This window comes from Centrocercus urophasianus, unplaced genomic scaffold (assembly GCF_019232065.1).
Source record: "Centrocercus urophasianus isolate 14NV4802_14NV808 unplaced genomic scaffold, USGS_Curo_1.0 seq_17, whole genome shotgun sequence".
NCBI classification, from domain to species: Eukaryota; Metazoa; Chordata; class Aves; order Galliformes; family Phasianidae; genus Centrocercus; species Centrocercus urophasianus.
The window spans coordinates 26,650,015-26,794,193 of NW_024884722.1; the positions used below are offsets into that span (position 1 = coordinate 26,650,015).

At 38.1% G+C, this 144,179-nt stretch overlaps 2 protein-coding genes across 3 annotated transcripts; one reads left to right on the forward strand and one right to left on the reverse strand.

The window, feature by feature from the left end:
• Nucleotides 1-11,844: 11,844 nt before the first annotated feature.
• Nucleotides 11,845-65,092, reverse strand: CABCOCO1 (ciliary associated calcium binding coiled-coil 1). Of its 2 annotated transcripts, XM_042818659.1 has the most exons (7): nucleotides 65,024-65,092; nucleotides 56,572-56,684; nucleotides 50,389-50,533; nucleotides 44,880-44,952; nucleotides 14,820-14,939; nucleotides 14,291-14,432; nucleotides 11,845-12,165 (listed from the first exon to the last, which is right to left on the reverse strand). In XM_042818659.1, exons 3-6 carry the CDS (start codon nucleotides 50,523-50,525, stop codon nucleotides 14,310-14,312), a joined length of 453 nt encoding a protein of 150 aa, XP_042674593.1. In that variant the 5' UTR covers nucleotides 50,526-50,533; nucleotides 56,572-56,684; nucleotides 65,024-65,092; the 3' UTR covers nucleotides 11,845-12,165; nucleotides 14,291-14,309. The 2 variants fall into 2 exon arrangements, with proteins under 2 accessions (XP_042674593.1, XP_042674592.1); XM_042818658.1 differs by lacking the exons at nucleotides 11,845-12,165; nucleotides 56,572-56,684; nucleotides 65,024-65,092 and adding exons at nucleotides 12,846-12,904; nucleotides 53,609-53,766.
• Nucleotides 65,093-117,339: 52,247 nt separating this feature from the next.
• On the forward strand, nucleotides 117,340-131,270 carry TMEM26 (transmembrane protein 26). Its single transcript, XM_042818413.1, has 6 exons — nucleotides 117,340-117,788; nucleotides 121,309-121,387; nucleotides 125,920-126,033; nucleotides 126,516-126,736; nucleotides 127,792-127,868; nucleotides 130,075-131,270. Exons 1-6 carry the CDS (start codon nucleotides 117,598-117,600, stop codon nucleotides 130,488-130,490), a joined length of 1,098 nt encoding a protein of 365 aa, XP_042674347.1. The 5' UTR covers nucleotides 117,340-117,597; the 3' UTR covers nucleotides 130,491-131,270.
• The last annotated feature ends 12,909 nt before the right edge of the window (nucleotides 131,271-144,179 follow it).

Here is a 144,179-nt window from a genome sequence, read left to right on the forward strand (position 1 = left end):
TGTGTGCTTGCAGACGCATGGCCATCATCTCTGTGCTGCTACCTCTGCTTGGAGCATGGACAGGGAGGGGCAATACAGAAAGGCACCGCAAAACAGAAGTGCAGAGGGCGCCCAGTGAATCCCCACATTTTCTGCAGTGGCTGCCCTCAGTAGCTTCCTGGGAGAACTGCTTGCCCAAGGTCTGACCTGAGTTTGCACATCTGAGCCCTTGTGGCTGCAGAAGACACGTTCTCTCACTTTGCACTTGATGAATGCTTAGTCTGAGCTTACTCTACATTGTGACCTATCCAAAACCAACATCAGGTTACTGCACCATGGTTAGTTTTTTCAGTTCCTCTTGTTCACCCTTTGCCTATATATTTTCCATTATTCTTTCCTTTTTTTTTTTTTTTTCCCATCAAAATACCTGGAAACATAACACTACGTTTTTCCTGCTGCTAAATACAAACACTTTCTTTGCTAACCTCCTCTAGATTCTCATTTCAAATGGAATGATGGCTTTACACACAATATTTCATATACGGCCCATGATTTCTGTGTTGATACCAAAATAAAGATCTGGTAGTCCCACCTGTTTGAGTTCTGTTTTCCTCTTAGCTCTGATCAGAACAGAAGGAAAACTCTCTATGAAAAGACAGAGGATGTGAGGATGCTTCTGGATTACTCACTGAAAAAAAGGTCTGAGGCTTGATTCTTGTTACCAGTCTCTCCAGTGGAAACATTGAGTGACTCCAATAAAAACAGCAGAGCTGCAGCAGTACAGAAGACACAAATCAAGGCAGAGGTTTTGGAATATACTGTTCTGTTGTTGTTTGTTTGTTACAGAATACATCTCATGTTCTGTTCTATGAGCTTTTTGAAGGTTTACATAGCAGCCAGCTTAAGTAAGAAAATAGAGCAGAAGTTCAGATTATGAACTTTGATTGCTCATGGTTGATTCAATATTTTTAATCAACTTTGCAAAGGTTTCCTTCCATCAAAGAAAGTTCTTTTTGATTAATCAATAGAATTTGATACTTTCTCTATGGAGCACACAAAGCAGTGTACTCCATTGCCAGTTATTTACAGGCAGCTTCACAGCACAAAAAAGAACAATTATTTTCTAAGTAGAAGAACTGTGATCAGAAACATTAATAAACTACTTAACAGTGTAGTGTCCTTTTCTTCCTTTAAAAAGGCACAATAAGGACATATCAAGCTATTTTTCATATAATCTGCATAATTTCAAAATAACACATTCAGGGAAACAGACTTGTCCTAAATGCCCTTCTTCACATTTACATCTGGAACAGCTGCAGTAGCAGCTCTGTTGGGCTTGATTTTATTCAGTGTTGCAGGATCAACATAAAATCTGGGCTGAAAATTAAAGGGAGTAAACGTACCCCTGACAGTCAAGAGAATGATTTTGGTCCAAGAGTATTTCTGGCCAGAACTTGCTTTCAAAAGCAGCTTTGTCATTTGTGCCTGGCCTAGTCCCAATAAGTGCTATTATGATTTGTTACATTTTCTATAGAACCAGGAGACCATTTATTAGCCCCACGGTATTGTATTGAGCTTCAATTATGTAATAGTCATTATTCTGCTGAATATCCAAAGCTTTGTAAGAAAGTTTTAGCTCTGGAAAGAAATGTACAAGATTCTCAAATGATTTTGAGGAAGATCAAACTCCCTCTTTTTTGCTAGTTGAAAGAGGAAAGGTCCCTTCTTGATATAAACCATGAATAATTTGAATAGACTTTTTTCTAAGGAAAAACTCCTTTTTCTTTGAAAGCCATTGATAGCTTGGGATTCAAGCAAAAGAGAAGAAAAGAAGAAATAATGGCTTCTTCCTAGAAGAGAACGTGATAGGTATGCCTCCAAATTAGTGAGATTTTAATTTAATTATAACAGAGATATGTGTGCTTGTGTGAGTGATTTGGGTGCTTATAAAGTGAGGAATGAGGGTCTCTCCCACCTCTAACCTGGGTGAGGAGGGAGGCAGGTCCTCAGCCAGCACCAGCCCTTCTGGAGCCCCCTCGATGAAGGTTCTACAGCCAACATAAGTCACAGATGTGCCCTCCAGTCCTGTTTGCTCATTTAGCTGCCCGCTGAGCTTCTACAGTGCAAACTTTTGATACCTAATTGAATTCCAGAGGCTTTCCATTTCCAGTTGGTATGAGCTATCCTCATCTCTCAGACTTGTCGACAACTACAACAAAATAATAGTTACCTGGCATCATCTTCTATCATCCCTCAATGTTTGTTTAAAAAATTAAGCAACCCAAAACATTGACTTTAAAAAGCACTGACATCAAAATAAAACTGGATCATCTCCAAGTAACTGTCCCCTTCACAAACCATTTGTCTGATGAAGGCCTCAGCTTCCAGTCCTCAGAGGAAGACTTGTTCATGTGCAAATGCTCCCTGCTCTCTGCTGACAGCCGGACACCGTGATCCTGTAACAATCAAACACCAGGTACAGTCAGTCCAGGTGCTGCCTCTGATTTTTTTCAGCTAATAACTAACATAGCACACACAGCTCACACACAACGTACGCACACAACAGCTGCTCTGCCTCAGAGTAGCAAAACCAATTATTCCCTGGTATTCTCAGAAAATGGGAGGGAAATGTTCTGAAGACTGACAGATTTCTGAAATGATCCTTCTTGAACGTATGCTCAGTTTAGTTGGTATTTTAGTGAAACGACTGTAGCTTTATACCAGCTGAAAGGAAAGCAGAAAGTAAATAAAAAAGCTTTCTTTCAGGCAGACTTCTGTATCTCAAAAATTCAGAGCTAACAGAAATTTACTACCAAGGTTGCATTCCTGTTACAAAAACAACCATTTCAAACACCACTGTACAACATGACATGACTACAGCCACCGCACAGCAATGGCTCATGAGTATGTTTACCACTCTGAGAGAGCAACTGAGAATAAAGCAGGTAGTAACACAGCTTGGCCACAACCATGTTATTCCCTGGTTATTTTTGCAGTATGAGTTATAAATGGATCAGACGCGATTGCATTTCATTCACTAATTTCAATCCAAGCAGTACGTGTGTCCTTATTTTTTTAAAGGGAAAAGAAGTTGCATATCTATTTTATCCAACAAAAAGAAAAAAGGGGGGAAAAAAAGAAGGAAAATAAAAAAGAAAAGGAGAATTGGAGTAAAAGGCATTTTCAAGTTGCACATTTATTGGATCAAAGAAAATAAGGCATCAAGCCAGAATCTAATCTTGTCTGCCACTATGTAAACGATGAGTAAGTCTGCTCGGGTCAACAGAGCAACAGCAGAGTCACATGAGTCACAGCACACTTCTCTTTGAAAAGATTTCTCCATGGCTAAATATACTATTGCAATTGCTTCAAGAAAAGCTCTGCGTCAAAGTCTAATAAATGCTGGCAGTGATGCGTAGCTCTGAGCAGTCGTAAAGCCAAGAGGATGAACAAGAATTAAGAAGTGGACTTAAAAAGCTACTGAACAAAATGGAAGATTTCTGCCTAAGAAATGGAGTATCAGAAGTTTGGAAATAAAAATCATGACCTAATTTTTCCACTACCTACACTTATTCACCTTTAAAAGGGATCTGAAGAGAAAAAGTAGAAAGGGAAATAATTTTTTTCGGGATTCAAGTGCATAAAATATACTGAAATCATTAGACCAAGTTTATGTAAGTTACAACTCAGCTATGAAACAACATGGCGTTTGTTCCATGATCATTTTAAACAGCCTGTCCCTAATAAAAGCCTTGCTCCTCCCAGGAACAAGTGTTAAATGAGCCCATCCATTCTGCTACCTGTGAGCAGGATCAGCCAAACCAAGAGAAACCAATCCAGCACACTGCCACGTCTGTGATCTAGCAAAATGGTAACTCTAATGAATACCTCCTTTATCTCCATCTGATATACACAGTGCTGAATCTGGAAAAATGAGAGCTCACTAAACCATAAAAGAGATGCCCTTTGGTCTTTTCTTTTTCTTCAATGAGATCATAATTTAGTGCTATTACAATTATAGTTTTAGGTAACCAGAATTACTTATCAAATGTGGGTTTGCATTTCCTATCAACAATGTACCGAATTAGAACTGAGTTATGAATTTCTCTTCTACCTAGCCTTTTCTTTGGGTGCCTGATTAAACGCGTATTATTTCTTCTTAAGTGGTTTTACAGGTCGTTTATCTTAGATTTATGAGTATCAACCTACTTTAGGAGGTATTAGATAGCTTTAACGTTTGACACATATTCTCTAAATCATTTACAGTGCTCTCCATTTGCACTAGATGATCAGTAATCTTCTCAATATTAGGTTTTATTGACAATGCACCATAGAGAGTTCTTATTATATGATAATGATTTAAGATAGGTGTAAGACTACAAACTAATAAATTCAAAAGCTTATTTTTGATTGTTGACAGAGAGCTGAGGAATAATGTGCATCCATCTAAATCACAGTGTTTCTCAATAATGTAAAACACATACGTGTTTAACCTGATAGGAGCACGGCACAAGGATTTGCAAACAGATCCACATTCCTGCTTCGAGACCGACGGCCTCATGCTCCAAGTGCTGTATTTACATAGAGAAATCTCCCTGCGGATGTGAGATCCACCGCCATGTGGAAGTACCCCTGCCTGTCCCACACAGTGAGGGTGCAGGCAGCGATGCAGTGGAGGTGAGCAAAGGCTCAGCCCGGTTCTCTGGTTCCTGAGTGCTGGGCCATGCCTTCCTGCACCCAGCCCATGGCAGGCTGCTGCTGCCCAAGCCCAAGCATGCCCCTGTTACACTTGAGTCACGCCAAGGTTAATAGGCCCATTGAGATCAAGATTCTGCCAGAGTAAGAAGTAAGCCTGGAGATTAAGGTCTTAAAAAAATTAGTCCCATTCTTTATGTTTGAGACGCAATATCCAAAAGGTGTTAAATACGACTGAGACATATCTTCCCATACATATTGCCCTATACAATCATTTTACAGAAATATTGGTACTGACAGCAACTGAATTCAACTGGATAATTAATTAAACTACTTCCATAGAATATCAGCCTCTGTATCCATATCACTCACAAAAAATTGGAGTAGAAATAAAAAAAAGCAGATGTATTTGGTGGCAAATGAGTATCTCTCAGCAGAACTAAAGTCTCATCTGCAATCCTGTAATCCAAAGGTAGGTCTTTGAAATGTAGTCAAGAGATCTGTTTCAGTCCTGCTTTTACAGTAGTACATCATTGGAAATGACTTCTGGGGCACTGAAGCTGCCTGAACTGGCAATTTGTTAAATTGAAATGTGACATCTCAAAAAAGAGAAAAAAAAAAAAAGGTAGAATGATCTCAATGCAAAAATAACACAAAATCCGAAACCTGCTTGAAAAACTGTTAGTGGCAAAATTGGCACATGGCAATTTTATATGACTATGAATGTGAATTGTAAAGAAGTATGGTACAGCCTGGTTTGCCCCACCTTGCTCATTCAGAAAACAAAGCCCAAATCCTTACTCAGACTAAAGACTTGGCAGACACGCTCAGCTGCTTACAAATGATTTAGGAGCAGTGAACACCGAGAACTCAACTCCAATCAAAATAAAAGACACAGCTCAATGCAGCACAGTGAGCATCACTTTCATGTTGATTTGGTAAAACCAAGCACAGATTTACTGATAGAAGGGATGAGAGGAAAACCAACAACAACAACAAAAAAACAACCAAGCAAAAAAGACCTCCTCAAATCTCAGTGCAGTAGGAACAGTTCTGGCCTTGAGATAAGAAAGTGTCCCAGACCTCCTATTAAATAACAGCTTAGCAGGTGAGTTACTAACAATCTGTGAAATAGCAGAAACATCACAAACTCTATTCTTCTTACCAACAGAGCTAAAAGCATTCTGCAAGGCAATATCTACATTTTTGTCTGCTTATTTCATTCACTCAGTTCCTAAATCAGCAAAATTCAGCAATCTTCAATATCTCTCAGTGATGAGTGAAATTTCTTTTACTACTGTGAAGGAGGAAGGAGGTCAATAAGGCTTGGGAAAATTTTCTAGTATGATCTGTAATGTGAATTTGGCAGAAAAGAATTTGAGAACATTTCTTTGGAAAACAATCAAAGGGCAACATTTTCCCCTTGGAGCTGCATGGTAGTTCATGACTTATATGCTCCAAAGGAACTTGCTACTTTGATTATTAGGGTAGCAAAATATCCAGTGTCCACCCGACAGATCAAACACAGTGGCTTTTCCTCTCTCTGTATTTCTCTGTTCAGGTAGGGCCATGTGTGTCTATTAACATACAGATAAAGATTGAATGATGCATCTCTGCTCAGGAAGATTATAATCTGAGTTAGGTATGAAGAAGAAATGTAAAAAGTACCAGGGCCAGTGGCAGAAATTTAGGCTCAGCCTAGCAGAGAGCAACGCCCACTTACTCTTACCTGGATCTTGGCTGCTCCTTGGGTACACGAAGCGTCAGCAACTTTGTGGCTACCTGCACACAGAAAAGTGACTGATAAATAACTGGAGGAACTGGACAGCTTCTGGGACAAGTAATCTCAAGCCTCTTGAATCCATTAAGGCTCATGTTAATCATCACAAACATTAAAATATGGAACCTGCTGCTATGGAATAGTATGGTGGCCAGTACAACTGGGTTCAGAGAAAGACTAGGCAAATTAATGGAGAAAATGTCACTTGACTCAAATCACGGTTTGGACTGGGTGCATGCTTTGGTTCCTGAAGTTTCTGAAGCACCAATCAACAGAAGGGCAATGCCAGGCTCCCTCACTCTGAGGGTGCCCCATTCCCATAGCCTTCTCTAAGCATCTCTCCTAAACAATGACAAAGGAAGGAGCCTGTGAGATTTGGATCCCATTCTCTCTAAACATGACAATTCTTACACTTTGATGAGTGCAATCATAAAAACAGATTCTTTAGGCATGAAAATGGCTTTGGCTGGAGTTTAAAAGCTCTAATTTTAAGAAAAAGTCGTATGATACATTTTCAGAAAGGGTCAAAATAGAGCTCAATTACAAGTCTGATTTTTTCATAGACCAACCTCAGTGGAGGGACACAAAATCTTGAGGCCTTCTTTGCTGTCACTGCAGGTACTGGCTCATCCAGAGGATTCTTCAAAGCACTTCAAGAACCTCTTGCCTTGAATCATCGTCCACACCAGCATCCCACATTGACACAATCCCAATAGCCTATTTTTCCACGAGCAGAGAAGTACTACACTCATTTAAGGAGAATGACTACAATGGACCATTCTCCCTCAGAGCCTCTGTGTTCTACCAAAACACAGGCCTCCTCTCTTGCTCCCCCTATCCCACCTTGCCAAGGCACTTAAAGCAGCCCTTTTTGTACCAGCACAACTAGCCAACACTACAATTGCAGAACTCCGTGCAACCGGAAAGCTCATACTTAATGCCATCTTTGCTGCGCCAGTGACAGTGCAAGCTTTAAAGAAGCAGGCTACTAATTCTACTGTGTAAAAAGCCAAGCTGTTTCCAATCTGCAAATATGTTATATTCTGTTCTTTCTGCAGTATTACTAATTCCAATTTCTGCTTAATGCTCTGCATTTGAATGGGACTCCCAATTATATGAGTCACTGCAACCATCCTTTGATTATTTCTTTTTCTTTTTTTTTTTTCTTGTCATGAACATGTAATCTGAATCCATAACTGCTGGAGTTTGAAGCTTGCTCTGCACACTTGAAGTGCCATGACAAAGTGGGTTGAAATGTTACATACAGTTTTGAGTTGCTCGTGGCAAGCACTGCTGCCTGAGTGTTTTGTCATTGCTGTCACTTCCTTGCAAATTGTGGCAGAGAGGTGGAGGTGATCTCACCTTCAGCACAACCCCTCCCTATTCCAGCAGGCCAGAGAATGATGTAGTTGCACATTGTGGCAGAGGCAGCTATAAGACCATCCTAAAATGAGGGGAAGTGAGAGAAGAGAGGGTGAATTGCCCAGTTACCTGCAGTATCTTTCACCTTCAGGAAGGCACATCACACTCATTAGTGCTAATGAGAGTATAAACATCCCTTTCAAACACCACTATACCTACATGCATTAGCTGTGAATTCTTTACAGTCTTGGTATGCATGTAAGGCATGCTGAAGCTTACCTGTCATATCCACACTGCCATAAACAGCATCTGGCTGAGGAGGAGAGTACAGTCCACATTCACATTCTTTCTTTTGAGCAGCCCCTTCTACACACTTCTGAACATTCTGGATGACAGCCTGGCATTATACCTACACTACAGAGGCTCCATATAGCAGAAGTAGCATCAGAGCACACTCTTTCACAGTGGTTTGTTTAAATTTCTCTAGAATGAGAGTGGTATCATACGAATGGCACTGGCACAGGCTGCCCAGAGTAGATGTGGATGTCCCATCACTGGAGCTGTTAAAGGCCAGGCTGGATGGGGTCCTGGGCAGCCTCGTCTGCTGGGTGGCAACCAGGCCATGGAGGGGGGTTGGATCTAAATGGGCTTCAAGGTCCCTTCCAACACAAGCCATTCTGTGATTCTATGAATTCCTCATCAAGAGAGTCCAGGCACTTTATAGGATTAAGAGGCAGAAATAGGAACTGAAAAAGTTTAAAATATATCACTGGGGGAAACGAAACAAAACAAAGCTAACAAGCAACAATGACGAAAAAACAACCAAACAAAAGCCAACAATATCCCACAATGTTAGTGTATAATACAAAGAAGTTTTGTGTTACACAGTATGAATTGAAAACCAAATCCCTCAATGAAAATAATACACTACTCAACTGAATAAATCCTTTCAAATAAGTACAATCCCCACACCTGCATAAATGAATTTTGGTGGTGAATCATGTGCTCAAAAGTCTGATTTAAATGGACAAATGCTGACTCTGCGCACATTTTGTGGTCACGTTGGCAGTGTAGGTTATTGAAGAAAATGTCTTTTCCTCACTTGTGAAAAGCTAAATTTACAGCCTACGCACAATGCTTTTCTGGGAAAGCAAATTTTCTAGGAATGTCAGTTACAATTTCAGGAAGGAAACAATGTGGTAATTTTAAAATTCAAATTAGGTGTTGGTGCAGAGAAAGAGAAGAAAAGCTTGAGAGCTGAGTTGTGGCAAAATACTGTGGAACAGGTGAAAAAACCACATTTTCTCTTGTAGCCTCCTTTCTCATTTTTTTTCACACCAGATTCTTATTTGAATAACTGCTTTCCTTTCAAAACTTCCATCCTCTGTCAGTGTAGTGCAGGAAAGTACTGCTGGAAAAGCTTTCCTTGTACTAGAAGATAATTACTAGTTGTTCACTATCTCATTACAAAATCCTTGCAGAGGCCAGGATTTTACCATGCAGATGCTAAAAATTGTCAATATTATATCTTATGTAGCAAAAACTATAGTGTTTCTTCTAGCCACTTTCCCCTGGAAAACCCCCACTTATTTGGAAGATATGGCACAGTGTAACACACCTTTTCTACAACATCTGCCTGATTTAATTTAAAGGCTTTGCAGGGTGGGAACCTGTTAAGAACTACGCTAGGTATGTATATTGTAAAGAACTCTGTCATATCAACAGTGTAACAAAAATTGAAGATCATTATGCCAAAGCCTCAGCTTTTGGTAGGTCTCAGAAATGATGGTATACTTATTTTTAGAGACAACTATAGCAGTAACTCGACATGGGAGACTTTAAAAACAGCAAGTCTGATTTAAACCAATGGAAAAGCCAGGAATACAGACTGGAGATCTGTACTTAATGCACCATATTGCATCTGAACATTTTGTTCCTACCAATCTATCCAAAGCATGACGTTTTGCATTTCATATTAGCATTCTGAAGACATGAAAGGATTCTTCAAACCGATGTTCATATGCCATGTCAGAGCATGTACTCTGACTGCTTAGAGAGCTGTCATGTCCGCCTTTTACTCATGTGCCCACCTTCACCTCCACCTTCCAATCATCCCTCCTCCTATTCCCCAAAAAAACCCTGGGGCTGTTTTTATTGGTAGCACTATTTCAGCAGGAAGAGCTCTACAAATATCATTAGCTCAGCAGGAAGAGAGCTACAAATACAGTTTGTGGGATTTGAACTCCACTTTGGATTTCTGCAGCATGTCAGCTGTTATGCATATGTACCAAGAGTGAATGCTAACAAATCACTGCAGTAATACTTGATGTTTATATACAAATTCTCATCTTCAAAGCACTTCAAAATTTCCCAGTTCTACAAAATCTGGGAGAGGGAGGAAGAGATACAGGCAAGAGCCTTTCTTTGGCGTTGATCTTGATACAATCACTGGTGGTCCCTTTATGCTTCGCCATATAGAAAGAATTTTGCAGTCTGCAAATTTGACTGAAGGGCTAAATTGCCAATAACAGCAAAAACTTTAAAAATAATTCCCCTTCCATGCAGACGGCTCTTATCAGAAACTCTGTTCTTACCTTTGAGTTGAAAACCAGAAAAACCTATGATATGAGCAAAATGCTCTGGGAAATTAATATACATATCAAAATAAAGGACATCTTGATTTCAGAAAATTTTCATGGAAAAAAAAAATCATATTCCAAAGCACTAAAGAAACATAGAACATAATAATGAATCTTAGGTATTTATAAAGATTTTTATAGGGTAAACCAGTAATTCCTCATGAATTACTTCAGTGTTCCAATGGGAAGTGACCTTTTGTAGCTGAAAGGAAGCCTGCATTAACGTGCTGGCCAGCAGTGGATAGGAAAATGAAGAAAACTTATAATGCATTGTTACAGAGTGTGTTACAGAGCCCACTTCTCCTGATCACAAAGCAACAGAAGGATTTTCCTCAATGCATGAGACCAAGCACAATATTCTGTCCGCTGAACGTTTCAAACAACTGCTTCCAAGAGTTCAGCGCCCACATCTAACATGTCCTCTGAAGACTATTTCCACGCTACTGGCACCCAAACGCAGCTAGCAGGTATTGCCCTGAGCGTTGGAGCTCCTTCTGGCGAACAACGTGCAGGCAATGCCCCCTCCTGGCTGTGCAGGGCAGGCAGCAGCAAACGCCTCCAGGTACGCTATTTCGGGGTGGTTTGGTATTTTGCCTGGGATGAGTCAGGCTTGCAACCCTTTTTCATTATCATCCTGAAAATCGGTGTGAAGTGAAACAAAACCTAACTTTTTACTTAATGAGAAAAAAAAAAAAAAAAGAAATTGTAATTAATGTATCATTCTATTTCTTGAATATTCCATTAGGCACGTGGGCCAGCCTTCCCACTTGAAAGCATGGTTTGTATTCAACATGCTTTCTAGGGCACAGAGTTTTGTAACATAACATTTTGTAGAGTTTATGATTTAGAAACATAGACATTAAAGCAGTTCTTCTTATGTGATTTATTCTACAGTGAGATTCCTCTTTTGTTTAAAGCATTTCTGTGTCTGAGAAAATATGGAAGCATGTTAGCATACAGAGGAGTGGGAAATGCATTCTCAGATGAAAGGTTACATGCATTCCAGAAAACATTCCAAGGAAATCAAAAGGCAGTCTTTGTGGGACAACTGTAGAAGTGCCAACTCTTCTTTTACGCAATTTTACTTTGGGGGAAGTAAAAAAAAAAAAGAAATAAATTAGTTTGAAAGTTTAGCAAGTGATTTAAAATAAAATGAAAAATATTGCTGATGAATAACTATAGTGGAAAATGTTTAGTTACATATCAATTAAATTCTCTCCTTACTGCATCTGCAATACCTCAAGTGATGTTTTCTCTGTCTGTATTCTCCTTCTAGCAAAGTATCCTGAAAAAGCAGAAACTGTTAAATATTTCACAACTGGAAGAAAGAAAGAGAATGAAACTTTTTTTTTTTTTTTTTTTTTTTTTTTTAATTGAGACTTCCCAGACTTCCCTTCAGAAATAAACTGAACTTCAACATGCTTGAATTACATATCCTTCTGTTTACAGCCTCCCACTTAAGTCTAAGCTAAACAACAACACTGGCAGAAGAGAGTAAATTTGAGGAACTGAAATGAACTATTTCTAGTTAACAGTTAAGTGAAGCATTTTCCTGTACACCAATATAATGACGTTTGGCGCATCACCTACCAAACCTCAGTTTCTGAAAAATACAGCATCATCTTTCTCATTTGGCTAGTTAAGATCTTTTAATTTTTCTGTCCTCAAAGTTTAAGCTTCTTGCATTTGCTGCTTTTCATTTAAGTCTGCCTGTAAAGAAAATCAGAAGAAAAAGAAGGTGATTATGCTGGAGCTATCTTTGGCTGCACATTGTCTTTGTGGTTTTGACACAGTGCAGTGCAGTAAGACAGACATTATCCTACCCACCCTTGTGTTCTGCAGACATAACGGTGTTGCAGCCTGTACTTATGTGATAACACTTTATCGTACTACTGTGTGCGACCCCAAACATGGTGTGTGTGCCATGGACAGGAAGTGATCTGGGACAGCCATTTCTCGTCTACCCTTGTCTCGGGAGATAGGCTAATTTACCTGTGTTCTCAGACAGATTTTACCAATAAACACCAAATCAGAAAAATTGCTTTGGGATTTGGTTGTTTTCACTGTTTTCCTTTGCTGCAGATGTTTGTTCTCTAGTGTAACACATTTTATTGAAACTGCTGGAATTAGAAAGCATTACTGAAAACAAACAATAAAAAACATATTCCTGTGTTGTTGCTTGTCTTTCTTAATTACAAACACAATTATGAATGTGTATCATATTCTGGAAATCCAGACTGCTGTAGATTCTGAGCACTTAATTTGCAATGCAGTATTTATAGGGGATGGCACAAAGGTACTAAGATTTTAGGGAAATCTATAGTAGTGATAAAGTGTAGCCATCCTTGATTTGATAGCATTTAGAAATGTGGAATCACTAGAACGAAGACCACAAATATTGGAGTTTCTTGGGGAATTTATATGCTTTTTTCAGAATCAGCATACATCACTGCAAAGAGACAAGAGAAACAGGAGTGAAATGAGACAGTCCTTCCAAGAATCGTGAAAGTTGTTGACACAACTGGAAATGGCCAAAAGGTCCTTCAAAGGCTCCACTAAATCTGATCTGAGTCTAGAGACACACTCTCAATGTGTTTCATATAATTTTGATACAGTAAATGGATTTGTCCCAGAAAACTTGCTGTAACTTGCAGTAACTTGCCACTTTAGGAATGTTTTGGCTTGCGCATCCCAGAAATCTCTGCTATTACTTACTAATACATTTCTCTAATTTCCACATGTTTTGTAAAGAAGAAAAGCTCTTAGCAGTGATGTTAATGAAATCAAGGTCAGGTGAAAATCATGCATTTCATTTGTTCTGTAGGACAGGAAATATACAGCACTGGCTAGGTTCTCTCTCATTTATAAAGACACATTGAAAGTGAATGTGAAATCAAGTAGGTAGATCTAATGATGTATCATTGTTCCAACTGATATTCCCAGTTCATATATAATCCATATAAATCCATGTAAACACTATTTCCATATAATATTATATATTTAATACATTTCTGCTCAGCCTACAGTGCTCATTGTGCTCTATCTAAAACTGTAACAACGCATGAAGTTTAAAGTCTTTAATGCCACCTGGTAGCTGAAATAAACACACGCAACATTTTCATGGTCTAGCCACATTCTAGTTGGCTTACTTTCAATAATTTCATATGCTGGAGAAAGCAGTTACAAAATAACAATGGTCACCCTTCTGGCTCTCTTCTGGCTTTCCAGAACTTTCAATTTACAGATCTCTCTACAGAAAAGCAGGTTACCCTACCACAATTTAAGCCTACTGACAATAGCTTACTTGCATTTCATGAACCCTGAAGAAGTAACTCACAGACTCCTCACAGTCTGCAAATCACATTCTGGAACATGATCCATTCCATTAAGACAGCTCTTGAACACTCAGGCGTCAATCAACTGAGGTCTAGAACTGGCGTGAGTGTGTGACTGCTGATAAGAATAGCAGGATGTGTAACATAGGTGCATCTAACCACTTATTTATTAAGCACATATTGCATATGCTCCATCCCAGAAGCTGATCCTGAACTCTGGAAAAGGAATTTTATCATTGACATCTCCCAGAGCAGGATTTGGCCCATGTTTCTTTAACACATGGTGATGCTGAAGATATATGTTGCTATATTACTGAATATTTTTTATCTTATCACATGTAAGCTGACTAAACTAGGAGCTATTTATAGAGGCTAATTCACATTCTTATGGCATATGGATGTGCTTTTTGCCAGCTTTAGCATGAATACAGTTTATATTCATTAAAGCTGAGCTAGCTAATTACCATAGAATTAGTGAAAAGCTTTTTTAGCAATAGTACCTCAAGGTTGCCAATAGTTTCATTTGGGATTCGGAAGGACTGTGAGCTTCTGATCTTCACCAGTGAAAACAGCCACAGCACCTGCCTCAAAGGACTCTGCCTCTGGGCTGGGCTCTCCCAGGAGACCTTCTTGATCAGACCCCTAGCAGTAATCAATGATAAAAAATATGTGAATTAGAACATCCTCCCATTTTCTATAAGACCAGTGTCAGCTCAAAGACGTGAAACGATACACAAAGCCTGCTTTTGAGAACTTTACTGACACAGCCAGCATCACTCCTTTATTGCCCAGGCCAGGCAGATGCTGAGATTATGAAGCTGCATGGGATGGCAGCCGGAGGTGCTGACTCAAATAGAAGTCCTCCTTTGCTGACTGGTTAATGCAATAAAAGCAATTTCATTCAAGCACTTATTTTAGAAGTGAATGCATTCTGGAGAAAATAGTACTGGGCACCAAAAGCAATAAACATGGTGGAAGATTCATAGAATAACAGCTGGGGGGAAAAAAAAAGTAAGCAAAACTCCATACCTTAGGTTCTATATCTGCAGCTATTGGTGATGCTGAGAGTGATGCATAGATATCAGATGTACCTTCCTCAGATGGAGCAGGGAAGGGGGTAACTGCAGGTGGGGCAAGTTCAACTATATACTGTCAGTATATATATATATAATATAAAAAAAAAAAAGGAAAAGAAAGAAAAAGTAATTCAAGTTTAATTATTGCTTGGAAAATTACAAAAAATAATATCTTTCTGTGTGCGTGTTACTCTCCAGGTGCTAATAACTGGAAAGCATACCAAAAATGATTATAGATCAACTTTAATTTCTAGCTGCATCTCAAGAGAACCTGTTTATAACACTGGGAAAGAACATATGATTTTCATAATTTCATAACACTACAGCTTCTTACTCATATGGATAATTACATTTAGAAAACACAGTGCCTAGATAATGTGCAGTCTTCACAATGCAAATTTCACTCCTGAACAGGGATCTTGTTGCTTTTTGGAATCAAAGACCCTCCTGACCTTCAGAAAGGACCCTCCAGACATTCAATGTGCTGCAGTAAAGTTGTAGCAACACTGCATCAAACATTTTAATATGTCACTGTAATTAAAGAATCACTGACGGTCCAGTATTTGTTGCTAGATCAACTTCTTGCCCCCATTTCTCAGTCCTGTGCTCATGGGAACACCTTGCTGGAATTATGCTGGTGTTTGAACTGCTGCTCCAGGAATGCTTAGGTAAGGAACGGACATTTTCTCTCCTGGAGTACCTGGATGTAGCACTTGTCCTTCATCCTCATTCGGTCTCTCTCAAGTGATGCAGAATGCTGCCTGGAGTCCTCTAAGGGACCAAGGTTTTGTGTTTCTGTTTTTTTCTTTTTTTGTGTGACATGTCAATCAGGGTGACAGAAGGCACTTTTGAATGACTAAGAAACAGTATACTAATGGTATGTTTTGGGCCTCTGCAAAGGGAAGTGCCCACTGAGAATACCAGGCAGATGTTCCAGTTCTGAGTCAGCTATTACAAAACAGGATTTTGCTTGCATGGTGCAAGTCAGCTGCATTAATTCACATCAGGGTAATTGCAGCTCCCATAAATTAAATTTCCTCATACCTCAGAAATCACAGCTAGATTGGTGTTTGGCTCATTTACAGTTACCTGCTATAGTTAAATACGCTAAAAAATATGAAAGATTCCATAATTTTTACGGTGAAAAAAAAAAAAAACAAAAAAGAAAAAAGAAACAGTGATGACCTTGTCAGTTTAATTTATTGTATTAAAAGCTTATTTCGTAGTCCAAAAAGCATTTCAGAGCTGATGTTTGGACATCGCCATTATCTTCAGGATTCTCTGCCATGTATCAGCTAGCCCAAAAAAGACACTGCTATTCCAGGTTTCTAAGAGCCCAAAAAGGAAGGAAGAACTTAAGTGAAGAAAAAGATAGATTTTATAGAGACAAAATCATTTTCAGCAACACCTGTGACCCAACATTTTACAGTACTCTGCTAGTGTCTAAATACTGACAAAGGAAATAGAAAGTTTAGGTTTTCTCATCAAAATGGAAAAACCCTTTGCTGAACTAAATGCTGTTCTTTCTAAACTGAACCAGAAGCTTTGTTTTCAAATTCCAATGTTGTTTAAAACCAGAGCTCTTTTGGTTTAGCAAGTATTTCAGCATTCTCTGATTTCTCAACCTGTATTTTCTCACTGAAAAATATTTGCTAAATTGGATGAGAATTCACAAGTAGTTTCCGCTTCGTTATAACTACTTCTTTTGGTCATTTAGCTAACTATTCACTTCTACTATGGTCTTTATTTAGATTCAAACATTTTCAACTTATTCACTTTGGTCTAAAAACAAATAAATAAATAGATAGATAGATAAATGAATAAGTAGGTGAGATTTTTAAAACCAATTCCTAGCTATTCTAATACATTTCTGTAGTATGGACAGGATTTTCAGACACACAGTTTTAGAACAATATTCTTACTTCAGTGCATCCCTTTAAAGAGAGCCATTCTTTATTCATCTGTTCTGTGTCTAATAATAACCCTTGGATCATTAAGAAATAACTAAATTACAGCAGAACTAGGCTCTTTAATGAGCCATAATAGTCTCAATATTCAGCCAAAAGTTTTTCAAAAGTCTCTGAAACTGCAATGCAGAATATGAAATATTCTGTTTAGTAGTAAGTTTATGAGCAGCACTACATTTTACAGCCAAAATATAGTGACCTAAAAATGCCATTCCGCATTGTTCCTCCTATACATTGTGTCCTTAACAAGTCCAGGGGAAAATCTGAACAAATGAATTGCGGTGAGAGCCCGAAGCCAACCAATGTATTTAAATGAATCCTTCTGATGCAATACTTTCCTTTAAAAAATACAATTAAGTCTTTGTATTTCCTTTGAACAAAACCTCATGTTTAATAGCACCATTGGCGCTGCATTGAAATCCATTTAAAAACTGGGAAGGAGACACAGTAAGTTTTACACAGTTAAAGCCAGCTTTTAAAAAAATGTTGCTAATTTTTGAAGTCCAGGTAAATCTGTGGCAAATTACTTCCACTGACCTACATTAAATAATTCATACTCCATTTTTTTAATTCCTGAAGATTTGTCATTATCTGAGCATTATTCACTATGACAAAGATGTATTACTCAGAGCGTCCTTTTGAATCAATGTAACTATTGAAATGTGAGAAACAGTTTGGCAAGACGATAACGCCTTCAGATTAATTGGCAATATTGTCAGGCACATTGCAGCCTAGCGGTCCAGGAGAACTCAGGCAGAAAGAAATGGCGAGGCAGAGCACAAACAGAGAGGACACATCAGTGTCAGCTGCAGGGAAAGGGACGCTCTGAAAGGGATCAGAGGAGCAGGAGTTAAATGCAGTATCAGGCGCACAGCACCTAATTCCTGGGTGCCAAAAGGCTCCTCAAACCACGCTGTCTAGCACAGGCTGGAGGCTGCTCCGGCCTCAGCGCGGTTCACGTGGGAAGCATCGCTCAGTGCCGCCCTTACTTTCCCACCCAGTCCCAGCACAGTCCCAGCTGAGGGCTGCAGCCCCTGCTTAAACACCGCCCTGCACTTATGCCCACACGCCGCCATTTTTCCCCAGAATTCTTTCTAGGAAAAGTTTGCATTAAAAAGGCCAAAATAGCAAAGTGTCAGACTGTGCAGCACAGAAGCCTGCAGACTTACCTCTTTGCTGAGGGCTAGCAAATTACCTTGTTACAAATGTAGGCAGAGCAATGAGTAAAATAGCATACAGGAACATTTCTAAAACAGGGTAATGGCAGGAAAGAAGATTGGTAAAGCATTCTAATAAATGAGTTCCACAGATGTGGTAGTTATTATAAAATTAGCTTTGCATAACTTACCAATATACCATTACATTTTTCCCCAGATGTTATCTGTTACTTGAATTAATTTTGCTTAAGTTACTATTATTGCAGATTTTATCCACACTGTATTTTATTATTTAAGTTTCTGTGGCATAAAACAAGCCCTGGCTGATAGCATTACTTTTAATAATATATGTAAGAGGTTTTAGTATTATACAAATGGCTGCTGGGTATATCTTAATAGTCATAGCACAGAACGTCTGCTTTCAAAATATTATGTAGATTAAAACCAGCTATTTACTTACACTCTAATTCGAGACATTGGAAAGGTTTGCAGTATTTATGCATGTGGCACGAAGGGAACCAATCTACTCAGGGAATAAATGTCAGGGCTTGAAAATTAGCAAAGCTGAGGTCAAGGTCAGTATGGATTTGCTAACATACTTGCTGAAAATTAGAATTTACAGTGTATGCTTATTTATTTCTTAAATGAGAAAAGAGACTGGGGTGGTGGTGTATTTGCTTCTTTGATACAAGGCTTTTGTATCACAGAGACATTTTTAAACCACCTTTTCAGCTCGGTATAATCTGAAATTCCGTACTCCTGTCCACAGAGACTTAACACAAATTCTCTGTAGCTAATCTTAGCAAACATAAGAAAATAATTATTTATAAGGATTGGAAAAATATCCCAAGTTCAGCATGGACCATTTCTAAAGCCTTGCAACATCTTTCAAAGCTTTTCAATGTCCTTCAGTGGGATATGGATTTGATTTTATATGGATGACAGATGCATTTAAAAATGTGTTTGTGTGTTATTCTCCATATTCATATCATCTGTGTAATTTCTGACTGGATTTCATAGGGCCTCACGCTTTCAGAGACCTGCACAGATTTCTCATATGTGATGTTTGTTATGAAACAAAATATTTAATATAGAGTTGACGTTACTTTGCCATTCATGCTAAGCATGCACAGCTGCTTACCTACCAATCTTCTGAATTTCACTTGCTGGAGTAAAAGGTATTTACAAGATATGGTTTGTTAGGTGCCTGTATTTCATGCGGTTAAATTTGAATGAATAACTAATGGTCAGAGAAACACTGCCGCATCCTTATTCAAACCCAGCTTTTTCCTCTCTTTAGTCTCCCAACAGATGCAAACACACTGAATCCACTCTACCAGCCTCAAAAGACATCGCCCAATAGTGTTCTCACCAGCGAGGTTTCTGGGAGGCTGCTGACAGCTCTTCAAATACATTTGCTGCCCTGTTTTGTAACAATACTATCTACAAGGTCCAAAGGACTGAGGGATGTTAGGAGGCACGCAGAAACTTAATCCAGATACATGATCCGTGCAGTGTGACTAAGATGGCAGAATTGGCTTCTGAATGCCTTCACTACACACGTTTGTGTTAATGTTTAAATCTGAGTGAAGATTAAGGAGGGACTAAACTTGGCCTCTGAAGAATGTTCCTCAGTTGCCAATGATGTACATGGAAAGCCCATGTGCATGTTCCTAGGCAGGAGTATTCTAACCACTGGTCCTTAAATGAGACAAAAGTTCACTGAGTCAAAGGTATTCTTTATGCTCTTTTTCCTCTATTTCAGAATTCAAGTTAATACATTTTAAAGACAGTTTTCCATATTTCTGAGCTGAGATGTGAATCAACTCTGCTGACAATACATCAGCAATTAATCTAGTTCAAAATAGCTATGTGAAGCAATTCGGTGCCTACACTGACAAAACAGGATCTACGCCTCCCCCCAGGAAGCTGTAAATCAGTCAGTGACATCTGGCCTCAAGGACATCAGAGTCATCTGAAATGTGGTAATTTATATTAATGAACATCAATATTAATTTTTAAATAAAAAGAATTTGCTGCTGCCATTATGTTTACATACGGAATATTATTTATAGTTTGTGTTCCTCCTTTTCTACATTTTGCCCATAAATAATTGTAAGGAAGCACACTGTCATAGTTATAAATATTTTTCCTCAGAGTTGAAGCTTTTACATATCCTCTTACTGTTTTCAGTAACTGTATGAGGGCAACAACCAGGATATTCGTGCTGCTCCAAGAACTGCTGCCAACTAATGCTTGATTGAGTAGAAAAGGGTTCTTCTACAACAGCAACCGAAGTCCCCCTCTCTCTCGAGACATCTTAATGCAGAATGCCCTTAATACCTACATTCTGTAAGAATATCCTCATGTCCCGGGAAAAAACACAAAAATCCTGATGTTACTGAGCTGGAGTCATATGCTTCTAAGCTTCCAGTTATTACTGCCAATTTGCAGATTATTTAGAAAGACAAAATAAGAGAAAAAAAAAAAAAAATCCCCACTTGGCTTTCACACTAAGGGCACATCACTAAATGATTCACCTTGGAATGGTCACTCTAAATTCAGATTGCGTTTAGCATTGCCAAATCTTCTAGAGTCAAGGGATTATAAGAGAATCTCAACTTTCATTTAAAAATAAAGTTCATGTCTAGCTTTTACGGTTGCAGAGGAAAGATGAAAAACATAAATCTTGAAAGCTCAAAAGCTAGACTGTAAGCAAAAGGAACCAAACAACAATTATTTTTAAGCAAGGCTCCTGATTTTTGGGAATCTTGCTCACCATTTTAATTGCCCGAGGTTAACAAAACCCCTTGAAAGCAGTGCATACAGATTTTGAGAAAGTATGAAGGATTTTTTTTTAGTCCCTGAAAGTACATCAGGACTCTTTAAAGTGCCAGCCCCACCTTTCCACTTCAAGAGCACCCAACAAGGAAATTGCAGCCAGCTCCCATTGTGGCTGTATTGCTTTATTCAGTGGAGACCTAAAGCCTTAATTTAAAAAATAATAATAATAATAATAATAATAAAAAAATACATATTTATAATATATTTACATGTATGTATATTAAGAGCCTTTTCTACACTAAGCACAGTTCTTGCCATTTTTGTTGTTGTTGTTCCTTTGTTTGTTTTGTAATTAGTCTCGTGATCACTTGAGAAAAAAGTACATTCTTTCGAACTTATTGCAAAACTAGCATACAGAGAATCTATGGTGGCACACAACTGATTAGGCCAGAGATTCACATTTCCTTGTTGCGCATCCCTTTTTCCAAATCATTTAATGAGGAAAGATCTGACATGAATACTGAAAATATAATAATAAAAACATGAAAGCATATTTGACCAGGTGCATTTTGGTATCTCCTTCTGGGAGATAAAGACTTGCTGCAGTCTCATGCTCAAAGAAAACCTATTTGTGACAGAGTATATGCCTTTGGCAACAAAGTGGGTTAGAGGAATTAAAATGTTTAGAGAAATGGTATTCCGCACACCCTCTCTAAGAACTTTATCAACCTCCATCGTCAGCACTGAGCATGTCCTGAAGGAAAGTCAGAGACACTAAAATAGATTAAAAGCCTAATAATTGTTTAATACACCTGCCTTGAACCATGGCAAGGGGAGCCTGTTACATCTCCCACTGGAAATACAGCAAAACTGGGCTCCTCACTAGGGCACCCCTGTTTGCCCAGGGCTGGGAGGTGTAGTTCCCTTTCCTTGACATAGTTCCCTTTCCTGCTGAATGGAGCTGTAGGAACTCAATAGGAACCAACAGCACTGCCTCTTCAGTCCTAAATGCATATGGCAAAAGTCAGGCAGCTCTTGGCCATCTCCTGTGCTGTTTTTTGGGGGTATTACTTCCTACATGCAGCACTGTTACCACATGCAGCAACATTACCACCAACTCCTACAGCTCCACAGTGCTCTCTGTCAGCCCTAAGAATATTTTTCTGCAAAGTGTAGTCCCACCTCCTGCCTTTATCCACAGCTGCTCTTGAGCAGCCCTCTCTTCCTCGCCATTCGTCTGCAAACAGCGCTGGCTCCGTACAAGACGTGTTGGGGACAGGCCTCCCACACAAGTGCCCCATGCTCTGCACCCTCGCACCAAAGCACAAGGCCAGCTCTCCTTACCCTCCTCCCAGACATCAGGCGCATTGTGTGAATAGGCTCCACTGTATCGATTGACTCTGAGCTGTTTGTACAGAAAAAGCTGCTCTAACATCTAAAAGGTTGCATTAAAAAATTTTACCTAAACAATATTGATTCCAAGCTAACAGTAAAAAAAATTGCTTATATAATTTAAAAACTAGAATATAGATTTTTTAAAAAATATGCTACATTAGAAAACTTTTTAAGACAGTCACATAAAATGGTGAGCTTGTATTGTTTATTATCAGATCTAAACCATGAAGTCTTTGCCTGAATGTGTAAGTTTCTGTTAAAACAACAATTTTTCCTGTGGACTGTAAATTCAATTACTGTTTTTATTGGAATCACATTTTGCTTTGGAAACAATCATGCAGAAAAAGAACCGGTAACTCAGACATCTTAAAAACATCTCAAAACAGGCACGACTGTGAGAACAAATCAGTTATGGTAATTCTTCCACTGTGAACTGCAATGTTTTTCAAATCCATTTCCATATTTTTAATTAACACCTAGTTAAAAAAAAATCTTACTGTAGGTCATTTTAATCACAAATGGGAAAACAAATTTACTTTATCAGAAAATTGACTAGACAGTATTTTAAGGACTTATTTTTCATGTTTTTATCATCCAAATTAAGTTATTAACATACGTTTTCCAATTTGGGAGTGCAGAAGTAAGCCAATTTTTCTTTTGAATTTCAGAGTTAGGCAGCTTTTGGTTACCTCTATGTGAAAGTAGCTTATTGTAACACCAGAATATTTCATCAGTATGCAGACAAAAACACATCAAAGCTATCAGTATTACAACTGCATTTCTACATAACTTGAATCTGAAGTATTCCAGCCAGTCTTTTAGTCAAAACATATCATTACTTCCTTATACCATACTTAAATTTCATACTCCATTGTAAACAGGCTCTCCTTATTGCAGTACATCCTCATAAAGCTGTTTATTCTGGATCTCAACTTGAAAGTTGGGGTTAGTTTTAACTCTATCTTATTCATAATATTGTCATTCATATTAATTGAAAATGCAGCTGTGAATACAGGCAGGGTTAGTCCAGTCAACACAAGAGTTAAACAAAGCCTTATTTCAGCATAGCTTGGCTTGGTGGGTGATATGAAAGCTATTACGTTTCCCCTTGGTTAGCTGCCAAAGCCAACCACACCTTGGATAATGTGAGGTTGTTTTTGAGTAGGTAGCATCTCCTTACAATCTATCTCCTCCCACTTCAACTTGGAAGGTTTCTGAGAAAAGGAGTCATTTCTGTTGGGGCATGAAATAGTTTCTGGTGAAAAAGCATATAAATCTCGTTCTGCTTTGACTTGTTAGGAAGCTCATAGCAAATCATATAATCAAATGTAGACCTATCAACATTTGTTTAAGCAAAACAATTTCTCTCTGAAGAACAAAATGTATACCACTCAACTCCTTATTCCTTATAAACTCTGATTTAACTTCATATTCTAGAAAATTAGCACAAATAAAGGTAACAAACCCAATATAAATCTGAGGTTTGCTCAAAGGGGATTTCCACAAGCATAAAGAATTTTAACACAAGCCCAGATTGCATGGAAACATTTAGAACCTTGAATTAACACTGAACAGAAATTCTTGAGTCACTCACAGAGAATGTGGCATTTAAATGTTTTGCAGCACTATTTGTTGACCTACATGGATTTCTAAGCAAATATCAGTCAAAGAATTTGTTACTGGCATACTTACATGCTACCTAACATTCATATCATTCCAGCTACCAAATACCAACATTTCTGTATCAATTATATGTCAAACACTCTGAAAAGTTTAAGGCTCTGAGTAGGAGTGCTGCCTATAGTTATGTAAGGGGAAAAAGGTTCATTTACACAATTACAGTTTGCTTTAGTAATATATTTAATTACACCATGTTTAATATAGTAAAGGAGCTTGAACTTTTTTTCTTGTCAGCATTATCACGGTATTGAAAAAACAGTGCAAGAATTTCCAAGTGGGCCCATATGTGAATATGAAGGGTACTGAGTTCAACTGCACTCTGTGTGTTTTTCTCTCCTCCCCTATATTTAGTCCTTTCAGTAAACTATTTTACAAGAACAGGTGCAGAAACTGTGATCACAAAGTCTGAACACCATGTGCCTGAGACAAGGATGATACATCTGTGATGGTCGGTTTTTAATGTGGAAAAGGAAATGATGCAATGATGTCAAAGGGATTTATTTATCTATTCATTCTAGCCACACCTTTTCCCTGGCAGCTTTCCTAACTATCACAGCAGCATTGTAAGAACTCAAAGGTAGCCAGTGCCAAACAGCAGCACCTCCTCCTAAGAACATACAGCACTATCCAGAAAATTGACACTGCCCACTCTGGAGGTGCCCCCTTTTGGTCTAACCTCAGAAGGAACATCAGGAACACCACCTGTCTGGACTGCCAAGCAGAAAAATTGAAGAGAGGGTAGAAAAATCACTAAGATTTTTTTTTTTTAAGCTGGCAAACTCAGCTGGCAGTAGAGACAAGGGGGTATATAGAGACATGGATCTAAACTGGTCCTGTGTAAGAGAGACCTACTCAATGTGCAGAGACTTGTTCAATGCAGAGGACAGAGGCAGAGTGGCCAAATGGATTCACTGTTACCACTCTGGGAGCAGAGTCCAATGCTGAATATTCATTACTCCAGTCTCAAATTCATTATCGGCACCAACTGCCATGAAGCAGCAGAAGGTCCAGCACGTCCTCCAACAGTGCCTATTTGTACCAAACCAAAATTTAAACTAACTTTTCCAAAAGAATTCATAACCCAAAGATCACAACAAAGATAGCACTCTTGGAGACTCCTGGACATGGTTCCTGATCACTTCCTTATCAATGTTCGACTGCTTCCCTTTGGTAATCACTAGTTCCATCTATACAAAATGTCATGCATCCCATCTCCTCCTGCTATATGATTATTTTGATTTTTGTATTTGTCAGAATGTAATGCAACTCTCACCACTGCTCCCAGGTTTGTGGTTTTATGTTGGCCAGAAATATTTACCTCTGCACCATAATACTTTCAACAACTGACACAATCCATCTTTGTGTGCATACACGCTTATATATCTGTAATTGCTAATTGTCGCTCAAGTTTAGAAGGGCTAGGGGGAAAAAAATAGCAAAGAACATAATCACAACATAATGGCCTTTAAAGCAGAAATCATTAACATGACTTTAAAAAAAGAAAAAAAACCCAACACCCTACTTGCCCAACATAATAGACAAATTTCAGTATAAGTCCTCTGATTCTGCAAACTCTGGCCCTATATTTAAAGCACTGACTGGTTTAAGTGTTCTTTGCAGGTATTCATTAAATCATTCGTACACCCTAATAAATCTTGCTGGATGCACAGCTCCATGTGGAAAAAATAAAGCTGATAGGAGATACTTTTTAAAAACTTGGCCCCAAAAACACAGACAGGTTCTTTTTACTTGATAACAACTGGCTTTGCAGAAATATCTGTCTAAATGGTAAATTAGTCTCAAAGCATCCTCCATCACTGAAAGACTCCACAATGCACTTGTAACACAAGTGACAGCCAACAGCCAATTGAAACATTTCAAGTGGATTTTTTAAGCCTTAAAATTATTAAAATTGTTGATTTAAAATAATTATATTTCAACCAGTGTTTTACTAGTTCTCTCCCCATCTCTGCTGATTTTAATTTTCTCACTTGTCAGCATCTCCTGGCAGTGAGAAGAAGAAAGACCTCAAATCTTTGCTGATTGCTTTCCACACAATCTGATTTCTATAAATTAGAAGCTGCTGATGGGGAAGCAGACAGCAATACCCTTTGATCAAGATACACATCTTGATCTCTTTTATCATTTTTTAAAAAACAATAATATTACAACAAAAAAAATCATCATACAAGCTTTTCGATCAAAGTGTGTCACTGTCTGCTTCTCAATCAACATACTGCCAGTGAATTGGCAAGGTGCCCAGGAAGAGCAGGCAGCAGCTGGTGGATTTGATTACCATCTGCATATCCACTGATGTACAACATATTATGCCTCCACCTAGTGGGCAACTGCACTTAACAGGAAATTTGAAAATGGGTTGGGAGTCTGCTTTCATGGAGACAGAAGGAGATTTGTTGGACTTCCCACCAGTAGAACTGGGCTCTAAGGCTGTGTTGTGTCGGATATTACTAAAACAAAAAAGGCACCAAAGACTTCTGATTCTCCCAGCAAACTAACAAATCTCTCTTACGTTCCTCAGCAGCCTGGAAGACTTACCGAACAAATTTTGAAAGCGTAAAAGAGAGAAAAGGAAAAAGTACATGAGAGCAAGGAGGCCATTAACACCCAGAGCTCCATAAATAAATAACAAGCAATGAGATAAAAATGCCAAGACAACATCTTTCTTTAAGAAAAACTAAACTACAGCACTACTTCAGCTCCTGGATAGCAAGACAGGAAAAACACTGCATTAACTTTCTCATGTAGTTTCAGATATCACCCTTGACTTGCAAAACAGATTGAGTAGCAACAGGAGACAAAAGATAGGCAGATCTGTTTTTCAGAAAAGTGCCATTGAAATCATCCTTGGGAGACAGATTTTAGAATCCGTGTGATTGTTTAAATAAAGTGAAACTGAGGCACAAGTCAGTGCTGTGACAGCTCTTATCTGACAGACAGAGGACTAGAACAAGTAGTTATTATAAGACTAATTCTACCACGGTCATTATACCAACCTCCCTTCCATTGATTACCATCCTTTTTGACAACAATTCAGCTAGCAATGTACTGACTGGATGTATTTTATGTACAGCCACCTAGTGTGAAAACTGCATCCTAATGAAGAACCATCAGTACAGCAAAATGAAATAAAAAACAACAAGATCATACTATTGATTTTTTTTCCATCCACATACAGACTAAACTTAAATTCCCTTAGCTGGAGAAATCTTTTGAAATAACTCTCCAACACGGCGTGATTACATTTCATTTAATGACTTCTCTTGGGTGCATGATAGGTCCTAAAATAGCTCTTCTTATTCTGAATATCTTTTAATAAAGTTGTTTTTAAAAAGCATTTTGATTTGACATACCTAAACTGGTTACAGTAAAGCATATTCTGCTTTTATCATACACTTCGTTGCATTAGAAGTGAGTTTATTATTCTATAAATAATTCATTCAAAGGAACTTCACTTTAACAGTGCCTAATAGACACGATCATTTAAGATAGCATGCTGGCAAATTTCAGCTTTAAATCAGAAGCTGATCTGTCTTCATGTTAAAAAAATCCTGCAGCTTATCAGAAAAACAAACCATTTTTGTGCGAAACTCAGGCATGAGCGCTTAAAAATGAAGTCAATACATGCCAACAACATTTATCCCAGTTTATCACGTTGCTCATTTGTGCTGGAAGAAGATGGGATTTGTTTCAATCTATTCTAATTCCCTTTATTTCAATAGAAACTACAAGAATTAGAAATGAATGTTGTTCCCTCCACAATTTGCTGTGATAGAAGCTTTATTTTTCAGGTCAGCACTCTCCATTTTTGATTGCTCAATGAGAGTGCAACAATGGCTAAAAAAAGAAGGCTCTGAAATGTTAGGAAATAGAAACTGCTGACTACCTGGTGAAGGAATAATGATTTATAATATATGAATAGGGGCAATAATTGGATAGCAGGCTGTACTCAAAAAAGCTTTAATTCACAGATCTTGACATCACAAAGTCATAATCCATCGATCTAGCATCAGAATGATGGATTATGACTTTTTAGGAACATGCAGGCATGTCAGCTTCATGAGCATTCCGGGAATTGTAGTCCAAATTGTTTTACTGAGGTCATTTGAACAATTTCAGTTCTTAGCAATAAAGCTGATGCAATAATATTTTGAAATGTAAAAGTTTTGTTGGATCCTTTTTTTTTTTTCCCCCAAACTCTAAAAACCCTGCAACCAAATATTGCAGATTGCCATAACTTGTGACAGAAGAATACTTTCAAAACTAGTTGAAGCCACGTGTCATTTTTTCTACGGAAATGAAAACAATTTTGAAAACCTATGTGGGTTTTATATCAAGAGAGTTTTGTTTTTGAATTTGGAGAAGAAAACACAAGATGCAAAGTAAGTAATTAATTACAATTTCTTTCAGGAAGAGCATTGACATTTACTATACACATTTTCCCATGGACTACAGCAAAAGTATATTATTTTTGACCTCCAATTCCTTCATTTTTTTGACCCCAAGTATCTCTTAAATTGTTGCTGCCAAATATAAAGTTATGATGTGAATTTAGATGTCATCTTTCATGAAAAGAAATGCTAGGTTTTTGAAATGTGTGAATAAGTTGAGATTGAAATGTATTATTTCTTATGAATAAGTTCTTGCCATATTAACTCAAAAAGGCAACTTGCTTATTCAGTGAAATACTTTGAACTACACTTTTGTCATAAAAACAAACATAGGCTAAGGTAATTGCGTTGAAAATTGAGGGAAGTTCCAGAGCTCCTTTCATTAAGCATCATGTACTTATTTACAGCATAATATAATTCATAAAATTTTATTACCAGATCTTCTTGTGGCATTTCCCCATTACAGTTCATTGAAACCACCTACAAATTAACTACTGCTATATTACTTGTAGATTAATTCAATGGCTCAGAGATGAGTTCTTCAAAAAGTGCTTTCTGCTCCAGACAGGTGTTGAGAATAAAAAGTAAAGCCCACGTTAAAAATAAAATGACTAAATATTTGCAGTGAACACACATATATATATAAAACAAAAACAAAAACTGTGACTTAAATCTCTTTCAAAGGTATAAAAGTTTTAAGTATACAAACAACAGGGCTAAAGGGCAAAAGAAAAAAAAATCAAAGTCAGGTTGCTTATACTTATATTTTATCCATAAACTCCTTTGTATCTCCAATTATTTAGAAGCAGAGTTTCTTTCTCTCTGATTTTCCTCACTTTCTCTGTTCTTATTGGTAAACTGTTTTTAAAGAGTGCTTATTAATAAAAAATACTTATGTAACACTTTCATATTTTGTTCATTTTTTTTGAGCGTTCTAGGTCTAATCTCAGCCCTGATTGCAAAACAAACTGTAACAACAACTAGGACAAAAGGAAGAGAAAAGGCAGCTGTGGAATAGCTTTAACTTTCAATTGTTCTCAAAATGAAAGTGAAAAATGATGCACTTTTTACAATACAGAAGTAATTGACTTCATTTTGACAACTAAATATGAAATGGCTAATAAAAATCACCACCATGTAAAAAACACTCCTTCCTCTTGACACATCTAATCTTAGAGTCTCACATAAAGGAAACACATCACTGAAAAGCAATCACTTCTTTAAAGAAGTCTCAAAGAGCAATCTCCACACAACTGATCAAATGAGTACCTCTTTTGATTAAATCTGCTGAGGAATTAACATTGGCAGGCTGCTATTACTAAATTGGAAGGCACTTGGGAGGACACCACTGCTCACAGTTTTCTGTTTTGTGATTTATATGCTGGAGGTAAAGGTAAGTGGTCAGGATATCAGTTTTGGATACTCTTTCAAAGAGCTGGTTGAATAGTGCCCTAGCATCATCAAACCAGGTTAATTAGTTACTTCATTGTCGAACAGTTTTGTACCTGAATTTTCCTAGGATCACTCCTGACCCAGTATTAACCTAGGTCAACTCAATCAAGCTTATGAAATCAAATGAGACTTGCACTGGCACAGGCTGCCCAGAGAAGCTGTGGATGCTCCATCCCTGGAGGCATTCAAGGCCAGGTCGGATGGGGCCCTGGGCAGCCTGTTCTGCTGGGTGGCAACCAGCCCATGGCAGGGGTTGGAACAGGATGACCTTCAAGGTCCCTTCCACTCTAAGCCAGTCTATGATTTGATGAGACTTTGTAAGGTGGCTACAGCTTTTTTAAACTTTCCAGATCAAAGTATGAGTATGGCCCTTAGGATCTCACATCAGGGAAGATGGCTGCCTGGTAATTTTTGTTTCTCCTGTCCTCCTCTTTTTTGGACCTCTGCATTACTTCTGTACTTCTTTTCATGTTGTTAAAGTCATTGTAGCCTTTCCTTGTCTCAAGTGACAAACTAACTTCATGTCTATTATGAAGGACCAATAAGAGGCTAACTTTCTGTCTTTAGTGACGTGTACTTGAACCAATGACCTTGAAGTGAAAGGCTCTGTAGGTTTTTAGCATTCCCTTGACACTTCCAGCTCCTTTATTTGTCCAGTTTATAAGCCAAACCTGTGTTCAAAAGGAACACTTATAATTTCTATTATGATCATTCTGCTGTGGCAGTACATTGCTCTGGAAAAATGAATTATACAGTGCATGTGTTAGTAAAATTTAAATCAAGCAAATGTTTAATATTAAGCCATTTCATCTATTTCCAAACTTAGGCAAATTTATTACAAAGTATTGAAATTGCACTTCAAGCCCTAAGGCTTGCAGCGTTGGAGCCTGCCTGATTAATGTAATTAAAGGAACAGCATAACTCAAAATTTATTAAAAATTAAATATACGTGGCCTTATTGTTTACCGCCAACTGATAGCATGATTTCTTGCACTGCTTACTATTTGACAAGCCGTTAAAGCATATCCCCTTCTCTTCTGCTGCGCATATGGCTAAAAGAACAGAGGTTAAATGCAGCGATAAAATCTGGGAATTGTATTTTTTATCACGGTGGCACTAAGTTCCCCATTCTCAGTTTTACCATAAGCAGGTGATGCTAAAGAGGTGGAAAGTTCATGGCTTCCATGGACAGAATCTTCTTCCCTTCCATGCTCACTTCATGTCATATATTGTAGTTTTCAATCAGCCAAGACCCAGCTTGCAGGAGGTGCTGAGCTGTATGTATCAGACTAAATAATGCTTGGCTTGTAAGGCCCAATCCAGAATAATGTTCAATGTTTGCAAAGCTGATAAGGTTTACAATGCAAAAAAATACTCTCTTACACAGTGCGTGTGAAATCTTGAGAGCACATGGCTAATGAATGCTGGCTAGCATATGAAAGGATCTCAGAAGTCCAGGAGATGGGCTTTAGGAGATGGAAATCTAATTTTCTTCACTCTGGAAAAAAAAAAGCTTACATTTTTTTTCTGCAAAAGTTGTCTGTATGACTCCATTCTCTCCTACAATGATGCTGCATTTTATTTCAGCCAGTGCCCTGATCAACAGCCTCTCCCAGAACAGAAGTAGAAAGGAAATGAAAAAAATGAAAAGAAGTTGGCAAATGTACTTATATATGCAAATTTCATGTTAACACAGTTATGCTTTCAGAATTATGGCAACAGCAATAGAATTCTGCTGTTGTGATCACGGATAATCAAAGCAAGGAGGAAAAAAGCCAGCATTAAAATATTTTCAAAGGTATGAAAGTCTTTACTGTTGTGCAATTTAAATTTACTTCCATTACTTGAAATTTCCTTTTGTCTGTGTGATTAGAATTTAAATGCTTCTGAAGTATATTAACAAGTATAATTCTATTATGTTGCAGAAATGCTGTAGCAGTGTTGAAAACTAAGTAAATTCCTTAATTTACTACTGAAATACTAAGCAAATTCAGTTAAAACATTTTGAATATGAACTCTTCGCTAAGGAATAAGCCATAAAGATGAACTAATGCAGCACTTTTTACTCTACTCACACATACACATACCACAAAGCTATAGCAGTATTTTATACAACTGAAAACATGGGATGTTTGCAAATTTCCAAGGATGCTTTCCCACTTAATCACCTATAGCTTGAGGACCAATTTTGCTATCAATACACTGGGTTGATGTAGTGCCTTTTTTGTATACAATTGCAGTAGGGTACCTGAAGTCACTCGGGGTGCTGTGAATCCAAGATACACGAACTGGATTGTAAATCATAATAGTAAACTCAGAATTTATACCAGAGAGCAGTTAAAGAAGCATAGGCATTAAAAACCTTCTCATGTGTATCACATGATGAAGTTATTCAAAATTCTCCTCTCAATAATTCCTTTACTTTTCACATTCAAAATGTCTTTACTGAGCAAAAGTTACTTTCCTTGAAGACAAAGTTCAAGGCAATGTTATAATCACACTGGAGTCTCTATGTAGTCTTTAATGCAATGACATAAATTGGGTCTTAACTGGAAGCTGATTTGAAAAAGTTAATCAGACCCCCAAGTAAAAATGAAGCTGCAATACCTCACAGCACCACTACTGCTTATTACAGCATTGGGAAAATTTGGGTACCCTTCACGAGAACTTTCCTTTATTTCCCCAGCTACATTGATCTCTTGGACTACTCTAACACTGCAACTCTAACATTGTACAAAGGGGGCCTTTTAAACAACTATCACAGAGCAAAGTTTAGTTAACATTCATGCTATCTTTTTTTTACTCTTCACCCATTCTTCCCCAGTCAGATTTGGCAAGAAGAGAAAGGGGAAAACAACAATTTTAAAAGCCAATTTCTATGTTTCTGTATATATGGGACTTAAGCAATTACTTTTGCATCTAAATTCAGTTGTACTCTAACAGATAAGTACTAAGGAGAAAAGCAGGTTGTCCTTGCAATTGTTTACCCTCAAGACGGTGCAACAAGACCAATTTGTGTTAGTCTGTGAAGTGGTAACTGTATTAAACTGGCAATCCAGCACAGAAAAATTCTAGCATCTAATTCCAGATTCCCAGAGTGACCTACAGTTCCTTATTTAATACTCCATATCCTCCTGGCTGTTCAGTGTACTGTCTTTAAACTTTCCTAATTCTTAAGTAAGCTTCCTTAACACAGACTTCGACATTTTATTTTAATGCATACAGTTTCCTCCTTATTAGTTTGTGTAATGTTCCCTCCACTGTGCGAGAAAATAATAATCCACAAGACAAGTTCTCATTTTATCTTGAACTTGTCACATATTAAGATTCTCCTACTCTGTCAGACTTGTAAGCTTTTCTAATGTCTGTCATTTGTACCCAAAATTAACAAAGTCTATCCACGCTGTATGGTTTTTCAGTTGCTCTGATTTTGATTATATATAATAATTTGTAATTTAAATTCACAGAAAGCGTGCCTATGTAGCAATGTGTTTTCCTTGTCAGTTTTAAAGGCTTGGCCTTTGCTGACTGATACCAAAGCCCTGTTTTTCCGCTCATTGCAAAGTTCCGGTGATGCTTGGACTGACCAATTACTTATAGTAATTTGATTATGTACCCTTTTTTATTATTATTATTTACCCATTTAACTGAGGATTGATCAGAAGAAAGAGAGTCAATTAAATATACTGCAATAAACCCAGTATGAATAACAACAGCAGGAACTGAAGTCAAACCAGCAGCAGATAGGAAACATGTAGATAAGGCTGAAATCTTGTCTTTAAATTCTCTTATTTTTCTTGTGCTTTGCTTTGCCAGGGTTCCAAACAGAAGGATATTACTCTAACATTCAGTAATTCAGAGAGCTATAATTGCAAGCACAGCAGGGAGTGACAATAGATAAAACCTTTGCAGTGGCAAAGTGAGCCACATTTGCCCCTCTACTTCTATCCTGACAATTTCTTGATTTCTCAAACAACATTTGATTAAACAGAAACAAATATGACTGCAATTCATCATTAGACTCAAAGGGTCATTCTCAAAATAGACAGAAACACAAAGATGTTTTTAGAAATCCCTTGGGGTTCACCACAATGCAAAACTGGTAGGAATTGAAGAAAAGAAAAAAGAATGAAGAACAAAGAAAAAAAAAAGACAAGTCAGCAACCTAGCCTCTAGCTATTAGTTGCTTTTAACCTATGCCTAGAGGGATAACAGTAATGCTAAAATTGATAAAAGTCTCCAGCAACAAGCTTAAGTGAGGGTAAAATCTTTAAGTACTCATTTGAAATATGATCGTTACAGGTAATTTAACATTTCTCCAAATGTAAATCTTCAGCTTCATCCTAACTCCTGGAGAGCACAAAAAGCTGGCAAACTATCTTCCTTAGAACAAAAGAAAATCATTACGAGTCCTAAATGTACAACAGATAGCGATGAAAATGATAAATGGATGCCATGAATACAAAATGAACACAAAGAAAAACTCTGAGAGAATGTTAGGCAGATACTCAAACCATAATAAATTCTACAGAACACTCCTATCATTCCTCAATTTTATTAAAACAAGAGCAATATATGGAGTTTACAGAATCACAATTGGTTGCAAGGTATCTTTATTCACATCACACAACATTCAGTGAATTTAAAGGATATAGACCCGAATTCCTGAATGTTAGTGTCTGAAATTTCCCCCACAGCCTTGATCGTGTCAAAATTGAAGCCTTCTCAAGCACAGGATGTTTTCACAACTCTGAGACCATATTTGGAAAGCCCTGCTGTAAATGAAGCATGCAACATTCATCTTTATCACTTAGAATCTATGCCATTGCCTTAGACTGTTTTCACAAGCCAAATCTGATATATAATGTCAAAATAAACTACTGAGCAATTGCAAAGAAGATACTGTTACTTGTGTAGTGTTAGCTTAATAGAACAGAGCAACAATAAAAGTTTTATCAAGTACACAGATTCTAACTTGAAGAAAACAGAGCATTAGCATGCAATACTTGAAAAATGCCCTCTGTTTTGAAAGTAATAACAATATTTTCTGTAAGATGTTTTTACAATATGGCTAGACCTTCCTATAGAAGAAATCAAAAAGATCAGAAGGACCATTTATCAGGGAAAAAAAAAAAAAAAAAAAAAAAAAGGAGAACAAAAAATGCTAACATTTCAGCTGAAAACATCATCCATATTTTTTTGGGTTTTATCCCGGATTCAGCATCACCTGTAGCATAGCCCTGAAGAACCTCTGCAAGCTCTGGCATGGGCTCTGCAGTCTGAGACAGATTTTGAGGGTGAAATCAGTGTGAAAAGTAAATAATAATAATAAAAAAAAGTAAATTAATAGAGATACCACCTTTGCATCTTCTGATGTCTCCATCAGAAGAGGGACGGCCAGCAGGGACAGAGAGGTGGTTGTTCCTCTCTACTCTGCTCTTGTGAGGCCCCATCTGGAGTACTGTCTCCAGGTCTGGAACCCTTGGTACAAGAAAGACAGAGCTGTTGGAGAGGGTCCAGAGGAAAGCCACAGAGTCATTAGGGTACTGGAGCACCTCCCATATGAAGATAGGCTGAGGAAGCTGGGCTTGTTCAGCCTGGAAAAAAGAATGCTGCATCACTGCAGCCTTTCCGTACCTAAAGGGAGCCTACAAACAGGAGGGGAATCAACTCTTCGAAAGGGTAGATAACAGCAGGACAAGGGAAAATTGTTTTAAGTTGAAGGAGGGAAGATTTAGGTTGGATGTCAGGGGGAAATTCTTTACAGAGAAAGTGGTGAGGTGCTGGAACAGGCTGCCCAGAGACCTTGTGGATGCCCCATCCCTGGAGGAGTTTAAGGCCAGGCTGGATGGGGACCTGAGGAACCTGGAGGACCTGGGGAGGTTGGTGGCCTTGCATGTGGCAGGGGGCTTAGAGATTCATGATCCTTGAGGTCCCTTCCAACCTTGGCCATTCTGTGATTCTGTGATTAAGGTCAACTAGAGATGCTGCCCATTTTTGTAAGTAAGGGAAAGCAAAAACCAGATATAAACGGTTAAACATTCCTCCTCAGCTGTTTTAAGTTAGTCAAGAGGATACTCAAGATTACTTGGCTACTGAATTTCCAACAGTGCAATGGGAAGCCAGAGCATAAAATACTCCAGATCATACTCTTAATCGTAAAACACTCTTAAAGATTCCAGCTGCTGTCTTTTCAAGACACCCTGAGGACATACAGTGTAGTCTACCTGTCCACTGCTGTTTTACTGAGTGCAGTAGCTGGAAGTACATAATGATGTCTTAGCTTCTATAAGAAAACAGTGATCGGTAGGAGACCTATAAAACATGAGGTTAAGTTAATGCTGATTACAGTTATCATTAAGAACCTGTTTTCTAAAACAGTGGAACAAGAGACAGTGAAACTCAATGGGCTGGAGCTGGTCATCAGCCCCTACTGCAGAAGAGGAACAGAATGTCAAAACATCTCTCTCTCCCCTGTCATTAGCAACCTATTTGTGAGTCCTGTTTCAGTTTCACATGACAAAAAACAAAACCAATAGAGGAACTCGGTCGTGGTCCCTGTCATTGCTTGTGGCCCCTTTGACTCTTCTCTGCATAGCTGCACATGGGTTACCTCTGCTCAGACTTGTCACTATGCTCAGGTTTACATTTTCCCTTCAGGTGCTCAGCAGGTACAAGGAAAGAGCAGGAGGAGAGCTCTTAGCCAAGGCATATGGCTCTCTCTCCTGAGCCATTTAGCAGTTTCTTTTCATATTTCTGGTGCCCTATGATGATGTTGCAGTGTATTTGACCCTTTGTGAAAAAATCAGGCATTACTTTGAATAAAGTCTGTCTCTTTGCCGATAGTCTTCCCCATTTGAACCCTAATGAAAACATTCTGATTGATTACTCTGAACCTAAGTGGTGCCAGAAGTCTTCCAAAAGTCTCATATGTTACAAACAACAAATAAATACATATGTTGAAGAAAACAGTTGTTTTGTTAATGTTCTATTTACACAGCTGGGATCTTGGGAATTTTATCTATCTGTATATTCAGTAAGCTAGGCAGATTAATGTAAAGTGCCAGTTTGTAAGAGGAAAAAAAAAACTAAAAAAAGAAGGCTCCCCCTAATCTATCTTTCTCGGCTCCATCCCCCATGCACCCGCATGCCTCCCCCGTAACCACAAAATACAAAGTAACTGGAGAGGATTCTGCACAGACAGATGTAATTTATAACAAAGACAGGAAAAGGCAACCCTAACTCAGAGCTTGCTGCCCTTCCTATAAAGTTCACCTCCTTACCAAGAAAAAGCAGAGAATAATTTGTTTGGTTTCTGTACTCAACTCCTTTTTTTCTTTTATTGTAAAAAGTTTCCATTGTCCTTTTATGTTTTGATTATTGAGTAAGTTTAAAGACTTGCCAAATAGCCCAAGATTGTTAACAGACCACCACTATTTAACTTTGAATGCTTTAAAAAAATAAAGGCAGAGCTCACATTAATATTCTATGCCCTCATTTTATTTATTATCTTTTCTTTGATACTTAAACATTTTCCTAGCTGAGGTTTATTAAATGTAAGCCTAAGTAGCAATATAAGTTACCTCACATATGAACCACACAGCCTATAAAACTCAGCTTTCTAATTAGTAACACTGCGTTTTGCTGAGAGTAGCATATTTATAGGAAATTGAAATAACATTTTACAAATTAAATATTCAAATACATTGGAATCAATGTTTAGTTAAAATTCTTCATACTGCATCTTAAGACAAGTTATAAAATTGAAGGTGAAAGTAGAAGACTTAAAATGCACCAGAAAGCTTTGTATAAAAGGAACTTTCAGCATCTTTAAAACTTATCTGTTGAATACATTCATATTCTCATAAAACCAACCAAAAGTATAAAAAGTTATTAAAATGTATATTGATTATAAATCATCACAGTAAGGAAATGCCACGCTATTTATTTATACGAATAACGTCAAAATTTTATTCATAACATAAGGTCACAAGATGTATGCATTTGATACATACAGATTCACCCATGGGGATACATTCCCATGAAATATTACATTACTTGTCCATTCCACAGATACTTTTAAGAACACAATTTAATCTTTAAGATGATGAAAACCTGGAGATGAAAGTAGAGAGTGCAAAAATAGTTGTGTCCTGCAGTGTAAGCTCATGGATTTCTACTCACCTGCTGGAAAATTGGGAAATATGGGAAACTGCTCCAGCAAACCAGTCACCAATGTCTTCACTCTGGACCTGCAAGTATCCAAATGATACCTGTCCGTCCTCAGGTCCTTTGCTCAAAAACTTTAAAATTTACCCAAGTCTGCACTTCAGCCAATCTCATTGCCTTACTTTTACATAAATAAAAATACTCATCTATAAATACTTTTTAACATGTTATAGTCTTACAATGCAGCACTTGGTCTTCTGGATCTTAAAACACTCCAACAGGGGAAAGAAATACCAAAAAACTTGCTCTTAATGCTGTTCTATCTTTCAAATCAAAGCCAACAATTCCTACTTGGCCTGCATTCCAACAAATAAATAAACCATTATTGCTGTTATCAGAACCACGCATATTAATACCCACGTACACAGAGAAATTCAATCACTTTCTAAATAATTAAAAAAACCACACAGCACATCTGTGTATATGTAAATTCCTGCACAGTTCCAGAAACGTTTCAGCACCAGCAATTTAAGGTTTTTTCCTCTCTCTCCTATTTAACATTATACAATAAAAAATGCAATGCTTTGACAACTATACAACTGAAACAAAAACAATGATAAGCCTCACATCCATATATACGTATTTGCTCTGGTGTCTTCAGCTTTTGATCCTTCAGAGTGACAAGCAGCATGACCTCAGTCAATTCTCAGTTTAACTCTGTGTATATGAATAGATCCACCAAAATAAAACTTTACAAGTACTCAAAAAGAGGTATTTCTTTTAACACTGGCTTGTCAAAATGACAGTGCTCTGCACACTGAAGGGGTAGCCTACAACATCTACTCTGCATTTTTCCTGCCTGAATTTTTCCTATGATGAGTTCCTACATGGTACTGAATTAGAAAGCATGCTTGTTTTGTATTTGATGTTTCCTAAGAAAAAAAAAATTTAAAAGCCTTTTGTTCATCATTCTCTAAAGCAAGATTTGCAAAGAGACTCTACACCTGGTTATAAATTCCACCAGCTCTCTGGAGCTGCTCCTGGCTTCAAGTCAGCACAGTTCAGCTACCAAAACACTGCAGAAGACCATCAGCGTGTGACCTAGACAAAAACATAACTCTTAAAGGTCAGTATATCTTCAGTACTGGTAACTGAGTATAGCAAATTCAGTCATTGTAAAACAAGAGAGGTTTCTAATGTGCAAGATACGCTTAAAATATTTCAAGTAATAATGCACACAATCCCAACAGACTTCACTTTTTGTTCAGTGTAATCACAAGTCCTTCAAGATCCCTCTGGTTATAGCCATAGCAAAATTCAAGATCAAAGGACCAAATCTCAGTTATTTTTGCCACCAAAAACCACTGGCTCTCCAGCTGCTTATTTCAGGTCTCTGGTATGACACACTTCTTTAGCGGACATCAAAAATTTTCCCTCAGACATCAAAAGCCCCAGTACCAGTTTGCTAGTTTTAAACATTCATAATCGTAAAATAATAAACCTACTCCTGAAGCTGTAGTTTTGATCCTCACAGTAGTAAAGGCTTGAGGAACAATTTTTGAAAGAAAAAATAAACAAGGACATGAAAATTAAAGAAAAATGGGATATCACACAACTTTGGTTTATCAAAGATACGTGATGCCAGACTAATTTCAGAGTTTACTTAATATGATAATCTATTTTCTAGACAAAAAGAATGTGTGAGACACGATGACTGCATGGGAGGCAAGGAATATCATACAGATGGGACCGAATGACCTTGAAGAATATTCACTCTTGCATTTAATGAGAAATTGTGAGGTGACATTGTTGGGGCACAATTTTTAAAAATCTGCAGTGCACTGAGAGTACCTCAGCTGGAAAACACAGTGATAAAAGAAAAGCAGAACAGCAGATCTACGACAAGAGAACCACATGATACAGTTATGAAATGTGTGACTGACTCTAGGACACATGCAGATTATTCCCAAAGAGAAAAAGAAAGCAGTATTATCATTGTACAGGGTCTTGCTTTTATCTCAGCTACAATACTACGTGCAGTTTGGTCACTTATGCTCAAACAAAACTAATTTAAAGTGGAACAGTTACAGAAAATGACCAACAGGATGACTAAAGGCTGCTGTGTATGTAAGAATGCATATAGAAAAAAAAAAACCAAACATCTTAAAAGCAGAGATTGGGGAAGACTGGCTTTTCAAATTTAGCTAAATGAAGGCTGACAATAAGATTGCTGTCTCTTTATATGCTAGAAAAATAAACACTGTGAACCGAACAAGATCTAAAGGTCAATACTGGCACAAATTGGCACATGGATAAGTGCATATAATCCTGCTGTGAATACATTTAGACTGGAAATTAAAAGTTTTGAAATCATCACAGCCACCAGGCTCCAGAGCAGTTTTCTAACAGTAACAGCAGAGACAAAAAAGTTAACTTCTTAAGCTTGAGTTAGACACATTTCTGAAGTGGATTATATATGTTTACCTAATGAGAAGGCAGCAATAGATCTGAAAATCGCAGAGGTCCTTTCCAGTAGTATGCTCTTATTTCCTTTGAACTAGTCTTGATATCTTTGCTATGCTAATATTTACAAAACAAAGCTACAGTAAATCAACTTGTGGTTTTTAAGCATTACAAATATTTGAAACCTTTAAGCTTTAAAAAGCACGCACTATTAGCTGGGGAATAGGTCTCTCTAGCGTGAACTGATACTCATAGAAATGTTCTGGTTTCACACATCCTTAAAATGGAGTTCTCAAGAATCACTGAGCAAATCTGTTTAAAAAGAGATTGGTTAACCAAAGTAAAAGTGCAACACTGAATCAGATTTATATATCAAAGTGAAGTCCCAGACTTCAGGACTTCTGCCGTGAAGAAAGCTTAATTTGCTTTCAAATAGTATATAGTTTCAAATAGTTCTTCCTACTGATGGAAGGGATTTTGGTTCAGACTTAAAACCCAAAAGGTAACAAAACAACAACAAAAAAATCAATCAAGTAACAAGAAAAAAATAAAAAATCCCAACCAATCAACCAAACAAAATAAAACCCACCCACATTTGTGTAAAGACCAGACATGTTCCAAAAGCTTAATGTTTCAGAAAGTAAGAGTACATGGAAAGAGAGCATTAATGGAAACTGTTTTGGAGCTGTAAGTACAGAGGATGATACTTAGTGACTGCTATAATACTGAGTCTGCACTGCCATTAAACTTAATCTTCGATATTTTTATTGCAACCTGACCTGCTACGACATCTCTAAAGAAAATTACATTGTACACTACTACTTCAAGAAGTCAAACTTAGCTAGTCATCTGGGCCATAAAATAGCAGATTACTCCATCAGGCTGGCTAAAGCAGCCAGGAATAAAACTAGATTTACCAACCACATTATTTTTATTAGGAAATGTTTCAAAGCAGACATAATCCCAGAAGACCTTAGCCTCATTCCATCCAAAAATACACAATGGAGAGCAGCAAAAAAACATGAACTGCAGTATAAGATACAATTTGTAAATCTGGAAAAAAAAAAAAAAAAAAAAAAGGAAAAAGAAAAAGAAAAAAATAGGGCAGCAATGCCTCACCCTATCAAAGCAAAATAAACTAGCTGAAAATAGGAAATAATAAAAACTTCTACAAAATTCATGTATTAACAATTTAAACATTTGTTATAAGATCTGACATGTTAATGGGTGTTGCTCCACTGAATCCCTGCACATCAAGATTTAGTCTGTACTCTGTTTGTTTTCTTTGAATTTGCAGGCTAATATAAAAGCACTAAAATCACAGCTAGAGGGCAAAACCTCCAGAAGGGATAAAAGGTAGAAACATTATTTTTAAAAATAGCATTCTTTAAGATGTACGGTATGTGAGTCCTGCATGCATTTTAATTTGGTTATGGTCACAGTCTCACTAAAGCTCTGTTTCTTCTGTTGTCCATTTAAATGTAGGGAACTGCTCATAATAGTAACACAGCAAACAAACAAAAAAAGCAATGAATGTACTTGGCAATCTTAACGCATCTTATTATATTCTTGTACCATTGTGTTTTCTAACTGGTATTTGTGCATATGTAATATACAGGTCTTTGTAGATCTGGAGTGAAGGAGAAGTAAGGGATTTGATAGCTGGAAATGCAATTTTAAATTTTAAAGACTGCCAAACTAGGTTAGATTTATGATGTGTGTTTTATCATCTAAGTAAGCTTTCATTTCTTTCAGTATTAACCTTTTTTTTTCCTAGGCAGTATGATCACCTCAGGCAGTTTGATTTAAAGGCTTTAGCCGATGCAGAAATATATTTAAATTAGCCAGTCATTTGTTCCTTTTTTTTAAAAAAGATTTAAATACTGTCTATATTTCACAAAGTTGGGCTTTATTATGCTAGCTGCATCAAACTCAGAATATTAATCAGACTGTGAAGCGCCACTAATTATGTGCCATATTTAAGTAACTTAGATTTTGTTAAGTGGCAAGCCCATAGATATTGTATGCATAATCTAACTCAGTTTTGAGTCATTTCCCTTTTCTTGTCTGATTTTATTCTACACAGGAAATTACGGGTCATTTGGAAATAAATGCAGTGAAAGATCAAAAAGGAAATCTGATTGAGAACGCTGTATAATTGCCCACACCAGAGAAAAAATAAAATTCAATGGGCGTATAATCCATTGCTACAAGATTTATCTGGAAAACACATACCAGGGCTTCCATGAAAGGATATTCATTGCAACACTAAGGATTGCTTTTATTTGTTGTAGCTGAATCTCTTATGAAGATGCAGGTCTTCTTATTAGGCTAGTGGACTTTTATTCAGTAGGCAATATGTTCAGCACACATGGAACACAAATTGCTAAAGCAAGCCATCCCAGTTGAGCAAATCTTTGTTGACTTGTCTCCAAGTCTTCATTTGCAAAATAAGGTAATAATGACTAAGCTTTAAGAATACTATGGTACTTGTGATCTGGGCAAATATGGTTGTTACAATTTACTGTCTCTCATTCCAAAATAACAGTTTTCATTGCTGAAGATAATGGAAAACTGTTCAGATGTTAGCAGCAGTGAGTTTAGGAGTTACAAAACATCCAGCTGTTTGCCATGGTATGTCTACAGAGGCTTTATTTTTATTTATTTATTCCAAGATGGTGATCTGCATAGTAAGACAACGGTCAACCTTTCATCACAGATTTATCATCTACTTTAAGCACACAGATTTCCCAGACAAATCTCCAGTCCCTTCTGCTTGCTGAGCACATGCACTGCAGAGCACATGACTCCAGGCGTGCTCCTGCTGTAGCCATATGCATCAAACAACATCTGCCCCTCTAACTTGTCAGGTGACCTCTTCATCTAAGGGGCTGCAAATGTAGAAGATAACACTCTCCTTTTTTATGGATAAGCATTTCTATAGAAAGAGAGCTTTGAGACTATGCTGGGTACACCAATCATCACATTTCAGCATATTAAACAAGAGCAGAAAATGGCATAAATTTGTATAAATTTGTGTAGCTTTGAAGTGCTAAACTGTAACTTGTTGAAGAACAATATTCACCCTATAACAAAATAAACTCTATACAAATATAAGAACTGGTCATTTTGGATATTGCATGGTGGTTTGACAAATTAAAGAGAGTCTCCACCATTGGACTCAAAATACAAAACAGTTTAAACCAAACTAATGCATAGTAAAAAAAAAACCAACAAAAAAACCCAAACAACTGGAAGAGAGCAGCAGCTAAAAATTGTCATGAAAGTTTTTGTAACAGTTATATTTGAATTGTGCTTCTTCCTTTATGGATTACCACCAAAATCCTTCACAGAAACACATTTCTGCTTTTCCACAGCGGAAGCTCTACCTTCATCAGAGGTGGTACTTTCAAACTGCGCAGATTTACTAAAGAAATTATGTAATCAAAGCCTCATTAAAAATCTTTTTATCAACTGGAAAGTTCTAGCCAACCACTGATCTTTTTAGCTAATATGAAAAAAGCAAAACTAAACAACCTTAGCAGTACAATGATGAAGTCCTGCTCTACTTGCTCACTGAGTTTTGCTGCTGATTTCAGAAGAGCTAGAATTTTAAGCCACTTTACAACTAACCTCAGAATAACTCACACGTCAAACAAAGCTATTTTAAAAGTGACACCGGAAGAAATTATACCACATTGCTCATAGACCCAATCCACTGGCTTAATGTGTAAAAAAACATTTTCCGATGCATTAACTTTAACTTTGCTATGAACCGAAAAGCTAAAATATGTGCCAAAAAAGAAATTACACTACCATACCTCTCAGAGCAACCACTTGTCTCCTAAATTACAAATGTAAATTCTTTCTGATGTATGGTAAGATATATCATCAAAACGCACTATCAGACTAAAGGAAGGTGCATTTGATGAACTGAACCTGTCTGTTTGATTTAAGACCACATCCTGAGTCAACACATTTTTCTATGCATTTTTTCACTAAGAAGCTATAAAATATGACAAAGTTTAGAGTCAAGTCAATTCACTGTTAACACTATTTTCAAAATGTAGGATTTCTAGCCAGCTTGTTTCTTTATGATGGGTATATTTAGCTATTGGTGACCAATGTGGATGGATAAATAAATATGAATTAATTGTGGATACATAAATATCAGGACTGTGGTCAGACTCGAGCTTGGTACACAATCGTTCCTGATTTTGACTGCTGATTATAACATAGAGTCAGACTCATGCATCACTAATTCAAATGACACGCACTAACTTAAATATACATACACAAAATTTTTGCTGATTTAACACAACGTTTTAACCAAGCACTGCATTTACACTTTTTTGAAATCAAAATTAATTTTGAATTTGAGGATCAAAATATCTAACTTATATTCTTTAATCAGCCATTTTACGTTAGTAATGAAGTAATGTTGACATGAAGTTGCTTTGAGCAATACAAAACATATGCCAGAGTGCATTCATTAAATAACTCTACATAATGAATTCCATCTATATAAATGATTTACCTCATTACTTATCACATGTTCCTCTCTAGGACTGTGGAAGATATATTCATACAATTTATAGAGTCGAAATAAGCTGCAAAACAAGAGAAAAAGTAATACTAGTACAGCTTTAAATTTTTAGAAAGGCAATATTAAGTAAAATTTTGTTTCACTAAAAGTCACTCTCCAAACCAGTCATACTCCAAATGTTAGGAAGATGTTGGCTAACTTCAGCAAACTGCAGTTTAACTTCTATAAGCTACAATATGCAGTGTGTTTAATTTATGGGATTTACTTTTAGATTGCTGTAGGAAATACAGTACAATACATCTGCTTTCTTTTACGAAGTCAAACTCTGAAAACACTAAGTTCTACTTAGAAAAAAAGTAATCTCTGCAACACTTATCACCAGGATACTCATGCCTTTAATATCGGTGGTGGTGAACAAGCAGGAAACAAAGCCAAATGACCTCGCAGATTTTGGGCTGCTGGTCCAGCAATCAATTCTGATGTTGGAAGACAAAGCAAAAAAAAAATGGAAGCATTTATTCTCTCAAGATCACGTTTCAAAACCAGAGTATAATTTTCTTAAAGAAAAGCTAGAAGACCAGGTCGGCGTACTGCAGTTTTGCATATTACTACAAAAGTAACAAAGTAGACCATCTCAATGGCCTAACATATTTATTTTCCTTAAAACATATATGGCTTTCCATTTCACGCTTTAAATATTATTCCTTGTTTCCTTTCTTTATGATCAATGATATGGTATGATTTTAATCAAAGGCTCACTTTCTCACAGTCCATCTGTTACAATTACTTTTTTCTCTTAAAATCACAATGCAGAACTTCTGGCTTCTGTCACGTCATTGTGACATATGATTTAAAACACAGCTCTACAATTTCATAGCAAGTTCAGGTTGAAGAATGATTCTAAATTTATCACATTCCTCTGATATACCCATGAAGGATATGGCAAGCTTTTCATAGAATGTCAGTAACTGGTTCCTATGCTTTGTGGTTAAGGATAGGTCACAGGCTCATTTTGATTCTTTTTTTCCCCCATGAGTGTCAGTATGGCTTTTTCTAGCCAGCATGGCAGTACCTCTCTGCTCAACACTTGCAAGGCCACATCTGGAATACTGAGGCATGTTTTCAGTTGGGTTTTGACTAGATGGCCTCCACACATCTCTTCCAACCTCAGTGTCTCTATTAGTCTGTGAAGTAACTATTACAACAACGTGTGCAATTATCTAATACTAATGACACTGCTGCTAGATACTGGATACCATACTAACACTATGCTTGCACACCTAAGCCTTCCACTGTTTCTGGACCAGGATGTTAATTTTATATGTCCCTTCAAAATTTTTTTTATATTTTAAGTTATATTTTATATGTCACCTCTCAAAAGGAAGGCAGCACCCTGCTTCTACAGTCCTTGGGTCTGTAAGTTAACTGCCAGTACAAAGACAGCACACATGGGCACTGACAGTCCCTTGTCAGAGCATTTCTACCAACATTTTTAAAGCTATATTTTTATCTGAATACTTTCAGAGAAGCTCCTCCCTGCTTTGCTATGTATCTCTTGAATAGAGTGCCAGAATAATTCTATGGCTAGGTCAGAAATATGTGTGAATTTTTTATTGGGAGCATAAGTATGATGCTCAAATACAGAGTTTCCAAGTTTTTCCTTTTTTTTCTTTTCTTTTTCAAAAGATCAAAGTCAATATCGTGGTAGGCACAGTACATGCTAGAAAAATATGATCTTAAGAGTAAAAATTCTGCAGTAATTTAAACATAATGCAAGTAATTTTAAAAGTTATCACAAAATCCTGGTCAAAGTATTAAAAGTAGAAGCAGTGGAGGAAGAGCAGGTAGAACATCTCCAAGTCAACAATAAGTGTTTTGAAGCATTTGTTGACTACAAAGTAGTTAAACAAGCTTTTTTGAGTGAAATACTTCAGGAATATACTATTAAAAATGTGCTCATACATGCTTTTGCATTGAAAATGTGTTTACAGTACTCTATCCAGCCACAAAACTAATCATGGGCCATTCTTCGACACGTGATGGTACCTGAGGCTCTTATGGAACCAGCCCCTGCAGCTGCCACCCTGGCTGGCTGCCCCACACCTCTGGGGCTCTTCCATCACCCCACAGCCATGCACCCAGCACAGGTGCTTGCAAAGGGAGGGGCTGTTGCGCTGGGATATAGGTGTCTGAAGTCCAATCCTGGCTCTGGAAGGAAATGAGAAAACCATCTCGGGGAGTCTATGTTCAGCACACACTGTTTTAGCTGAGGGTCCTTCCCTGAATCACCACCTTTACTTACACAGTGCTGCCAGCCACTGTCACAGTACCACGCAGCTTCCACAAAACGCTGCAGACCAGAGATGATTTGCTCTAATGTAAGCAGTGCTGAAGTGCCAACTAACAGACAGCAGTGCTCCTTGAAGCTGTTGAGTGCAGCTCAGAATTCAAAGAGCACAAAGGTGCCACTGCCTTTCTATCTTACAATTACACATTCTGCAGCACAGTTAGTTAAATGCATCCATGAAACTTCCAAATATACTTGTGCCCAAATGGGTGCAGACGTTTTTCAACATATGTACAGATGCATTTCTTAATTTTGTGTGAAGTATTATGGCAGCCTCACTGAACATTTGGCTCTTTAAGAGCCATATAAAAGTTTTATTCTGCAGTTGCATTTAATTCAGCCAATTAGCATTTCTAAAAAAACAAATTTGATCACCACCTTGAATAAGAAATTTGGCTATCATAAACTGCAAGTTACCTTCCTCCAACCCAAAGCACACAGGTAATTAAGTTGCTACAGTATTTGACATTTCATTTGCAGAACATATCTACTGTAGTATTTCACCAAACAATTCCTGCCATGTTTCGGTGGAAATACAGGAATTTGATTATGAACTATGTTTGTGTGGAAATGACTCAGATAAAGTCATGAAATTACATGTGTCCCTTCACTCACATGCCTATTTGTGGTAAAAATCTAATAGAGATTCTTTGAAAAAGACAAAAAAAAAATTATGAATATCACAGACATACAAGATATATGTATTTCAAACTGTATCGATAGAACCTAACATTTTAAAATTATTTCTTTTATTTATTCCAGTGCCTTGGAAAGAAGCCAGATTGAGAGCAGCTGAAAAACAGTACTTTCCCTTGGACTTTCTAACTGTGTTATGATATTCTCTATGGACTGTGTTACATGTAGACATAATTCACAGTATTTCAAAAATATTTCTTTGCTTTTGACATTTCTGAATATATTTTTATTTTCTCAAACCGCTCTGTTTTGACCTGGCCCCCTTAATTCTGTATAAACAAGAGAATTTCTCTCTTTAATGCCCTTCAAATCAAATCACATCGAATATACATCAGCATTTATGTTAAAACCACTGTGTAGTTTTCTTTCTTCTATCAGGAATTACGTAAAATGATTTATTTTTGTTTGTTATCTGTTGCGAACACTTAAGAGCTTGTGCCAATATTTTAAGCAATTAAAGAAAAAATATTTTACTCATGCAAAGTAAGATCTTTAAGAATAGAACCACTTATGATGTCATATGAGAATATGAAGATGATTAATGATGACATATTTTCCTAGCTCCAATGCTTCCTGAAAGAAATGTCAAGAGCTACGATGATGTGTGTTTGCTGCAGGATACAAGATAAAAAGATGATAACTGTCACCTTCCACCAAACCTGAAGGTATCATTAGAGTTGCTACACAGTTTGTGCCGATGTGGTGAAGCATTTGTTCCCATTTCCATTATAAATCCCACGGGTTTATAGCTCACCTGTAAAAATGTGATCCGAACTAAAATGTGTCATATTATCTTGAGTAGAAGAAGAAAGCTATAGACTTATCATTTCAAATTAAAGAAAAAAAAGAGTGAAGAATAAGAAAAAATGCTGAAGTAATACACTAATTTGAGTTTTATTACAACTCAGTCAACTGAGTTCATAAAGCTCAAAATCCAATTACATAAAAATCATGCTGATTCAGTTTATCTTTAGAAAAAAGTATTCAACTGACTCAAATAATGGATTATAGAAAGGGGATACATACAATGCATTTAATAGCTTGTGGACATACATATATTTATCCACATATATATTTATGTGTATGTGCACATATCCATAACCTTGCAACAGCATGTACTTCTGAGCAGCTTGAACATGATACCACGTCTGGTGGCCACAATAATGCCACTGCTAAAATATTGCATCCTGATTGTATTCTTGTTGACCTACTACTTCAGCAGTAGTAGGATGGAGCACCTCACCTCTCGGATGAAATTCCTGAGTCTGTGGAGGACTTACTTTATGGATAAGATCTCTTTTAATAGATAATCTATGCAAGAGCCATAGAGATCCTATCTGGAAATAACATTTGTTCCAAATAAATATACAAAAGGCACAGACAGGAAAGGAGAAGTAGAAGAAGTTGAGTGAGACATCTTAAATGCCAATTTTCCTTTCAGTTTAGGGTTCGTTCTTGGCAGGACATTGGTTTGCCTTGATATAGAAACTTGACATTTAAAAAGATGCTCTCGTTTCATATGAGAAAATCCTGAAGTTCTTTTTACCTTCCATGAAAAAAACCACCAACCAAAATACCGCTAACAACAACAAAAATCCACAAACAGAACACCACTGTTCTGCTCAAGAAACAGACTACATGGCTATAATACAATATGGTGTATAAGCAAACGTTACAATCATATCTTTTCTATTTTCCATCTTTTCTTGGCTGCAGATATTCATGGGTAATACAGTAAGTTGAGGGACCATTCTGTTCACCTCATACAGTACAGGAAACAGTAGCATAGGATTATAGTCACTTCCTTAACCACGGTACTTCAAAGGAGAAAAGTTTATATACGTGTTACTAGAGAGGTAACACCTTATATGGAGAGATGTGTGATTGGCTACCTTCTAACCACTCATTTTTTTCTAATTATCACCAATTATTCCTGAATTCATATATTTCTGTGTCTGTTTAAAAATTGAGACTTGTCAAGAAATCTCTTCATGTAGACAGTGGACTTAGGCTAACTTTGAAATACATTCTCATTGCTCATACAGATCTACCATGGCTTTAATTCCATAAAGCACAGAACTATAAGCCAGTTAACAAGTTCACTGCAACTAACAAGACCACAGAAATACTGAAAGTTGTAGATGAGATCTAGGATATTATTCAGCTGGTTGGTATCTAGAATTAAATAGCTTTAAAAGCAATAATAGTCTCCATCCATCACTTTCTCCTTTCCTTTAAATCTCTCGAATCAAAACTCAAATCAAATATTTTCAGCATAATCCTACATCAAGGTGAAAATCTAAATTTTTCATTCCTTTCCACTTTTTAAGTTTTGTGTGTGCAGCATATTGGCACATTATGGACATATTCAATTAAATAATTGTAATTTATTTCATCATCAGATTTCCCACAACATTAAATCATTTGAATAAGAAACAATATATCCTGGAGTAGTACCTGATACTCATGTAATCAATTATTGCTTTGGCTTGGTCAATGCTGAAGATATCCAAGTTACCACTTCTATCTGAATCAGTTTCTCCTATTCCAGCCATTGCTCTTCCAAGTTCCTTTATGTTATCTTCTAAGGCCATATGTTTGCCTGCAAAGTAATTCCAAGGAACAAAAAAACAAGTATAAAAACAGTAGGATCTTTTAAAGCATACTCTGAAGTATTTATATTATGAGTAACTTGAAAACTTAAAAAATAACAGCAATTTTTTGTCTGTTGCCATTATTCTTATCAATAAATTAATTAAAATTCCATCACAAAATCACTGATGGGTCCTCAGATAGATGTTTAAGACTTAAGAGATTGGTCTTTTATGTATGCAGAGACAACCACAGATTAGTACGTAAATTCAAGATGCATTTACTACAATATAGCAACATTCTTTAAAATCAACTATTGTTTCTGTACTGTAAAATATTGCTCTTCTGACCATATTCCTTACAGTATAAAACAGTAGTATAGGAATAGATTATTTAAAAGGATACTGAATTTTTAAATACTTACAGTCATGATTCATTAAACATGACTATGCTTAATCTTCATGCTTCATCATTTGTACCTCTCAAAATAGATAATTACCTTACAGTTTTAACTTGAAAATAAAAAACAAATGCAAAAACAGTTCTGAACTAAAATTTATATTCTTTTTATAAAATGCCTTGGGAAAAATCTTGAAATACATCAGTGTTATCTATTTAAAGATAAAGGATTCATTTTTCTAATTTATGTAAGGGTATACCATCACTAGAACAATTATGAAGTTAAAAAAAAAAAAAGTTATAAACACAATTTACTTGTTCTTTTTAAGTCCAAAGTGTCTAGAATGGAAGATGGGGAAATATCCACCAGCAGTGAAACAGATTTATTTTCCTTATTGCTTTAATTCTCTACTGATCTGCTCCCTGGTTCTTTGTACAGAAAACAAATTAAAAAAATTACAACACTCTGGTTTTTACAGTTTTGCCCTTTGGTGATACAGCAATCAAAACCCTGAAAATTTCACCTCAGTTTTCATTAACAGAGGCAGCAGAATATAACTAGGAAGAAATACATAGAATGTGGAAGAAAGGGAAGCTAAGCCATAGGAAATGAGAAAAAGAAACAGAACTATCACAATTAGTGGATAAGTAAAGACAGATAACAAGACTGTGAGATGCCACAGCACACAGGCCCAGATCCTTTCTCCAGTTAGTCAAAATTTTTTCTTTCCTTATACATCTGATTTTCAGGCCCAATTGCTTCTCTTAGGAAGGCTTTCACAACACATCTGTGAAGTAAGGATCACTTTGTCCTCAGTGTATAGAAGGTAGCCCAAATCACATAAGTAGTTCATCTGGGTCCAGTTTTCAGTTCCTATTCTGTCCCTCTTTCTCCATAAGAAACCCTTTTGCAGGCAGCAAAGATGCCTTGGCTCTCGAACTGTTTCTCTTCACCCAATCAACCACAGTCTTAAGTTTCTAAACATCTGTTTAGAAACTTTCTCTGTTACCAGACTCAAATGAGTTTCCACTACCTTCCTTGTCTAAATTTATTCTTTCCATTCCATGCTATTACGTTCAAATGAGCTTAAATTTCCAGGCTGTTTGAGTACACTGTAGCAAAGCGAGAGAAAATGGCCATTAATTTAGAAGACATTAGCATTTCACTATTAGTTGCACCAGCTGAGAACAGTAAACACAAGGAAACTTACCTCAGCCCTGGGTGGGCTGCAGTATACTTTGTAAGATAGAAATTTTGAATTTTAAATGAAATTTTATGAGAAAAAACTATTAGAAGCCTCTTGTAAGCTTTTACAAACTGCATGTTCATTCCTTAGAATCTTAGCTAAATATGAATGGATTTTCAGAGGCCCGCAAAAACCAAATTCATAATACTTGCTTTACACTTTGAAGTGTAGGGGTAGTGGAGCTGTTTGGGAAAATAAATACATTACATACATAAATAACCAACCTCAAAATAAGGCATTACTTTTTTGGGACACCTCTGCCTTGTTTTGAAGCCCGCTGAACTGCTCTGAGGCAGTCATTGCCACGGAAAATTTCAGATCAAAGACCTAAAGGTTTGCCAGAGTAAAGATCCTGAAAAATGTAAGTCATCTTTAATAATCCATTGTGTTACCAGCCAGTCTAGTACGCGTGCATCACAGTCTCATAAAACTAAATTGTGACGCGTTTCCATTATTCTCCATTGTTATATTAATATAGTTAGCACATGTTAAGATACTTTCTCACTGGAGACAGGAAGGACAACTGGAATTCCAATGATCATAAAGCATATACATATTCTGTCAAAATTCCAAGAACGAAAAGGTACTTGAATTAAACTACAATGAAAGAGTATAACAATTATTAAGGGCTTAATTTTAAATATTCATCTTTACTTTGAATGGATCCGCTGAGTCCTTTCACTTTTCCTTTGGGATGGACTCTTTTCAACATAATTACCTTCAAAGTGAATATAAAGTAAGCGCTGTGATCTCAGAAAAAGGGGTTTTGAGAGGAAGCTGCTGCAATTTTTTTCTGGATATTTTGTTCCCACCAGACTCAAGATACAGGCTTTTTTTTGCAAATTTCCTCATAGCCACAAGAGCTGAAACTTCTTCCACTGTAATTTTTCAACTTCAGCAGTGATGACAGTATACTTCCCTCGTTATTCTTTAATTAACCCATACATTTTGTGCCCAAAGTGCAGAATTTGCCGTATGGAAAGCTGCCTGAGAGTTCACCTCCAAGGACAAAATACATATTATTCACCTGCTGTAATTCTATAGCATGTACTGAATATCTCAAACAGCAGAGAAATGTGCCCAAGGCTACGGTGAGACAGTCACTGAGAGAGCTGGCACTGGAATTTAGATGGTCTTTGCTCTCACTCTACTGCAATTATTATTTATTTTAACAGGCTAATGATAAGATCTTTTCAGGGCCTTTTCCTTTTCTAGCACATACTGTACAAAGATTGAGAGATATTCTGCTCAACAGACTACAGTCCTCTCAAAGTTGTCTTTTGAGGAAAATTATTACCAAGTACAAGGAACAGTATTCAAGAGGAAAACAAATCATTTTACCAATACTTGCAGTTAAAAACCACTTCATTAAAATGATTGGAAAGCATTCTTGCCTTCCACTTCAGGTGTATTTATTTTATAACTATGACTATACTTACCACTAAGGTTCTCTAACAGGAAGTTTAAGAGATCCATGTATTGTGACATCTGCATGAGACTGAAATTCATTTCTTTTGCCCAACAAAATCCTGCAGTATAATAATCTAGCAGAATAGCTTCCTTCAAAGATGTCTTTAATTGTTTAAAATTCAGAAACTCTGCCAGCTTGCTGAAAGAGATATCAGAGTAAAAGAACGGAGTTTCTACTTGTAAACTTTCAAAATTTAATGTATGATTATATATCTATTATGACCATATTACATGTATACATGTACATATTTTACAGGAACTCTGCTTCATCTATTTCTAGATATGAACACTGCTGACCAGAAGAAAAAAAAAACTACAACCGAAATAAGTAAATAAGCGACTATAAATTTCAACAGACAGTAATTAAATGTAAAGATATCACTAATGAAATAAAAAGATGAAAAAAACCCAAAGAGATGCATGCAAAATGCACACAAAAAGAAAAGTAAGTGTTGAAGAAGGGGTCTGGTGAGTGAAATGACACAATTAGTCACACATTCTTGTTTTGAGATAAGTTTATAATATTAAAAAGATCTTGTTTCCCTTTGGTCATTATTTTTCATGCAGATTGTGAAGTAAAATTATAATTTAGAAATAAGGTAAATAATATAAAATTACTTAAAGCACCTAACATACTTAGAAATTTGTATTCCACTTTCATAATTGTCAAGGCATTTGGGAAAAGTTTCATCCTATTTTTCTGGTAAACTGGAAATTTTTTCGCCTACTTAAAAAAAGCAATGATTAGAGAAAAATACATTCCTTTCTAGGAGACCATGCTGTTACTGACAAATTTATGTTGCTCTGTCCAATTGTGGAATTAACCACGTATTTTATAAGAATTATATGCCTTTTTCCACATGAAGAGATTTTAGAGGATCAGGGCTAGGACTTCAGTTTGCAATTCTTCCAATGCAACTGTAGCTATATTGTTAGATAGTGAAGTTTTACATTAGAGCAGCCTTTGGTTTCTTAGCAATACCTGACAAAACAGGTCCCAGCTATGATCAGTTTCTCCTTCCATATAAGAGTGTTTTCATTCCTGCTTCTCATTCCTTCCTAATAACAGCATTAATCTCAGATCTACTCATAAAGAACTTACTTTTTCAGGGTTTTCACCAGGCTAGTAGAGATACACTGTCAAATAAAATGACTGCTGCTGTTGTTTTTTAATTAAAGCCTGAACAGCTAAGAAAGTAAAGCATATAATCCAATCAGTTTTGTTTAAAACCATGTATTCTTTTGTTCTGCATAACAAATTTGTACTGCTGTACACATTCAAGCTGGTTAAAAACACTTAACTATGTACTGAAATAGAAGTGGAATGTGGCCAGCTGAACTTTCCAAGGTTTGAAAGAGTCCATATCCTCTCTTTCTGAAGCCTCTGCCAACTCTGTGTTTTCATAATCAGAGCTTCTCAGGGATTTAGATCTTCTGTGATGCTGCTAACAATGCCAGAACTCATCTTTTCAACATTCTGCAAAGCATGTCACTGACAACAGTATCTATAAATGATCAGGAAATTATGGGTGACTTAGATTTCTTAGTTACATTGATTGCTATTTCTTCCTCCACGGAGGCTTTCAAATCCTACAGAGTATAGAACTCCAATATATATGAGAACATAAGACTTCAAAAATCTCATACTGAATTAAATAATCTCTTCTGATTTTCCAGCCTTTGCTGTGGCCTCCATTTTTGTACAGAAATGATGCACTGTGATAAACTAACAAAATTTCTGTTCTGTTGTTAAAATTCCCCAGAACTATCCCTTTCCTTTTGATGCAGCACATACTTCATGATTCACTTGTAAAGTGTGTATATAAATTAATGCACATCTTCCTCTGATCAGCTGAGACAGAAAAAAAAGGAACATATGATCTTTTAATGCTTTCCTTTTTAATCTTCATGAAAATTTTTCACAATAAATTGTGTCACTAAGTATATTTTAGTCTCTGGTGAGTTGTATGGTTGTGTCTTCAACCTCCTCTGAAGAAACGTCATCAGTCAAGAGAAAATAATAAACAAATAGAAATCTTATTGTTTATAGGGAAAAATAATTTTTCCAGTTTTCCTTTAAAAAAAAATAAATCTCATCAGATAAAGAATTTTTTTGTCATTAAAACAGAGAAAGATTATATTTTGAGAATCATATTTTAATCTCTCAAACACTCAGTGTATTCGGACAGTATGCTGTTTTGCTTTGTTCTCTCCCCTAAAACCCGTTAAGAACACCAGCCCTTTGCTTTTAATTCATTAAGAACTTGCCAGTGGAGACAAGCACTCACGAATTATTTGGGCACTTCTGGAAATCCCATCCTAAAAATATAAGTCTAAGGTTTCAAGCTGAACTTGGGTCTCTTAAACTTAGCTCCTACTAAGCATTAATAAGAAGAGAGAGTTTTGCTACAATGAAGACAACATGGGCTTACTTCAGATGTCTTTGGCTGCCTCCTATTTCCCCAGTGCACCATAACAGCTACCTACCTCTTCACATTTCCATCCCTTTCTAAACTTTTAAAACCTTTCTGATTTTTTTTTCAGTAGCTTGTATTAAAGCATCCTAAATGCTTTAGCAAAAGACTTAACTAAGTGAGACTTATGGAAATGCTCAGTATTGGCCTGTGCTTATTTACATCTTAGTATTTCATATATAGGATATTTTAAAAGAATATAAACCCACAAACCAAACAGTGTGAAGTACCTATCAAATAATAATAAAAAAATAGAAAAATCAAAAGATATGGGAAACACTAAAACAAAGTAGATATGAGATGAATGACATTTCTTCCCACCTTTCATGAAACATTTAAAATCACATATTTAAACTGAACAATTAATGTGGTAGCTATCACAAAACAAATCTAACAATTTGTACACAAATTTTATTTCATGATAACATTAATTCTAGTATTGTTACATTGCCACTTACTTTTGAAGTCCTTCTACATTTTGTTCTGACAAAGCAGTAATTTGCGAAAAAGAAAGAAATGTATGATTAATAGTCTTCTGTCCACCTACAGCATCCTGATCTTGGTCTTCTTCCTACACACACATACATATACATGAGTATAATTTTGAAAGTTGTATTTAATTATATCAGTAGCTTATCTAAATAACATTTTGATTTTGAGGCAGTAGGCAAGGGGTTAATTCAACAAATGCCAAAAATGTAACATACCTATAATCATACAGTGGCAACAAAATGCCCTAAAACATTTTCACTAGGCAGATATATGGAAAATAGTATTTCTATCTTAAATTCATGTGGGAATGTAATTCAATCTTGTGTTGCTCACAATATGTCACTAACTTATAAGTAAAAACAACAGAAATGTAAATGTACAAAACTGTCCAAGAATCTAGATTTGGTGGATAGTACAGTCACTAAATTTTACACTCAATCTATGCTTAAGGCATTATGGGCATACATGCACATTACTATTTGACCTTCCCCCTATACTTCTTGATTGCACTTTGGGAATTTACTGTCCACATTTGCTCCTTCCTTAGGCCAAGAAACTCCAACATGTTTGTTGCAATACAGCGATGCACATAGAAGAATCCGAGAGTAATGTTTCAGAGTAGGTCTGTGTATCCACAGAACAGAAAACAGCTCCTTGCCAGAAATACGATGGTGCACATGTCACATGGGATAGCAAACTGATCTTGAAAAAACTATGCAGTGGTCTTCTAAAAAATATTTGACAATACTTTATTTAGTGTGTGTCACTGGCCAAAATCACTTCATTGTGGACTTTGGTAAGAAATCTATGAAATATATAAAACACTGGAAAAAATAACTTTTACTATATAACATCTAGGTAATAGAATGAAGTGTGAAAGCACATTATAAAATCATCATCTATAAAGAGAGTCAAAACTACATTTGACATCTATCTGCCTGGACAATCTCTAGGCTGTTAAAATGATATGTTGCTGATAATGATTATCAGTAGTTATTTAAAGAAGAACCAATTATACTCTGACACAATCCTAGCAAAGCTCAAAACTATGTATAGCATCACTTTATCAACTTTAACTAAGTCCTGCTGAGCTCTGAATATTATATAAAAGGAAAACAACCCAGAAGTGTTTTCAAGTTTTAAGAAGGGACTGCTCTGCGAAATGACTTTTCACCAAATGCTTGTAGCCAAGCTGGCTTTATCAGCAGTCTACATAGGTGGACAACAAGATGAGTGAAAAATTTAGCTGCAACATAAAGCACAAGGAATAGAGGTTAACAGTTTGTACCCTGCCTGGATGTTGGTTACAAGTCTGGGTAAAACCCAAAAATAATTAACTCACAGGAAGTGTATCTGTAACCTGTGGGGCTTTACAGAGGCACAGCAAAGTGAAGCCTGAACAACATTTCTACCTCAGTTTGAGAAAGAAGTGGAAGATTTCCTAACGTGAGCTGATTTTAGATTGAAAAGCATTGTTCTGGGCTAATTGCCACCTAAATCTAGCACTGGTCAAGGAGAGCCCCCAAAGAAAGCTACACTACTCCCCCTGCTGCTGCTGAACTGCAAAATATACCTAAATCTCTGGGACAAGCTGAATTACATGCACGGCTGATGAAACAAGGCTGAGAGCAACCAATATGAAATGTAGTGGACAAACTAGTTTTTCTTTCTACTTAAGCACGAGTACTGTCCCATGCACTTTAGTATTAAAAGTTATCATTTCTAACTGCAAGGAAGTTAGTCTCAGATAGAATGCCTCATTAGAACAACAAGAACCAAGTAAACGAAGGCTTCCTGCAGACAGTGAGGAACATGGCACTGATTTGTTTTTATAATTGATGCAGTATAAGAAGCAACACTTTTGCAGTCAGCACTACTGATATAACTGAGGCTTCATGCCCAAGCTAGGAAAACATGAATAAGTAGCTCAACATAGTAACATTATACTACTATTGAAAGATAGTTTTGAATAATTAGGAAAAATAGGAATGCTGTACTGAAGTGACCACTGGTGTTACAAATCCATTGAAAAATTGATTTTTTTAGAAGCAGTGAGGGCAGAACTAAAAGAATAATTGATACTGATTCCTAGGAAGTTCATCTCTTTCTCTCAGGATGTCCAATGCATAGGATACAACACTATATCTTTTTGCACCATTATATATGCAGCATACAGTTCACTGGTTCATCAGTTAAAATCTTACTTATTAAAATGTTACCATTTCATAAGAATCACCCCAGATGAACAGTATAAGATGATGCATTTGACACTGTTAAAGAAAAAAAAAGTTTAAGAAAGTTCAAGGCACACGATTTGTGTTCTGATAATCTTCCAGCTTCTCATCCATTGCTATAAGCCAGGTATGGGCAGAAGGGACAAAGGGATTGGAGGACCAAGCAGAGAAAAGAAGTTTCCAACCCCTGCACTCCACATCTCCAACATTCAAAGCCACAGTCGTAGCCCAGTAGTACAGGCTCACCAGTAGTCTTTTTTTTTTTTTTTTTGCCTCCCAGTTCTTATGTTCATGCTCCAAGCAACAGGTTAGCAGGCAAAAAGTTGAATACTCTGGAAAATATCTGAATTTCCAGAATCTATACAAAAGACCCCTCGCTTTTTCTTAAAAGGCATCAGACCATGTTCATCATGTCAGAAAAGGCCTGACCAAAAAGTAGTCTCCACCTGCCTGTAGCTGGTTTACTATAGCATGAAGCTTTCCCACCTACACTATACAATAGGCTGCGCACACCAAACATGCTATCATTAAGGCCCACCTCATTCTTTGAATTACAAATAACAAAAAGGGCCTTTAGGAAAATTCGCAGAAGTCTTAGCATATACATTTGTATTGTAGCAATATACGGAGTATGTAAGATTACAAATAAATATTTAAAAAAAAAAACCACATACTTTGTACAGTCTCCTATAGTTCCTTTCAAAACATTGAAAGAGTTTAGCCTTGGAAACACATTATTTATCTAACTAAAGCTTGTGGTTTAAACTTAAGAGAGACTTGAGTTATTGTAACTCAGTATTGCAGATGAAGCTCCATAATATGCACATCAAAATCCATCACTTTACATGGCAAGGTGAAAGCTCACTGTACATTTCATCACCTACTCTCTGTAACTATCCCATAGCAACAACATCCCTTCCTACCCTCAAGTTCTTAATTTTTAGGGTGTATTTGTGCCAACACTGTCCATAGTAAATGCAGGTATCATGTAAAAGAAAATACAGTTCTAAAGGACTGGTGAGCAGCTGTGGGAGAGAAATTACATTATTTAGAAGATAAATTTTTAAAATTAGAAGTGCCTCTGTAGTTTAAAAAAAAAAACCAAAAACAGAGAAAGACCTAAAGTAACTTGAATGATCCTGTATTTATGGAAAAATTATTTTGGGGCAGAACCTCACCCCCACTGAAAGTTTATCACCATTGTGCTTTGCCTTTTGATGGCTGTCTTTAACCACCACTAAAAAATCAAAGGGAAATTGTTTTTTTGCATGTTCACTGATATGGTGATAAATTTACCTTTCCTTTTACTGTTAGCAGCTGTGACTGACTGAAACAATCCAAGATGATTTCATTCTGATAATACTATCCTCATGTGTTGGGGGAGGAAAAAAAAAAAACAACCAAAAAAGCCTCTGCCAATATATATTGTCAGCAATAGACTTAACCAGTGTAAATATAAACTACTACAAGAGAATTATTTGTTCCCTTTATCCTTTATTTTCCTTCAAATAATTTCTAGCTGTTCTGAATGTATAATATATTTCAAGCTGTTCAATATGTCACTCCAAGTGCTTTGGGCACCTCTTGTCAACATCATCGAATCAAAATACCAAATGAGATCTTTTGAAACAAAAGAACAAGATCCTCCTTGAATTCCTCAGCCAGTGTTTACAAATCACTGTGAAACAGGAAATAATAACAGCAGAGTAATAAACAGCAAGCTGCAAAAAGCTTTGTATTTGGGTGGGGAAGAATTCTAAAAATAACCACTCCAGCATCTGCAGTTTTGGTGAGGGCCTCTCCAGAGCGGTAAGACATTAAAACACAAAAATGGAAATTAGCAATAGAGTTCCTGAAAGGAAGCAGGCTTGTCCTTTGGGATGAGACCTCTGCTCTGGTTGAAGATGTTAGTTATTTGCATCTGTTTGAAAATACAACAATATGCTTTGCAAAATCTTGACTTTCAAAAATATATTCACAAAGGAATGCCTTGCCAGCTCTCTCAAATTATATCAGCTACCTGAAGCGTAAGGAACGAGATCTTCCTGCCCTCACCCCTGGGGAAATGAAACTGGACTGAACTCTCTGCTGCCACAGACAGATAGTTTCCAGTACTGAGCTGGTTCATTTAAAGCTGGCTCAGCTACCTCAGCCCGAGCAATACTGCTGACAGCAGTACAGATGTATCCTGAAACAGTGTTGCATATCAGTTACAACTTTAATCAAAATGGGAATAAAAAAAATAGCAACACAGGCTGTTATTTGTATTATTACATGCATTTTGTTATCAAGCTGTCAAATACTTCAGCAGAAGCAGAAAATCTTGAAGCTGTCTACCTAATGGTTAAGGCAGAAACAGAAATGCATTCACTGTTCCTATATGTTAAAAAACAACAACAAAAACACACACACAAAAACCATCACCAACAAAACAAACAGACAACAAAAAACCCCAACCATTTGTCTGCTCCCATAACAAGAAGTTAAAATCAATAGTTGCTATTTTAGTCATAGTATTTATTTTGTTGTCAAACGAGGAAATACACAACAGCATCACTAATTTCAGCAGTATTCAAAAGAGAAAATTGCAGATATACCATATGCAAAAAATAATGCCTGTATGGGAGGACCATTACAGAGGCTGATGGTGTCCTCTTAATAACAGAATGCATTTCAGAAAACATGTGCAATCCAAATGCTCAGGCATATGAGTTACCAAATTTACTAATGTTTTTCACTGCTGCAGACTGCTACATGGAACAGAAAGCGTTTTTTAAAAGAAAACAGCAGCAGGAATTGCTGAGATCGGCATTCAGGTTTTGTAATACGATTTCTGCTGAAGTCTGAGCAGTTATAAAAATATTTTAATTCAAAAGGAATTTTCTCAAGATTTTCTCAAGAGGCAAATACAGTGGCAAAATAACATGTTTGCTATGGCTTATGCACAGAACATGCTAGCTTCAGCCAAAATTGAAAGCTATATCATAATAATAAAAAAATAATAATAATAATATAACAATAAAAACGCACAAATCCACAGTTTGCAATAAAAGTAAGTGACAGGGGATAGCAGGAATTCTCAGAAAGGCGTGCTATCACGTATCACACAAACTTCAGTACAGAAAATACATGAAAAAAAAATCCTATAAAGAATCCTTCTATAAAGCTGTGAAGTAATAGAGGAAAATTTCAGTGCTACTTTTCAAATAATAGAATCAAAGAATCTCAGAACTGTTCAGGTTGAAAAAGACCTCAAAGATCATCAAGTTTAACCACAACCTATCCATACTACACTAACAGCCCTCTGCTAACTCGTGTCCCTGAGCCTTTGGACAGCCTGTCCTTTCCCACACTGCACGCCCTGTGGCCTTTTGCTCACCGCTCCCAACAGCCATAGTATTTACAGATAACACTAATAGATAGAATGCAGTGAGAACCACTTGTGTTTCTCATAAAGCGTTTGCATAATGCATTCTACACAGCAGAGGATTTATTCATTTCAGGAAACCTAAATATTAAGCTCTCGTGCCAGCGGTTGCTATGGCAGCCTGGTGCCCACCGACGCACACACCCTGGCGGTGGCTGCGCCCAGGAAGGGCCCCGGCTGCTTTCGGGCAGGTGGCCTTCTCTGCTACGTGCTCTTTTGTGACAAGGTCACGCAGAAATACACACTCACACTGCCTTCATTTATCCTCCAAAAGCATTTTAACGTTCACCCTTTCTTTTTAAGCTTTCAGGAGCCTGGTGAAGACACTTAAATTCTTAAATTAAAAGATCAAGGAGAAGCAAAAGCGAGAGTGCCAACGCGCGGGGACAGCTAGACGAACAGCACGGTCGCTGCCCGCCTCTTGCCCGCCGCGGCCCCGCGGGCTGGGGGCTGGCGGCATGAAACGAAGCGAGCGAGGATACCTGCCCCGCCGCCGCCATGCTGCTGGGCTCGGCGTCGCCGTTGCCCAGGGAACGGGGCGGGCCCCGAAGCTCCGCCCGCGCGGCCCCGGCCTCTGCTTTCAGCCCGCCGGGCGCCATCTCAGCGCCCCGCCGCGGGGCTGCCGGCCGCGGCCCTGCGAGGGCTCGGAGCGGGCAGGGGGATGGGCTTTAATGGATGGCACCTCGCCGTTACCCTAACGGCATCGCAGCGTCAGCTCTTGAGACACCGTGTTGGAACCTCAGCCCAGCCCGAGAACGCTGCACACGTTGTTGCAGGTCAGCCAGTGTAAAGCAGCAGGCTTCTGCTGGCAGATATATGCTCTTATACAGTCGACTTTTATGGCTGATTTAGGAATAATACAATAAGGGGAAGATGACTTAGCAACTGAAGTATTCATTAGGATTTGCAGGTAAAAGGTTTAGTATGTGGAATACTAATAAATGAAACTGGACCCAGAAGCAGTTTTGTCAGTTCTGTGTGGTTTGCAGACTTGTAGCACCAACAAGTCAGAGTAATGGCACTTAACCTGAAGGATTGAATAAAGCATTTGGAGGGTGAACGGTGATGAGAACAAACAAAAAGCCATCTAACTTTGCAAAGTTTATGAAGGTGCTGAGGGAACTGCAATGACAAAACATTTTTGCAGCATCCCCACATAAAGAAGGGAACCTCTTGGGATTTCTGCAGTTGCTTTGAGGTCTGCTGCTGTTTCTGAGCACTTTTCCACTTTCTGAAGGTTGTCATCGTTGGTGTATCGCACCACACAAAACACTGAGCACTGTACCCGTGTCACAAGAGACTCAAACCCACCATGACTGATGTCTGAGATCCAACATATATGCAACTCCTCTTCCTCCACAACAGTCTGACCCATAATGACACATACACACCAATCATACTTTCCAAAAGGACTCAGGAATCTCTTGGAATGCAGTTGAGAGAGCTGGATCCTGCAGTGTTTTGTAGAATTATTCATAGTATTTTAAAGAATTGCATAGCTCTGTGCAGAGCCCACACTGTGAATTCCTGCAATTTGTGCCATGCTCTGTAGCCGACAACCGTACAGCTACAGTTACTTCTCCTTTTAGTATGTGTATAAATCTAACCAAATAAGAACATTATTCAGAGCTGCAAGCACCACACGCAGTAAGGTGTAAAAACTGGGGAATTAAATCTGTTGTTTGAATGTAATATAAAATTGTATATGTTCATACCGATAATCTAGTCAGTAACAGGTAGATTTTGGATTTAACCCCACATTCCTCTGGCATTGAAAATATGCACTGACTTCCACAAACATTTTTAATGTCAAAAACATAGTGGCTTAAAACCCTTAGAAGGAATTACCTCAGTTTCTCTTATTCAGCTTTAAAGGACTTAGCCCTGGACTGTATTCTTTCTTACATAAAACTCACACTATGCAAATTCATTGATGTTGAGCACTGATGGAAGCGCAGCACACATTTCCAGCAGTAAGCTCCTAAACTTCCTATTTTCAATTTAAATATTTAGATAGACTTATAAAGGTATAGGAAATAAAAGATACACCAACAAAAAAGATTCAACAGTAGCGTTAGGCTGTTGCTTCTAATTTAAGATGATTCTTTTATGTTTATAAAACCCACATTTATATGCAAGTGTGAGTGTGCAAGGCAGCTCCTTTTCATTTCCTTCAAATCCAAGACTAGTAAGTACAACAGAAGTAGTGGTCTTAAAAGTCTGATCTAGTCCTTTCCTACCATCGGTAGTCATGGTAGATTTTCTGATTGCAGATGGTCACAGACACTTCAGATCAGGGGAGAAGAAAAGCTCCTCTGTGTAGCTGTGTTATATGAAAAAGTTCCCTGAAAGTGTGTGTTCCAGCATGTATAATTTAAGCAGTTCATATTTGAAAGCCTGCCCTTACAAAGCATTACATAGTAAGAGCTCATCATCAAAGAGCTTATCTGAGGAGCAACCAGAGTTCAAGTTTCTGAGATTGTTTTGCCAAGCTAGTATCACCCAGCACAGGAGTATCTCAGGGGTACACTTTCCTCCTCTTCCTTTCGTCCTTGATTAAGCCTCTTCAGCTCACAGTGCCTGGCCCTATTAAGGATAACCACATGGCCTACTTATATTCAGCCCTGACAGGAGGTTGGTGAAGAGCTGGTTGCTCTCCTTAACTTTTGTCAGGTCATTTTGCTAATGATGCTATGAAGCATGCTATCTTCCTAGAAAGACTTTCTTCTTCCTCAGCTTATTAGGGAGCAGACTCACCTGGATCACAGAGTTCCATGTCAGAAGGAGCGGATAAGTCAAAGCTTCACACTAAATGTTGCAGGGCTTTGTCGGTGGTAGGCCATCTTCAACTGGGGGGAAAAAAAAACAAGCCAGCAGTTGCAATAGGACTCCAAAATATTCCACTAAGTCCCTCAAAGTCCTAACCAGATTGATTGTTTGATTTTGTTTTTTTTTTACTAGCTTGCAGAGGTCCTTGGATTTCAGCAGAAGACAAAGTTTATGCAGAATTCAGGAAAATGAGTGGATTTTCAGAAGACTTACTTTAAAACATGAAAGTTTTTGCAAACTTATTCAATTTATTCACATATCCTTATAGCAATGGAGGTCTTAGAAAACATTCAATTGCAAACACGTTTTCATTCACCTTTAGTTAAGCATCACTAAGCATAGTAATTACATGTAGGCAAATTCTCGATGAAAAGCAGACGGAAATTCCTATTGGAGGCTTTCTTGTTGCATTAGACGGACATACAGCTCCCCTTGCTGCCACCTCTCATGACAACAAATTGCTTGCATTCTTGCCCTGTGAGATGGGGATCAAAAAAGCAAAGGCATGCATGGAGATCTTGCACACAGTATTCCAGTTTGACTCCTTGGGTAACAAATGGATAATTTGTGAAAGCAACAGTACATTAGTGTTACATGGCTCTTAATAATGAATTGTGCATTATTGTATATAGGTGCATTAACGTGGCAATTAATCACCTTCTCCTGACTCATTTATAACATCCATCACAGATATTTTATCCAGGGAACAGTATTCCCTCTAGGTGATGTTCTTTTGTTTTACATATTGTATATTTTCAGAAAAAAAATTCAGGGCATGATTATGTACTAGAAAAACAAGCTCATAAATCCTAGGTTGTCTGAGAAAACTTGTTTCTAAAACAAAAGGTAATTCTGCCCTTTCTCAGGCAATGAGAATTAAAGGTACTCTAATTAAAGGTACTCTGGTAACAACTACAAGAGGATAACTGCTTCTGTGTACCAGCAGAAGGATAGGCAGAATTCTGAATTATTTAAGGAGATAAACTGCTTGGGCTTCACTGTCTTCATTACAGTGTATTTCAGAATTCCTCCCTCTCTGTGTAATTAATATGTAGGGAAAATTTTCATATGATTTGAAAGTTATTTTAAGGGACTTGTAAATTTAGTACTTGGCACAGCAACAAGCAAGTGAAAGTTAAACTTGGCAAATAGTAATTTTTCAATTATTCAAAACAATATGCAGAGCAATGGGAGAAGTAAAACACATACTCTATCAATGATTCCATTATCCTTTCACTGTAAGGAAAGGTGGATGAATGGATAAAAGCAAGTGTTAGAGTGATTCTATTCTTGATCTTATCCAAAAGACTGCTACATCTAGTGCCAAGAAATTGGATTTAGGTTCATAGAAATCCTAGAAATTAGGTAGAAAAGACTTAAAAGGACATGTAGTCCATCTCCAGGGGACATATACTTTCTCCTGCCAACAAGAACTTCAAGAAGAAATATGAATTTATTTAAGCCAGTAGGTCAAGACAGTCCCTTACCACGTATTAAATTGCAGAAGTAATGTGAATGGGCATATAACATTTCAGCATACTATCAGTATGAACTAAGGACACTTAGGATTTTCTCCAAGTTCCATTTAGTTCACTGTTTAGAATCTAAACAGTGAGGGCTGATGCGTAAGATAAAGCAATATGGATAATTTAGTGGGTAGCTATTTCAGTCCATCTAACTGACTTCTTACAGTCAGCATTCAGACAAGACTAATCCACTAAGAACTCCAAAATTCAAGACTGAGGCAAAAGGAGCAGCGCTGACTACTGTGTGACTTTAAGCCCCTTGGGACAGAAATCAGCTTTCTGCATCTTACACAGCCATTTGTACACCAGTGACAAGGAACAAACAATTTAATTCCAGCTTTAGACTTTCAAGTTTATAAAGAATACATAGGAAAGCATAGTTTCACTGACTGTAAGAGCTATGCTCTTCAGGGGCTAGAGCTTTTTAGAACAGAACATGCCAATTAACGGAGTAAGGAAAATGACTCGAAGAAATCTACCAAATTAAGCAATGTATGTGCTTAATGATAATCAGAGATATCAAGTAAATAGAATATTAATATACATATAATATTAAATACGTATAATCTAGATTAAAGTATTGTTTGATATTATACACGTACATATTATATATATATTCTTTTTTCAGACCTATTTTTATCACAGATTCCCATCTCTTGTACATTTTTTTCTAAAGATATAAATTACCACTTATTTTGACAAGTTTGCAAGAACTGGAATATTAAATTCCATGCAAAAGACCAGACATCTGTCTTCACTTTTCATTTAGACAGTCAAAACTTGACTTTTCAGTTTGAATTACTGTTTCAGCCTGTTGGTAAACTAAAGAAGATAGAAATGCACTACCCTGTAAGGTAAAGGGCTCTAACTATTATTACATCTTAATAACACAGCAAAGCCTGTGAAAAAATATAAATTCACTGATTCCATTGTTCCTGCCCTTTTGCCCCCAAGACAGGAACATCATTTCTTTTAGAGATTTCATATTTTACTTCTTTCATGTCTTTGTTGTGTAGCTCTGTTGATATGTTGCCACCTTCTCCACGTGATGTTAACTACTTCTTAAAATAACATATAACTATCTAGGGCAGGAAGTGAAAAATGACATCCAACTGAAATTACAGGGGGATTTTCAATAGGGAGGCTATAATTACTGAAGATACAGGTTGGCTTGTATGCTAGAACTTATGAAAACACCTTTTGAAAAAAATTCCCTGTGACTACTGTGCCAGCTTAAATCTATGTTCAACTTTAAGCACATCACTATTTCCAGTTTAAACTGACTGTATTTTTCCTTTTTGCTTTTGTGAGCAATGTGCTTGTTAGGCTACACAAACAGCTTCCAAGGTATCTTAGTATTTCTTTTCTTTTTTATTTAATATGGACTAGCAAGCATGAATTACTGAGATATATCATAATGCTTAAGTGATGTCTTGGAGCAAGATCCCAACTATAGCAACAATACCTGTATACACTTTACAGTGTGGAGTCTATTCCAGACAGAGCAAAATTTGTTACTGTACAGTCTAGCAAAAATCCTAGGAGTCCCTTCCACCAGAGACAAGTAGTAAATTTGGGGTAGATGGTACATGTGTCTTATCTTGATGTACGTGGGATCTCAGAGCACAAATCCCAGTGAGTAGACGAGCACAGTCAAGAAGAAAGAATGTGTCCAAATAGTCTCCTTAAATATTTAAGCATAAAGGTTATTCTGTGATAACTAGGCAATATGGTTAAAATTATAGTGTAGGTGTTTATTACTGCCCTGCCCCTTTTCTTCCCTGACTCATTTGAGGTTATGGACTCCTCTTGGCAGAGTACACTAAAATAAAAAGGTATATATCTCAGTAATCAGTCGTGGGAGCACTTTCCTTCTGAGATTCTGAATTTGAAATATCTGCTGTGCAAGCAGATGTTTATAGAGAGCTGCAAGGAGGAGTTAATGTCCATGTTCACATCGAAAAGATTATGTGGTTGCATGTAAAAAATGAATTTGGAGAGCTCTAGAGAGCTTCAGTACATGACTCCTTGTAAAAGCGAAACTCACTGAACTGGGGACCTGAGGCCAGCACACACATTTATATTTTTAACTGCGAACCAGCTCTGTTTGTGATGTCTTGAGGAACATTCATGGGTTTGTTCTAAAACTGGGGTCAAATGCTTCCATAAGGTCTTTATTAAAGTAATTTATAGATTTAGTTAAGACAGAAAGTAAAATTAAGCTCTCAGAGAGTGGAAGTCTAATGAATTATTCTACTCCAGTCTAACCCATTTCTTCAGTTCTTCAGCATCCCAGAGCTCAAAAGTTAAAGACAGGCAAGGATAGCACTCAGCTCATGCCAGCAATTTCTCTCAGCTTCAGTACCCAGAGATACTCCGTTGATACTTGTGACGTGAGCTATAAAATCAGTGCTGTATTTTGGTCCAGGGGAAGCAGTTACCCACATGCTTATCACAGGAAATTTAGAAGCAAAATGAAAGCCTCAGTGCAGTGTTTCAGAATGTTTCTTGAACATAAGCTTATGTTTTTGTCATTTACTTGAAGAGAAATGTGAAGAAAGATGATAGAAGTTAATGGAATTTCATTACTGTAAAATACCAGAAGTGAATCATCCTCCTTGTTTTAACATCTGTTAACAGTCTTCCCCTCTTTCTTGCAGCTGAAACGTGACATCCTGCTTGAGTTTTAATGCTGTTTGGCATCCATGCATATACTGCCAGGGATATTCAGAACTATTTATATTAACAGCAAATATTTTTACTCTGAGGAAGGGAACATATTCTTATTGTTATTCAGTAAATAGTGTATTGTTGCAACGAAGATATAATTTACTCACTTGTCTGACAGGATTACAGTACTCCATGCATTCTGTAGTTTCATCTGTGAAAAATCGAACTTTGATTCTTTTGTTGTCATTTCCCATAATTCTTTATAAACAATCTGTGGCAAGAAGAGAACAAAATAGCTCAACAGAAACTGCTCCCGGGGATAGCATTTGAAAGGTAGAGTTAATGAATTAGACTAAGAAGTTTGTCATATTTTTTACATGAGTTGTGAGTCAGACTTTGTATACAAGTGCTTCTTCCAATTTTGTACTTTGTAAAGGCCATGACTTCCTTTGTTCCCTGGGAACTCTGCAGTGAAAGCATTTGTCTTCAGAAGCACAAAGCTTTTTAGGTTGCATGACAAGTATTTCCAGTCTTCTCAGCCTTTCGGTTTGCTTGGAGCCCAGCAATGCACCCACCTCTTGCAGTCCCCACTGGTGGCTCCCTGAGCTCAGCCCTGCAGCCACCAAATCACAACAGCAACTTACCACATTACACCAAAACCCAGAGGAGTTCAGACTACATAAGGATGGTTGAGCTGAGCCATTACTTACATTATTAGCAATTGGAACTCAAATGCAGTAAAAATGTGAAGTCCCAAAAATGGGGGGGATGCTTTTTCAACTGTGATTTCTTGCTGTGCTCCTTCAGCTATGAATTTTGAAACTGTCTTCATCGAAGAAAGCACAAGCTCCAAAAGCAGATTTGGCTTCAAAAGATGATTACAGTCTTTTCTATCCATAACTAACTTAGTTTATCTCCTGGACCCATCAAGCACAGTTTGATGTTTCTTCTACCTCTTGCTTTTGTTCTATCCCATGGATCATACATTAGTTTGTAGTTACCGCCTTTTCCATGCTACCCAAGCCAACAAAGACATTACTCTTGACAAACGACTATTTAAATTTCAACTGCCTTTGCTGTGTTTGAAAGTCTAAACTGTAACTGGCTGTTTGATATACAAGGAATATTTTTTTCTCGCAGACACATTGAAAAAATACTTTTTGAAAATATGGAGAAACTGAATGCAGTAGAAAAAAAGTCTTCCTTTCTTTCTTTCTTTTTCTTATACTTTTTCTTCCTTCCTTTCTTTAATTCCTTTCTTAAGGTAAAATTCAGCTCTGTAAATTTTCAGTGCCAAATGAGAATTTCTAAAAAATCAGAGCCTGCAAATAGGGGATTATAAAGGAAGCCTTTTTTTCCTTCTTACCTACACATACTGCTGTACTCATGAATCCATTTGTACTCTTCTAATAATGGTAAAATAATCATAATTATTTCTGCATCAGTCAAAAAAATTCTATGATTTCATCTGGTGTTAATAAAATTTAAATGGTTACACTAAGCTGATAATATTTGGCTGGCTCTGGAAAAAAAAATTGAAACATCTTTTTTCTCTCCACCCTATGTGATTAAAAATATTCACAACCTGATTTTTGGCCAGGCATTCATCAGAGTATGTATTGTTAACAGGTGTTGTGTATTTCATTTCCCTTGCATACAGTGTTGGAATGTAAAACTGTAATACTGCTCCTAGGAACAAGCAGCATAATTAAAATTCTTTGCGAGTTTGATTTCCTGGGCATTTTCTTCCTTTAAAATAACTACATTGTAAACAAGAGCCAATTTCTTAGATTTGATCTATGGGTTGTATGGCTTATACTTCAGGTTGAAAATGGTGATTTAGATAATAATGCATAACAGCTGAATAGTTATTTATAATGGCACAGCACCTGCAGCAGTCAGCTGGAAAAGCAAATCTAAATGCTTTCAAATTCTCTTGCATGTTACAATAGAAGAAGTAGTGGCCACTATAGATACAATAGTTGGGGTGTAATGTGACTTTTATTTCTGATGGCTTGCCATTTTCTCAATTTTAATTTTTTAAGACTGAAAATGTTCATCTTTAATGCCAGACCATATGGATTGTAAAAAGCTTAGGCACAATTTAGCTTTTTACTAATTGTGTGTATGTCAATGAAAATAAATATTAAATAGACAATCAAACTCTTTTCTTACGTTTCCTAGCATTTTGTACATGCATAATAAGTAATGCAACTTTGCATTCTTTTTCATCTTGATTAATGCCACTGATCTCTCTGGAAAAATTGGATCAGAAATTTTACAACTATGAGGATGTTTTTTCTCACCTCAGTATGGAATGGGGTTTTCCTATAAGTAGCTCCCATTTAAAACTCTGAAATGTTGCATATGTAATTTCCTTTCTTATTTGATTAGCTCATGGATTCCAAGGAGCACTGGTCACTTTTATGATGATGCAATGATTCTGCAGTGATCAGAAACACGTATCAGATGTAACAGCTTGTTGTATCAGATCCAGGACTGTATGCAAACTGTCTCTGTGCTGAAGTAACTGCAGCCTGCTTAGGTGTCCACAGTTCATCAAACAATGGTCAGACTGCACCAGAAAAAACAACTAGAATGTGAAAATATAAAGGCCATCCCAACATGCAAACAATCGTCACTCCTTGGGTTTTTCAAGGCATGACAGAATTTTCATTTCTCTTGTGTATTAAATAGCAGCAAGAGTACCTGCTTACCTTCTGAATATTACAAGGCACAAGATTGGTAATAAGCCAATATTTGAGATCTTCAAGGTGACAGGCACTGCAAGTACAATGGTACACTTCTATCTGAACATCTGAATAAGTCATATTAGCTTCTAATAACACTAAAAACATAAGCAGAAGTAGAATCATTCTCTGGAGAAACAGAAAAATAGTTTTTAAGGAGCTAATTGCTTTAGAGTAGCAACAGAAAAAGAGAAATGATTGGTCTTTGATGGAGATAACTGTGAGGGAAGCTAGCAATCCACTTGCTCTGGAGCAATAGGATGATGTCATTACCTATTAGCACAAGTACTTTCTTTTATAACATCCATCTATTCAATGTACGACATAATGTAGCGTACAGCTACAAAATCATCTTTGGAGCTCTTCCCCTAGAGCCAAGGGAGTTACTCCAAGAATTAGCTTGGCCAATGAAGTAGTTCATATGCAATAGAAATACTTTAAAAACTTAGTTGGAAGAAGGATAACAGAGAGATTTGTTCTTGCCATGAATCATCTTGGCTTTGTGCTAATGTTATTTATCCACTTGAGATAGGGAGGACATTATATGAAGTATGTATATTGTGTAATATGGGATAGTGGCTCTATAATGTAAACTGTCCATTAGTAACGCAAAGCAACTGATTTTCATCTACTAGATCATTACTGCAGTTTTTTCTCCTGGGTTTTGACATGTTATAAATCTTGATGAAGACGTTTGTTCGTTTTATCCTTTACTTCTGCTTGATTCACTCTACTTAAAATGCAGATAATCACACAGTAAGGCCACTGAGAGCTGCATGATTTCAGTAGCACAGTGCTTCTGCTCCTAGGAACTGGCTGATACCTCTGCAAACTCAGCATGCCAATCCAGCTGGGGAGGACTCAAATACTCCCCGGGTATCTCTCACTCCACCATAAGACTCAAAGGTTTTAAATGGGTTGAGCCACAGATTGTGTAAGCCAAGAACTGTGTCAGTGGCTTAGTGGCTATACACACCTGCTAGCAGGGTGCCAGAGCATAAGGTGTAACAGCTGCTCCAGAATCCCCTTCCCTAGCAGAAATTAGCGTCTTTGTAGAGTGGCATGAGCCTCCTAAGTACTGGCAGTGACACAGGATAAAGCAGCTTTTGGCTGTTTGGAGGACAGCTGACTCAGGGTCTGACTCACATTCCACTCAACCTCCTTTCCTTCAACTGCATATGAATACTTCTTGGCAGTACTTTGTAAATGTAACACTAAGCTATGCTAGCAGTACATTCAGCCTCTTGCCAGCTAATGACACCAAACCAAATGTGACCATTTTCACCAACTCAAACAAGTTGCCATGTGGTAAGTCTGTAAACATAAGTTCATCAGGATTTATTTCCCATGGTAATAATGCTTATTTCACAGACTCTACATTTAGCCAGCAAAAAGCAAAAGGTGGAATGCAAGCAGCAGGACCAGTCTAATACACACTTTGCAATGACTTCAGGTTCGGTGAGAATATTTGGGCTTATTAACCCTTTGCCTGTAATGCCTATATAATACAGAAGGATGTCTTCATCAGGTGCTTCTGATTGGCTCTGCTTAGTACAGCAGCATCTACATTGCTGCATCCAATTCCCTTCCTGGAAGAACAATTCTACATTTGCTTTGCATTCCAGTCCTAGGATTATTTGCATATTATAGATTACTCCAACCACTTTATAAAATAACAGCACTGAAAGAAATAAAGGGGGTTGTAGAGCACCTGCCCTGTTCTATTTCCCTCTCAAGATCTGCATCACAGCCAGAAAGGCCCACTGACAGTATTTCCACACTATGTTTTCTCTGCAGTTTTCTTTGTCTAGCTATTACTGTAGCCTCTGCCACCAAACAGTGTTCAAACCCGGATATGTGGGAGCACAAGCTGTACTGTCAATAAACTAAGTTAGATGCATATGATCAGAAGGTCCACTAAAGACTATGCCTGGTGGATGTTCATCCTCAGATCTTGTGGCATCATAGAATCACAGAATCATTTAAGTTAGAAGGGACCCTTAAAGGCCAGCTAATCCAACTCTCCTGCAATGAACTGAACAGGGTGCTCAGAACCTAGTCCAGACTGACCTTAAGTTACCAGGGATGGGGCATCCATCACCTCTCTGGGCAACCTGTGCCAGCACCTTATTGTAAAAAACTTCCTTATAGCCAATTTCATCTCCCCTCCTTTAGTTTGAAACCACGTCTCCTTGTCCTGTCACAGCTAATCCTGCTGAAGAGTCTGTCCCTTTCTTCCTTTGGACCCCCTTTAGATAATGAAAAGCAGCTATCAAAGCTTAACACACTAGCACTTCAAGACAGATGAGCAAATCTTATGCATCTTTTGAATCAAGAAAAATAATCAGTCCAGTTCACACACAGATGTTTTTGTTTTGTTTTGTTTTTAATTTTTTTTTAATAAGACAGAATGATCTAAAAAATGAAATTAAAGACTTCCATTTCCAACTTTTCATTTTGCCTCTCACTTATTTTCATGGTTTTGGTCAATTCATTATTAATTGAAGTTTTAAAATGTGATTTCAACATAAAATAAAATTCAAGATTTTCAAAAAACAACAAGGCACTGATGTGACTTAAACCTCAAACAGCTTCTAAAATTCCTTCAAATTCTTGGTTTTACTATGTAACAATTAGATGTTTTCTAGATATCTAAGTTCACAAGGATTTACCAAACAATTATTTCATTAATATTTATAAGCTGCAGTTAAAGCTATAAAGCTTTTTTCGTACAGGAAGAATTACTATTTTAGTAACGCGTTTGTATATGAGTCTGTGTGTATGATGGGAGGCATTTACCGGATTTCCTCACCTCTAATCTGCTGGAAGCCTGCAAAAATTGCTACTTAGCTGGCATTCATTTGTCCAAGAAATGCTGATTAGTGAAATCTTACATAGCCAATATAGAAAAATAATCTAGTTTCATCTTCTCTTTAGGAAAGGGATCTGGGGATCTGAACCTTCCTATATTGAAGAGCATTTGCAGGGAATTTCAATCCAGGAAGTACAAACTTCTGTTTTTCTTTCTTTGTCTTCCATGCCCACAATTCATCTCTTACACTTTGAGTTTATTTTTAAAATGGTACTTTAAAAACAAATGGTTTTTGAACAGGTTGCAATAGCTGAAGGTCAGTAAGATAAAATCATTAAACAAACTTTCTTTGTGTGTTGTTTTTTTGTTTTTTTGTTTTTTTTTTTTTAAACCCAAGATGAAGTCCTGAACTTTATTCCATACATGAATACAGTACTGACAGATAACTAAATGTAGTCATTGATAGCTCAACCATCTTTCACTCATGGTAATTAGCAAGGGTTATAAAATCTCATGCATATTCTCCACCAACATCTGCGTGTTACAACACATTTCAAAATTAACATCAGGGTTCAACCCAGTTCTGTTCAGACAGCCTTCTGGACAGGCGCAGCAGAATTGCCATGTGTGTATGAGTATCAGTACCCTAAGCAACATAATAATTCTCCTGCAGAAAGGATGCTGCCTTGCTCCTTATTGTAAACACTTTTTTTTTTTTTTTTTTCCCACTTATTTGTACCAATCCCTTTTGGCAAGAACAACAGATAACCACAGCAAAACAGCCAGCAGCTATAACCTGTTGCCAAGCTTCCACATTTGCTAACATGTATGTAACTTTTATCTTCAGGCTACAGAACATGATATACCTCCTCCTTTGCATCTTCCCCCTCACTTTGGTAGGCAGGAAATGCCTTTCTTCTGCTACATCTATTAGGAAGGGTTTGATGAATGATGAGCCTGTACCATCTTGTATTTACATCAAAGTGGCAGAATCAAATTGACTTGTTAGCTCATACTGTTTGGTGGTACTCACTGTACCACTGAGCTCTCTTTTTAACTATTTTGAACTTAACAAGCTGCCTGAAAACATGACTCCAGATATTCCTAAAGCCGTATTCATTCAATATAGATTAAAGTAGTATGAGCCCATAGGTTATATATGATTGTTGGAGTCAGTTTGTTAATGGTAATCCATCATATTTCAAATTCTTTGGCAACAGGCAGAGAAACTCTTAAAAGATGTAGTAATTATAAGGCTGCACAGTTTTTTATACTTCTTTGTATACTATGTATTTTTAAGCACCCTCTGGGAACAAAAAGATGTTTGTAGAGATAAAGCTGTAGGGAGTAATACATTCATGCCAACACGTGTAGCTGAACCACCAATTTGGTTTTATTAATTTAGTTGCTGGATTTGTTCCTGATATCTACAGCTGTATTATCCCCTCATAGAGGTGGATGAGTGGGCGGAATGAGGTTGATTACAATTGATTTACTAACCAGAGAGTAATTTTTTCCATTGTTTGTTCTGCACATTATTAAACGTGGCTTAATTACAGTTGTCTTGTGTTCTTTTCAGTCTGGTATTGCTTATTTTACTGAGACACTGATTTATGCAAAATATTAATTGAAACAGAAAACAGACTTACTGTGAGAGCTGACATCCATGAAAACATTACTTACTCATATTTTGCACCAAGTGTTGGACATCTCAGAGGAATTGGTGTTTACAGCTTAAAGTGGAACAGCATGGGTGCCCTCCTTCCAGAAACAGTGGTAGTGCACACAGTGCATGCATTGCATCCAGGAGAGCAGGTCAGACGAAGTTTACTTTTTCCACCAGCTGCAAAATGAAATCCTAAGAGTTACTCCGAAACGTGCTGAGGTAGCAGTTCCATTTCAGTGTGATTGCAATAATTGTATGCAACTGTCTCATTAAAAGTAATTCAACTTTATATAGCTATAAATAAGCTACTGTGTTGTTATAATGTGTTTCCATGCCATTAAGGAATACAGTAAAGATTCATTGATTCTCTCAATAGGTTAGGTAATCAAAAATAAAATAAAAATCAAGCAACTATATGTTGAGAGATTTTGTTTCTTTTTTAGAGTTGTTTCTTCAACTAATCTCCTTGTAATGAATAATTCACTAAATATAAGTAGAAAATAACGTTCTGTCATAGAACTAATAACTCATTATAACCAGGGGGAATGTTTTTATCTCATTTCCTATTCAGGATTTTAATGGAATCCATTGAATTTCACTGTCTCTTTTCAAGAAACCAAACCTAATATATGTAGGTCACTCCAAAAATAATGCCTCCTATTTATTTCTATGGAAATTACAACAGATACATACAGCACAATAACACTATTTGACAAAACAAATTCTCAGCTACAAAAACTACAAAACACTGTTTTTCAACATTGTCCCCATCATTAGCTTTGCATTTTTGCCCTCAGTGAGCAAAAGCCTGCATGCCATGCTAGAAAAAATCTGCATGGTCATCTGGAATGTGACTTCTGTTTCACACTGTTGTTGCCACTGCTGAAATGCACCACCCACCAATTCACTTTCTTACACCCACTGTTGATCTCTGTAAAAGTTCTGCAAGCATGTGATGATGATGATGAGTGCCGTTTTTTTCTCATGGAGGAATTCAACTCCACATCTTTGCTTCATCTGGACTTCTATGTCAGACACCATTTGTGAAACTGCCCCTCTGCTGCTATTTGTCACATAACAACAAAATGTAATGGAATAGTGGTGGAAAGGTTCAACTCTGATGCCATACCACCACCATCCACCTCTGATGTATAATAAATAAAATAATAATTAAAATTAAAATAAATAAATAAATTTGGAGACATTACTTTCAGAGCACCCCTTGTACTATTAACTTTATAACCAGATAGTTGGAATACAAAATTAAATGATTTTGCAGAGACACATATAAAATCCTTCCAAATATTTTTAGGAGAGTATGAGAAATTTGTAACCTTCTCTATTCATTAATAGAATTCAGGTAGCCACCGCAAAATGATCCAAATATTTCCTGGTTAACTGTCTCTGTAGTTTAGTATTATAAGTTTAAAAAGCAAACAAACAGAAAAACAAAGAAACGAGAAAAACCCCCAAACAAAATAGCTAGTGCACATATCTCCACCCTATAGTACATAGATAGTAAAAGCCAAGGCTATGTGATGAGAGGAAAGCAGAAGTCAGACACTAAATGAAAATCCGCACAAATATCAGAAAAAGAGGAGAAACTACAAGGGTTTGGATTTGGAAACCACTAGCAAGTCCCTATCAAAAGAAAGGAACATAAAGAAGATCAAAAAGTAAACTTGAAGACTGGAATGTGAGGAAGTTGGGTCTAGATACACAACTTCTCAGTGGTGCCATTTGGCAACCAAAATCTGTGTACACTGCAGTACCACTCTGAAGGGGAGTTACTATCTTCTGAATTGCTCTCTGCCTGGCCTAGGCTTCACTGAGAAATAGTTTTAAGCACAGAGAAAAACATTCAAAAAAACCTAAGAGATTTCCTCGTAAGGATCAGAACTCTAGATATGGTTCTGATGCCATAAAGTGGTGTTAATATGAATGCATGTTACAACTTCTCCTTATCTTAGTCTCCAAAGATTTCCGAAGATTCAGAAAGAGAAAAAGAAGAGGGGGGAGACAGGAGTGAGGACAGTTGCTGAGGATTTAATGACTTTTTAACTTTGGTAACAAGATGGATAGGATGATATCATAAGGTTGTAGGACATCCGCAAAAAAAGGGAACAGAAACTTGTAAGAAAGGCAGGGAAGTCATGGAAGATACAGTTGTCCTCCCCTCCAAAGTTAGCTACAACTGAAATAACCACGGTGAACACCAGATATTACTGAGCATGTAGTTACTTTTAAATGACAGCCACTGTCTGGTTTGCTTCTGTGAAGGGAGTAGAAGGCACCAGGTCTCCAAGGAGTGCACTTCTTCCTCCCCAGGGAAGCCAAAGAGGTAAACCTGAGCAATTCTCAATGGGGGCAACTCCTAATGAAGTTAGTAGACAACTAGCAGCACTGACAAGCAGGATCTGATTTTGTAAACCTTGGAAACTGTTTTCAAAAACTTCAGGTGGTAAAGACTTGCCCTTGTCAATGTCTTGATGTCTAACATCCTCCGAATAGGCTGCTTTGTAGCAGCCTATTGGCCATAGACTTTGCATGGTACACCCCTAAACCCTTCTTCCTCTTGGAATAAATTGCAGTTGAGGTGAGACAACAATTACAGAATGCAATTACAGTAGAAAAAAGACCAAACCCATCACCCTCACATATTAGCCTGGAGAAAGATAAGTTAACAGAGAAAGAAGAAGATATTAAAAAACTCTAACATGAATTGTTAATTCAGGATCACAATCTAATCTGTTTTTTTTTTTCTATCTATTCCTGAACCTATAGTGATTAAAATGCAGCCATGTTGTTCTTTTTTTAATCACAAATGCAATTTTATGCAAGTAGACATAGGAAAGTCTAGGAAATTAAAGTGAATATTTATGTCCATATAAACTTCTTAATGGCAACATTCTTGCTGTGAGCCCAGCAGCTGAAGAGGGTGGATTAAATTATTTTGGCCAGATCCTGTTAATATTGTTTTCATTGGCAACATTCCCACTGACTTAATGGGAGCTGGATTAGATCCTGACTTGAATAAAGTACAATTCTCAGATGCATATATAACGTAATCACTCATATTTCATATACGCCAGTTTTCACATCTGTTTGTCCTTACTAAGTTTTACTAATACTCTGAAAGCACTAATCAGGCAAACTACATACACAAGATTTAAGGTGTGCAGTCTTGTGTTTCCAGAATTTGGGAAAAATGCTTGTTTTATTCATACTTGGATTCAGAAACCACAGCCTGAATGGTATCCAGCCTTTTTAGTACTGAGCTTCAAATGTCGGTATGCCTAGTTCCTCCCCCTGCGGGCTTTGCAATGCATATGAATAGCATTTATTTAAAAGGCTAGGGAATTACAGTGCATTTGGCAGTCAGCAAATGCAGTTGGTATGAAGCTCCCTCTCTCTATTTACAATTTTCATCATTCAAAAAAATTTAAAGGATCTTGGTTAAGCTAGAAAGCTCCTACGCTTCATTCCTTCCATCTGGAATGATGATCTAGGTACAGAAGAGAACAAGAAGACAAAGTTGATGTTCTAGCCTCCACAAATTTAAGAGGACATGTAAATATAAAAAAGACACTGCTTCGTCAAAGGCTCTACAATAGGAGCAGTAAATCTCCTGACATCTCCCTAGGCAGTGCGCTTGCATGGCTGGAGTTCTTCAGGCAGATACTACTCCAAGCTTCCTGTCAGCAGGGACAGAACACTGACCATTGCAGCAGCGCTTCCAGTTCTGACATTGACCTGGCACATGCATCTGAATTTGTTGTTCTCAGCAAACCACTGGTAAACATCGCTAAGTGTGTGCACTGTAATGTCTGCATTACCAGACATGAAGTCTGATGCCTATCTCTCTGACCTCAGATGTACATAAACCCTCTGAGAGCTGGACAAAGGCTTGCAGTCCTTCAAGTACTGAAAGAGAAAAGCCTGGGAGGGAGGCTCAGCAAGAATAAAGTTCAAGCTGTCCTTTAAGACATCTTGTACTTAGAAAAATCATAGCCTAAAATTGTGAGACTGTGAGGTTCCCAGTAGGACCAGGGCTAATGGGAATTAGCGAGGGTGGACTTCATATGCTCTGAATCAGCCTCTGGTTTTGCAAATCCAGAGGGGTTTTCTGAACAAGTACTCCAACCTTGTGGAGCTTTATCTGTGGTTACTGCAGGCCCATCTTTGTTTTAGTTTGGGAAAGAATGTTATTCCAGACTGACAGTGTAATTTCTGATGCAGAGGCTGTTTCTCAGTATGACTCATCTATGTATTGTATTCCAAGATGTAAGTATGAATCATAGGTAGCTGATGGAAGAATACAAATGAGTCTATTCAATTTTTTATTATCATTATTTTTCAAAGCAGAGTAACTTTTTTCTTCCTGACTGTGAATCTCACTGGAAATAAATTGGATCAAATCCAACTGAGAAATCTTTACATTATAGAAAGCCACAGGGTTTTTGTTGCTGTTGTTTTGCTAGGGAGTGCGAACATGAGGGATGCTGTTGGTTGAGTTGAATATTTTTTATTTTGCAGTAAGTTTACAGCTGAAGCTTATGGCAAGTGTTATTAACAGCAATATCATTAACATTTTTTGCTATTTTAAATATATTAAAAGCACAAAAAGAAGAGGATACTCATAGTTGTAAAGAGAGAACACACACAAAACAGACACACACACACACACACACAAGGACACATGACATGGCAGGAAAGATTAAACTATCTCATCAGCTTCTCTCCTGGACTATGCCACTTTTCCAGTAGAACTAGAAGATGTGCAATTCTGAAAATTGCATGTATCTGTGATTGAAGTGCTTGGTATCCAAATCTAGTTAGTCTCTGCACTGTCATTTGGCCTTAAACCATGACACCTGTATCAATTACACAAATTAGTACAGCTCTGAGCTTTGAGGAGTGCAGAACTGAACCTGTGGGTCTAATGAAAGCTGACAGATTAACAACAGCAGATACAGAAACAAAGACCTCCTAATTCGCTATGTTGGAATTTAACTATAGATTTATATTGTCTTTGAGATTTTGGCCATTACAGATAATCCAAATGAAAGTGTATGGGTTTCTTGATATTTTTTCCTGTATACTACTGCTGTTTTCTTTGTTTGCATGTTTGGTTGGTTGGATTTTTCTTTTTAGACTATAGAATTGATTCAAACAAAAAAAAAAAAAAGAGAGAGAGAGACTATTATGCCAGGCATAATGACCAAAACTCAAAATACCTTTTCCTCGAGCCCCTGAGGCAACAGCACTTTTATTCCCTTGATAAATTAAACTGACAACGTCAGCTTAATATTTGTCCATAAAGAGATTAGCTTGCATTTAACTATATTTTGGAATTCAGTAAATGTCTCCCTGTCCAAACTTCTGCTTTCTTGAAGGGCTACTGCTAGGTCTGATCCCTTACAAGTAAAGGTAGTTTACAGGGTAACTGGCAAAGTAAGAAAATATAAGAAAGCAATGTTAGATCTAATGTTTACTTCATGCTTTTTGAGACATTAAGTCCTGAAGTGAAAATATAAAATGCAAACTTCACAAATCTGAAAATCTGTAATTATGAACAACACCTGAAAAGATTGTTTTTTTCCAGCTGACAGATAAACTTCACTATTAAAGGCATCTTCCACAGAGAGGAATAAAAACAAACAAAGGGGCAAAAATTGTTCTGTCTTCATTGGTAGAAAACACAGAGGGGTTTTGATAAGTACTTACAATGACTGCACTGTTGACTTGGCATATATACATCAAAAGACTGACAGACTTAATTCATGTTTCTGTGCAATACAAACAGTGACACTGGAGCCGGATCTGAGCAGCTCTCAGTAATTGAAGGTAGCACAAACAGATCCTGAAGAGCAAGCAGTGCACAGTTTCACTGTTAATAAAAAGAAGAGTCTGCATGGCATGCACATTACTACTTCATGTTTTACTTCAGTTACGTATTTAATTTTAAAATGTCCTTTTTGCCTTGGGTCAGGGAACTTCAAGGATAACTGGTACAGTTACTGCAGAAGATATCACAAAGCTCTGATTTCTTGTAGCTGGCAGGACATTTCTGCAGCAACTGGTATCATTTTACACAGATGACCTGCCTTCTATTGCTGCAGAAGTGAAGATGTGTTTGCAAATGAATACATGTTGACCCTGTATATTTCAAGGCAACAGAACTGAAACGTGTCTAGCTGCAGTAGCTCTCTGTAGTCATTTCACTTTGGGGAGTACTGTTCTAAATAATACAGTACCAGCAGTTCTGCTTTTAAATACAATACTCTTTTTGGTGATGCTGCAGCAAATGAATAGAAAATTACTAGCATCGTAGCAAATCATGGTAGGTCAACATATAATGCTTTCATTTTCCAGATGTCTGAATTCAAACATCTCCTCTAAAGGTGTATTTCAAACTAATAATGCATTTTCTTGTTACACCTTACTAAAATCTATACCAGTATATCATTCATACTAAAGTCAGAGGCGATGCAGATTTAAAAACAAGATAATTGAGAGCCTCAGTATTTTGTGGGGAGAGGCTCCATAGAAAGATGAGCTAACAGTTTGTAATGCAAGATTCTTTACTTTGTTCGCTTAAGTCTGATTAGTTCTGCTTTCATCTCCAACATGCTCAATCTTAAATTGATTAGGTAAACCACTGCTCTCAGATGCTTGGGAAGGTGAAGAGAAAAGGGATTACTTCTGGAAAGAGAAGATATGTGTGACGTTAAACACTCTATATAGAGCACTGATTAGAAATATAAAATTTCAACTTCCCTGAAGGTCAACATATCTTAAAGTAGGCATTAAAGCCATTTTTTAATGTGAAAGGAGACAGAAATCAAAGGCTTTTAAGTCTTCCATGTATTCTGTCTTTTCACCATGAAGGTACAAGTCTTAACTAAAGGTTGTTAATGTCATCAGGTGTCATGAAAAAGTTTCCCGACTGGAAAATGCAGTCCAGGGCTGCATTTAGAAAGAAGAAATTCCATTGTTTGAATTGCGGCTAGCTTACATCACCATCATCATTTGAAGAAAAATAAGTTAATTTAAACATTTCTATTGAAATTAAAATTTTGTCCAGGGGCTCTGTGTTCCTTTAGTAAATTCTATGCCCATTTTCACTGAAAATTAGTTTAAACAAGTCCCTGATTTGAGTGCTCCGGCACTGAAATCTGTGAAGAATTCATTCAGATAAGTGCAGCCAGGAAAGCAAAGCAATAATCACATCTGGAGGCAAACAAAGCATAAATCACCGTGCTGGCAACCAGCCAAGACGGTAGGGGACAAGCATAAAAATAATACTGAAATAGCAGTACAATATTCTAACCACATGCTGTTAACAAGACAAAACAAGGTCAAACATTATTTCTATTGTCACAGATCATTGCATATTAGTAGGAAAGAAGAGTGGAGACTTAAAAGCTGAGAGTCAAATTCAGCTGTGGAATGACAGGGAACAAGTCCTTTTAGAGACAACAGGAAAATAGCATTTCCTTACATCAAAACCACGCTTAACCCAGCTACACTGATTGGGGAAGATTGAGTATTCAAAAGTTGGTATTCCCAAAGAGTGCTTTATTATGTTCCTGATTTTAAGTACAACCACACAAATTCGGAGCAAATCAAGCTGGAATGCTAGAGGTCACTTGGAATGCTGCACACACCAGTGACAGTTTAGTTTGTCATCAGAAAAGAAATACAACTACATGAGATGAATGTGAAAACACTTTGTTATGTAAAGATTTACATGGTGCATAAAATTATTATCAAGTAACATTTGAATCTGTGCAAGGTACTTCAGTCCAGCTCAAGGATTCATTTAGTTTAGACACTGCCGAGAAATGGAAGGATAGCTTTTGCTAGAAGTAAGTTTTAAGGAGTTAAGACTTACATATACTGCTCATATCATCACACAGGCAAATTCCCCTGCGATAACCTTGCAATCGGCAGTATCAAATGCAAAGTATCATCATTCCCTCTACTCTAGAAAAAACCCCAGCAAATTACAACAAATTTCTCCGAAGGTGATAATGATTAAGGTAAGAGTTTAGAGAAGCAGAAAAGGCATGTTTACAGACAGCATTAAACACCAAATGCAGAAGTGCCAGGCATCCGTATATCACAAAACAGATTTAAAATCAATAAGTATAAATGGATCCAAACTGGGAGGAAATTAATTTTTGCCATTGTCTTACCATCTAGGTCCTCAGAACAGCCTAGATGATGCTAGTTTAATGGAATTAATCTTTCACTGAGGGGTTCATGGACATACTTTCTTAACATGTCCAATAATTTGTTTGCAAATTATTGTCTGTAAAGCAAGGAAGCAATGCTATATGCAATATATATATATACAATATATATATACATATATATATACAATGCTATAGCCTTCAGTTTAGTGACCTCTTCGAGCTCAAAGCCACATTTTGTGAATAATAGCACAAAATAAAAAAGTGAATAGATCCTCCTTTGCCTTAGCAAAGGATGTGCTGATATTGAAGGGCAAACAGTCTCTGTAAAGCTGGTCCCCCTATGCAATACATCCCATAAAATTAATTTCTGCATGGAAAACCACTGTACAACATGCTTGGGAGGAGGTTTGAGAGGAAGAAACAAGTCAGAAAGCCAGGGTTAAAAAAAGCTTCAGAAGTTTGGTGAAACAGGATGAAAGCCCAATTGATAAGACACACTACTTCTGTTCTTGTCAGCCTAAAGAAATTTGCTGAAGCACAAACTATGTACAGTGGGAAAAAGAAACATGCAGTTAACTGCCTGATGAGAGTGGGAGGCAGAGCGTTCATCCTTTCTTGTGTTAGCCAACTGTTAGTGGTGCTGTGACATGTTTAATATTCTGTTTTCTCTAAGAATAGATAAAATTGAATAGAATTATCTTCAGTCCTGCTATCCTGCCCTGGTGAGGCAGCACTAAAAGGATACTGTCACTGCTTTAGGGAGCCAACCTTCTGCGCTTCTGCTGGAGTGTTACTCTCCCTAGTATCCTTAAGTTTCTCCATCAAGTATCAGAGAAGACATTGAATATGTTGCTCTGAAGTTATTTCTGTGTCTGTGTGTTCCTGATCTCAGTTTTACCAATGCAAGACAGTTGTTTAAAGCAGACAATGCAAATTCCTCTCAAAGTATCAGCCTTTTCGCAATTCTTTTCCTGCCTTCTCTGTGGATTGCATGAGCGCACTGTAATCTCATTCTTAGTCACACGATGATTAAGTAGTGTTAAAAGATCTACATTACCAACAGCCTCTTAAAAAATTATTTTAGAAATCCATTTTAACTTTCATTCATCTGTCCCTTCCTAATTTTGTAATATCCCACTTTCCCTACCACAGGAAAGGGAATTTACGAGTCCGCTCACACTCACTTCTGATCTTTTGTCTTGCAGGCAGAGTTGATCCATGCAGTATAGGACAGAGCAGGCATACCTACCCTGCGACCCAGCACAGCTCACGCTGCGGCCCGCCCCCTGCCCTGGGCCATCATGGCAGCGGCTCTGCGCCAGGCACACAGCCATCACCCAGCACCAAACAAACATGGGTGTGCTATGAAACCATCCGGGCTGAAAACAGGGCATGGGACACATTGCAGTGCTAGCTCAAGTTATGGCATGGAAGGTTATGGATTTTGATACATTGGCTGACTGAAACACAGTCCTATGAACAGCAAAAAAATATGCAGCCATGCTTTCCGTTTTGATAAAGGAATCAGAGAATAGGTTTCAAGATTGCAAAAAATAAATGAACAACATCAATTTTCTGATTTACTTGTGACTCCATTTTCAGTCTACATAAATACATTACTTGCAAAGTTTCAAACAAAGTGTATAGAGTTGCAATCCAAAATGTGATCGTGTTTCTTTATCAAACTTCTATAAACCCTCTCTTACCAGAGAGAAATGCCTCTCTCTTCATAGTCAGACCTTATTCATGTCACCACTTTTGGCAATATGTGCATTTGTGAACAAACTTTTCTAGGAAACAGGGAGAGAGTAAAATTTCATTAAAAATCTCTGACAAACACCTTGAGAACTTACTACGAATAGCAACTACTGCCATGAAACCAGTCTGATGCATTAATTTCACATATACAAGGTATTGTATCCCACTAGTTCTGTGTTTTTGTTGTGCTTTTTTGTTTTAATAAAAATACATTAAAATTAAAATAATTTTTGTCACGTATGTATTAACAATATATATTTTATGAGGCTGATCTAAAAATAATGCCTTCATACAAAAGAGGTTATATCTGCATGGCTTGCTTAATTACAGCATGTTTCACATCCACGGACAACCTGTGCAATAGCATCCATAGTCAAGTCAGTCCCCTCAATCCCAAGTGCATCTATAAGTTGCATCTCTTCCTTGATTTCCTGAAGTGTCATGGGCAGATTGAGCTAGAAATAGTTCACCTTTATGTTGCCAGTCTAGATCTGCCTGGACTACTTCAATCCTAGCTGCCCAATACACCTGCTGGTTGTTCTCATGCTATTCAGTGGCACAACTTTAGGGTATGTGAGCATCTACATGACATCTTTACAATCATGTTCTCTTCCCAAGCAGTGATATCTTCCACATTGCAATGGCCCAGATGGGCTTGTCTCAGCACTGCCGATTGCTCTGCAGTCTGGTCTAGTGAAAGGTGCTCCTGCCTACAGAAGGGGGGCTGGAACTAGATGATCTTCAGTGTCACTTCTAATCAAACCATTCTATAATTCTATAACTACAGTTGAAATATAAATAGGGAGAGGCTTGGCAGGTGGATTATATCACACTCCCACACCCTAACCCATGGCAAATGACATGTGCTTACAATGGGGGAAGCAACCACCAGATGGTTAGAAGCATATCCTGTGACTCATGCCATCTCCTGAAATACTGTCTTAGGTCTCAGAAAGCAAGACTTGTGGTGACATGGCATCCCAGGAAGAATCAAGTCAGACAACGAAATTCATTTCTAAAACAATCTCTTAAATACCTGGGCTGAAGAGTGTGGCATTGAGTGGGTATATCATATTTCCTATCATGCACCAGCATCTGGAAAAATGGAACAATACAATGGACTGTTAAAGACTACATGGAGAGCAATGGGTGCTAGAACTTTCAAACACTGGGACACACATTTAGCAAAAGCCACCTGGCTAGTCAACATGCGAGGATCTGCCGATCATGTTGGTTCTGCCTAGTCAAATTTCCTGCATAGTGTAAGAGGGGATAAAGTTCTGGTGGTGCACGTAAAGAACATGCTGAGCAAGACAATCTAGGTTATTCTTGCCTCAGGCAAAGCCAGTCCTATTCATGGGATTGCTTTTGCTGAAGGACCTGGATGCACGTGGTGTGTAATGCAGAAGGATGAGGACATCTGTTTTGTACCTCAAGGTGATTTGACGCTGGATGAGAACAGACAATAATTTAAATTGTGTATGTTCAATAGGTATATTATACTGTATGTCATCATTATTATGGCTGTTATATGTCTTGTTAATGGTATTGCAGTAAGAACTGCCCAGGTTAAAGAAGAATGAAGTCTGATGGAACCAGAACTAGCTTCTGCATGCATTAACCCAACGCTGTGAATTATCCCTCCTGCACTGAAGGACTGTTACGACAAATGGAGCTTATGAACTAAATGAATACCAGGAACAAAATAAATGGATGGTCGATAGACTGTGGAAGTAATATGTAGGTATATATATAAAAAACAAAAACAGAACAAAAACAAAAAAAAAAACCAAGATAGGTGGTGGTAATTAGTTAGGATGCACAGAAGTTGTGGGACCTGAACATGATGAAAATGGTATGGAAAATGGGGCTGATAGTGTCTTAGTTTCAAGTGAGACTGAACAGTTCTCTCCCATGTTTGGTATGATGCTATGCTTTGGTTCTAGGGGAAAAAACAATGCTGATAACACACCAATGTTTATAGTTGCTACCAAGCAGTGTTGTACAGATGCCATTCTTGGTGAAGGGCCCAAGGAGCTGGGAGAATTAGGACAGCTGACTTAAACTGGCCAAATGGATATTCCATACCATATGACATCATGTAGATGGAGTTTTGAAGGGGTAGGAGCTCAGCTTTCTCTCTTCTGCTGCTTGGAGGGCTAGCTGGGCATTGGTTGGGAGGTGGTAAGCAATTGCTTGCGCACCACTTGTTATACACATTCATATATATACACACATACATATAGTTACAATTTTATCCTTTTCCTTTTATCTGTCTTGGTAAATAATTATCTCCACTCACAAGTTCTACATTTTTTTTCCTCATTCTCTCCCCCATCCCTCTGGAAGGAGGGAAGTGAGTGAACGACTGCGTGGTGCTGAGCCACCTGCTGGTCTAAACCACAACATCTGGTTTAGGAACACCCACCTCCCATCAGCAGGAACTGCTGCTTAAGAGCCCTCAAGAGGGATGAGGAGCATTGCAGGCTCAAATCATTATCCTTCTGCCTCCATTATACCCCAAGTATCCCTGAGAATAGATAAGCACCAATTTTCTTTCAGCAAGGTGATCTACAACAGGAGGAATCCATACCCACCCACTTCTCTGTTTTCTGTGTCTATAATAGCCCAATGGATATTTCACATGGAGCAATAATCTGACCATGCTGCCAATATTTGAGTATGTCATCAATCATAAAAAAACCCCAAATAAATCAAGGTTACAAGCTCAGCTACATGTGACAATAATGCAACAGAAGTTTGTCATATCCCATCCCTTTGCTTTCAATACCTGATTCTGATTTTATGCCAGTTTTACTCTAGCACAACTAGTTTGGCATCAGCAGAGGTAATACTGATTTGCAGCAGCAGGCAATCAGAATAAGACTCTTATTTTTCCTTGGCAATATGTCCCCAGGGAAAGCTTGTCCATCTCCAGCAGCTGTTGCTTTTTTACATCTGTCTAACTTTGCTTTTTTATGTCCATTTTTCAAGGGCTTTTTTTTTTTTTAAATGTCAATCAGTGTGAGATAATATCATTCAGTTTTCCCTCTTGCAATCAAGTTTTAGCAATCACAGCCAGATGCTGTTTTCATTACAACCCCAACCCCTTTTCAATAAAGTTTCAGCGTTTAACAATCAAAAGCACTCTTTTGCCTTGCCTTGCCTTCCCTTTCCTTCCTTTCCCATTTCCAGACCTTAATGCTTTCATAGTCTGTTCCATCCTGACAACCTGTCCATCCATAAATATGACGTTTGATCACCCCTGAAAGTTTGGCTCTGTGTCCTTCTCACTTTCTTCTGCGTAGTGTACTTTATCCTCAAATGAGGTCAAAATACTACAGTGCATTTCTCTGCCTAAAGATATATAGAGTTTGTTAGACAACAGGTAATTTTTATGTTATAAAACACAGACAGTTCTGCACCTAAGGAAATGTTTCTATAAGGGACGCAAAATAAAATACCCTAAAAAGAAAACCACAGCTTTACACTATACACTGTTCAGGGGCATTGTACATTGTTCAGGGATACAATCTTATCATGGAGAGAAAGAAAGAGTAGAAGTTCAAACTCCTGTCTGCAGAACAGGGGGATTCAGAAGTATAGCTAATATTCAGTGAAATCAAGCAAGCCTATGGCAGGCATGGGGAACAACTAAGCAGAATAAAATGTATCTGAATGATTACATGAACTATGTAATCATTTCTGTCCTGAATACAGTCCAAATTTACTCTCACCAGTTCTAAAGCAAAGAAGAGGTCAAGGCCAAGTCTTTATTACTGTGTATTTGCCAACTCATAGCAGCTGAGCAGTGACTACATTTTCCTGAAGGGGCTGCCTGGCTCTCAGAAATGCAAGTTAGTGTAGTATGTGTCAGATGTAAGAAAAAGGTTTCAGAACAAATTCTGAATTCAGTTAGATTAACAAGGCTAATTCTTAAATGGTGCTATATATGAACAGATCTTTCTCATATTATATTTCCTCTCCACAGAGTTCAGAGGTTCTTATTTAGGTTCCAATCTTGCAACTCAATACACATGACAGTTATATCCAGGATAGGCACCTACTTCTAATGAATTAACAATACAGGCTCCATCCACATAGATAAGATTGCAGTAAAACTTATTCTGAAGTAAATTTATATTCTCTTAAAATAAACTTGAAAAGGATTGAGATTTAAACTGTAATCAGCACTAGGTTTACTCTGCGGTGTTTTGAAGAATCTGGCATATGAAATCAATAGGAAATGTAACAATGAAGGCATTTGTCATCATGCACCACATCATCACCTGCATTGTGCCAACTGCTGAAAGGAATGGAGGGTGCCTAACAGCTGCTAAACAAAGAGTAGGCTATTATAGGATTACATGGTTCGTATCAAAGATTCCTCCTAAACTTTTACTGGAGAAAGAAAACTCATGTTAAATTAAAATACAAATCACGAGCACATCTGTGAACATGACTGAATAGTTAAGTAAATTACTCAACTCTCCTTTTCAAAATTCTATTTCAATTTCAACTTCTGCAGTTTCATTCCTAAGAGCAATGACATTTAACAGGACTCTTTAGATCACTTCTGTAATGCAGTGTCCTAATTATAGTAAACTGTCTATGTACTTCACCAGCAGTTTGATGAAATTGGAGGGAGCTTATAAGCAGGAGGAGGATCAACTTTTTACATGGTCTGATAGTGATAGGACAAGGAGGAATGGATTTAAACTAAAAGAGGAGAAATTTAGATTAGACATTAGGAGCTAATTCTTTACTCAGAGGGTGGTGAGGCACTGGTACAGACCGCCCAGAGAAGCTGTGGATGCCCCATCTCTGGAGAAACTCGAGGCAACATCAGATGTAGACCTGGGCAGCCTGATCTGGTGGGTGGTAACCCTGCCCATAGCAGGGAGTTAGAACTGGATGATTTTTAAGGACCCTTCCAACCTAGGCCCTTCCACAGTTCTATGAAATTGATCTGATTTTTCTTTGTTTAAAGAGGCAAAAAATTAAAGCCATAGTTAGACAGCTTGGGAAACAGAGTTGCATTATGCTTAGGACCTCTGATAAAGAGAAAATAAAACGTTGAAGGGAGTCCTAAAGAAACAGAATATTTTATGTTAGCATGACTGAAACATATATAGTCCTATAGATGCAGGTATATATTAATACATGTTAGAGACGTCGGTTTAAAAAAAAAATAGTGGCTAATTACAGTCACTTGGTGCCGAATACTCACATTTTTATACAGAAATGACATAGTACAAAAATGCAGTCTGTGTGGTCAAATGCACTCAGCCACAGGTCATAATGAGAAGAAAGCTCTAGCTATGATCCACCTCTTGTGGTAAACTGTACATGAAAGTTGTTGGCCAAAGCTGTTGCTTGGAAAGATGAAAAGAGCTCAGTAGCCATTTGAATAGGATGCAGAACATCCTACTCACACTGTCTCATTTCTGCGGGTTTATCCTTGGGCGCAAAATCTATGTCAGCATTTTGGGTAAGAGTGACTGAGACATGTATCTGCTCCCACCTAGAACCAAGACACTGTGCTCCCTGGTGCTGGTAACAGTTTGCTGAACAATTAGGGTAAACTTTCTGGCACAGATGGCAACTAAGGCAATGGGGTGGATTAATAGGTGTTAGAAGAAAAATACTGGCCAGCAGATGCTGCTGGGTGGTAAGAAGGAACACAGTCTATATCCCTTTTACTTTAGCAAAAAAGGGATATAAGTTGGTTAAATTGGCATACTGCCAGTTTCAATACAAGCTTCAAGGGTCACTGTTTTAGAGCCCTATTTGCCTGTACTGTCACAAGGCTGCAAAATCACTGCTTAAAGTAGCAGTGATGAGCTTTACATTCCATGTATCTGCTGGCCTCTCATAGCCTTCCCCACTGTACACAAGGAACTGAGAGGAGAGGAAAATCACACCTCCATCAGGGACAAGAGGAACTACTGGGTTCTTGCCTGCCGCTGAGCTACCTGTTGGTCAGGCCCTTAAATTTCCCTTCTCCTCATCTTCTTCACCTCTTCAGCAAGGCTGAAAAACTTCTCACTTCCCAGTGCTGTTGTGGAAATAAAGTCCATTTATGCTTATGAAGGATTCCTCACAGCAGGCAAGATGACGATATGTTAGATAAGTGGCTTTCTGTGAGAAAGTTTTTTAACTTGTGGAGTCCAAACAACTACTAAGCTTGGAATAAAAAATTGTCCACTATATCAGTTGACTGTTACAATAAGGAAAAGAATAATAAAGGAATACTCAATTAACGTATCTGGTAAATATGTATTATATATATAAACACCTGAATCTGAAACAAAAATCTGAATTATCTGTATAAACATTTTTAATTCCACTGTTTGTTCTCCCTTTCAAGGTCTAAGCTTGAACACATTTCTCAAGCATAACTTGCTCTACAGGCTAATCATGTTGGGGAATAATCAGCTGTTGGGGAAAAGATTTTAGGCCATGAGTCCTACAGTCATATGAATAAGGAAGAAAAGTACAGTACACGTATAACTTTTCAATATAAGGAATAAAGCAAATCTTATATTCCTTTTCAGTCCATACATTGCTATCCATTTAAGGAAGACGAGGTCAAGATAGGCATTTAAAAACAATACTATTCTCAAATGTTGAAAGATGATCCTAAGGTGTACATGAAAGAAGTTACAAGAGATGTTTTCTCCTCCCCCTCATTTTTCTATTATCGTGTAATTTGGGTTGATTAGTGATCATGATATTTGGATTCACTCATGAAACCAAAGATGTCCAGAACTGTCACAAGTTTTCCCAAAGTTCATGTCTCTGAAGTACTTTGCTTTCTGATGACAAGATGCAACTAGAAAATTACTGTTGACCCAGCTGAGTCTGAGGAAGCTCACTAGGGTAACTTATCCCAGCTAAACGCAGAAACTAACTAGTTCTGGCCATATGAATCTAATGTTGGGTTGGTTTTTTTGTTTTTGTTGTTGGTTTTGGTTGTTTTGTTTTGTTTTTGTTGGTTTTGTTTTTTGTTTTTGTTTTGCTAAATTGCTTTCCTTCTGGAGACTAGCCATTACAACTGCAGAAAAAATGAAATCTAGTTTTTTTTCAGTTCTGCTTTCTGTTGTTTGAGTATGGCAAATGAGCTGCCTGCTGAAAGCTGCATAGAGACAAAAAATCTGCTATGGGGCAATCCATTCTATAAAGGTGGGTGGGATGCAGAACTTGACCAAGACAACATCAGTTCCACTGGCACTGGAATCAAGGCTGAGCTTCCACTGCTTACTCAACAACAGCGCTGTTGCTTCCCCCACTTCTTTCCCTTGCAAGGACACAGTACTAAGTAATTCTGTAAGTAGAAATCTGAAAGGGGCATTGTCCTCTCCATGCTATGCAGAAGCAAAAGTGTGAGGCCAGGCAGCAGTGATTCAGGTACCATACAGTTTTTCAGGAGCTCTATTCCTTTTTCTATTGAGAGAAGATAAATATGAGCTCATTTCCCACTGAAGCACACAAAACATAAAATAAATATTACCATATATGGAAAGGATTTCATTTCCTCTAACAGCATCCAAACACCCTTACCAATGTTTACTTCACTAAACCAACTCAATTTTATTCTTGGGTAATGGACTCAGGTCATCAATTTTACAGGGATTTTCCCTCAATGAGCTGTCAAATATATGCATAGATATTTCAGCTGGTGTTACTGAGCTATTTGCTGGCCTGCCTAAGCTGCAGCACATGAAACACAGGCTTAGGATAACTAGCTCAGCATGGTGCTCCCTGCTCAAATGTAGAATACATTGAGCTGAAAGTGTTACAGCATTTGCTTAAATATCACATTTCATCATAGAATATCTCCAGTTGGAAGGGACCCACAGAGACCATCAAGTCTACCTCTTGGCTTCACACAAGACCACCCAAAAATTGCACCATATGACTCAGTTGTCCAGATGCTTCTTGAGCTTCAGCAGCTTGGTGTCATGACCACTGCGCCGGGGAGTCTGTTCCAGTGCCTGAACACCCTCTGGTGACTTTTTCCTTATATCCAACCTGACCTTACCCTGTCTCAGCTTCGTGCCATCCCCTCAGGCCCTGCCACTGTCACCACAGAGCTCACCGCTGTCCCTCTGCTCCCTGTGGGAGCTGCAGACACCACGAAGCCTTCCCTCAGCCTGCTCTGCTCTGTGCTGAGCACACTCAGGGACTCAGGCTCTCCTCATACATCTTCCCCTCTAGACCCTAACATCTTTGTAGCCTTCCTTTGAACGCTCACTAATAGTTTTACTTCTTTTTTGCAACGTGGCACCCAAAACTGCACACAGTTCTCAAGGTGAGGCTGCAAAAATGCAGAGCAAAGCAGAACAATTCTTTCCCTTGCCTGGGTAGCAATGCCATGTTCCATGCACCCCAGGATACTGTTTGCCTTCCTGGCTGCCTGTGCACACTATTTACTCATGTTCAATTTGCTGTGAACCCAGACCTCTTTCAGTAGGACTGTTCTCAGCATGTCATCTCCCATCTGTTATGTATAGCCAGGGATGCCCCTTACAGGTACAGAATCCAGCACTTGCTCTTGTTCAACTTCATGCAGTCGGTAATTGCCCAGATCTCTAATTTGTCTAGATCTCTCTGCAAGGCCTCTCCACCTTTGACAGGGTCTATAGCAGCTTACCAATTCAGTATAATCAGCAAACTCGGTCAGAACACCTTATAGTCCTATATCTGAGTCATTTATGAAAACATTAAAGAGAACTGGCACCTAAAAGGGAGCTGTGAGGAACCCCATCAAATGACTGGCCACCAGCTTGATGTAAATCCATTTACTATAACTCTTCGGACCCAACCTGTGAGCTAATCCTGCTACTGACCTTGAAGCAGTGATCACTATGGTAAACCAAGTCTAAATTCTCAACTTGCATACCGGACTCCAATTTTGCTCTGCACAGATGCCAGTCCTTCCCATCTCCCAAGTTGCTTTGCTTCCCAGAGGGTTCTGTGCCATGCCTCACAGGGCTGCCCCAACCCTCCTCTTCTCCCTTCCAAAGGCATGGGACTAAAATGGCCCTGCAGAATTGGAAGGGAGCAAGACCTGCCTCTTGTAGAGTTAAGAGCTGGAAGAGAAATGGGCTGTTGAGTTTCCTCACCACAGTTCTGCTTCCCGATTTTTGGAAAAGATCAAAGATGAAGGAGTGAGGAGACAATTTTCCCGGGTTTTGAAATGGCCATAGACTGAATCACTTCTACTCTCATCTTCTGTAATCATCTAGCTACTTTGCACCTGCCCTGCCTGCCCTGCAAAAATCAAGGGATGTAAAGGAGGGCATTTGGCCCTAAGCTATTATTTTGCTTTAAATCTTTTTCTAAAGAATATTCATTTCAACAGTTTGATTTTTCTTAGAATAGATTACATTAGCTGCCTCCTGCAGGTATAACACTAACTGTTTTCATTCTAACACTCTGATTAAAGGTTTCAGTAGATTAATTTCGATCATTTTAACTTCTTTTCTCTGGAAGGTGGAAAAGGTGAGTCTAAAGAAAATGGGGATAAAAGCCCTGAAACCAGACTTATATTACACTTTTCTATAGTAATACAATAAAATTTCAGTCTCCAAAAATTTGGGATAGTAGCATACTAGGCAACCCACATTCATCCTGTATATCAGTAATGAGGCATAGCCTCAATAGGGAAAATAAAGGTTGACTGAAATCCCTGGAATGGCGCTGCTTCAGACCTATATGGAAACTTTTAGCAAACTTCAGCTGTTGGTAACACAAAACACTGATACTATCACTGGGTCAGGTGACACGATGTATAGAGACAACTTAGTGTGTGTTCACCCTGCATTATCTGCATGGGAGCAAAAGATGTCTCAAAGCATGCAAAAAGCTGACCATTCCCACCTTAACCCTGTGGAGAGTCTGACTGACATAATTTCTCGTGTTATTTTTTGACTCTATTCACAGACTAAAATGTTGGACGTTACTTCCCAGTTTCCTCCTATATGACTGCCCTGATTTCTCTGGTGTTTAACTATTCCTGATAAGAATCACTTAGATTTTATGTGTAGGTGTGCACATGAAACCTTGCCCTTTTTCCTTTTGTTTTTTAGTGATCTGCCTTCTTACCCCCACAGAAACATCTTAGCAAAAATTGGCATAGAGGATAAAAAGCACACTAGAATGAAATTCATTTTAAAACATGTCTCCTCAAAACACTTTGCTTAAAGTAACATAAATTGGATCTCTACTAAGAGTTAGTTCACAACTTGCCAGTAACAGCAAATACAACATGCCTTCCTACTAGCATTACATAGGGCATAAAAGTTGGCTTTAAGAAGTCAGTAACAGCAACTACTATGTAGGTAGTTCTAATGCAAACGTGGTTTTCTTTTCCTGGGTCACAGTGTTTGCTCCTTGCAGTAAAACCAGCCAATCACTTACTTTTATGACAAGTCAATATAAATAGAACCTCTCTGCCCCAAATCACAGAATCACAGAATCACAGAATCACAGAATCACAGAATCACCCGGGTTGGAAGGGACCTCAAGGATCATGTAGTTCCAACCCCCCTGCCTAGCAGGGCCACCAAACATACACATTCAGATCAGGTTGCCCAGGACCCTGTCCAACCTGGCCTTAAACACATCCAAGGACGGGGCATCCACAACCTCCCTGGGCAGCCCGTTCCAGGGCCTAACCACTCTCCTTGTATAGAACTTCCCCCTAACATCCAACCTAAATCTTCCCTCCTTCAACTTGGATCCAAATGACAATCCACTCTGAAACTTCAAAATTGACACATTTTTTAAAATTCCACACAGAAGTTTTCCAGACTTAATAAAGAACTTGTTTCTTGAGAAACTCAAATGCCACTGCAATAAGAAAAATTCTGTGGCATCTGAGGTGTTTTGAGATGCTTAATGTATCATTTCTTCCATTAATCCTGTAAATACTGTTTTTCTTTATTCTTAATTTACATCATGACATGTATTTGACCACTGAAAAGAGTTCAAAAGGTGCCATTTCCTTCTGTTGCAAACAGACAAGTTTGTCTGTCATCTAATGGATGGCAAGATGCCCACTGCAAATTCATATGCACCGTTACATACAAGAGACTAGAGTACTTGCATTGAACCCGAAAACCGTCTTCAATCACTGCCATTCAAGTGTACCTAAAAAGCTTTTGGTTCATGTGGGAAATGAGAAACAAATGTAAGTAGAGTATTTTGGCTCAACTGCTGTGATTGTCTGTTCCCGCATACCACAGCCATGATTCCTTTGGACCAGAGTATCTCCTGCACAAAAATGCAACTTTGCTCTTTCTAGAAAGTAGTCTCAGTGCTGCAGAAATAACTACAGTCCAGGTGAGGAATACCACTTATCACCACCCTGCAAACATAAATTTAAGGCAGAAGATAAGGAGAGAGACAAAAATGAATGAGCAGAACGAAAGAAATAGAAATAGTTTAGGGAACATTTCTGTTCAAGCTAGTATAGTACACATGTCAAACACTTGCTTTCCCTCTCTCTTACATGTTTATGTATATTATATTATTTATTTGCATGATATTGAAATTAAGCCTTGCATTATATTCTAATTTTGTTACTGTCACTATCAGGTATGTTACTGACTGCTAGTTTCATATGTGTAATAAACTTTTTTTTTCCCCAAAATCTCTCTGATTGCTTTTCTTTTTCTAATAAGAGACATGAGGTTTCTCTGCAAGCAGGGAAAGCAGAAGGAAAAGGTACACATAACAGCCAAAGCTGGCATATTAAGCTGGAAGGAATGCTGTTGTTCTCCACCAGTAAAATGCCTAACCTCCTTTTGTTAGTATAACATTGCATCTAATGTTCAGCTGGGTCTTTGAATCAACTTAGCAGTAAGCAGTCCCCATTTACTGTATGATCATCAAAAGATTTTGATTTTTATCCTGGAAACTTCATAAGGTATTGTATTTTTGTTTTTCTCTTAGTGCTGTCTCTTCATATTTATTATTTTTAATACCTTCGTTGCTAAAATTTATCTGGATATTGAAGTTTAAATAATTGTTTAATAAAGTAGGCTTTATTATCTATTTATTTGCTTGTTTCCCCTAATATTGAGCTGAGTTTCCAAACTGTACACAGTTCCAAGGCCTTCAAGTTTCAGTTGTAGTGCACACATTAATCCTTGGGCCTTTTTTTTAAACTATGTTAAGACTTAGATTTTTCCCAATTCCTTGAAATCACAGAACTACATAAAACTGTACCCTAAAGGCATGGCTTAACACTGTGAGAAACAAATTATTTCCTGACTTCTCTTCTGAACTCTACTCCACAGAAGATAAAAAGCCCACAGCCCTCAAACGTAGTGACACACCTCAAACTGTCCTTACGAACAAGGGACTGAAGGATCTTCATTGCCTTCACTGCTACTACGTTGGAAAGTCTGTTCCACCTCTTCCATTGAATGACTTTTCCCAGCTGCCTCTGGAAGGAGCTGGCTGAATTGAGCAGAGCAGCAGGGCCATGCTGGGGAGCAGTGCAATGCTGCCAGCCTGCCCAAAGCACACCTTGCCTGGCCAGCAGCCCCATGCTGGAACTGGCAGCTGGAGCTCAGGAGCTCAGCAGCAAATACAGCAGAGTACAGCTAGAGGATCTGGGCCAATTACGGGCTTGGAGAAGCACCTTACCAAGGAGAGGCAGGAACCAGGATCACTGCCTGGGTATGATGTAGGCTGGTGCTTGGCCTGCATGGAATTATCACATATCAGGATTTCCTCACAGCTTCCTCCTCAGTAACATATTGTTGGGACTAACTCAATTGTTGTGATTCATATATCACATACTTATCTCACCTGGCAGTAGTGCTTTTCTCCAGTTAGAACCAGTAAAGATCTTCTAGTGAAGACTTCCAGAACCATGACCATCGATGAGCTGCCAAAAACCATTCCAAATACTGTTCTGTTCTGCATGAAGATGCCCTCTCTGCACTGCCTTTTTGTCCCAACTTCTCCACAAGCCTCTCATGATTTTGCTCATTTCATAGAGGCATGGTTTGTTTTTCAGCTTGGAATTTGGCTAGAAGTATGCTGAAGGCTATTCACCCACTGATGTGCTCTGAGAAAACTGACAGCATTTTTATTCCCACCAGAACTGGCCGCTTAGTTGGCTGTGCTTCATAATGAGTGATAGACTGAGCCACACGTTGCAACTCGCGTTCCCCAGTGACTCAACATCAAGTCCTTCAGTCTCTTTTCAAAGCTTATAGAAAAAACAGCCATAAAAGCTGCACTGCATCAAGGGTCCCTCTAGGCCAAGATGAAAAGCAGATTCACATTTATCAATCCTTGAACAAGAAAACTATCAATCACTGAAAATGCTTAATGCAAAACAGCAAAGAATGTTTGCTAAAGGCAAATGGCACTGAGCACGGTTACTCAAGAATAAAGTCAAATACTGATTCTCTTGCAGATATGAACAACCTATACATGACAAGGAGACACGCTGCCCTTTGATTAAACAAATCAATATCTATACATCACGCTGGCCCTTGTTGCAGTTTAACTCTCTCACCTGAGAAATCACAACTTTCTTGCTGCTTATGACTTGCAGGGGTACAGTGGGGGTAGAGTTTGTCCTTGTGAAAATTAACTGTTTCCAAAATATTTTTCAGAAGACTAGTAATGCCAGCAAGCCTTATCGTGTTGCTCAAAGTAAGGAGTGATGACGTACTGTTGCATGGTATGCAGTGTAATTGTTATTGCTGGAACAGATAATGTGATTTTTGCCTTGCAAGCCAGGAAAGGCAGAACTAGCACTGCCTGCTTACATGCAGCAACCTACATCCATAGAAGAGGCTGCCATATTAACTCTCACTAGCCAGTTTTAATGGGATCAATTTGTACTGAAAAAAGAATTAATGATAAAAGGCAATTACTTAGCACTGCATGTGTGCAAGTATAAGAACTTTTAAAGGAAGGGAATAGAGTTGGTCTCCTCTAACAAGACATGGCCTGTACATAAAATGTAATCTCATTTGTTCTGTGGGGTGCCTAAGACATCTATTATAATGACATCCAATTACGGATTTCAGTTATTTCCTGCATTCAAAGAAACTAGCCTTTTATTGACTATTCCAATCTCTCAGAACAGGAAACTCAATATATTGCTAAAATTAAAGTCCACAGACAATTAGCATGAGTTATATTTACTTGGTAAATTATATTCTTCAGTTTTATGGTATGATGAAATTCTTTGAAATGTATGCTGTGTAACTAGAACACTATTTCAAGGATTCGCTCAAATTCCCACAAGATACATTGATAGCAAGCAATTGACAAATCTCTAAGAGATATTTCGTGAAAAAGAAGCATTTGACAAATTATTACAGGGAATACATCGGAAAGGGTACTATCATGAAAATAATTTGCTCAGTCAAGAAACACCACCAAGATAACTGATTTCTGATTTCTTCAACATATTCAAACATTGGCTGTAGCTCTTCTTCTGCTTTAATGGCTATCCCTAGTATCTAAATATCCCTAGCTCAAATGCAGGCATATGGCAGCGCAGTTCATGGGGAGAAGTCTATGGAAGCTAGAATGAGGGGAATTAGCTTAAAGTGAGAGCAGCTGCATTTCTGGTATTATAACTAAAGTAAAGTGAATGTGCATTGTTGAAGAAATATTTTTTAAAGACTTACTGGTTTCCTTTCTGATGATGGCAAAATGTCCAGTGGAAATACTGCAAGAATAGCTTTTATGGCAGAACTTTCAACCAAGTCTAACTGGTTGCAATTCTCATGAGAAAATCTACTTGAGACACTTCCTGCATTATGTTTAGAAGAATGGGAACTGAATAGGAATCAAGAGAGAATAAGACTTAATATTTAATGATTTGTGTAAATACAGAGAAGCAGGGAGAGAAAAGTGCCACACAGTGATCACTTGAATAGCTGTTTTTCCTCATTATTCACTCCCAACTAGGCCAACAGGGCAGGCAAAGAGAATGCTTACAAGAAGTTTTTGAAGCATCAGCTCCTGATGACATATATCCTTACATGGTTACATGGTTATGTAGTCAATTCATGTCAATCACTGCAGCTTACTTAATCAGTACTGCTATGATCAGCATCTGTCTGAAGGATTTCATGTTTGTTTCTGCTTTTAAGCAGCACCCCTAGCACTCATTCCTCTGTCTATAGCATGGTATCATCTTCATGTGAGTAAGAGTTACAGTGACAAGTCAGCCACCCTGACCAAAGCTATTTATAACTCACAGCACTGTGCAAATATAAGTCAGATCCAGGGTACATCAAAGTAACCAAGGAGATTCTCCCTAATTTTCATAGCTGCATTAAATATAAAATAGGTCTTCAATTGCTAAAGCTTGAAGTGAAAAAGTGAGGTCAATACAGGCAAGAAAGGCAGAAACCAAGCATACAACAAGACTACTGAGAAGGAGAGGACAGGCACATATCCCCATTGTACAAATGATTCATTTAAAAACGCAAATTCAGTTTGTCTAATGTTTGATAAGGTGGTCAAGGAGAGGATTTTAACCTGTCAAGAATTCCTGGCCTTTAAGCTGGGAGATAAGGAAATGTCAGCAAGTGAGACATCAAATATTCTTACATTTTTGAGCATGAACATCGTTAGGTGTTTCACAATTTTCATTGCTCTTTGCTGAAATTGAGAAACTGGCCACATGTATAATCACAGAAAAAGCAATCCAGAGGAATTTCTGATAAGTATTGCATTTCATTTACACCATGTTATAAGGCCATCTCTTCTCCCATGGCTGTCAGGCTTCACCCTGGATTCAGTTTGTATCTCCATGGTTTATATGCCCCAAGTCTAAGCTCTGGGTAAAATATCTGAATTCAGATTGATTTATATAACTGTCTTATGAAATATAATTGAAATTTGTGCACATACACTAGTGAAACACAGTAAGCACTGGAAGTAAGCATCATATGGGCCTTCATATGTTATAAGATGCAATAAGAAGAATTAATTATGAATATGAGTTCATTACAGTGGACCTGCTTTGCCACATACTCTCAGATGATGAATACTGAAGGTACACAGACACTTGCGCAGGGCAGCTATAGGGAAGGGGAAATGGTTTGAATATCATGGCTGCTTTAGCCTGACTTCAACTGCCTTGTGATAGCGACTGCATAGAAATGTCTCATTGCTCTTAATGTCTTCTTAAACCTAAGCTAAGGTTTGAAAAAAAAGCAGATGTACTCCAGAACCTACTGCTCTCTCTGCCAAGCAAAGCCCCGCAGACACAACTTCCCTTGCCTGCCCTCCTGCCAGCCCCATCTCCAGGTGCTCAGAAGCCCAGCACTCCAAACGAGGGGGCACTACAAAGGGACACACAAAGCTGGCCTCACCAGAGGCTCTTGGCAGGAATTTCCACAGCATCATAGCAAGAGAAATGCTTGTGATGCTTAGGACAAAGACTATATGGACATAATAAATGAGCAAAAAGTTGAGAACATTTCTGGTGGTAGGTTAGAGTTAAGTGGTAGCTATGCATTTGCTGCTGCTCTGCTGTTGTCTCTTGATGGAACTAAATAGGCCAAGCAATATTTATTAGCACTGCACATTCAGCAACAACATGATAAATTCTGTAGCTCTGACTTACAAGTATGGTTTCTCTAGCAATCTGAACAGTTATCTGAAAGGGATTCTTCCTTACAGCACTGATGATCAGGGGATGAGGAGTCTTTCAGCCATGCCTTCTCCATTTTCGTTTCTGAGGCATGTAAAAAATACTAGCTCTTTTTTTTCCCCTTTGCTGGCTGATTCACAATTTTTTTTTTTTTTATTTCAACTTTGTGAAATCTTAATTTTTGGCAGTTTTCACGAGCTGCACTTCAGAGTCATTCCATCCGTGCAGTGACTTCATCTCAGAGCAGCCAAGATAAACAATTCTAGCCATTTCATAGCATTTCATGTATCTCTTGATAATTTCCAGACTTTCCTTTATTTCTTATGAATCTGGTTATCAAGAGTATTATGCATTTCAGTGATTTGCTGTTGTTTCATTCAACAGCTGTCATGACGTCTTTTCCAATTTAAGATTTTCCAATTTATATTAAAACTGCAAAGCCTCTGATTACACAGAACTGCACATACTCCTGAATTGGCAAAATTTAAGATTTACTCCAGCCTTCAGTTAATACAAAAAAAGATTTAAGTGACATCATTTATTGGTCCATTAATGAGCATTCTACTTTAGTCACCTTTTCAGAATGTCTAAGAACCATGGAAATACAGTTTTTTCGCTAAAAATGAGAGAATAAAACATCCATTTTGTTTACACACCCATAGGATGACAGTTCTTTGTATAGTAAATGTATACACTGAGAGAGAAGCAAAACAATTCTGTTCCATAAAACGGGAACAAACAGATGAGTTTATTCAATAAGGTTATATATTTTTGCTAATGTCACAGATCAGTCTTTTTGGATTATTAGGTTACCTATACTCAGCAATTGAAAAAAGGGAAAAAAAGCCACTAATTTAGACTCTTTGCCCTAGGATTTAAAAGCCTGAGTTTAGGACCCACTTTGAAAAATAAATAAAATCAAGCTAAAAATAATATCCTGTTACAGAGCTCATGCTCTTCAAGTCTCCCTGACACTTTGATAAGTTTTAGAACAGATTCTATAAGTGAAGGACAAAAAAAATCCAACCGATGCTGCGTACATTAGCATAATTTATATATTCATAAAAGCTGACAGACACATTTCTAATAATCTTTAAAATAAAAGTAATAATGGAGCTAGTCAGCAATTTACCACTGGCAATTAATCATTCTCACAATATTCACAACATTTAGTTTCGTTCTTGTTATTCTAAGAAATAATGATTAATTGATGAAATTTTAGTAAATGCACTAATAGCAGGTGCTCCTAATTGCAAAGTCTCAGGGATAATTTGGTATGAGCTACTTTCTGCTAATTTGTACAGCATTAGTCATAACAGTCTGTAATTTTACTTTTAGAACAACTTTTTCCTATAGTCACTGTAATCTAATTAAGAATTTTAACTGCTTATTTGTATGGAGAACATTGATGAATTGTAAAATGTGAAAGCCTGATTACCATAAAAGATTTAAGAAGAGGTCCTTAAAAGTACACCCTCACCAATTAAAAGCCCTTGCTAATTAAAACAGAGCTATCTCTGGAAGCAAAGTGCTTGTGATAACATTTATCCTAACCTCATATCATTTGAAATCTAATCCTGTTGTTTGTATCCCCCATCTTTTCAGAAATTTCCTTTTAGCAGCAAGTACTTCTCCCAGAGGATGGACAAAGTGAGTGGAAAAGCCTCATTCAGCTACCTGCTATCCATTTCTGCATTTGCTCTGCACTCAGAAGTCTCACTGAAGAAATGAACTCCAACTTCTGAACAAGCAATTGTTAGCAAACTAGACAAACAAGTACTTACCACAGGCAGAAAGCTGAACAATGGATTTTTTTTATTCAATTGGTCTTTGAATGGATCAGCTCTCTGTGATCTTGTTCTTTAAAGAAAAGTCTTTATTTCCAATTACTACGTAAACCATTTAACATTGTCTTCTTTGAACACTGTGGTATATATTAGGAATTACTATCTTTTAATATGCACCATCTGAAGAGGGTATCTGAAACTTTGCACCAGTAGCACCAGAGCTCATACCCATGAGTAGCAAACATGTTGGGAAATCCACCTCAGAGCTCCTGCCTCCCTTTCCAAACCATCTTCCTTTCCCTACTAGTCTCCTTGCCTTAGATTCCTCCTTGGTCCTCACATTAGGAAAGTCTGGTTAGGTATGTGATACTTAGAGACAGAAATAAAGTTATAGCAAATACGATTTATATGCATGAAAATATGGCAACACAGGGTAAAATAAACCAGCAGAACAGTCCTAACTGCTGACAGTATAAGCCAGGGCAACAAAAGCTTTACATGGCTGAATGCCACACACTACGCACAGAGATCTTGGAGCCATGTTGGGGATACAGCAAAGAGAGGAGTCACGGCGTTCTCCAATCCCACAGCTTCACTGAAGGAGGGAGCTAAGCTTGAGTTGTAGTAGAAGCCCAGGGACATCAGCCATAGTGCCTTGCTTGCTCCTACACTACACTACCAGCAGTCCCTGAAGCAGCGCCATCCTCCAGGACTGCTGGGTGATCCTCCTTCCTGGACTACCTACAGGCTGTCATAGGCTGACTATGTGGAACATCCCTTGATCACCATGAATGCAGTAACAGGACAAAATCAAAACACCTAGCAAACAAGTCCTTTTTTCAATGCCATATCACAGAAGATTAGCTCTACCTACAAAGAGCAAATTAGAACAACAAACCCTGTACGGCTAAAAGAATCACAGAATTGTAGGGGTTGGAAGGGACCTCTAGAGATCATCGAGACCAACCTCCCTGCCAAAGCAGGTTCCCTACAGCAGGTCGCACAGGTCGGCATCCAGGCAGGTCTTGAACATCTCCAGAGAAGGAGACTCCACCACCTCCCTGGGCAGCCTGTTCCAGTGCTCCGTCACCTCACTGTAAAGAAGTTCTTGTGCACATTCGTGTGAAACTTCCTATGCTGCAGCTTATGTCCATTAAAAGCAGGCAGATTTTCACAAGATATCTGACCTGCTCCAGTGCCTACTGGATTTGAGAGAAGTTCAAGTCTCTTCCACGGTACTGGATAAGTTCCTATCTTCCCAAAACATGAGCATGAGTTGTTATCTCAAAAACACTTGCTTCATATTCTGAATTTTATTAAAGAACTTTCCAGACAAGTTTGGTGGGTGCACTCTGCCTTACTGGGTGTCCCATTGGTGTGTAAGCTGATCACACAAATGGAAGAGAGCCACAGCTCTCTCCAACTCCTACATTGTCGAAGTAGGCTGTGGTATTTGATATAAAAAAAAGATGTTGTGAGGCATGCAAAATGGCATGCTATGCGTCTTTAACCAAAATGACAATCCAAACTCACTAGCTAGTGGCTAAACCATCATCTTTTGCAAGGCTTTAGGAAAGAGAGATCCATTATGCTGAATTTAAGAACTGTTGATCTTAGAATGGGAACTTCCCTTCATGATGCTGAGGATCTTACCCGTTTTTGCATTTATCTTGTCTATAATAAACTCAAGCCTGGATACTGGCAGCTGATCATAAGACTTGGTAAAAATTAGAAGCTCTAAGCTTCCCTCCGACAGTGGTCAAGCTAAGTGCACAATATCTACAATTTGACATCTAAAGCCAGTGTTTAAGCAAGGAGCCTCAGTTTAGCTTTTGTAGAATAGCTCAATAAATACCCTGGAGTAGTACTTCAGCTTAATGTTTGTTTCCTTACATTATAGTTACCAAAATAGATACATACACAATACAGATCCACTAGCATCTTTATCATCATAGCAAATGGGCCAGAGGAGGAAAGAGGAGTCTTGCTTCCCTCCATAGCTCTTTGAATTTCCTATCCCTGTGTACACACACACTTCTCATTCCTCACCATTAAGGACAGGATTTAAAATTTCCTTGAACATAATTACTTACTGGCATTGAACATCTAGTACTAAAGCACACTGAGATTTTCACATGGCCTGAAAGTAAATGTCCACTTAGTGGCTGAAAGCAGGCAATTAACTTTTCTTTAAATACCAATGTAATCTCCAATTGCACTATTCTAAAACTGTTCTTCTGCCATAAACATCTATGCCATGTAGCATCCAAGTGCCTTCCAGTGGTGTAAGAAGAAACCATGACTAACATCTGTCATGTGTCATTAGTACTCTCGTCCCTCAAGAGGAGAAACATATGCAGTGAAGCGTTTTGTTTTGGTAGGAAATTAGAAGAAAAACTGTGTTCAGCTACTTGTTTATCTTAGAGGAATGAAGATCAAAAATATGTATTTTGCAGTTGGAGCAGGATATGATAGCTGTGAGGGCCCTAGTTCTTGGTGAAAATTTTTCATGGTCTTACACTGCCCTCTTTGGAAAGTCTGAGTTGTGGCATAGGCTTTCATTAATTATAAAAAATTCCATTAGGACTAAAGAGAAAATTTCCAATCATGGTGGTCTCCACTGCCCTTTAGCAGGCCTTGACATAAGCCATGGGTCTCTGAAGAGATGGGATGAGAAGCTGAACTTGAGTCGGTCCCAAATCCAAATCAGCACACTAGAGAATTCCGGCTTAATGTGCCCAGGGAGCTCATGGAGATGAGGAGACTCCTGTGGTGTTTGGAGATTTCGAGATGCACAAAGGAAGGTAATACTGAGCTTCCTTACCAGACTGTTTCATCTCTGGGGTATCTACAAAGCCCTCAACAGCTAACAGGTTTTATTGCCACCTTGCTTAAATTTAGCTTCTACCTTCTATTTTTCAACCATAAACTAACTGTGCCACATGACAGTGGAACAGCATGGTACTGGAACAGTGTTTGACTTACGGAAGAAAAGACAGCTAATTTATGTATCACCTTCACTGCACAGCCTCGTCCTGTCCTCTGGAGGAGGCAACAGCTGGACTAAACCAGGAATGGAAAGAGTTTACTCTAATTGGAGGTACTATACTTGTCCTAACAGAAGTATTAAAATACATTTAAGTACCTCCAAGGAGGAACCTCTTTAATTTCTTTGAAGCAGCTGTGTTTAAAGCAATTGATGATTTTTAAGGCTAATTATTTTGACTAATGATATTTTCCATACTCCATGAAATGTCCATTACTTAATCTACTTTACGGTGTCATCTCCTCTCTTACCAATTTTATTTGGGTAAACACATAGGTATGGGGAATAAATACATTGCTCTTAAAAGAACAGGAAATAAAAAGGTAATCCTCTTTGTGAAATATGATGTTAATGCAAATGAAGAGGTAAAAAGCATAAAAAGTAAGTGTGGGCAGGTGCATAATTTCTTCCTCCCAAATACAAATGCAGTGACTGATTGAAAAGAAGTCAAGTCTCATTCTACTGAGAACGAAGATGGAAAAGTATGAGATTAAGGGCCAATGGGAACCTGTGGCAAAGCTGCTGGCAAAAACAAAATAAAAGAAAAAAATTCACACCATATCTAAGTTTGTAAAACATCTCTGTTTCCACTAAATCAGTAATCCCATCACTTCTCTATTTCCCTTAGTTAAATGCCTTAAAAATACAAAAGGCAGAAATGGGAACTTCAGATGAAGAATAAGTAAAGCTGGTTTCTCAATTTTATTTCTTGATTTTACTTGACACTTTGATTGTAAACATATTTATCTAAAGCATTACGCAGCTCTGACTTTAGTTCCCAAATGCCTCATTCCTTAAATGCTTAGTTTTATAGTCTTGGTATATAGGACTTCAAAACTGTGGATTTTGCCAAGAATGGCCGACAGTTCATCCACATCCTCCACCGTGCATAGTATGACTCTTCAGGATTGTGCACAATGTACTGTATTTATTGCTAAATATATTACCCCATGCTTCAGTACTGACATCATCTGGAACGATGCTGCCCTCTTTCACCCCATGCTACATATGTAACTCTGCCCATCAACACCTCCAATACAGTTTCAATTCTGCTTTATCTGAATGCTCACCCATGTCTTCCTTTTCTGTTTTGTCAGGCTCATGAGCTGACTGTTGCTCTAAGTTCAAGAATGCATACCCAACCACCATGCTGGAAGACTGACACCTTGGGCATTTCAAGAGTCTAGCCTTGGTTATCCAAGCTCACTTTTTGCTTTACAAATGCCCTTTTCAGCCTATAGCAAATTGTGCCTGTTCTGGTGCTTCTAATTCATCTACGACTCACTTGCTGTGACATGCTAACACCATGCAACTTCTACATCTGGTACCACTAAATTCTTCCTTGACTTCTCAGAGCCTGTAACAATAGACAGGAAATGCATTCACCTTTGCATCTTATTTCAAATCACAGCCCCTCTACCCTTTAGTGCTGTGAATGAGCAATCTGCAGTGAAAAGCATTTGGGGATATAGTTTCCTTAAACACACTGTACACACTAAAATGGTGTCACTTTACATTGGAGAATGGGGAGGCATCAGTGCACTGCTCTGACATCAGACTTAATAAAACCAGAAAGCTGTTAATGTAAAATGACAGAACATGAAACAGAACTTACATCTAAATGTAAGTACTGGTACAGTCTGCATTACACAGTCCAAAAAAAGTAATAACCCTTGATAAATGATTACAACACAAAAAACCACTGTAGGTTGGTGGTGTTCTTTTTTTGGTGGAAGTTTCTCCATTGTTAAGTGTGTTATATTTGAGAGCCATTGATTTGGTTTGTGCATGGCAGTTTACAGGCTTGTAGCTAATTACTGCCATCATACAAACACATGACAGTCAAGAAAAAATATCTGCCAAGCCCCAAAGATGAGTTAGTCAGTAAAATATGTACTGAAGTTTATGCAGGAACTGGATCAGGCTAAAAGTATATCTCTGCTATAGTATCAGTATTACAGAACATGGACATCATTTACATACATGATATTTCCTCAAGATACACCAAATCACAGTTTACATATCATATGCTCATATGCCATTCATTCTCATACTACTGCTTTAGTTTTGGCATACTGATTTCAGCTTCCAGTTCTGCTCCACCAGTTCTCCCTGCTCAGCACTCCTGTGCATCTGCCACACCTGAGTAAGCGCTACCTGCCTGACTTCCACACCAGTTGCAGCAATTAAGGGTCACAGAAAATGTAACATGCCTGGCTACAAAGGTGAGGAGTCAGATCCTCGCTCCAGTGAATTAAAGATTTTTCCATTCTCAGAGTTGCAAAGCTCTCTTCTATCACATTTAGACATGTACTTTCTGAGTCCAAGATTTCCCAGTATTTAAGAAATGTACTAAAATTTCCTGACTCACTACAGGAATGAAAGAATTGGCAATGTGTCTTCAGTTCATAGAGTGCTATAAATCAGAAGCCTGATCTGGGCATTTTGTGTTGCATTTCAAATAAATGTGCCTTACTATATAATTTATACTACCTCTGTGCAATAAAAGTAGTTTTGCACAGACTCAGCAGGCTTCTGATGTCCTTCCTTACCTTCTCTTTCTCTGGTATCCTTTTAAATACACACACACACACATACACAAAATAACCTAACAAATCAAATAGAATAAACAAAGTAAATAACACAGAAATATCTGTAATTAGTAAAGCAAGGTTTTTCTGGTGTAACTGTAACTACGTCTCATTTTCGTAGGACTCTAAAGATGGACTTCAGCCCCAAGATCTACATTTTAGTAGTTTATTCTAGGAGATTGTGTTTTCATTCAGTGCAACCGAAACACTGGAAGTTCCTCCCATGAAAAATATGTGAACATGTTACCTCTTCCCTTCTCAAATCCCCCAGCAAGCATATAAAAACTGCACTGTCTGTCTTTAGGATGCTGAAATGGACTTTCAAGTAGAGAACAAACAGAATCCTACGTCTCCTTTTCTAGAAATGCCTCCATTTTCTGATTCAGTTGCAAAGAGAACAAGTTTTCTAAAAATATGACTTCTGGGCAAACTTTGACTCTACAAAGTTAACGTTAATACTAAACATTAGTTTAGCAAACTAATGTTTAACTAATGTTTACTAAACTACTTAACATTACTAACTAAATGAGTAGATCCTGATCACGTTTCTAGAACAGCAACTCCACAGCTCCTAGTCAGCACAGATACCAGACGGTATTAATCAGACAAGATGTTTTAAAGAAGATCATCTTCCCCCATTCACACTGTTACCAGAGGCAATGGTACAAAACAAAACAACAATGAGAAAGAAGACTTTTGGTTTTGTCCTCTGCCTAACGTTCAGTATGGTGGACACTGTGATGAAGTCCTAAACTTTCATCTGAAGGAATTTTAGGTGAAAGCCAAACACCTATCAGCAACACACTTTTCCTTTTGTCTTCTCATTCACACCCTGCTGTGCTGTTACTAGTATGTACTAAACAGAAAAACATCACCAGGTAATTACTCCAAAACCTTGCATTATTATTTTTGTCAGAAGCTGAAGATTCTCCTGTCGAGTAAGATTTTGCTATTTCAGGTACAGTTTATCAGACTCAGCACATTTGTAAGAGCTAGTAGCCATTCACTGGGATCATTAGCGTGGCTTTCTTCTATGCTAGCTTTCTTGTGTCTGACTTTTCCCATCAGCAATACTCAGAATTGACTTCTGACTTCAAGGCAGGTTAAAGATCATTGGGAACATCCTGTGACATTGCCGAGTCTAAACTCCTGAATATATTTGTGCATGCTTATTACACTATATAAGTTCTTTTTGTTCAAGTCTCTCAAGTCATTATGTTTACTAGGACCAGCATAGACAGATGTCTCAAATAAAGGATGTGGCAAGTCAAGGGGATAAAGTACTCAAGAGGAGGCAACAGATGACATTATTTATAAATAAGCTGCCATCGTTAGCCATACAGTGGGGATGATCAGAAACAATGATCACTCATTTTTTGATACTGTCAGACAACTTGACAATATTGTTTTACTCTATGAAAGAAAAAAGTCAAAAATCTCTGTGGGTATCAGATAGATATTAATAACTTATGGGTAAACATCACAGAAAAAAAAATCTGGCACTCAGCCTCTCTTTTTGCCAGGAAAGCAAATGATTGAGCAGATGGTTTGTTCAGAAACTGCAGCCTTTGGGAAGAAGCATGTTTGTAAAACTGAGTATATTTTGTGACTGAGATGTGGAAATTCTTGTCCTTGGGAAGATTTCCCTGATTACAAGAGGGCAGAGAAGACAGTGCAGTATTTCAATTCCAATAGTGTGGTTAGTCATACTTTTTTCTTTTTTAGTTTTCCAGGTCTGTGGCAGTCAAGAGAAGAATTAATTAAGCATCTTGACAGCCTTATGGAAGAGAAAGACCAGTGTCATTTCATTTTTGCTGCAGTGATGGTGAATCTGATTAGCAGATTGCAACTGAGGTATTTTTTTTTCTTTTTTTTTTTCTTTTTTTTTTTTTTTGTGGACGCGAGAGTTGTATCCTTTATATGTTCCCCTTCTCTTGTTTGCATTCATGCAATAAATCCCCAGTCTGCCAACTTGCATTTTGCAGTACAGTCCAGACTTCCAGTTCTTTTCAACATGGAGAACAAAAAAAAAATCTGAACAAACAAGCTCACAGAAATATGAAGGAATTATGTAGGCAGCTTCAGTACTATTTATCAAACACTATGCAAATATTATGGGGTAGACTACATATATACATACTAAATGTACACACATGTACATATACATACTCTGATATATACATACACACACGCAGATCATCATCAAACCCCAATATTCTCAGGGAGGAAAATAGTTCATTATGACTATAGCCAAGTACCAGTGTTTAACTGTTCCAACTGCCAATGGTAAAGGCCTACACACAACCTTCATATCATGGAAAATACCAAAAAAGATCATCCATGACGCTATTTCTTAAGCACAGATGTGCAATGTTCTACCATAACTCCCTCAACGAGATGAAGCCTGACTTTGTAAGAGGCTTCTTTCCATCAGAACTGATTCATCCAGCACTAACATTATAGTGATGTTTACATATTCGATATTTTGCCAACTGTTGCAAACTTTTTTGCTTATGGTATGAGTTGATCAGAGGCATATGACTGCAATTAGCAAGAAACCATGCCCAGAGCAGTCAAACTGCACTGAGACACTGGGTCTATGCACTTGATCTCATACCTGTTAGCTCCAACTTTACGCCATAATAATCACTTGTACAACTATCCTGGGAGCTTCACCATGGGGACAAAGGACTTGCTTGTAACATACTAAGAAGAGTGTAAATAGTGTAAATAAAAGCAGTCTCATTAGTTTTTTTCTTACAAACTTATCTTGGCTGGCTGTCTTACAAAGCCTACGATATTCTGTCTTTGTGCCTAATGTTCCATCTGGGAAAGGAGCTGGTATTTTCACTAGCAATATCTTCACCAGGAACATCTGCCCTGCCACCATTTTATTCACCCTGAATCATCACGATTCATATACTAGAAAGCACAAGAGAGAATGATTAAAAAGATCATTCAAAGGATTCCTAGCCAAACAAAATTGTTGGAAAATGTTCCTCTTCATCAAGGACAAATACCATAGTTTTTCTGTGTTTGCAATTTCAACCATGGATGAAATAGTTCCTGCAGAAAAGGGTTGCTTCTATTCTTCTTTGAAATATGCACTGCTACAGAACTCCTTTGAGTTCTCAGAAATAAAATCCAAACCATGCAAAGAATTTCAAATACTAATAAAATAAATGAAACTTTCTTTTCTTTTAGTCCTTTAGGGAAAAATAGAGTCCTTCCAGAGTGCTTTTTTCCAAACCATAAAACCAACAGAAAAGATATATCAGCTGTGAACAGCTGTAAACTACTCATATCTTTCCCTTAGTTTTAAAAAAGGGAAAAATGAATCTCTCTGTGCCATACTTTGGGGCTGATGAGCTTTGATTCCATGGAGCTCTGCCAGCATGCACCACCTGACGCTGTGGCTGGGGACAGAGTATTCATCATAGACCCATGCCCATGTAATAAGTACTTTCACCTTTCTTTCTAAAAGACTGGATTTTCAGTCTAGGATGTTCTTTCACATACCTCTTTTCCTCTGAACAGAGACAGGATGGCTTGCTAAATTGGAGTGAGGAAAATATTCCTTAAAAGGAAAAAAAAAAAAAAAAAAAGGAATGGAGGCAAGGAAAACACTTGTAAGAAAGAAGAAAAAGAGCGTATAGTGTTCATGAAGCCATAAATTTGAAAATTCAATGAAAGAAAGCCATCAGAGGTGCATCCTTTTGATTATTATAACTGAGAGTGCAAAGTTCTTTGTAAATGTATTATGATTTCTGTACCACAATAACAGATAGAGAAAGATACAGAAAGATTTCCCCACCACCATCTATCAAGCTGCACTGTTGTTTTTTTTTTTATTAAGTAGCTCCTGTTGAGCTCATCTAATTGATGAACATTCTTATCAGCTAGCAAATATGAATGACTTATGGGGATAATATTTCAATATATAATGGCACTTCTATATCTTGGATTCTTTTAAGATGTGTGTTATTAAATATTAAATATCAAAGCTGTAAATTATTGTAGCAGCTTTATACAACTAAATTAAATTCAAACAAAACCTAATTTCCTTAATCATTGACTGTAATCCTCCAGGAACATATGCTATTAACTCAGCTACAAATGGCATAGAAACTGTATGACTTCAGTTATTTTATATCAAATTCTAATCCAGGGCAGAGTCTTCAGTATATCTCCTGCAGGGGTTTTAATGCTTTTACAGTCATATTGGCTCTTTACTGGAGAGCTAATCTCTTTATATTGTTTTTTCACTCCTTTATCCATTTCCTTCACACCCTTACTAATCTAGCTAGTACTTTCTAGCACATCTCTTGTTTTGAAAGATTTGCCTCTCCCCATGTTGCAAGAGTCAGGTTTTCCTTTCCAAAACTGGACTAATTTTTTGTTTCACATGTAAAACTGAATCATTCCCATTTGTTTCAACATGGCTGTTAACTGCCACATGCTGTGATCTCTTTATAAGGCTGGCATAACTTCCTCAAAGACATGAGACAAGGATTAGATCATACAGAAATAAACCTTAGAGCCATAGGAGGTAAGACTTTGAGAAATCTCTAGAGCTCTTCCAGTCAGCCCTCTGCCCCAAAGTGTGATCAACTAAACTGCTGATATTCCTGATGTATGGGTCCCTGATCCGTGTTCAAGTGTCTTTCATAATGGAGATTCAAGATCTCTGTGCAATCTGTTTCAGGTCTTCCGTGTCCCTACTAGCAGGAAAAATCTCAAGACACCTAATGGTAATCTTTCTTGCTGCTTAAGCCTTCTGCAGTCTCCCCTCTGAGACTTGGTCTATCGCTGGCCTCCCTGCAGCAGCTCATTTGGCCACTTCTATCTCTTCTCAGTTTTCTCTTCTCTAGACTGAATCACAGTACTCCATTTTAACTTTCTCAGCAGTATTTCTTCTCAAAGGTAGCCTTCAATGGACTCCCAAACCAGCTGTTCCACAAAACAACTACTGAGACATCTAAAAGTCTATTCTCTGTCATGACTGGATGTAATTATTGCCCTTTCTAAACAGTCATCTACAGATGACTCACATTATTCTAACTTTCTCCTTTTACACAGCCCTCTGTTGCCAGCATGGCCCACTGGTCAGATAGACAAATGTAATACAAAGTCAGTATTAACTTCCTTCTTTTGTTTGGCACTTCCACCCATGTGAGGACTGGATTGTCCATTGATGGGCTTATCTGGTAAAACAAACTCTAAGATATCTTTAAACACACAGCATTACTGACCTACCAACAAATCTCACTGCATCTTTCCTGAGTACATGCTGTCGTGGGACTGACCTATCCAACTGATCGTCTTTTCAAGTTTATGATGTGTCTGTGACGTTAGAATCTCCATGAACAATTAGAATGTGTTGCCCTCATGTCATTTCTTAGTCATCAAGCTCTCACAGAGGAGTATCTTGTTTAAATTATCTCAGTTCTGTCTGTTCCCTGTTTCATTTTCAGTTACGTTTGAGCTTAACACCAGCAGAAGGGCTATGAACCTATAGCCCTCACAACACCATATGGGTGGCTGTTGGCAGGTGATTATCAGTGGTAAGCTCTTGATTTTGCTCTGAGTACAAGGAATATGATTCTGTTGTTTCAAAAAGGTACACTGCACAGCCCATTTATTCACTCAGGCATTTCCTGAGTGAGAAACCTATAGTGAGTAAAGGACCTTTGGTCTTCCTTTTTCTGGGCAGGGTTATTTTTCATGATTCTACTCTCCTATATCCTTCAGCCCCATGGATATTGGCTGGATGGCATTGGTGGGAGCAGTTTGTGGAGAAGTGGCTTGGCTTCACTATGAGAAACCTCTGAGGAAAATTTCATCTTAGAAGGATCACAACTTTCAGACAAACATGTCATTATCTTTAAAGTAGAACAATGCTTTTAAATAAGTGAGGAAGTTAGGCCTTTGGAGGGTCATAGTAGGTTCCGTGTCTTCCAATCTGCTTTGGTATTTTACAATAGCATATCTCAACTTCAGTGCTTTGGCAGGAAACATACACAAAAACGGAGCAGGTAACAATTCTCATCCAGGTGACATTTTAGTTTCAGAAGTGTAAATTCAAATAAAAATGTAAGTACCATAAGAAATGTCGAGGCAACTCTTACTGTACTCTGTAAGTTACAAACCGTTGCTCCAGAAGGTACTAAAGCTCATTCCAGAGGTATCTGACTTAACAGTCAAACTCAAATGTGCCTTTTGTGTCTGACTCTATTGGCTTATTGGGTAACACTGGTGTTAGCCCAGATTTCAGTCTGATTTATGGAATTCCTCACACTTGGGCTGCTTCTTCATCCTGAAGCAGGTTGAAGATTATTCAATACATTAGTTAAATTAAAGCCAATGCAAGTTAAAAAAGCTAAGCAGTGCTGAAATTTAATCAATCAATCGGCTCAACACTAATCTCCACACCCATGTGTCTGCACACAGGGATTCCAATATTGAAATACATAGCCTCTGCTTTCTGTATTGCACTGTTAAATGAACGATTTCAAAAGTTTCCAAATACGAAGTAAAGCTTTTGTGGGGAGGGGAGAGTAAGGAGGTTTTTGCAGCATCAGCAATGCAGTGGAAGTTTTAGCAAGGAAGATTCACATTAATAGTGTTTCTTACGTTTTGTCTCTTTGCTGGAAATATAGGAAATAAGAACAGAGCTGGGAAGGAAATGGGAACTGGGCGAGACTGCAGTTTCCCTGGCCTTCAGTCCCTGAGATGATAGAGAGGGGACATGCAGAAACCTTTCCTGCTCAGTGCGGTCAGAGCTGCACAGAGCACTGCAAAGCACCACAGCTTGGAAGCGTGAGCTTCTTTTTTTTTCTTCTCTCCAAAAAGTTTTCAGGAAGTCTGGGGGAGGGGCAATACCGTTTCTTTTTTGTTATAATGGGCCCCTTTGTGGAGATGGGAGAGGAAAGAGCTGCGTGCCTGCGTTGTGCAGGCTTTGCCGTGATTCCCAGGGCAGCTTCTCTGTGCTCCTAACAGGCACTGGGCCTGCGTCTGGGGAGAGTGGAGAGGGACTGGGCCGGGATGGAGCTGATGGTTCTGCTCAACGCTCTTGTTACTCGCCTGCTGTTCGTGTTGCACTCCCTCATCGGGGTCTGGAGAGTGACTGAAGTGAAGAAAGAACCCAAGTACTGGCTGCTGGCACTGCTCAATCTTCTGCTTTGCCTGGAGACAGGGCTCACGCTCAAGTTTAAGCAAGGCAGAGGCTACAAATGGTGAGCATATCCTGCTGGCTCCGACGGAGCCCCTCTTGCTTCTTTGCATGTACTCTGCTGCAGATGAGGGGCTGCTGCCTGTGAGCGGAGCTGCCCTGGCTTCCTTTCTGCCACAGTTTCAGGGAGCTGCAGTCTCCCTGCTGCTGAACCTGGGGTGGTAAAAAAGTGGTGAAGTCCTGGCTAGCCTGTGGCCAAACCCAGAGGGCTTTCAGGAGGGGCAGCTTTGCAATAGATGAGTTGGGAACCACTCTTTGTACAATAGTGAGTGTGCACCAACAGCTGAAAGAAGAAGGAACTTTGCTGCAGCCAAAAGCTTTGTGTTCTGGAGCTGCCAATCCAGGGTGCAGGGGAAATGGGGGCACGCATTCTCTGGCAGGGTCACTGGGCACCACAATGCCACAGCCAGTCAGGAGCACAGGCAGTGAGATAGATGCCAGGGGCCCCACACCTCTCACCCAGCCAGCCATTTGCTGGCAGGCATCTCATTCCCTGGGACTGCATTCCCTGGGACTGCTACCCACAACAGTGCTATTTCCATGCTAGTGCATGAACAAAAAGCTCAGCATCAAATAAAAGATGAGCAGCAAGAACTCTTACAGTAAGAGTCGTTTAAGTGTTTGGATTTGAATGTAAGAGGCTATTCCAGAGGGAAGTCTTCATGCAGGAAAGACTGCCTGGGAAATGAGCAAAATAAGTTAGTCATAGCAGAATTTGCCCAAGCTCTTTTTATACGTTTTTACACGTATGTAAGGAATGACTGCAGACATCTACAGTTCATCAGCACAGTCAGTCAGCCAAAAACAAATGGTTGGTGAAAGGGAAGTGGGCACGTAACTAATTGTCCAGGTTTCATTAGGACCTTTTCTTTGTAAAAATCTCAAACCGCAGGTCCTTTATCCCAGTGTCCCTGGGACAAATTCAAGTTAAAAAACAAAAAAAAAAACAAAAAACCCTAGCAATTTCCATGACCTTATATTTCTGTCTATTGCAGCCTGTGAAACGCATTATAACAGAAGCAATGTTGTATGACAATTCTCAAAAGTGTTCTATATCTAAATTTAAATGTAATAAAAGCAGTGATTCTTTCTGGAATACAGGAAAATTTAACAGCAGAGCACATGTGTAAATCACAGGCAGAGTGAACAGACCCTGTTCACTAGGGTGAGGAAGAGGCAGCAGACACTTCTTGAAGGCACACTCGCTAAACCCATTTTTGGACAACCAAAAAAAACAAACAACCATACAGAAAGCAGATTCTTTTCAATGAACGTGTGCTAGAAGTCTGGGCTAAATTTGTCTAGAAGGAAAATGGACATAGTCCAGCACTTTGCGAAGCATAGTAAATGATGTTGTAGGTGAGAACTGCAGACAAATGAAGAGCATCTAATCACAACAGGATAACTTTCTTGCTCTGCAGACACCCACACTCAGAACCAAAAACATCAACTGCATTTATAGAAATGCCTCCATGTTTGTCTACTAATGCAAGCAAAGGACAGACTCTACCACAGAACTCCCCTGCCTTCACAAGCCTCGCATGCTCTCCATACGCTATTCAGAAAAGACAGTTGCTTATTAGATCAGCAGAAATAATTAAATAGAGCATTTGGAGAGAGTAATATTGTGTGCCTGGCCAAGTAATATTTGCTCTACAGTGTTCCTTCTGAAAGAAAGGCAGGGTTAAAGCTCCTGAACTTTCCTGGCCAGATCTGCTATCATTAGCTCAGCACTGCTAACTTGCCAGCTGGATGGATTTCTCATGTGCTCAAGTCCTATAGGAAATAGTAAAATAAAATAGTCCTCCCATTCAATTGAGAAGTGTGTTCTCTCCCAAAATAACTAGGCTAAAACCCCACAGAATCACTAACTTCAGGAAGAGGAAAACAAACAAACACTCAAGCACACCTTCTAACCCCAAGAACAACCAAAATGTAAAAAAGGAAATACAAACCAACTATAAAAAGCAAACAACACATAACAGCTCAAGACCACCTTATATAGAGGGATTAACTGAAACTTTTCGGAGCAGTTCAGCAAACAAATGATTTTCCTAAGCAGCTGGATTTTTGGTTGTTTTTCTTCCTCAAAACAATCTCCTCTGAAAAAGTCATTATTACAGAAATAAAGGTACATTCCAGATGTGAGCTAATAATAGATCCAACTAATTTGACCAAAACACAATTATAAGCAATTTAAGTTCACTGCCATGTGTGCTGTTGACAAGACAGATGGAACCAAACAAGTGTCCTGAAGCTGTCCTCACTGTTCTGCCTGAGATGTACATGTGGTGCAGAGGCTGCTGTCACTCTCGGAAGCATCGCTGTGATGCTCGCTCCATACTATGGCAGGGCTGGCATTGGACAGCCTCATTCGTAATCCAAAATGATAAGAATTGCAAAATGAAAAAATAAAGTCATATGTTTCATAGGAAAACATACAATCATAGAATGGCTTGGGTTGGAAGGGACCTTTAAGATCATCTAGTTCCAACCTCCTGCTATATGCAGGAACACCTCCCACTAGAATAGGTTGTTTGCAGTCCTATCCAGCCTGGCCTTAAGTGCCTCCAAGGAAGGGGGCATTCACAACCTCACTGGGCAACCTGTTCCAGTGTCTCACCACCCTCATGCCTGAATAAACTCAGTTCAAGAAGCTTTAGATGATAAAGCTTCGCCATCACAAGTTATAGAAGAGAGCAACAAGAAAAAGGAACTGGAGAAAGAAATCCTAAAAAGATTAGACAGTTGCCAGCACAAGTAGGGGAAGAAGGGCAAGGCCTTCATAAATCATTTTAGTCCGCACTGAAAAAACCTAACTAAAGAAATGTCTTCAGCAAAGTCGTTTCCAACTTTTCTGTGTCACCAGGATCCTAATCAACAGCCTTCATCCCGGCACTATCCAGTGGAACAACTCTAGATCACAGAATCACAGAATCACAGAATTGTAGGGGTTGGAAGGGACCTCCAGAGATCATTGAGTCCAACCCCCCTGCCAAAGCAGGTTCCCTACAGTAGGTCGCACAGGTAGGCATCCAGGCAGGTCTTGAACATCTCCAGAGAAGGAGACATGTCTACATGACATGTAGACATCCATGCTCACTGTAGGGGATTTGGAGCAGATGACCCTTATAGGTCCCTTCCAACTCAAGTGATTCTATGATTCATCCTTCCTCAAATCTAAAAGATCACATCAGTTAGACTTTTTTTGTTGTTAGTTTGTTTTAAATAGTGAGAATGGATGGAAATACATGATGGAAATACAAACAGCTAAAATACTTGGGTAGTTTTTGAGAAGAGATTTTAAATAAACTATATATGATCTTAGGCTTACAAAAAAAAAAAAGTATAATTCATTACATTGACAGTGTGAGAATTCAGCAAGAATTGCAACTCTTATTTGCAGTTATAGCCCAATGTGAACTGTAATGTAAGTAGAATTCTCCAGGTCCAACTGAGATAATAATGGAGAATACAAGATATTTACAATGTGATATAATACCAAGCTATCTTTTCCTTTGCAGGTTTTCTCCAGCAATCTTTTTGTATCTGATTTGCATAGTACCATCATTATGGCTACTGGAAATTCACCATGGGACACAGGTATTTATTATGCAACATGATGGACTGGCTTGAAATTGATTATCTGATGGTTTGGATTTAGGTATAAATGCCAGACCTTGATCCAGTTTTCCATTTTATGCTGGTAGGACTCCCAGACTGGCTGGGACTATGGACAACTGTGCATTTCCTAATATCAAGTAATGAATCTCTTTCCTAGCTAAATTGAGACTATTTGTATTTGGCTGAGAAACTGAAGACTAGAAGTATGAAATACAGCATTTCAGCCCCAGGTTATCAGCTTGAATCTTGCTCAGGATGGTAAAAGAATTTCATTGCTTTAGAGGCCTTTGTAAAATAAAATAAGAGTTTTATGCATTTACAGGCAAACTCCAAGCAAGCCAAAATTGCGGTAACTATTAATTAAAAGGCTCTTAAATTACCTCATGTATACTTCAAACTAGAAGAATATTCACAGATTCCCACCACAAATTAGCTGTTGTGCTAATTTCTCTGTGCTATACAATGATCTGGGAAGGGGAGTCTGGATTCCACTTCAGGATCCAAATGTGTGGCAGCAATTTTAAAGGCAGTGATTCCTCTGGCAACTGAGGTCACCAGTTAGGATGAAGACAAAGTCAACAGCCCATGCCGAGCATGTGAGTCCTTCCCCCGTGCCAGCTGATTGCAAGTCCCCATAGAACTTCCTTCCATGCAGTGTAAAAGGGGATTTTTGCATGCCCCAGGATTTTTATACAACCTTAGCAGAAAATGACCTGGTAGGAGCGAAAGAGAAAGTGATAGAAGATGATACATTAATTAGACTAAGGAGACACAGTCCCTTATTTTCTCTTTTGAAATATTGTTAGAGCCCCCAGAAGTGTAATCAAATATTCAAAATTGTGTTTACACTGAAAATGCCTGAGGCTTTTTCTAAATACAGCAGCAGGAATTTATTGTCATCTTGTTTTGCCGAATCTCCTTAAACAGTCACAGACAGGTAACATGGATATTGAGAACATCTGTCATAGTTAAATCTGGTCCACAAAACAGGCTAATTCTGTAGTCAGAGGCAGCAGTTTATTTCCCAAAATGATGTTAGAACATGGCATATTTTGTTCTTACTGATATACTGTTACTATGAATTAAAGAGGGAGTATATCAAGTTAACAGCTTAGTTTATACCTGGAAAAATAGGATAGAGAGTTCTAGAAATGCACCATCAGACAGATTCAAAAGCAGCACTACTAGACAAGGAGCAGCCCTCGTAACAATATCAAACAGCACCCAGATAATGTATTATATCTTCTGGTGAAAGTTGTGCTGAAGTGTTCCTTATGAAAATAATACCAGAATGGCTCCATACTTTTTTTGTACACACACTATCAGAACAGTTTGTGGTCTTTGAGGCAACAGAACTTTGATCTCTTGTTGAAAACCTAAGCAGAAACATCAACTGCTTGTGCTGGTGCTGTTACTTCAGGCATGTGCTAATGCACAGTTTCTCCTGAAGACTGAGACAAGTCTGCCTCCGAGTACTGGACAGAAGTAGTGCCATTCAAAGTGGAATACTGACTGTATAAAAAGTACTGCTTCGCAGTGAAGCATTTGGGGATGAAATGCATCTTTGGGAGACTCCATAAAATAAATTAAATCATACTGAGCAAAAGAAATTGCTGTCAGCAAAACAGAGCAGCAAGAAAATTAAAACCATTTATTCCATTAAGAAACAATAATAATTCCTCAAATGCATAAGACTTCAGATGAACAAATGCCTCATAGCTTTTCAAATACCTTGTATATTACTACCACAGCGAAACAGCTGACCATCTTTTGCAGAGGTTACCTGACTGCCAGGACAGTATTCACGCAAGTGTCCTGCTCAAAAGTAAGATGGATACTTGGTAAACCTTTAAATACATTTAACCACTAAGGAAATAACCAATTTTCCTGTTCATTCCCTCAGCCTCATTCAAACATGGGATTCTCTTACCAGCTAAAATTCCACTGTATCACTCTTCCAAAAGAGATACTATGCATCATTTCTCCCTTCCCACACTCGTTGTATTCCTCAATTGGGAAGACAGCTTAAGCAATCCTTTCTCCCTATGTTACATTTCAGCTTTCTAGTCGAAGCAAAATGAAGCAAAGTCACAATACTGAATTTGACATCATGTGTGTTGCCATAGTGACGGCCACACTGCTTCCAGCGATGCAGAGCGAGGGGTACCTGTTGCTTAGCAGGGGCTGTCAGCTTCCACATGGTAACAGGGCTGAGGGCACTCTACCCTGCTATTCCAGCAGCAATTTTATCACCTCAGTGCTGGGTCTGCTGCAAAAAGTTTTAGCTGACCTCATTTCTATCTGGCACTGAATAAGAAGCAAATAGAAAATTGCTGGATTAGTTCAGTATTTCAGGGGGTCCCCCTGCACCCCCAGCAAGATCTTTGCAAGCTGGGCACTGAGAAAATATGTCATGCAAAACAGTTTCCACTTTGATGATGTTTTATAGATCAGAGGAATATCAGCTTCATTTCATAAGAAACAAAAGAAGTAAACCTACTAGAATTTCTGTAAGATGTGTACAATTTCTTCCTCTTCTATTTTTGCACAATAAACATTAAGCACTTTTGTTCAGCTACATGCACATCCGGACATCTATGAGTAACAAGGCTGTAGAACTAAGAAGGTAAACCATGTTCATCTGCCTATGAAGCTTAGTACTGGCTTATTCCTTGTCACATTCCCATTAAGTCACTGTGCATACATAATTAGCTAGGCAGATATGCCTGGCACCAACAGGCCTATTTACATGCATATACATGATGTAAAATAAAGGTTCTTTTCCTAACTTTCAAGTGAATCACCACCACAATCACCACTTAATAAATATTCAGAGGAACAAATCAAAAGAAGAGAGGAACCTACTGAAATTAAAATTAGAGGTCGATTTAAATACCTGACTCTGCAGATGCAGTTCTCCATTTCCAGCCTGCAGGCAGAGCAGTTCAGATCTGGCTCTAAGGAACACTGTTTGGTCAACGTTCTTGGAGCCATGCATCCCCCATCAAGTCAGGAATGGTTTCAAAAATTGCATATTAGGAGCCTATGAAAAACATAAATAAAGTCAACTTATTTTTTTTAACCATTCTCTATGCCTATGCACAGCTAGATAACAAAACAAGCCCACAGCAGGCTGTGCAGGAGCAACCTGTAGGGACAACCTGGGAGATCAGCCCCAAAAGGCAGCAGATAGGCAGAACCCCAGATCCTGTCTGTCCCTGTGTCCACGGCCAGAATTTCAAGACCTCCCTTCCCCAAATGGAAATATTTCCCCAACATCTTGGTGACAATCTTCCAGTGCTGTCACACCCATTGTGCAATAAGCCATGTATTCAGTTTCAGAGCTGTTATCACCAATTCCAAAAGAACAGGCATTGACTTTTTTCCAGATTTTTCAGGCCACAGGAAGTTGCTCCATTTATCTACAATGTCAGGCAAGAAGCAGCACTTGCTCAGATATGAGCAGTATCATCAGAGACAAAGTAAAAGGGGATCTGAAGTTTTTTAGGCTCTGACATTTGCTGGAAAATGTTGCCCATCTATTGGCAGGCATTATGCTGAATAGAGCTGCTTAGTATGCACGCAAACATTCCAATTGTTGCAGAAAATCACTCCTTGTGCAATAAAATGGTGGGGGGCCCAGTGGAGTTTTTTGGCGTTCTCTGGCACAAGTAAAGGGGGATAGAAGTCTTTCGTGACAGCCTGGTTTAATTTTCTAATTACTCCTTTTTTATTACAGTGAAATGCTAAAGGCTGTTATGAAGACAGATGTTAGGAGCCAGGCCCCAGCTACCCCAAGAGCTTCTGCTGGACAAAGGCAGAAAGCAATGCACTTCCCACTGCTGAGTCACTGCGCTGCACCCAGCAGTGTGCTTTAGCCAACATTTACTTTCCCACAGGATCCAACGCCTACAAAAACTAAAGCACCAATTTTTGTACTCTGCAGGGGCAGGCAACATTACAGACCCATTTCTTCTAGTTATTCCTGAATCTCATCTCTTACATTATGAACTTCCTGCAAAATAGGCAAAGTTGCAGGGAAAGGAAGAGGGAAAATACAACCCAAATGCCCCCACAGCTCAGCTCTATTAATTGCAGCCTTGAGGGAAATCACAGAAGAAAACAATTGCATTTTTAGAGAACTTATTTTGGACAGTAGAAGCTTAAAACAGATACTTGGAAAACAAGTTTGGATACAGAGCCTCTGATCATAAGCATAAGATAGCAGACTGAGCGAGTTCTACCTACTGTACCATTCTAGGCAGAAAGAGACAACGTAGGAAACCCGGCAGCCCGTTGAAGAGAGCTGCAGAGTGCAGTTTTAGCAGAAAACGGTATGACCTGCTCCATCAGCCTTTGAATTTACATCTGCTTCTGCAGAACAATCCTGCAGCTTCCCCAGGGCCTACCAACACATCTCACATCAAGACTGCAGGCCTCTTTCAGCCATAGAACGCATCTGCTGCCTGTGCACGATATTAATGCTTATGTAATGGTTTTGTTCACAACAGTATTGCAGTAATGAGCCTGAAGCTGTTCAGTTGAATGTCACCAATCAAGATATCAGTCAGTCTCCAGAGATCAGTGAGGGAAGCGAGAGAATAGATCACCACATCATTCGGACGGTAGGTGGGACACTTTTTCCTGTTCCTATCAGTGAACTTGTGAAATGTTGGGAAAAAGCAATTGGAGAGGACTGTCATATCTATACGGGCAATCTCTTTAAATAGTGACCAAAAGAAAATGTGGCTTACACAAAGCCATATGGTAAAAGTGGCCAGCATGTCACCAAGTACTAACACTTGTTGGTAGGAAGTCTCATACTGTTCTCCTCAAAACCTAACTGAATTTATTATGTCTGGATGACGATTCTGCAAATAATAATAGCTAAAAAATGACAATAGGAAAAAAAAAGTATGGAGAAAGAATCAGTACTCGTTATCCAAAAATGTTATTAACATGCCTTTTTCAAATTATACCCACCACATAGAAATTATTTCCTCTAATGCTACGTGAAGGAGATCAAAGGCAGGCTGAAGGATTAATGCCATCTTTAAGCTAAGTCTCCTGAAGTTACAGCATGTTACTACTGTTGTGTTTTAAACAGGCTAAAGTCTTTGTGAATCAGCTCTCCACAATCTGTGAGACTGTATGGACCCTGGCTCTCCACCAGACCTTTCTACTACTTCTAGTAGTTGGGAGATGGCTTCTCCCCATTGGGGTTGAAATCACCCGGGACCAGTTGTCCCAGCTGCTTCTCATGTTTGTAGGAACAGCAGCAGATATACTTGAATTTGCTAGTGAAACCCTGGACATTGAGGATGTGCGGTAAGGAATATTTGCCGACATAAATAATTTGCACATTACAAAAGAGATTTGTTCAGTTTGAAGCTTTGTTTTTGCTGTCTGTGGCATCCAGACCACTAAAACTGTATTCCCTCCGATAACAGAAGGCTACAATCAAGGGCTCTGCTTTCCTACTGTCTTCTTTCTGCTGTAAAAGACTTAGCAGTCTGATGAGCTTTGTCAGATATTACTCATCCATTGCTAGCAGAGAAACACATCACATTCATCACAACAAAAGGGTACAAAAAGCCAAAAAACTAGCATAACTGCCATGTGGCATCAGGTCGGAAAGCTACAGCAGCTGAAACTCTGGCTACATACAGAACTTCTCAGGTTAATGAATTGTTTTAGCCTGACATGGAAGTAACTCAAATTTGCTTTAGTGACTCATTATCCAAGTTGATTCTTTGATTACTTCATTTGTAGTTTCTTCTTCACAATAGAACAACAGTGTTCAAAAGTAAGAAGAAAGGGAACAGCCTAGTTCTGCTGTGAATTTTCAACATTGCGCTCTCTCCCAGAGAATGTAAGCCCACCTCCCTCTCATAGCAGTGAGAGCTGAATTGTGAACACCTATCACAAGGTGAAAGAATCACAGAAAAGGTTCTCCTGCAGACCCTATTCTTTTTTTTATTTTATGTTTCAGTATCGCAGAAAAGGCTTTATAGGAGGGAAACAAGTCCTTCCGACCAGGAAGAGAAGCTTCAGGCTTGCAGGGAATATGTAATCATTACATATGGTATTAAGGGTAAAGATAGACACTGTAGATCAAAGTAGAGATATTTCCATATACTTATAACATCAACATCAGGAATTTAGTGTAATTGCACAGCTGGAACGTGTGAACTAAGCAGCAAAAATTCCACACCAAAAAGTGCCTGTTCTCCTCAGTATTACTAGTATCACTTGGAAACACGCATTTATCACTGTTTAGCTCAACCTCCCTTTAAATGACATTCTAAATACTACAGAAAACATTTTTGTTAACACAAAAGGAAACCGCTTTTTCACTGTTACTACTTTTTCTCCTCCCATAGGAAGAATTATATTCTCATAAATGCAATTCTCGCTGTATGGACCTGGAGTATGTTACAGTTTCCACTTGATCTTGCAGGTTAGTACTTACAGACAAGAAATAAGAACATGTGCTTTAAGGTTTTGCTGGCATGTCTTGTGATTGTGCACAGGCTACAGGCGATATCCAGGGCTTCTGCTGAAGAGCAATTCATATGACAAAGATAGTGACACTTTCTGAAGACCTATTGTGGTCTCTTTCGAAGAAGCATTTGTTTCTGGCTAACTTCTGTCTTCCGGATAAAATACTGCTTCCAGAAAAAGTGCAACTGCAGTACTGAAGCGTTGCTCTAGTTGCCTGTTACTGCTGTAAATTTCATTCTTTTAGCTCCTGGGTTAGATCTGGCCATGGAATCTATCATGATTCCAATGTGGGGAGACTACTGGATCCCACAGAGAAATAGGCAAATATCAGCCACAGGGAACAACACAGCCTACACATAGATGCCGCAGGCTCTCAAGGGGTTACCACTGGACACGCTACCTGATCACAGGGAACTTGCAAGACTGTGCTGTGTTGGGACTGTATATTCTTATTCTAAACTAAAAGGCCCAACATTCAGCTAACTTGGGCTGGTATTTGCCTGCAGGCAGAAAGGCTTCCTTAGGTCAAAGGAGATAATAAAAATCTATTTATTTCAACCCTTTTGGCCTCCAATATCAACAAGTTTGCAAGTAAACTGTATCAGTCTGAAGATAAGTTACCCACACCACCATCTTCTATAAAACTGATGACTACTAGGTTGACACACCTAAAGTAATGAACGAATAAATTAATAATGAAAAATGATTCCTGAAATTTTTAATTAGCTCTCTTTTTGTGGACAGCACTAGGCTTTGATTTCAATTTTGAAGGTAGGAAAATATTTCAGTACTTCAGCTCACCTATCACCTTCTGAAAAAATAATATTGCAATTTATCACAGATAATTTTTTTTGTTACTGTAAAATATATTCTCTTAAAGATGCACAAAGTTAAAAAAAAAAACAACTACTACACATACCCAAATAAATTCAAATGTTACTTAAAGAAACCCTGCATTAATTTAAATAAAGCAAAATGTGCGTTGTGCTTTTTTTTCCCTCTGGCTGTTGCTTTTCCGCCTATTTTTCTGCTATAGTTACATTTAACTGGTGCTCAATAACTTAATTCTTAACATGTTGACTATGGGTGCAGTTTATTTTAGTTAACTATACAGCTGCACAAATACTACTTTTCATTCAGACATCAGACTGTTTACTTGCATGTAACTGTGACCTAAAAAAGCAATTCATTGATGCTATATAAAACTACAGCAATGAAGTTAAGACTATTAAGAACGCATGAGCTATTAAAAATTACCTGCTGCTGGTGAAGCTTTGCCTACTGGGTTCAGAACAAGTGTTTCCCCTTCTACAGCTCATTCTCCGCTCTTAAGTCTCATCTTTTTTTCCTTTTCCCCATGCTACCTCAAACAAATGAGTTATTGTGGTTAGCTGTGCTACTTGGTGGTTGGTACCACATCACAGTAACTACTGGTTTTATACTAATGTAATCCCATCGCCAGAGAAATAGGTTAGTTTAGCTTCATGAATTTTCATAACATGCAGCCATACCTACCACACACAAAGCTGTCTGATGACCCTTCTCTAGATGCCACCAAAAGCATTCTAGCCCACCACTGCTTCTGTAGATAAAGACCTGTGCATCCACACAGGTTCCAGTAGTTGCATGCAATTTGCTGTCCAGAAGACTGAGAGTTTAAGTCTTACAAGGCAAGCAGGGACTACGGCTTCTTCCTGACAATAATGCTTGATACTGCCTCTCACCAAACATGACATAAACTTATTATAACACAAGGAGAAGGCAACAGTCTGCAACTGAATCTCTTACAAGCAAGGTCTTAGCATGGAACCAGCTGAAGTGTTCCCATTCAAGGTGTTTTTTCTTTCTTAACAATGCATGTTAGCTTAGCACATTGATTTAACAGAAAAGTATCTGGGAAAGTTGTTGTAGAAAAATTAAGTGAACTTCTAGTTTTGATACTGATAGCTTTGTGAGACAGAAAAGGGGAAATGGGCTTTGATTCTTTTTGACAGATTATGTAAATGCCTGCTTAACTTAAGATCCCAGAAATGGGATATGCTTTACATTGAATTGTTCACACTTGAATGCACTTATAATCCAAGCTACCTAAAAGCTTCCCTTTAGCTCAATCCTAGCCAAGTTCTAAGAGAGCTGTTTTAACATGTATGTTTTATTTCCAGTACAGCATATTGGCTGCAAACCAACTGCATCGAGCAGGCAGATCCCTAGCCTGCTGCTGTGCAGGTATAGCTCAGAGCTGTGGAACATCGGGGTGAGCTTGTTCATACAGGATGGTCCCTTCTTCATTGTGCGTTCAATCCTGATGGGCCATTTTCGAATATTCAACCAGATGCTGGTGTTTTTTACAGCTAAGAATATCTTAGTTGTGATCCTACAACTGTATCGCTTGGCAGTGATAACGTTAGACTTTCGCACTACTATTCTGCAAAAGAGCAGGAAGGGAGAAGTTGGCTGTTGCCCATGTGAGCCTTACGAAGCCACTACTCATGGTACCGCTGAGCAGGACGCCGAAATGAAAGAGTGTGTTGCTTTGCCACTGAAAGAGGAACCCCAGGCTCCGTTGGAAGAGCAGTAAGCACCGTGATTGACTCAAGACCAGTTTCAGCTGGTTCAGAAGGGCCTATTTGTATGGTGAAACTCACTTTGAGCACAACTCATCTCTTCCACTAAGAGATTAATAATTTCTCCTAAACTGTAGGGGAAACTTCTGAAGAAAAAAAAATATCATAGAAGTGGGACATTTTGTATCCCATTGGATTGTGTGGGTTTTTGGCCAGTTCCCTACTATATTATTTGCAGGGATTTTGTAGTCATAGTTGGTAGTAGCAAGGAAGGTTTGGCACACTAACAAAGTTGATTATAACCTTTGGTGGCACTTTGCTAATGTATGTACTTGCCTGTATTCAGATAGAAGGATAAGCCTATCCCAATGGAACAGAGGAAGCATAGAAGCATTTAGCCCTACTTTAGTGTTTGGGCTACAGCTGAGATGAATGTTATGATCACTGTGCATAGCAGCAGCTTCAGCAGCAACAACTGCAGATATTCAAGGGAATGGGCATAACAAATTCCTCCTGTTACCATGACATCTAAACACTGCTCATTCAGAAAAGTTAGGAAAAGCTTCACTGAGTGTTACCCCATTTCTGGCTAGATTTTCAGTATAAAAACTACAAAACACCATGAAATGTCACAAAAAAAAGACTGTCTCTTAGGATCTGCATAGTCTGAATAATCTAAACTTTACAAATAAATAGACATATTAAAAACATGAGAAAATGCCCAAAGACCTGTTTGTCACCTAGTCATTTTCTACAGAGGTACTTGCCTTTATATTTCTACCTGTCAGAACACATACAAGAAAATTTATATATATATATATATATATATATATATATAAAACAAATTTGTAATTTTGTAATTTTTATTTCCTGCTACATTGCGTTAGAAGTTGAGGGAGGGCAGATTTTAAGTGTTGTCATTTTATAGTATTTTATTATTTTTAAGTGTCCTGACTCAGATGTACAATCTAATAAGAAAGAAAATTGTCCTGTCAAATGTGAGCAGTGCCATCTAGACAAAAGAATTCTGACTTGAGCTTCAAATTTCATGAAGCACCACTAAATACCATGGAATCATTTGGCCTATTTAGTGTCAAGGTGTCAAGGTCAAAAAAAAAAAAAAAAAAGGCTTTTTGTCATGCATTTACTTCTGTGTTTGGGGTGAATAGCATGAGATGTGATTCATTTCTTCCAGGAACACTTTACATCAATTTAAGACCAATGACCCTGTTGGGCTTAGCTCAAAAGATAAGTAAGTTTTGAAAATCCATCCCAGAATCATATGCTCACTCAAAATGGCATTTCTACAGATTTCTGCATCCACTTTTAATGAGATCAGAAAAGCATGTTAACAAGAAAAATCTCACAAACAGGAAGTGACCTAATTAAGGTAATTTCCTATATTAAGCAGCCCCAGTTTTACCGAGGACTTCAGCTATCTAAAAATAAAGAATCTGTTTAGGAATGCATTAAAGTCTTCCTTCCGCCACCACAGCAGTCATATGCTTATTAGACTAATAAGCAACGACATATTTATCCCCTGAAAGATGTACTCATTTAACAACGAACATATTTTAAAATTTCCCAAACATGCAAACCTGTGTTTGAATTTGTGAGCTGTTAAACATTGTGATCTGTTTCATGTAGGATCAGGCCCCTTCTCTAGGACAGAACAAAATACATAGCCATTAAGAAACAAGTCTTACACACTCACAGCCCTTTCTACCACTTGTACCTTAGTAATAACGTGCAACACATCCTGCTCTTCTCACTTTGAGCTTCTGTCCAGCAGAATGAAAAAAAGTCAGTTACCATTTGCAGTGCTGTTGTAAAGTTGAAATATTTAGAGTTGAATGCAACTTTTGTAGGCAAAGAAGCTAAAGTGCTGCTGCTGATCAACTGTTGTGTTGTCTAAAGCCTTTCACACCAAGGTGCATTTAGAATCACCTGGTAGCACTGTTAACATCTCTTCTTTGTTGATGCAAGCCAGATCTATTCACATTCATTGAGTTCACCACTTGCTGATGTAATAATTACCCTGTTAAAAGGATCCTTGCTAGTTAATTTGATCTTCCTAGAACATCATTTGAAATTCACCAGCAAAAAAATTGCAAGTACTGGCTACCTATTTAAGGACTTAGTTCAACAACAAGCTGCCTACCAGGCTCAGCCTGCAGCAAATGCAAGATTCCCTGGAGACAGCAATATAAAGACTAGTCACAGCAGGAGTATTATACAAAGAACTATATTTTCTAGTCTTCAGGCTGTTTCATTTTAAGCAGCAGTAAAGCTCTTAATCAGACTTACTTTGAGAATAACTCACTGCAATGCTAGGTTCATTACTAGATTCCATTGTTATTCAGACAAATACAAAATTCAGACTAGATTCACACCCTCATGCTTAGGACAGAACACATTTGGACTTCCTCTTTCCTTCTCACCACTATGGGCAAAGACAGATCACTTAAAAGCAAGGGAAAAAAAGAAAAACAAAGCACTTAAGTGGCAGACAGCCCACCTTCCTGCCTGTGCAGAGAGGGGAAATCGCATTTGCTGGGTAGCAACAGCAGTGACTGACAGAGTGCATTTCTAATTCATTGAGAAGACTGGATAGCAATTAAAAAGTCTAGTGATTTGTACGGTTGGTCACAGCAGCAAATCCCAGCGGGAAATCATCTTCATTTTCCTCTTGCAAATTTCTTGAGAAAGATGACAACAGAGCTGTTTTGCAGCAGGTTGAGTTTTGCAGCATGGCATCGTACTGGTGCCTTTCAGAGAGCCACACTATGCAATAAGTGGTAGAATGCATTCTCTTGAAGATCTGACAACTGGTATCATGCTTGTTATTCAGAAAATGCTGCAGTAAACTGTCAGAATTGGGAAAATTCAACCCTTCTAAATAGGAGGATTTCAGAACTATTTTAACTGTTATCTCCTGAGTCAGGAGAATCGCATTCCTAAATCTCTTCAGCAAACTAATATCTAGCTCTTACAGTTATTTATTCTCGTTGTTTCTGCTTTGTCCTTCTAGATTATTCTATGTAGGTTGCTCCAAAAGTATCTCTATTTATGTCCATGAAAACTACAACAAATGCAAAGTGCACCACAACACTATTTGACAGCACACTCTACAAAACACTATTTTTTAATATGGTCCCCATCAGTAGCTGTGCATTTGCACCAGCGATGAACCAGAGCTGCATGCTGTGTCTGTAGAGATTTGCACCAGCAGAGGAGACATACTGTCACTGTTGCCACTGCTGAAATTCACCACTGCCACATCATCGTGCTCACATCCACATCCACTAATAAATAAATCAAAAGCAACAATAACCATTATTCTATTTCATTTTTGCTGGTATTTTAACTGTACTGTATTTTCTGGTACTGTGTGAAAATAGAAGAAAATGTTCAATTACTTCTTAAAAACTCCAACTTTATCTTGAAAATAAAAGGCAGTTACCTCAGGCATGGTTGCCAATTTATTGTGTGTGAACTGAACGTTACGTGTTTCAATTAATTATATTTTCCACACGCTGCTTTTCTTTCCCATCGTTAAGTTAATTACTTAGGCCAGAATCTGACTGCAGTCATTGCTTTGAAAGCCCACAGTTAACTGCTGTAAATTCTTCCCTACTTTGGATAGATGTCTTGTCTCAGAAAGACCCTTTGCTTCCAAACATGCAAATCACAGGGTAATCCCAGAGAAGATTGAATAAAAGCATACAAATACATGTGTGATTTAGATACCAGACCATGTCTAATATGTGAAGGTTTTTATTGGTTACGATGTGCGAGACTGCTAGCGACCATACTCTGCAGACATCTGTAAAACACTTACAGAAATGCCCAAATGTTACAGATGCTTTAAGCTTAGAGCTCCAAACACCAGGTGTACGATGAACAGCAAACCAATTTGCAAGAAAGTTTTTAAGATCCCCAAAATATGTTATTTCCATGCAGGTTTCCTGAGTTGACGAAAACTACCTAATCATTATTTCCCCCTCAATAATAAAATAGGTTTTCTAGCATTTGGAAATGACTAATGCATCTTTTCAGCTCTGAAATGAACCAAAATTTTGGTTTGGAATACTTACTGGTTAACCACATTTGTAAAGATTTTGCTGTTGCTTTCTTGCAGATAGCTGTCAAACCATACATACAAATCAGTGGATCAGTAGTTTTTCTGACCGCTGCTGCTGTATGTCTAAATACGATTTCTCCTCTCCCTGACTTGAACAGTGCCATTTTAAAATAGTACTGAGAGAGATCTCTGATCTTCCTTTAACCCAATCAGAACAGTAGGTCTGAATTTTGGCTAACCACTTCAGAATGTAAGGGGAGTGTAAGGGAACTCAAGGCAGGAGCGTTTTATGCTTGCTAACTGAAGCAGTCCTGCAGCAGAAACTAGAAAAGTCAAACCTTAGGCAGAAAGTTGAGGTTAAGTCTGCTTATTGTTACAAAACTGCGTGTCCAGGAAATCTTTGCAGTGCATTATGTATGAATTCCCGCTTTACATCATGCAGATGGAATGCATAGCAGTCATGGAATAACTCACTTCTAGGAAAAGTAATGCTTTTGAAATTACCAGAGTAGGTAGAGTTCTAGAGCTCTAGAGTAGGATAGAAAACAAACAAAAACACAACAAAAACCAAAGTACATTTGGATTCTTTTCTAGGAGATCCTCCCATTCAATATCTGATAGGAAACAGCGTACAACCTATACGACTATTTTATCATCACCAGTTCCACGCTCAAGAAAAGGCAAGAAGAAAAGCAAAACCAAAAAATACTTGGTGGAAAGTAAAACAAAAATAAAAATCAATAGTGCTTTTGTTTCTATCCCAATTTTATGGGAATATAAAAAGATGCATACAAAAGATTTGTGATCTTTTTCAGATGATGCCTGCCTGCCACTTTGAGTTATGCATGCTGTGTTTGATCAACACCAATCCGTATCTTTCATATCTTTCAGACAGTAAGAACCCCAAATAGCCTGAAAGCGATTTAGAACAGAACACTTGCATTTAAAACTGCACCAGGCTGTTCCTTTGGTTCTGTGTCAATCGAAAACAGACAAGATCTGAATCATCAGATCGGAGAGTGGTTGGCCCTCTAGTCTTTTAGTTCAATTCTGTGTCTTTCTCCATGCTGTTGTATGAGGAAAGAAGCCATTCAAGAATAATACTAAAGTCCTTCTCTGCAGAGGAAGACAGAACATTCCCAATCTGTAACAGTGAGGTAATAAAAATGGTCATGATGGTAGAAAAAGCAAAAATTTTAACGGGGTAGAAAAATAAATAATATTTTAAAAATACTTCACTTATCAATTTAAACTCTTAAATCATATTCTACATACTACTGTTCTTTTTTTGTCTGTATTTCAGGCTGTGTTCTTGGCCTGTCCCCCAGATCTTGGTACACAGATAAAGGACACTGACCATTGAACTTCCCACTGCTGTCTGCGTAAGCTTCTACAAAAGCACTCAAAAGTTCAGGCCAATCGAAGATTAAGAATAGCCTAGCCTATTTCCTCCTGCTAAAGACTGAAAGTATCTGTGGCTGCCAAAGAGCTTCCTCCATTTGTTTGCAACTTACTACAAAGAGAAGCATGTTTTCCTGAGCAGCCTCTCTGAAAGACCAGCTTATTGAAACAGCCATGTCATTTCCTGCAGCCCTTTGGATTAAGAACTCCCTAAGGCATTCTTAAGGTCATACAATGTTTGAAATAAGGCTGTCAGACCATAGGTAAAAATACAGGAACAGAAAGGTGGTACAATATAAGAAACAATGCCCTAACCCTGAATTTCAAACTTGGAAAGTTCGGAGATGGCTGGAGTCAAATAAAGTAGGCATGCATGGGTACTACCTCTGATAATAATTTCAAACATCTGTACTGAAAATGCCTCTGAAGTCTTCAATCTCTGTATACTAAGCTAATAGTATCCTGGAGTAATCAAAACAGATACAATCATAACATCTATATACATATAGATATATCTCTGCATATATCTAAGCATCACAGAAGTGTCCCTGACAGCTTTGGAAGCCTTTACAGAGTTTAAAAAAAACAAAAAAAAACAAAAAAAAAAAAAAAACCACAAAAACAAATCAAAAAACCTAGCGCAGTGTTGCTGCTCTTTCTTTTTATATTATTATGAGAAAACTCACACTTCACATTTGAAGAATGTGTTGGGCTTAAATTTTATCTGGCATCCTGTCTAAGTACTTTGCAGTTTCAGTCCCCTGATAGAATTCACAAAAAGCTTGTCTTTCAAAATAAACGTGGTAGAAGCTTTGTTGGAGCATCTTTCAGGCTTGTAAGAAACAGCAGTACATTCAGCAACAGCAGTACATGAACCAAGACAGCTGTCAGCCACCACAACTCACTACAGCCCTGATCTGCTTTCAGGAAGCATTCACAACGCCACTGCTGAAGACTATCACCACATCTAGAGTATTACTAAGGAAACATAAAAACAGTACTTAGTTTATCTTGCAATTGATTCTAATGGGGTCAGAAGCATCTTCCAAAGAGATTTATCATGACTGCAAAACAATGGTATTCTCTTTTACTTGGTAGGGGTCAGCTCAGCAAGGTGGTTAATTTTGTCCCTAAATGAGGGAAAATGAGAAGCCTTTTCTTTCTTTCCTTTCCTCCTTCCAGATTTCACACTAAATCTACCTGCCTTAATCCAATAATTAACTCATATTGGCTTCTATTCTGCCTTGTAAGCTTGATGTCAAGTTAACTTACAATTTAAGCTCTGTTATGGTGGGAAAGACTACTTTGTGACCTAATACAAGGAATACTAATTCATTTAAAAAATAAAAAAAAAAATTCTCCTACATACAGAAAAAGTAGAGAATGCATAAGTAAGAATTGCCACAGGGGTAGCCTGAAGCCATATGCCAGCAAGTTACTCTGCTTGTATGTTATGAGAATTTTTAACCACCTAATCAATAAGAAATGAGTAGTTACTATGGCAATTCCTACATTACAAGGTAGTTGTGCTGCAGCAGAGTATGTTCTAGAAGGATGAATACACTCATGACTCTGTTATATAAATTTTTGCACCCTCTACAGTGTTGCATTGCAGTATGTAGGCTTGAGGGAAAAGAAAAATAGAGTGGTGGTTATACAGGACAGTCCAGACTGCTTGGGAATTCTTCAGTGACTAATAGATGCCAAATTAGAGAAATCCACAAATATTCAGACAAATCAAGTGACAATTTTGTGATCCGTAGCTTGAAAACAGACCTATTATTTTTCCCTTTTATATTCTTCAAAGTTTAAACTGCTGGGATTAGAGCCGAGGTTTCTTAGAGCACACCATCAGCAAATGCTAATGCTGATTTCACTGTGTTGCAAACACTCTGCAGCATCCGTGGTTGATTACAACAAACACATTCTCTTCAAGTACAGTGCGTCACAGCCCTGTAGGGACTGCTGCTACTTGCACATACAGAACAAGGACAAAACTTCATTCTCAAGACACATATACTATAATAGAAGTATGATGTTCTTTCAAAGGTTTGAAAGTAATGGATAATAACCTTTATTAAATACGCTCAGTTTGTATATGCCTCCTATGAAATATTATATCCCAATTCTATCACATTGGCTTGGGCAGTTCCTCCCATCTTTTAAAAGCACTGTTATTTTTCAAGTATTAGAACAAATGGATTGACAGAAACGCTGAGAATGAATCTAAACAGTCTGACAGCCAAAGATGGCCCGACCACACAAAGAAACAAATGAAGTACCACAGCTGCACAGTGTGCACCAAGGATTGTAACACAAACCTATCAAAAAAGGTGATGGGGGGGAAAGCTGATTTAAATTAGCAATTGGGACCTTTAGGTGTGAGAAATAGAAATGCACAAATGCAGGGGCCTAAAGACAGTTTAAAAGCCACATCACCATGGCCTTGAATCCATAAATTAATAAAATGCAGCAAAGTTACAAATGTATGAAACTCCAGCAAGCACATTCACATAAATGAGGTTCAGATCTTGATGCCTTTATTTGAATGATTGGTGCTAATAACTGAAAGTTAATGACACTAAGATACAGGGTTCTTCTCAGGATTCAGTGACAACTACTTTTATTCTTAAGATATTGACTGTAAAGTTGCTTTACAAAGAAACACCAATTCCTATGTAAAAAGGCTAAATGTAGTAGCAAGGATTTGAGGCCAAAAACCTTGCAAATAAAAAATAATTATAAAATAAAGCTAATAATTATAAACTGCAGTAAATATACATGTTCAAAAGAGATCTTTGAAACAGGACAATCCCTTTGAAATATGGGAAGAATGAAAGAAATTTTATATCAAAATACTGTCTTCAGCCTGTGCACCACAGTAACCAATCTTTATCTGCTTGAAAGTAAGACCAAATCTGCCTGGATATGTTTTTCTACTACTCTCGTAATTAGGAGAGAATAGAGTTTAAACAGACTCTTTATTTTCCCCAACCATGTTATGTCCAATGCTACCTTCCATCAGATGATTTCCTAATAAAAACAGAACAGCTACATCATTTTTTCCACTGCGGAAAGAAGTGAAACACAAGACTGTCACTGGACCAGAGACAGTCAACATCATAAAACCAGGTTTGAAAAAAGCTTTATTCTCGTTTCTTGAAAACTTACCGTGGTGCTTAACACCACACAGCAATTCCTAAGACAATAACCAGGCAACACACTTACCAATAACATAATTAAGAATTGAGAGCCTTTCCCACTGCTTCATCAGCTGAATATAAGAAATATCTTTTCAAAATTTCCAAGGAAAGGAAGACTTATGTTTCCTTAACGTAACTGTTTCTTCCAGAAAATGTCTTACGTGAGTTTTAAGGGTCTATTCCACTCAAATTAGAGCACTGAAGATTAATTCCAGAGTATGAGTTACTGCAAATGGATTTAATAGGAAACAGGATCTTACCATCTACAAGTTTTTAATAAATAAATAATTCATTTACTGCATAGTGATGGCAACAAGAGAAATTATTCCTCTTCATTCTACCTTCTGTTTATGTCCTGAGTGGTCACTCTCATCCTTTTGCTCCTACACAGCCTTGGTTCCAAGGAGTCAAGGACTCAAGATTAAGGGGACGAGGACCCCTTAGTAAATGCAGTTATATCTGAAAGATGGACCTCAGGCTCAGAAAAAAAAAAGGGGAAAAAAAAAAAATGAGAAGAGCCATAGCACCACAGCCTTTCCACTGCGTGTCACAACACGTGGGAACACTCATTAAAGAGAACAGAAAATACGCCACAGGCACTGTTGTCCTGGAGAAAGCCAGTATTACTATGGTATAGATACTGCTTGAAAGAGCAGCAAATATTCAGAGGGGCACATGTGAGAACAGGCAGCAATGCAGGGAGGTTTCACTCAACAGCGTACAACTGAGCTTTCTATTTCCATGCTTGTATCACAATGGGGTGTTGTGTACTTTTCAAACGCACCATACTGTTTCCGTGCTACAGCTAGTTGTGCATACAAAGCATCTCCAAATTATTTGAACATGGCCACAGACATTTGGAGAGAAGATGGTACTCGGACAGTTAAAACAGGTCTGATTTTGCATGTTACTCTAGGGCAGGCACAATTGGTTAATTCCAGGGTTACTGCACTTGAATACTTCCTCCAGTACCTCAACACAGTTTCGCACAACAACAGGGTAACATACACCTCTTTGCATCACACTACATACCTTAAACACTGCAAAACACAGGTAGGATTTGTGACCTCCTCTAGTCATATCCTTATATTCTGATGGAATAAACTTCAGAAAATCTTTCAGGAAACTCAAGCAGGGCTAACACCCCTCTACTGCATTCAAGATACAAGCAAGCTCTCCTGAAGCAACCAGCTTAGACAAGCAGTCCATCATCTGCTGTCTCCCCTTCTTCCAGACTGTATACATTACGATTAAGAGCCCCATCCTTTCTGATTCTGAATCCAGCCTTGACACAAGCCATAGGAAAATTTTACAGAATAACCAGCTTCTGATGTTATAAGTGCATTATCAACACAGGAAATGAGGAAAAAAAAAAAAACCAACATTCTTACCAATTTAGAACAGACATTTCACATCTAACATTCACAAGCCCCAGTAAAAACTTGAACTAAACTCCCTGCCTGTAACCAGCCACCCATTCAATAAGCCCCTTCCTTCCCTTCTTGCCACACATGGGGCTCACCTGTTGGCAATCTACACCTGATTCACTGTATACTAATTAGGCAGAAGACGAAGAAGTAGAAGTAGAGGAAAGGGAGTCATACCATGTTATTTGCTACGTTTACTCAACTGTGATACCTAACTGCAAGCTGAACAAGTCACACAACCTAACTGGAAAGGGGCAGGAAACTGTTTATTTCCATATAAAAATTATTCTATAATGAAGTTGAACCATTTCTACATTAAAATAGTTGAACTTATAAATTGTATTTAACAGGTCATTACTGAACTGAAGATTTCTTTTCTTTGTTACCAACTTCCACATTACAATAGGAAGACCAATGGTATCTCTGGCGTACAGTAAAGGACCAAAGAGCAAAAAGGTTTTCCAATTTGCCTGTTCTTAGAAAGTTTCCCAGAACGGACAAGCTGCAGCAGCAGGATCCTTTCCATTTAAAGTGTAACAAGTCTACCCAAAATAGCTGCTTGCAATTGAAACAAGAAACCAACGCATTGATAGGAAGCTGAAGAGTGACCTACAGGAGATGCACCCTTTACCCAAGCAGAAGACGGAAGGGGGCAGCTACTTTTTCCACTTCCCTGTATTTCCTTAATAACAAAGAGAATCGAGATTCCAGATGGTAATGAGAGTCCAGATGTGATTAGCCTCATCCATTTAAGGATCTGACTGCATTCAAACATAACTTGGAAAAAAAAGATCAACTAGCACTGTCTCATTGGCTTGTGGGAAGAAGAAAAAAAACCTGTATTAAATCACTGTTTTAGAGACATCTCTGAGATGTGAGGGAATTTTTAAAAGTTACTTAACAAGTAACTTCTAATGTCCCCATTTTCCTTTGGCAGCTTTTACAAGACACAAACTTTAGTGCTCCTTTGCTTGCATGACTACCAAGTGATTCAGCAAGTTTTTTATTTGTTTATACTCGCATTTTCAGCCACATTAAAAGGGAGACAATAGAGGTAAGATATGAAGAGCATAAACACAGCTGTGCAGTCAGGGTGTCCTAGAATCATCCAAGTCTGTCGGGTTACAGAATAATGTGCTGTGGCCAGTTTCCTATTCCTGTTGCCCTACAGCTAGAACAGCATACTGAGCAGACCCTTACATTCAGGTAAACATAAATCAGCCTGCAGATCAGTGATAAATTGTTTTTTGACAGTAATGAATTATATAAAGGACGCAGTGTTGTGCCTGTCAACTGCCAACTTCTCTGGTTTTGGCAGAGTTTGATCTTATAATTATCTCTCTATCCAGCATCACTCTGCTGTGCTTCACACTGGCTATTGCAGCCTGCTAACGATGAACTAAGTGGACCATGAGACCCATGTATTTGGCTGCAGGGCTCTCCCCCAGGGTCCCTCCTTTTTGTCACCTGGGTCTGTAGATCTAATTTTATCTGCTGGTATGGAAGAGATAGCATTGTCATTGTGTACAGTGATTTGACAACATTCACACTGACAAGCTTGTGATAGATTGGTAGATTGCTTGTATAATGCTAAGGAGAAGGAATGACAGCATGTGTTGTTTGTTTTTTTTTTACTTTGTGCTTAACAGGGGGGTGCTTAACAGGGGGAGCCTAACTCTACACTTAGGTTTCTATGATACCAGCACCAGCTGTCACAGTGCAGACTAGGGGTGTTAGACTAAGTGCTAAATGTTGGTTCAGTACATTTCAAGACAAAGCAGTTTTGCTAGATTAACTTCAGTAACTAACAGATTAATTTCTTGGAAGTCATATGCAAGAAGAAATTGAGCAAAGAATCTGCAGCCCTCAAATGAGAGGTGGTCTGTTTACACAGATGAAACAACTTCAGAGGTTTCCAGAGTTGTGGTACCGGCAGACAGAGGGACCCTTTACAGCTCTCATGTAACAGCACTGGTCACACTTTCCTCAAATTCTTTACAAGAAAATGGTAACTCCTCAAATTAGCTGACAACCATGAGAATCTCATCTATCATCCCATGCATCACAGAATGTCAGGGATTGGAAGGACCTCAAAAGATCACCTAGTACAATCCCCCTGCTGAACACCTAGATCAGGTCAGCCAGGAATGCATCCAGGTGGGTTTTGAATGTCTCCAGAGAAGAAGACCCCACAACCTTTCTGGGCAGCCTGTTCAGTGTTCTGTTACCTTTATTATCACTCCTTGTTTGTTAATGTTGGCTGTCAAACATTTATGAATAGTCTAAGATGACGCGTTAGTTGTTTTACAAAGGTTACCACCATTAGTTGTCAGAGGAAAAGAACCTGTGAACTATCTTCACCTCAGTGAACAGAAATACAAAAAGAATTGCTGTTATTAGTAAAAGGAAAAAAAGTTATTGTATGAATTTAGATCATAAGATTAATCAACAACTATATCATTTGCACCCAGAAACTATACAACATAATGCAGCTCTATTTTTCATACACACAAATCTAAGTGTGGCTAATCACAGATTAGTCTGCCTGCACAAAATAAAATTGTCTGTGACCAATATGAACGCAGATGAAACTGAGAAAATGATTTGTAACACAATGTACATCTATTTGGGCTGTCCTCAGCTCTAGCTGGTTAGGAAGACAGAACAGGAAGGAAAATGAGACCGTTCCTTATTCTCAACAAGGCTGAATGTTCAGCAAGCTTTGCACACACAGTAGGAAATGATTTTGCCAAAAGACAAATCATTCAATATTTTGCAAATATTGTTTTGCTCCCTGACAGATTTTTATTCAATTTGATACATTCCCATGGTCTCTAGGGAACCACACAGAAATAAAGGTGAAGGTAAAAACAGACAGAACAATGATGATGCCAGATGTCCAGAGGTATTGATAACATCACGCAGTAAGTACATCTGATGGCACTTTACTCACTGAAGATGTGCACAGACGAGAAGTAGAAAGCAGGAGATGTCTATAGAAAAGGCCAAAAAAACTGCAGTGGATAATATGTATCAGGTGTGGCTCAACATATAGCCACATCCTCTTCAAAAACTTCATCTAGAGGCTAAAAGATGCATTTCCTAGAGGCAGATAGTTCAGGCAGAGGAGCAGACTGCAGTGGTTATAGATGCCTAATGCTTCTTGAAGACACAACAGCATCAATGCGGGATACTGTCATAAGCAAAGTCAGTATCCCTAGCTAGTCTTGCATTTTCATCCTGGGGATGTCATTAACCATCTCGGGCTCTGTGATCAAACAATTATGCTGTTTCTCCTAGTAGGGATTAAGCAAGAATAAAAGATTCCCAATCTCTTTATTGTAACACACAGAGTATCATTTGATGCCATATATATTAATCACATAAGGTAGTCTAGTCTTAAGAAGGAGCTGTAGATTCATGACAAATTGCTGACATGCCACACATCAGGCCTAGTTCAGCAGGCTTTTCCTAGTCTAAGCTGCAGTGAACAAATAGAGTTAGCCACAGGGTCTGGAGAATAGTGAACTCACACCTCTTCCAGCTGCACATTTCTAAGTGTAGTTCCAAGGAGAGAAGACTAAGATG

Bases quoted from the DNA above. Each gene is read 5' to 3' on its own strand.
- CABCOCO1 (XM_042818658.1), bottom strand. From the start codon at position 53,678: ATGAATTTCAGTCTCATGCAGATGTCACAATACATGGATCTCTTAAAC. The intron at 50,534-53,608 runs GTAAGTATAGTC...ATTACTTTGCAG, and splicing joins CCTGTTAGAGAACCTTAGTG to GCAAACATATGGCCTTAGAA. The intron at 44,953-50,388 runs GTACTACTCCAG...CTTGTTTTGCAG, and splicing joins ATTGATTACATGAGTATCAG to CTTATTTCGACTCTATAAAT.
- TMEM26 (XM_042818413.1), top strand. From the start codon at position 117,598: ATGGAGCTGATGGTTCTGCTCAACGCTCTTGTTACTCGCCTGCTGTTC. The intron at 117,789-121,308 runs GTGAGCATATCC...TTTCCTTTGCAG, and splicing joins CAAGGCAGAGGCTACAAATG to GTTTTCTCCAGCAATCTTTT. The intron at 126,737-127,791 runs GTAAGGAATATT...CTCCTCCCATAG, and splicing joins CTGGACATTGAGGATGTGCG to GAAGAATTATATTCTCATAA.